Genomic DNA, 144179 nt, shown 5'->3' with positions numbered 1-144179 from the left:
GAAGATAAATAGCATCGGATGAAATGTGAAAATATGACTTCAAACAAAGGCAAACTCAATTCAGAGGCTACTGAACTACATCAGGTACCAGGATAAGGCCTCGAAGTAAGCAAAGGTCTGCAGAGGAGGGAAAATAATGCGTAGAGGACATAAATCAAAGAAAAAAGTGGCCAGTTAGAAGCAAAAGAAAAAGAGATCTGAGAGACAGTTACAGCAAGAAATTAATTCTGAAATGCCTATCATGTGAAAATAGTTTTATAATTTAATTTGTTCACATTAATCCGTTTTTGTTCAACTATCAAACCTACATTTATGGATGTGCCTATATAATACACACACATATAAGATATACTTATACAATACAGTTAATGTTGGATGCAGAAATTTGCCATTTGTCAAATGTCGTTTCTTAAAATTCCGGAAATTTCCTGAGTTGAGTCTACTTCAAATAATTCTGAACAGAATTGTGACATTAAATTCTAATGTAAAGTCTGTAATTTAAATTAATCCATCAAAGATTTTTATTCTATGCTATGTGAGTTGCTGGCAGGAAAGGGAATGGATTGGAACTTTCCAGAAAAACACACCGAAACAACTTCTTCAGAAATCTTACACAGGGAGGGAACTGGGGACATTCTTCTCTGGAAGCGAAATATTTACTGCAGCTTTACTGACAACCAGCAACACCCCGGACAGATAACAGACCTGAGCACAGACACTCCTAGTCCGTTGTCCTGCTGTGGTAGAACTGACAGTGCCACACCCCTGTGAGCAACCTGTAACAGGGCAGACGTGAAGGGCAGAGGGGTGTGCCATGTGGTTGAACTTAGCCAGTGAAGTGTGAGTGTTATACGATACCTTCAGTATGAAGATTAAGAATTAGTGACAGGCTGGGCCTAGTGTCACCAGCCTGTAACTTCAGGGGATGAAGGCAGGAGGACCAAGAGTTCAAAGCAAGTCTATCCTTAGCTACACAGTGTTTCCCAGGCTAACCTGCCTATAAGACTTGAGACACCTCCTTAAAACTCTTCTTACTTCAAAAAACAACCGCTGAGGGGCAGGCATTGCCACTGTAGCAATTTTTTTCTGTTATATTGTGATGTTATCACAAGCAAACTTATCACATGTTTGAACACATGTTACCTCCCTTTAGACAGAGCGTGTTCAGGCTGACGTATCATGGTCAAAGGTGGTGATAGCTCACAGAAGGTGGTCCAAAATTAGTTAGCTTTCTAAACATGCTGTGATGTTTATTGATTAAAGGGTTTCGATACTGTATTATCTCTGGACAGCACCTACTTGGAAAACAAGCTTTTCCAGGAACCGGTCCCGTTTTATGTAAGTGTCCTTTGTAGAGTGTTTTCCCACTGTCTCTGACACATTTCCTTCCTACACTGCTGATACGATTGTCCTCAGCATAGAGGGGAGGTCTTCTCAAGTAATGCCAGCTGTAGCCTCTGCCTGTGTCTTAGGCAGCAGGACTGCAAGCCACATACCACTCATGGTGATTTCCTTGGAGCTTGGGGTCAAGTCTTCAGCCTTCTAAGGGGAGTGTCCTGTAGTCTGGAGCTCACCTCTGTCACACCACTGTCCTCTGCACCTCTCAACTCCTCTAGACTCTGACATTTAGTTCCCCTAGATTCAGGACTGTTTAATGCACCCACTGTTGAGAAAAGTCCCTGTGAAAATGTAAAGGTACCAATGATTCATCTGCCACCCAGGCATTGTGAAGCCACCTACCCCACTGTATCATCCTAAAGGGCTCTTACTTCCACACTTGTCCTAGGGCATCATTGAGCTGAGTCTAACCTCAGCACAGCACAGAAACTTTGTCTTTTCCAGCCAGTCCACACAAGCGACAAATAGAGACGCTCCACACTCACTGTGAACCATGGTGCTGTCCAAGCCATCTGACAACTATGAGGATTCGTGCAAGTGTGTGGTCTCTGTTTGCTATTGAAAACACCCCCCCGGACACATGCATCTTAAGTACATCTGCTGTAGACATTGTTAAACTCTCTGGCTGTATATGGAAAGCTAATTTTTTCGATCATAGACTATCAAATGCCAGATTCCAAGTTCTGATTCAGCTTTTTTTTTTTTTTTTTTTTTTTTTTTTTAGATCGTGTCTCTCTTGAGAATGTCAAACCAACATCAGGGTTTGAGTAATTCTTAGTCAATGAAAATTAAGACATTTTGATTAAAACTGGTTCTGTATCCTAACTAAACACCTTAGTCAACTGCAACTTTTATTGAACAGGTTACTTGAATCAGAATTCCTGAATTCTAGTAATATTTCGGGTGATTCTCAAGAGTCTGCATGTCCAGAAATAACTAATTAAGAGATTAAAACGCATTGTTAGAGTTTCCCTGTGTCATCTCTCTGTCACAGATGTCAGTCACATTTACCTACCATCAGAGGAAGTGACCACCAAATTCTCAAGAGTAAAATTAGTGAGGTCCTGAGTGTAATCTTTGATACTAAACCACAACTGAACTAGAAACTTTAACATTTCTCCAAAGGAAAGAATGGCGTCAGCAGGTAATGGCCCCACCCTCCTGCATTTGGAACTCCAGTAGCCATGAGATAGACACAGCACATCAAGATGCCACCCTCCATCCTTCAAAATCCATTTGGACTAACATACATGTCCTTTATGATTGAAAGATAGTTACTATGGCAGCAAGACCTTGTGACCTTCATCCGCAAAGGGCGTACGGCTGCGCTCAGCCCTGCATCACTTTCCAGTCTATATCTTTCTTAGAGAACACATTGCACATCTTCATTGGAAGTTGACATTCAGCAGTTGCCTGATTCTGAGTTCCCATGGTGTTCAACATTCTCAGACTTTCATGTTATACTCTTTAAACCACTAGCCAAAATAAGTCAGAAGTGGGTTATTCAGATAGCTCTATCTATCATGGGGGTTCATGTATTCATATTCATGCTCTGAGAACCACATTCTTCTGAATATATATATATACATATATATATATGTGTGTGTGTGTGTGTGTGTGTGTGTGTGTGTGTTGCTTCATACTACTATCCACTGATAAATGGAATTCACTTACTTGTGTAGCCTTTGGCACATGACGTCCCATAGCTAGTGTGCTTTCACAGGCCACAGGTACATGTTTTCTGTCTACCCATCGTGAGCCTCTCTGCTATGGAACACTCATTTGTTTTCTAGCAGATTCTTCCAACCACTCTGCATCTAACATTTTTGAAGATTTCCTTATCCACATATGCAAAACCAAAAATTTGACCTTGGTATAGTTTTTGAACTTATTTTTTTCTGAAATGGATTCACTCAGCCAGATATTAATCTCAAATTTCTGGGTAACAAGCAGCTTAGGTCTCTATATTTAAATGTTCTTTCAAACATCCAGTGGGCAAACACCTCCCCCAAGAATGCTTCTTTAGTGGTCTATATTTTTCTATTTATTTTATTTTTATGCATATCTGTGATGCCATATGGTGGCTCACAGCCTCCAAAGGCATCAGATTCCTTGAAACTGGAATTACAGGTTGATGTGGACCATCATATGTGTTCTAAGAATCAAACCTGGGTCCCTTGAAAGAACATTAAGTATTCTAAGCCACTAAAGCATCTCTCCAGCCCCTCAGTTCAATGTCAAACTGGCATTGTGTTCTCTGCCAATCAAAATTGCCAGGGAAGCTATACTTTAAAAATACTTTCTCTTCATAGGTTTGATATTGTTCAGTTCCATTTTTATGAAATGTCTAGAGTAATGCCTTAATTATTTTCTTCTTGATTAAATAGCCTGCACTTCTTTGGTATGTTTATTATTTGGTGCAAACATGACCATTGGTTATTACATTTTAAAATAAAAGTCAATATTGCCTTTTTTTTAGTATTTTACTGCAAAAATATCCTTTCAAAGTTACCTGTTGAAGCATTCTTTTCAGGTACTAAATATTTCTACCTATTTCAGCTGAAGAAACAAGGTTACATAATATCTCGAAATTAGACTACGGAGCCTTTAAGTTTTATTGAAGGAGAGGGAAATGAGATGAATGATTTCAAGTATACTGTATTTTGAAATCTAGTTCTCCAAGATATAAACTTCAAAGAGAAAATTCACAAATTGAAATACACAAAAGAGACTAGATTCTTGATAAAAAATGTGTTTTTTACGAGTTCTTTGCTAGCCTCCTCAATTAAGCTAATAGAATAAGCAAAATTAATAATAATATACTATTAGATTTTGAAGTAAAAGAAATAATATGGAAAATGCAAGTCTCTACTTGTAGTTAACATTTTCACAGTCAGGTACAGGAATTTCTCTGGTATAACATAAGAGTTTTATTTTATATCTTAACAGATTATATACAATGGAAGACAATTCTGTGACTTGATGAAGAAATTTCCTGCTTTGTCTAAGATACTTTACTGGAGTCCATATTACTCAAAACCTACTAATCTGGACTGAAACATGAACTTCTAGAGTTGTTTATGTACCTATTTCCAGACAGATACATCATTTTCTTCTTCTAATCAATAATAATAAAAACCAGTGAAGATATGCATAGACAAAATGATTAGCCTTTGGGAGGTTCTGTGAGAGAACCTTAAGGTCAAAGTGTTGGAAAAATAAAGATTAGGATGTTGGCTCAGTCATTTTTAACAGAAAAGATAGAAAGTCCTAATTAAGCAGCACTAGATATTGGCTAGTTGGTAATGCATAAGATGTTTCTTTTTCTCTTACATATTACATCATGTTATATAACCTCTAATGTATGAGGATTAAAGAACAGGATCTAGAATCATCCCCATTTAGAGAGTAGAATCTCCAAGGTAACATTGTATAGCTATAGTAGTGGTTCTCAATTAGGACCAGTTTGCTACCCCCAATCCCTCTACCTTTTGAAATGCTTGGAGACATGTTCTGGTTGTCTTACCTTGGATGAGAGGTGTTGCTGACATTCAGGGGTTCAAGGCAGGAAATGATGCTCAACATTTGCAATGAGCAGAGTATCTCCTAACCTACTATTGAAGAATCTGTTGACCTGAAATATTCATAGTCAAGGTTTGTAAGTACATGGTTTGTAAGTACTTGGTTGGTCTGTACTCAAATACTTTTTCTTGCTTACTTGACCAGAAGAAAGCTTCTAAGTTGTTATACCAACAAATAATGCTATTATATTTTATTCCATTAGAGTAATTCTTCTTTTCTTTCTTTAGAAAATATAGCATTATGCTGTGTCTGACCTACAAATTAGAAGCTAAATTTGCATCATATTCTAGAAGCAAGAATTAGTTATCAGACTGAATTTTAGTTAATGGAAATGAACAGGAGTTATGTTTGCTTTGTTGGCTTTGAAACAGTAAATGCATAACACTGTCCATCCTCTCACACTAGAATTAGCAGCATTTGTATTTGTAGATATAAATAAAAATCACTTGATGTGGTAGAGAAACGGGGGGGAGGGAATTGAATGAAAGTGGAAGAAACCGATGTCCTTACATGTTCCCTTGGAGCACAGTCACCTACTTGCAGTGTCTTGCCTGCTTCCTGCTGGACTGCTTTGCACAAAGCTTTTTATTTGAGGGGGGGGGGGCTTTTGTTACTTCAGTTTGACCACTGTTAATATAAACCATACATGCTTTTATTTTTCTGAATAACAAGAGTAAGCATTACAGGAGACAGACAGCAAACTCACGTAGTTTAGAACACTCAACACAAAGGTAAGGAAGATTGATCAGTACACCGTGCTGACAAACAGAAGGAAACAGGCAACATTCCAAAGAAGAACCCATCATCCACAGTCACTAGTCTTTGCCAGAACAGACATGAGTAATACAAACTAAGAGGAGAGAGAGAGAAAGAGAGAGACAGAGAGAGACAGAGAGAGACAGAGAGAGACAGAGACAGAGGGAGGAAGGGAGGGAGGGGGGGAGGGAGGGACAAACAGAGACAGACAGAGAGAGAGAGAGACTCTATACTCTATGATGGGTAAACAGAGAAACAATCTTGAACTAATTGAGTGATTATCTCCTTGACAGCTAGCTTTAGTGTAGAAGGTACTCATGCCCCACCCCTAGCTGGTAAGCTTGGATGCTGGTGACTGCTTGAGCTCAGAGGATCATTTTCTTCTTCTTCTTCTTCTTCTTCTTCTTCTTCTTCTTCTTCTTCTTCTTCTTCTTCTTCTTCTTCTTCTTCTTCTTCTTCTTCTTCTTCTTCTTCTTTTCTTCTTCTTCTTTTCTTCTTCTTCTTTTTTTTCTGGAGCTTGGACCGAACCCAGGGCCTTGAGCTTGCTAGGCAAGCGCTCTACCACTGAGCTAAATCCCCAACCCCCACTTTCATCTGTCTATAGATTACCACTGAAAGTTGCCTATGCCCTGGTGGCTGGCCTTACAACCATGGACTCAGGAAGTGTACTAGCAGCACTTAATGAACCTAGTGGGTTAAAAATAAACAAATACATGCATAAATAAGACATGATGTTGATCAGGAGATTCTGGGGTGAGTTGGGATAGGAGGATGGAGATATATATGATCAGGACACAGTATATACAAATGCATGGCATTTTTGAAGAATAAATTAAAATGTTATTTAAAAACTCATGAGCCAGGAATTTCAAAAGCCAAGCATCACAACACCCAAGACTTTGAGATGTCCACAACTGTTTGAACTACAAAAAAGTTATCCTCCAGAGGATGCTGAACATGGAGTCTTAAGGATAGGCAAAAATGAGTGCAGATATGCTAATGTTTTCTACATAAAAGGGAAAGAGAGTTTATCACAAGGAGAAGATTATTTTAAGGGGATTATTGCTGGAGTTGAAATGCTGACGGTAACTGACAACCTGGATGGTAAAATGAAGAGTCCAGGTAGATTTGCAAAGAATTAAGAACTAAAGAGACAACTTTTCTATGAAATCTGATTGAGTTACAAACCTGAATGTTTCAGCTACTCATTGACCATGTACTCCATTAAAAGTTTCTGCAACTATAGAGCGTTAGAAATAGAGTGTTAAATCAGAGGTGATGAACTAACCCTAACCCCTCAGGTTTTTGCACTAGCAGATATCTTTAGAAAGTTGTCTCCAGCTGGAGTGGTGCTGCGTAACTTTAATCACGACACTCATAGAGGCAGGGGATCTCTAGGAATTTGAGGTTAACTTTCTTTACATGGTGAATTTCAGAATGGCCAGAGCTAATAATAGGACACTTTCAGAGATCTGGTCAGCTGCACTTTTGAAAATAGCCCCTGCCGCCTATGCATGGTCACTGCGAAACTGAACAAAAACATGGAAGTTCAGTCATGAAGTTTTCACATGTAAGTAAACATCAGAGAATAAGGCTGGCAAAGAACCTTCAACCAGAGATGTATGAAACTGAGTGTTCGCCTTATTTTTGCTGGATCTTCAGAAACTAAAACTTTAAGCGTGTACCTGTTAGTACAGTTGGATATTTTAGTATGCTTCTTTCTTCAAATAGTTAGTATTTAAATGTATTTCTAGGTAATAGGGCAAAAAATTAAGATCAGATAGTCAGGAGCTGGGGCCTGGTGTTGCCCTTGGGTTATGGGTTCAGCCTTGAGCAGAGGCTAAGGCTGTCTCACCTTTGAGCCTAAGAGTAGACTTGAGCCTGGTTCTTCATTACTCCTGTCTGAGAGACGTGGCTGGGTACAGGCCCCGCACTGGCACTCACATGAGACTTAGTCTGGGACTGGGGCAAAGGCTAAATCAACTGAAACTGGGCTTGGAGTAGAGAGTTGAGATGGGGCCGGATCTGAGCCAGTGAGTCTCCATAGCAACAAGGAAGTTAAGGGTGATGTTCAGCTGTGGAACCTTGATCCTTGGGGAACTGAGAACACCTAACAAAACAGTTCTGAACTTCACTTTTCAAGTGCTGTGTGTGTGTGTGTGTGTGTGTGTGTGTGTGTGTGTGTGTGTGTGTGTCTAGATCAAGGTAAATTTACAGGGTTTTTTTTTCCTCATCTTTATTAAATTGGGTATTTCTTATTTACATTTCAAATGTTAGTCCCTTTCCGGTTTCCATGCCAACAACCCCCAACCCCTCCCCCTCCCATTCTAATTCAGATTTGAGGCAACTTCTTATTCTTATTTAAGACACAATGGTCTCTGCCAGTCGTATTCACAGAATGCAAATGGATTTTAAAACTGAAGTGAGACATTTGCAAGGAAGGAAAATCTGTTGTTAAACATCCATATAATTCAGATTTATTTGTATTTCACTTTGAATAACATTGTCTATGACATCACTTCATTCTTAGAAGCACAGATCATAGAAACATATATGTATATCATATAATATATATTATAATCTTTATCGTGTTCTTTTGTAATATTTGTTCCACTAAACTAGAATAATTTAATTTTTTAACTTTGTTTTCATTATATGGAGAAAACAATCTCATATACTTTTGCATATAACTATGCATATAATCTTATCACAGTGGCCTCAAATTCATGCTCTTTTCCTACGTCTAGCTTCTCCTGTAGGCCTTACAGGCATGGGCCAACTGCTCAACTTTTGTTGAAACACTTTCCATCATTTTTTATTTTCTATTTTTGCATATATAAATAACATGTCCAGTAGCCCTGAGTAGACATATCCAGGAAGCATGAGAAATTCATGACCCATGATATTGAAGAGTTAATACCACTGTGAAATTCAATAATGACATTGTTAAAAATATATTATTGCCAAAATTACTTAAAAATTTTATTTTAAAGTATGTTTTTGTGTATGTGTGGGGTGTGTGTGTTTGTGTGTGTGTGTGTGTGTGTGTGTGTGTGTGTGTGTGTGTGTGTGTGTGTAGCTGGAATTACAGGCAGTTGCAAGAGACTTGATAGGGATGCTGGGGACCAAGTCATATCCTTTGCAAGAGCAACACATGCTCTTAACCACTAAATCATATTACTAGTCCTTCATTGCACTTTTTGCTTAAATGCTAATAGAAAACATTATTGAAGTTATTCCTTAACACTGTACTTAGCCAGGATAACATAGTTATGATAGTCTATGCTGCTGCTCTCGGGACTGTGTATTCTGCAATGAGTCCCAGGACTTTGACCCTGAAATGAAAGAGCTTGACTTCTCATGAAATAACTGAGGATTCCATTTTCTGCTTTTTTAAAATAATTGTCACTATGCAACTTGTACATAATAACCTATCAAATTAACTACACTAGGATTTGATTATCACCAACAAAACACTAAAGAATGATCAAAGGAGAAATGGCTGATTTAAGAAATATCAAGTGTTATGAAGAAGTAGGGGGGATGCACTGTGTGGTTTCAGAGATAGATTGACACACACAGACCTTCTCAAAGTGAATTGGTGTAAGTTCTAAGATATCATGATAATAAAACCAGAAACTAACTGCCTTCTACAGCCTTGTGCCATCTGTGTTCCCCTTTCAGAGTTTTGAAATTCAGATAACTCTGAGAGGTATGGCATTACACAATACATAGTGTGACAAATCCTCAGGGTAGGGATGTAGCAGGATAAAGACTGAGCCTCAGCTAGAGACGCCTCCTAACACAATGGCCTAGTCACTACATGACAAATGACTATTGTTTGGTGTACAGGGTTAGTCTGGTTCGGCTATGCATGCAAATGCTTACCCCAAGATCTGGTTGCTGGAAGATGAGGAGATTACCACATATACTAGCTTTGTTGTGTAAACTTTGCACTCCAGTTATCCCTGATTGGTTCATAAAGACACCTACAGCCTTGGCTGGGAAGAAGAAAGAGGGTGGACAGGGACTCCTGGCCTTGGGTCTTAGGCAGGAATCATAAGGATACAGAGGCAAAAGGAAGCCATTGTAGGGTAAGTGGATCATAAGTGCATGGCCATGATGGTTGACCGGTTGGAGTGGGAGTGGCCCAGGCATAACATGGCAAGTGATAGCTCAGAGTTATTGGCAGGAAGTAGACAAAATATCCTAGAAGTTTGATATCTCCCCAGCTTCAGTGCTTTAAAGATTACTATAAACATAAAAACATAAAGGTATTGTGTCTTTTATTTGAGAATAAATTGATCTAAGATGGGGTAGGAACCCCTAAATAATATTTACCACAACATTACAGATGCCCTTTGTTCATGAATAGATTAAAGTACATATTTTTCTTAAATATTTTTCCTTTTTTTGGAAATATATTTTTTCTGACATAATATATTTTGATCATGATTACCCTAAATCTACTCCTCCTAGTCCCACCCTAAGTCCCCTCCCATATAGATCCATCTCCTTTCTGCCTTTTATTGGTAAACAAACAGGTTTCTAAGGAATAATAATAAAATAATATAATAGAAACTGAAACCTAACATACATATTTTTATGAGCTACTATTTCAGGATGTGCTCTAATTTTAGGTTTCAAGATTTTTATATGGCAACATTTGAAGGCAACTATAAGTAATAAATATATTGGACTTCACAGACTGTTCTCTTTATTTTACTCAGTTATCTTAGTCAGGATTATTATTGTCATGATTAAACATCATGAACAAAAGCAACTTGAGTAGGAAAGGGTTTGTTTATTTGGCTTACACTTCCGTGCCACTGTTTATTGCTGAAGGAAGTCAGGGGAGAAACTCGACTAGGTCAAGAACCAGGAGGAAGACAGCTCCTTCAGCAGAGGCCTCTGATGCAGTCGCTAAGGAGGGTTTGTAGGTTGATGTCAAGGTGATAAATGATTGGACAGTAGAGGATAAGGGGCAGGGACAAAGTTTTTGTAAGGCAGGAGAGAGGAGGAAGGAGGATAATCAAGATGGTGACAGGGAAGGATGACCCAGATCCTGGTGTCTTAAATTGCCAAAGTAGTTGGGATAGATTTCTGTAGGCAAATTTATCTCATCTAGGTGGACGGTTTATATCCTTATCAATTGACTGTAAGTTCACTATGTGGATGTATTATGGATTGAGAATTTAACATGTAAATCTAATTGCTAAATTACAAGTTTCTGGTACTTTGATTTCACCAGGCTAAAGAGGACAGCGTGTGAAAGAAATGGCTGAGAGGCAGTTGGAGCCTGTAGATTTGGTTCTGTTGCCTGCCTGGAGTGAGAATGTACAAAGGCTCGCAGAACAAGATGTGTGTGTGTGTGTGTGTGTGTGTGTGTGTGTGTGTGTGTGTGTGCACCAGGAGTGGTAACTAGTGCCTAGGTGATCATGAGGATAGTGCGGCTATAAGGTTAGGAGAGAGCAGTTAGGAGAGAGCAGCTTGCTGACAGAATGGCAGAGCTGTAGCTGAAGTGAGCAGATCAGGCTTGTGGGAACTGATAGAAAATGTTGATTTCTTAATGTTTTACCACAACAAAGGTTGCAGTCTATTTGCTTGTTCCCTGCTTTCTTATAGAACTCAGGGCCACTAGATGAGGCTTAGGACCACCTGTGGCTGGATTCTACCCCATTAATCACTAATTCGGGAAATGTCCTATAGGCTTGTCTATAGTTTGCCTTTTAGGCATTTTCTCAACTCAAGTTCTCTCTTCTCAGTTGACTTTAGCTTGTGTCAAGTAGATGAAAAATTGCCCAGTACAGCACTGCTGTTTGCATCAGCTTTGTTATATGCCATCTCCTTCAAGTTAACTCTAAGACAAAATAACCTAATCTACTAATCTTGCAGAAGAGCATGACTGTGCTCAAATGTGCCCTATGAGTTTATCAGTCCCTCAAGACTGCACATTCCCTTTTAATCTCAGCATTTGTTTAGCAAATATGACATACTTAATCAAGTAACACAATTGAATATGCAGATGGTATGAGCTTATTCTAAGGTTCTCAACCATTTTAATGCTGGCATACTGCTATTTTAATTGTTAGAAGTGGAATTATGCTTGTGTGGCTATCTTCTTTTGGGTTAGTTGAAATTAGATTACTTTTTTTTTGCATTTTGTAGGGCATAGTTTCCCTACAAAAGCTTATACTCAACACAATTGGAAAATCTGGATGAAATAGACAATTTTCTAGACAGATATCAGGTACCAAAGGTAAATGGGGATCAGGTAAACCATATAAATAGTCCCATATCTTCTAAAGAAATAGAAGCAGTTATTAAAAGTCTCCCAACCAAAAAATGCCCAAGACCAGATGGGTTCAGTGCAGAATTCTATCAGACATTCATAGAATGCTTAATACCAATACTGTCCAAAATATTACATGAAATAGAAACAAAACACTACCCAATTCCTTCTATGAAGTTACAATTAAACTTATACTTATACCACACAAAGACTCAACAAAGAAAGAAATTTCCCCTATGAATATTGATGCAAAATTACTCAATAAAATTCTCACAACTAAATCCAAGAATACATCAAAACAATCACCCATCATGATCAAGTAGGCTTCCTCCCTGAGATGCAGTGATGGTTCAATATTCAGAAATCCATCAACATTCACTATATAAACAAACTCAAAGGTAAAACCCACGTGATCATCTCATTAGATTTATTAGATGCTGAGAAAGTATTTGACAAAAATTCAACATTCCTTCATGTTAAAAGTCTTGGAAAGATCAGGAATTCAAGGCCCAGACCTAAAAACAGTAAAAGCAAACTAGTAGCCAACATCAAACTAAATGGAGAGAAACTGGAAGCAATCCTACTAAAATCAGGGACTAGATAAGGCTGCCCATTCTCTCCCTACCTATTCAATATAGTATTTGAAGTCCTAGACAGAGCAATCAGACAACAAAAGGAGGTCAAAGGAATACAAATTTGAAAGGAAGAAGTCACAATATCACTATTTGCAGATGACATGATAGTATCTTTAAATGACCCCAATATTTTGCCAGAGAACTACTAAGCCTGATAAACAACTTAGGCAAAGTGACTGGATATAAAATTAACTCAAGAGAGAGAGAGAGAGAGAGAGAGAGAGAGAGAGAGAGAGAGAGAGAGAGAGAGAAGCCAAGAGAACATGGAGGTGGATGTTGAGATTTCTGTCTACACGTTTATAGGTTGTTATGACTATTCGTAAGCGACAGATGTGTACAGGATTTTGTGTGTCTAGATGAGCAAACTATATCTTATCTAGGTGGGCAATTATATCTTATCAATTAGATCGGAGGTTATTGTGTTGTGTGTTCTTTCATGTGCTGATTTAATGAATTCAAGAGAGTGTGTGGCGGCAGGGCACACTTGTCTGCTATGGACTTGGGACATGTATGTTTGGCATGGTGGCAACCTGCCTTGGGAACTAAGTGGATAGAGAGATTGTTGCCAGGCTCAGAGAGTAGCCATCAGCAGTGGATATGGGATGGAACCTAGCAGGTAAGACGCTTTTTTGACTGGGATGAAGATATCCCACAGATGCAATGTGTCCCTATGGTGCTGGCACTAGTTCAGGGTAAAAGAAACTTATTTTTTTTAATTTTACCAATCATAAAAGGTGATGAACCAATGTGTTGGGTAAGAATCAACTAGTAAGTTGTAAGATTGTCAGCCTAATAGTTAGAAAGTTCTATTTTCTAAGTAAGAAGGTCCAGTGCCATGTTGAGTCACATGATGGCCCAAGTGCTGAAACTTTAACCAAAGAAAGACAAACAAGCTTACAGTCTGTAGGACCCCTGCTGTGATAAGGCCAGCAGTTCAAGGAGTTAGAGATTCAAAGCTGTTTGCTTCTTTAATATAAGTTGTTTAGAAAGTCTTACAGGATACTCATATTCTTTCTAACATGGGCTCCATGAAAATTTTGGGTTAAAATCCTAGTTAGACAAGCTGCCTGCTTCTTAATGACAGGTATTATTGGAAGGTGATTAAGTTTGTTATTAGAAGAAGAGAGTACAGAGTTTACCTGAATCAGGTGGGGATTTTCATCCTTGGTTCAGAACTTAGGTAAGGAAAATTAGTCACTGACTCCAAGTAGAGAGTTGTGATATTTACAAGCTAATAAGAGTATTAAAAATAGAAATCTGTATACGAGGTAGACACACATTATGGAAGTTATTAATTAATAAGAATCTGAGGCTCCTGGAAGAGAACTTGACAGATTGATGTACTTTGGGCTAAAGTCCTGGTTTGTTAAGTTACTTACTTCTTATTGCTATTAGAATTGATAGAAAGTGTTTAATTATCCTGCTAAAGGCCATATGACTCGATGATGCCGGTTAGCAAGGGTTCGTGGTTACTTTTGATGTTTACCACAACAGGAAGCTCAGGTTCTCTTAATGTGGGCTCCATAGGAATTTTGGGTTAATTTCCTGAGGTGACAGATTAGAAAGGCCTAATCAGGCTCATACACTATTGTTTAGCTTACTTCTTTTATTAAAATTGTTTAATCTTCATAATGGGTGTGACTTTGAGTTTTATGGTTATATTATTCCTCTGGGAGAAAGTGCAAGATGTAAGCTTTTCTGATTACAGACTAAGGAACACAGTATTTGGGGAGAAAGGTTTTGTCTTTGTGTTTTTAAAAGGCGTGATTGGACACCTTCCAGACTCATATGGGTCAGATTTGATAGAGGTAGACTGCCTGAAGAACTAAATTAAAAGAATCAAACAAAAAGTTATCTCAATTCTAAACTTTTGTCTTGATTATGTTTTACAGAATGTTTGTTTGGATTCCTGATCTCAAGGACTTTCAGCTGAGTTCAGTCAAGACAGACACAATAGGCTACAACATTTTCTCTATTTTCCCTACCCCTTACCCCGCCCCCCATGCACAAGGATATCTCAACACTCATGTACAGCTTGAAGAAGTTAATTGCCCCAATTCCCTGGATTTTGGAGGGGAATGAAGGTGGTTATCCTAAGGTTGCTTTTATGAGAAATTTAGAAATGGTCATAATTTAACAGGGAGGAATTAGCTAAATTGATTTGTACAGCCATAATCTCATTTGATAACTAAGCTAAAGTCATACTTTGGCATAGAACTTATTTTATAAAAAATGTTAAATGTACAAGGTTTGGACCCAGTCCTTCTGTTGATACCATTACAAAATTCTAAGTTGATTAAGCATAAGAATTAGGGGCCAAATAACAAATTCATGGCTCCTAGTTCACCAATACAGTGTTTTTAAAAATTCTTGTCAGAAATAGCTGGGACTAGTTAAGGGACAACAGTCTAGGTTACCTTATATAGATAGATGGCTTTCAAAAATGTCAGCAATCCACAAAATATGACATTTAAAGTTAATTTCCTTCATGTTGAGACATATCTGCTCCTAACAGTTCCCCTTTGGTGGATTTAATGAAGAAATTGAGCATCTTCACTTCTAGGTAATACTTTATGGCTAGGCAGCCATTGGACAGAAACTGTCTATTTCATCTACCAACTAATACTGTCCAAAAAGGAACACATTTTGTAGAATAGTTGACTGATAATCTTTGCCAAGTCAGAATTATTAGCCCTGCAAGATTTCTACCTTTCAAGAGTCTGTCAGTTGATTTTGGGCCAGAAGGCTGAAGAGTTGCGCTCACATGTTGCTAACAGAGGACTGTGTACTAGTGGAGATTTGTCTCTACAACCCCTCAGTTCTAGAATCCATGTTAGGCTTTCTATGTTTATAGATATTTGGTCTTTCTCACATTTCTACTGGGGTTGAAGACTGATTATAGTCTCATAGCCTACTTATGCTATTTAACTTTGAAAATATATATTTAATTAGATAGTTATTAGATAGTATATAAGCTAGCCAGGACATAACATATATTTTAAGCCTTTCTTAGGCTGGAATGGATAACTAAGTGTTCTGGTTAACTGATAAAATGTTGGACTATTTTATGCTTTTAAATTACAAAATGATAATACTGCTCAGCTTATGTTTGAGAGAAAAGTTGTTTTCTTTTGTTTTAGACAGAAAGAGTGAAATGTAGGTTGATGACATTATGCAGGTGAAGGCAGGTACAGGATAGAATAAGACCTATCATTGGATGACAAGGAAGGATGGGCAGGAGAAAAGTTTTGGAGGAGGAGGAGGAGACTGGAGCAAGAGGAGAGAGAAAGCAGTCAAGAGAACATGGAGGTGGATGTTAAGATTTCTCTCTTGTTGTTATGACTATTCTTAAGGGATGAATGTGTAATGGATTTTGTGTGTCTAGATGAGTGAATCATATCCTATCTAGGTGGACAATTATATCTTATCAATGAAATCAGAAATATAAAGTAAAATTAAATCAAAAATATCAGTAGCCTTCCTCTACTCAAAGGATAAACAGGCTGAGAAAGAAATTAGGGAAATGACACCATTCATAATAGTCACAAATAATATAAAATACCTGTGTGTGACTCTAACCAAGCAAGTGAAATATCTGTATGACAAAAACTTCAAGTCTTTGAAGAAAGAAATTGCAGAAGATCTCAGAAGATAGAAAGATCTTCCATACTCATGGATTGGTAAGATTACTATAGTAAAAATGGCCATCTTAACAAAAGTAACAGAATGCAATCCCTATCAAAATTCTGACTCAATTTTTCATAGAGTTAGAAAGATCAATTTGCAAATTCATTTGGAATAGCAAAACACTTAGGATAGTGAAAACTATTCCCAACACTAAAAGAACTTCTTGGGGAATCACCATCCCTGACCTCTAGCTGTATTACAGAGCAATCATGATAAAACCTATATAGTATTGGTAAAGAGACAGACAGGTAGATCAATGGAATAGAATTGGAGGCCTGGAAATGAACCCATACACCTATGGTCACTTGATCTTTGACAAAGAAGGTAAAAACATCCAGTGGAGAAAAGGTAGCATTTTCAACAAATAGTTCTGGTTCAACTGTTGGTCAGCATGTAGAGGAATGCAGATTGATCTATTCTTATGACCCTGTCCAAAATTCAAGTCCAAGTGGATCAAGGACCTCCACATCAAACCAGATACACTCAAACTAATAGAAGAAAAATCAAGGAAGAGCCTCGAAGACATGGGCACTGGGGAAATTTTTCTGAACAAAATACCAATGGTTTATGCTCTAAGATCAAAAATTGACAAATTGGAATTCATAAAATTGCAAAGCTTCTGTAAGGTAAAGGACACTGTCATTAGGACAAAACGGCAACCAGCAGATTGCCGATCCTACATCTGATTGAACACTCATATCCAATAGATACAAAGAACTCATGAAATTAGACTCCAGAGAATCAAATAACCCTATTAAAATGGGGGGTACATAGCTAAACAAAGAATTCTCAACTGAGGAATATCAAATGACTGAAAAGCACCTAAAGAAATGTCCAACGTCCTTGGTCGTCAGGGAAATACAAATCAAAACAACCCTGAGATTCTGCCTCACACCAATTAGAAGGACTAAGATAAAAATCTCAGAGGACAACATATGGTGGCAAGTATGTGAAGAAAGAGGAACACTTCTCCATTGTTGGTAGGATTGCAAACTGATACAACCACTCTGGAAATGGGTCTGGAAGTTCCTCAGAAAACTGGACTTAGTACTACCTGAAGACCCAGCGATACCACTCCTGGGCATATTCCCAAAAGATGCTCCAACATATAACAAGGACACATGCTCCACTATGTTCTTAGCAGCCTTATATTTATAACAGCCAGAACCCGGAAAGAACCCAATGTCTCGCAACAGAGGAATGGATACAGAAAATGTGATACATTTACACAATGGAGTACTACCCAGCTATTAAAAGCAATGACTTCATGAAAGTCATAGGGAAATGGATGTAAATAGAAAATATCATTCTTAATGCAATAACCCAATCACAAAAAATACACACATGGTATGCACTCACTGATAAGTGGATAGTAGCCCCAAAGCTCGGATTACCCAAAATAAAATTTATAGACCACATTAAGCTCTAGAAGAAGGAAGACCAAAGTGTGGATGCTTCAGTCCTTTTTAGCAGGGGGAACAAAAAGATTCATGAGAGGAAACATGGAGACAAAGTTTGGAGCAGAAACTGAAGAAAAGGCCATCCAGAGAGTGGGTCAATCCCATATACTGCCATCAAACCTGGACAATATTGCTGATGCCAAGAGGTGCAAGCTGACAGGAGCCAGATATAGCTGTTGCCTGAGAGGATCTGCCAGAGCATGACGAATACAGAGGTGGATGCTTTCAGCAAACCATTAAGCTGAGAATGAGGACCTCGATGTAGGTGTTAGAGAAAGAGTTGAAGGAGCTAAAGGGGTTTGCCCCACCCATAAGAATAACAATACCAACCAACCAGAGCTCCCTGGGACTAAACCACTATCCAAAGGGTACACATGGACAGACCCATGGCTTCAGCTGCATTTATCAGAAGATGGCCATGTTGGGCATCAGTGGGAGGAGAAGCCCTTAGTCGGCCAAGGCCGGATACCCCAGTGTAGGGGAATGTTGGGGGGGGGGGAGTGGAGAATGGTAGGTGAGTGGGTGGGGGAATACCCTCATAGATGCAGGGGGAGGTGATAGGATTGGGGCTTTATGGATGGGAAATTGGGGAAATGGGATGACATTTGAAATGTAAATAAAAAATCTATTTTTTTTTTTAAAAAAAGGAAAGAAAGTAGCCTAAGCAAGCTATGGGGACCAAGCCAGTAAGCAGCATAACCTCCATAGCCGCTGAATCACCTCATTCCTCCAGGTTTCTGCCCTGTGTGGGTTCCTCTCCTGGCTTCCTTCAATGATGAACAGTGCTGTGGTAGTGTAAGCCAAACTACCCCACCCCCTGCAAAAAACAAACAAACAAACAAAACAAACAAAAAAAAACAAACAAAAAACCCAAAGAAAACAGTAAATCCAATTCTAAGATATCTGATGGCATATTCTGGCCTTCATAAACACTGCATACACATGAAACACAGGCATGTAGGCAAATCGCCCATGAACATAAAATAATACCTTAAAAGCGAATGTCTCCATGAACTAAATATTGAGCCTACATCAAAGAGACATTTAAAGTTAACTTCATTGCTTATTTCATGTGGTATTTTTATCCCCAAGTTGCAGGGACTAAAAGACCACCCAGGAGCCAATTACAATGCAAACACACAAGGTCTTTTATTAGGAGCTCACAAGCAAGGTCTCTCATCATCCTGGCCCAGGAGGTCAGAGTAAGAGCCCTAAGTCTAGGGGTATAGTGTATTTATTGCACTTACAGCAAGCTTAGGGAATTTCTATACAGACCAGCAAGTTATTATTTTAAAAACTGCACTTCTGGTAAAATCTGCAGGAATCAGACATGGTCAAAACCACCTGACAAACAGGATGGTCTCTTTATCTATTCTCTGCAGGATGTCTTAAGTAACCTCCATGTACCTCCACTCTACTGTTATAGTCTGACTGACTGTTGCTGGCGTTGTGGGGTTTTTTATAGAATGATTACTCAGGTTAACTTTGTGATTTTCTTCCCAGAATTGGAGTTTAGACCCTGGATTCACACAAAACGGAGTTTCTTCAAAAACGGAGATGGTTAGACTTTACAAGTACTTTAGACCGAAGCTAGGACTTGTAAAATGCAAACAGTATTGCTTTAGTACTGCTGCTGCTGCTGTTACTACTACTATTACCTTACTATTATTTTTCATTTTGTCTAAAATAAAAATTAAACCTTTTTAGATTATTGGAAAACTAATACAAACTTCTGTCAGGTTCAAACTCTTGAGGTTAGATCAGCATTCCTAAAAGAACTTGTGAAACTGGTTTCCCTCTGTCAAAGGAAGCATTTCCTTATCTTTGGCAGAAGGGACAAGGGGCTATATGTTCTGTACACTGGCATAGCAAAGCACATGCAGGTCTTCTTACTACCATAAGGTCCTGTTACCTATTTTGGAGTTCCAGCTGGCATTCTGGCTTTTCCCACACTGTCCCTTACTCTCACTCTCTCCAGCTCATGGGCTTCCTTCTCCCCAGCTAACCATTCTTCCTCTAACCCTGCTCTGTTGGCTATGTTTGCTTTCTGTCTTCCTCTCTCAGTCCTCTTTTTATGCCCTCCTTTGGCCCCCACCTTTAGTCCTCTTTGTCGTCTCTCACTATCTCCCACTTTCTTATCATGGCCAAGTCCAGTCTGCTGGCCATGTTCAGTCTAGTATTTTCTCTCTCTGCTTTAGACCCTTCCAGATGGTTCTTATACTATGTCTTACATCTACAACAAAACCTTCTGCTTAACCATACTTTGGGACAGTCATGTTGTCTGGTGCTAAGACTGTCCATTATACAGTGTCAACGTTCTTTATCACTTCTAGTCCATAAAATTCTGAACAAATACTTGCTTAATTTTCTGAGATTTACTTATAGTTAAGTAGTTAAATGCCAGCTTGGGAAACAAAGATTGGGGATAAATGAGATGATGTTTTAAAAAAGAGATCCTAGGGCTGGAGATGGCTCAGTGGTTCAGAACATTGATAGCTCTTCTAGGGGTCATGAGTTCAATTCCCAGCGACCACATAGTAGTCTACAACCATCTGTAATGGGATCAGATACCTTCTTCTGGTGTGTCTGAAGACAGATACACTATATAAATCTTAAAAAAGAGTTCATTTTGAATTGTGAAAGTCTGTTGAAACTTCATATATCAAAAACAAGCAAACAAACAAACAAACAAACAAACAAAACCAACAAAAATCCGAACCAAAAACTCTTTTTGAGAAATTTTCCTACCAAGTTAAGTGAATATTTTCCAATCACATCATTTAAGTTCAAACATTAAACATAAATCAACTTACAAACTCAACATAATCCAATGGCTATCAAATTTTAACATGCTTTCATTATGTTCTTGAGGTAAATCACTAATGTTTCTGTTTGGTGATAGAATAATGTAAGGAATGTTTATCTGTTCATTTTATATATCTAAAATTTAATGTATTATTCATCACTTAGAATGCTGTTTTTAAATGAAATTTTTTAATTAAAATTTCATATGGAAGCACAACATTTATATAATTTCTGTGTTTCCAACTACCACCTCAAATTCCTTCAGTGTACCTCCATAGTCTGAAGTTCAAGATTTGTTTTAATATTTTTATTGTTACACATACACACAGTATATGTGTGTGTGTGTGTGTGTGTGTGTGTGTGTGTGTGTGTGTGTGTGTTTGTCTGTGACCTACAAAGTCCATTAAATGTTGCTTTTAAGTATACACATTTAGGCCTAACCACTTGGTATTGGGTAATAATCTATCACAGGGCTTTTTCATAGAGAAGACTGATTCTTCCTTCCTCTTTGACAACTGATGGCCTGAAGCTCTTCACTGAGGAGCAGACATTCAAATTTTTCATTATCTGCACTGGCATGTTGACTTGGATTGTCATTAACTGGATTTTCTTTAGTCAAATGTATGGTTGAGAAAAGGCTCACCTCATGCAAAAGTCAGTGTATGAGGCTGAGTTTTCTGGAGAAACAACAAGGACACTGAGAAGTGTACTGGAGGCTGTTATCACTGAATAATGGCAACAGAGAAAGTGAGATAGCCAGAATCGAGGGCAAGATGACGTATGGCAAAATTCTTGCTTAACCATTCAGTATGTTTCATTTTCTTGCTTGCTTAACACCTCCTCAAATTCTTTCTAAAAAGTGCTGATCTAAAATATTTTGAAGGTTCCATATGTGCTGCAGTACACGCTACTCAGCCTTTGAATGAGAAGACTCTCTTCTCCCAAAGACATCATTGATGCTGTCTGAAGCTGCACTGGTAGGATCATTCCTTTATCAGATAGTCCCATTTTTCTCACACAGGCTGTGTATCCCAGCCTCACTCTCTGATTAGCACTCTGACCATGACAGATCTCTGTAGGATTTTCATCATCCCCAAATTCACAGTGGGCCAGCATTATCTCTTCTTCCATGAAATTCTAGTCACCTTGGTCTCCATTTGCTTAGCCTAAGATGCTCCTGTCTGTTCATGGGTATAAAACTCTGAGATAATGAGAGAAAACTTTGGTTATTTATAACTTAATAAACAGCAGAATATCTGGCACACTTTAGATATCCCTAAAGATATTTATTAAAAAGTGGGTTCATCACAGAACTGGGAAATCATTGCAAAATTCTCCTTGTCTATTAGAGCATGATTTTTATGCTTATTTTGAATGAATTTAGAATGCATTTTCTTATCACTAGTTTATTGTATCTCATCAGCCCCTGTTATAGGGAATTTAATGAGCCAATGAAACACAGGGACAAAATGGTTCTGTGAGTAATATAACTGTCTGTTGCACCAATTTGTGGAAATGATGGTTATAGAATGTTTATGAGATTTTCATTTTGTTGTGCCTGCTCAGAGCTCTAAAATTCTGCCCAAGTATTAGTAGGAGGCCACAAATGCATGTGAAGACATGTGCCTCTGTTGTTCTCTGCATATGTCACTTTTATGTGTTCCCTTAGGGTTGTTGGATCCAAGAGTTCTGACTATTTCCGTAGCCCCTGGACACATCTTCCCCCTTTGTCTGGCATCCCAGAATCTCAGAGGCACCACCACCATCACTGGTGAGTATTACAAACATCATTTGTGCTTCAAATATAACTTGCTGGTTTTAGGTTATGTGTAGGAAAATACTTACTTTTGTCTTTCACTATTTGAAGATTTGGTACAATGCATGCTGCTTGTTTACAAAGTTATACGACTTTTATTTCAGTGCTTTACAATATTTGAAATAAATAACTCATCTGGAAACAAGCTTTATTTATCTCTTCCAATGATTCAGGCATTAGTGTTGCAGACTCAGGCCAGAAGACAAATCCATGTGGCTGACATTGTGTCACTGCTTCCCTGGACGAGATACAGCTGAATTTCCTGCGTGATTGTGTTTTGACAGTGGAGACATTTCTGTTTATCCTTCAGAGCGCCCTTTCTATATGGAAACCACATGCATCTTTCCCCAATGGGCAAAGCAGTAAATGGTTAAGTGTGGTCATGATTCCAAAAGTATCTGTTAGTCTTACAAAATTTACGAACTTTCTGATACATTGTTTATTATCTAGTTTGTCACACATTTGAACACCACAGGAAGCTTGCACACTTTGTGAGAGGCAGCCACAGCTTTAGCAATGGCTTAGCCTGTCTAAGGATGAATTCTCTTACCCTTCTCCACTGTGATCAACAATTTTAGCTATCCACAAGTGAACTGGAGTGAAGGCTTTTTAAATACATATGTTTGTACATTTAACTTAATACAACAACCTTCTATGGAAAGTTATGAAGTTAACATTCTTATAGTAACTTCAAACTCAGTTCTCAGAGATTAAATGTATGACAAAGCCTACATTTTTTCAGGAAAAAAGATCTCAGCAGATCAGATCATCCCTTTCATATATCAACACTGACCATCATTTTTTCAAACAAAATAAAATCTTTGCTTAGATCTCTAGAGATTAAAGGCAAGGGTAGTCACTTGGACAGCATTTCACAAAACAAAACAAAATGTCATAGAGAATTTATGTGCTGGAGCAGGATTACTGCATATTTTGGAGCCAAAGAGATCTAAGATTCAAAGTTACCTCTGGCCTTGTTTCTGGCAACATCTTTACGAAACCTCTTAAGGCTAGCACATGGGAGAGAGGAATCTGACAGGCCCCAGTAAGTTTAAGTAACAAAAGCAGAAACTATTCGTAGGATATTTCTGGTTTCATTTCTCCATGAGAATAATGCAAATACATCATTATAGTACCCTATTACATAGGGTGGCCCATGTGATGTGAAAGGCATCTTGAAATTTTAGAAACCAGGTTAAAAAAAATCACCATTTTTTTTCCTAACTAGAGATAATATTCCAGCAAATTCTCTATCTTAAACATGGAATTATTTTCAATAGAAAGTAAACAAAATATGTCTTCTAATTAAGTTTTATTTTTTTCTGAGTAGCATGTGAGAGAAGGTGGCTATGGATTTTGCTGGAAATCTCACTAGAACAGGGTTTTCTGAGACATATGGAAGGATTATATCACTAAAGACCCAAGCTTCACACAGTTGGTAATTATTTAGGAAAAGAATTCCATATAGCCAGAGTACATATTCTTATTAAGCTTATGGTATCCTGTGAAAATTTTATTCCCTGGTCCACCCTCTACAACAAAGTTCAAAACTGTTAAAGAATTTCACATCCTGCCTGTGCCCATGGAGAAGAGCCTACTCTTGATCCCATCCTCACATGGTCTTGGAGTCTTCTTCTGGGAAACTGTGACAGCAGGTTTCACTGAGTTTAATTATACAATAATCTCCAAAATCAATATTGTCACATATGATCGAAAATTGTCATAAAACTTTCATTCGTTCCTTGCTGTTGTAGTGTGCTGAGTTTGTGTAAGGTCATGGCCTCTGAAGTTCAGTCATATGACCCTAAGCAACCACTAAACTCCATATTTGTGTTTCTGATTCTATTACCCTTACTGGTTTTGATGAGTTCATCATGTTCATATATACAGAGTGCCAGGGTCTGACCTGACTGCAGTGCTGTCATTAGCTGAAATGCATAGGATGATATTTGGTGCTAGAAACATCACTCCCTCTACGGTTCTGAAAAATAAGTTTCTAATAGAAACTCAAAATGAAGGAAAAGAAGAGAACACCTGTTTAATGACTAATACTATAGATTAGAAAGTGGACTTGACCCAACAACCGAAGCAGGGTTTCTACAAGATTTTGCACCTGTGAATCTAGTCAGAGACATTGCAGCTGGGAAACCCCAGGCACTGTTTGTCCCCAGGTCTCTTACATTGGAATAGACTCATGGAAGACTACCACAGAATGGTAAGCAGGTCTGAGTAAAAACAGATTTGTTTTTATGCATGTGCACATGTGTTGTTGTTCGTGACCTGACATTCTCAATACTCACATTCCTCAGTGAAGGACTGACTGTATCTCCTGCCAATGACGTTTGACAGGAAAGAGGCTGGAAAGAGGACATGCTGGACTCCATTACCCAGGTGAATGCACATGCCTGGATTTTATCTGACAGCCCTTCTCATGTGATCCTCATCATCCCTGTGGTTGGTCTGGATGCCTGTCTCAGCTGGCTTTCTTGCCAATGAATAGGACACTGTTTTAAATGTTTCCCATCCAAAAAAATAACAAACTGAGAAACAAAAACTCCCTTATGAAGGGTGAATAGATAAGTAGTTTTAATACAAATAATAAAAATATAATTTGGAGGAGCAAATTGGGTGGGTGTGTCTGTATATATTTTTCTGTGTGTGGTGTGTGTTTGTGTGTGTATGGTGTCTGTGTATATCTGTGTGTGTGTGTGTGTCTATCTGTGTGGTGTTTATGTGTATATATAATATATATGTGTATATATGTATATAAATATGTATGTGTATATATATCTGTGGGGTGTGTGTGTGTGTGTGTGTGATGTGTGTATGTATATGGTGTCTGTGTGTGTCTCTCTGTCTGTGTGTATGTGTGCCTCTCTCTCTCTGTGTGTGTGTGTGTGTGTGTGTGTGTGTGGTATGTGGTGTGTGTTTGTGTGTGTATGGTGTCTGTGTGTCTATGTGTGTGTATCTGTGTGTGTGTTGGGATCTATTTTAGGACCTCATACAGGCTAAGCATATATTTTTGCAAGGCAATGGTAAAAAGGCAGCTTTTTATTTCCCTGAAAGTACTTGTAGGAACTGGTTTTAAAACTTCTATGAGGTATAAATCAGGCAACTTGAATACACACATAATCTAGAAAAAAATGGGCAAGATAAAGTATGACCACTGATCATTTTTTTCGTAACTCTTACTGGGCATTCAAGCTTGCATGGAGGGTAGAAGTTACCTTCTCTTTTTAAGGTTAATTTCCTTTAGGGGGAGAAATGATTCTGCTAATGGTTTAGCAAATAAAATTTAGTGGTATTTCTTGCAAAATATATATGACAACACATGAAAAACTATGTAAAGGGTTTTAAGAGTGAATACACAAGCAAAAAGGGAGTATAAACCCAAGTAGAGAGAAAATACTCAGACATAAAAAGGACATTCCCAATCTTTTCACAATACTTCCTAGTCTTTTAAGATGAGGGCATGGCTCTCCCAGGAAAACTACCCAAAGGATGTGGAGCTAAATGATCCTTGCCACTTAGTTGCTAGTTTCTGATATTAATAGTTTTACAATTTATTCATTTATTAATGTATATGCCTTCTTGTTCCTATGTGTAGTACGTGCTTTCAAGTGCTCACGGAGTCCAGACAGGGGCACCTGATTCCATGGAGCAGGAGTGACAGGGAGCTGTTATGAAGTTGCCAGGAGCTATTCAGTCAGATGAGAAGTAACCCAGACCTCTGCAAGAGCAATAGCTAAAACCAGGGCTCTTAACTAGCAAGCTCCAGCCTCCACAATGTCCTTTAAAGTTCAGTGTTTAGTGGAGATGGGAATGGAGGTGACTTTTACTGTGTGTCCATGCACGGGCATCATATTGTAACATCAAAATTCTAGGCAGCACAACCATCACAGAATCAATGGACTCATTTTGGTGTGTTATATTTTGCTGTGAGTTTCTAACACCTTTTGAATTTTGTAATGGTTGAATTTATGAACCCATCTTTGGCCTGTTTCTTTTCAGTATTTGAGTAAAATTCCTGTGGAATTTAATTATGATTTAATTTCCTGCCAACCAAATTAGAATATACCAATTTCCTTTGCTTAATAGTAAATATTCTACTAACTTAACTAAGATTGTTTTTGCTCTAGCCAATCTAACAGAAAAGGACCAATAGAATAGAGATGAGTCGCAATCCATGATCAATACAGAGAAAATCAATTGTGTTGATTTATTTAGGCATTGCAGTTATTCATTTTTTCAAGAAATGTACTTTCTGAATATAATTGCTAATGTTGTACATTGAGTTCTACTCACCATTCATATAAAAGGTTAATATTGCAAGAATAAAAATAATAGAGACTATTTCAGAAACATTCTTATCAAGCTGACCAATGACAAAATGCATTCAGTGTCAGAACTAGCTGTCTCGTATTCCTTTTACACTGATAGAAAGAAGATGTCTTAAAATCTCCAACGCCTTGGATCTTAAGTGTCCAAATATTGACAACATCAGTTTTCTTTTGTTCAGTTCTTATGTGAAGATGTCAATGCTTTCTGGGGCCTCATTTTTCCATACTCTGGGTACAGCCTAAAATCGGGACAGATGGTTGCTCTTCTGATTCATGTGTGCCCAGTTTGTGCTCTAGCACTCAGGGTTGGAGGATGGTGGGAACGCTAAAGCCTAGAGGTGGTGGTCTACTTGGTCAAAACTCAACTGCAGAGTTGAGTCTTATTCTGGCTCAGTGAAGACCTACATTAGGTCAGAGCCTGAAGGACGTAAGGGACTTGAAGTATTGTCTCAACTTACTAAACAGCATGTCTCTGAAATGGTCTCCCACAAGGAAGTAGAAGATGGGGTTGACAGCACTGTTCAGAAAGGCCAGAGGTCTGGTCAGGATGTATAAGCATTTGATGGCCTTCTGGGAACATCCCTGTGGCCAGCTATCCAAGCGTGAGGCAATCCTCACATTGCGCATGATATGGTAAGGTGTAAAGAGTACAGAGAAGATCACCACTGCCAGGACCACCAGGCGCAGAGGTTTGTTCAGCGATAGCACAGTTGCCTGCTGCTGGCTCCTCTTCTTTAGGAAGACTACCATTTTGTAGTAGAAGAAGCACATTACAGACAGAGGAATGAGGAAGCCCAGCAAAGTCAGGCACAGGCTGTAAATGAGACTGTATTTAGGGTTTCCAGAACTTGCATAGTCGACACAGCTGTCGCCCTTTTCTATTGGGGTGGAAGTGATAAACGTGAGCATAGGTAGAACTTCTAAGGTCACTAAGACCCAGACAGCCAGGGAGATTAAAATGGCAAATTCCTTCTTTTGTAGAATGTGTTCTCGGAAAGGGAACTTCATGAGCAGATATCGGTCTATGCTAATGAAAGTGAGGAAAAGGATGCTGGTGTAGAGGTTGGCATGAAGCACATAACGGTTGCTTATGCAGAGAACATCTCCATAGGTCCAGTTCCCAGTGGCGTAACTCCTTATCAGCATGGGAAGCGTGCACAGGAAAGCAAGGTCAGAGATGGAAAGGTTGAAGAGATAGACGTTGCTACTGTTCCAGTTCTTCATGCAGAAGAGGTAGCCGAACACCACGGTGAAATTGCCAAGCATTCCAACAATGAACTCGATCCCATAAAATGCAGAGAGGTAGTACTTTTTCAAAATATTCTCTAATGCCAGCCAATTTTCACAAGATAAATTCTGTGCCTAAGGTAAAAGGGGAATAGAAGATCAAACATTAGATTGTAAACAAGAACACAATTTTATAGTAAACAACCACTGAAAACCTCAAACTTAACTGGGGAGAGTTGGTAAAGAATGTTCTTATTAGTCATGCACGGTGGCATGTGCCTTTAATACCAGGGCTGAGTATCCAGAGGCAAGCAGACCTAGCCTATATAGAGAATTTCAGACAAGCTAGGGCAATGTACTGAGACCCTCTCTCGAAAAATGAACATTTTATACACATTACTACATTGAATGGACATACCTACACTATATATGCATGTGGATACATTATTTCAACAAGACTTCATTGATATCTTCATATTGTGTTCTTGTAGCTAGTCGTGCCAGCACTGAGTAAAGCAACTGACTAATGTGAGGCCATGAATGATTTCCTGAGACGAATCAGGAAAAAATATACAGGACACCATATTATGAAAGTGAATAAAAGCAAGTTATAATTGACACATTAGAAGTGGAGAAGTGACTCCTGCAGTTTGTTCTCTGAATTCCACACCTGCATCTCCCCATATATACAGCACACATGCTTGTACAGCACTTGCATGCACACACACACACACACACACACACACACAAAAGTAAATACATAAATGATAATGAACAAATGAATGAGCGAATGAATGAATGAATGAATCAATGAATGTAATACAAATGGGAGAGAGTTTTGGGATGGAGTATTGTGACTACTTGGCTAGGAAATAAGGAAAGACACATATCTCTATCTGAAGAAAACTGGTGTTCAAATACAGGACAAACATGGCCCAAAGCTCAGTGTAGAATCAAGAAGAAAGCTTAATAATCAGCAAAGAGGTGGGGGAAAGTGGTAAAATAGGGAGAAGATGCTAATTGACCTTTATATCTTCAGGGCCAACAACAGATCCCTACAAATTCTGATGAGTTAAACTGACTTGAACTCTAACCTAGGAAAGGAAGTAAAGTTGTTGAATACAATAGATGTTTTGAATAACTTTTTCTTGGTTGTATACAGTTAAAGATTTTTTTTTATTTTACTAGACGTAGATCATGTCACGGCACTTTAAAATATAATGTCTTCAAATTTAAAACAAGACTGAAAACCTTAGGAGTAATATTTTGAACACCATGTTTTCAATGCAAAGAGCGTAACCAGATGTGCTCACCAGAACTCACGAAGTATGCACGAGTAGATTCATTTGAGAAATGATTTCACTGAAGTGTAGAAACTTCAGTATCTTAATTGCTGCTGCTATAGCAATATAACCTATAGTAGTTAATCTAGAAATAATAGAACAATTTTTCTTTGTTACACAGGAAAGTCCAAGACCAAAGCACTCCAGATTCAGTGCCTGGTGAGGAGTCACACTCTTCTCTCGGCAGTGACATAGGACATGACAGCTACCTGCAGTCCCTCTTACCAGGGTCCTATCTGATTCACGAGGATCAAGCCCTCACACAACTTTGACTCAGGTGCTGAAATTTCATATAATTACTTAAGTCTCAGCGTATGAGTTTTGAGAGCATAATATTCACACTTAGCTCTTGCTGAGGTCATATATCTAACTACTCTGATTCCCTTTCTCTTGTGATAAAATGCCCTGACAAATAGTAACTTAGGGAGAGTTTAGTGTAGTTCACCATTCCAGGTTACAGTGTATTGTAGCATGGGAGTCACAGTGGTGGGAGCTTGACCACATCACATCCCACAGTCAAGAGCAGAGTGGAATAAACGTGTGGGTGCTCGCTTGCTTGATTCTTATAACTCAGGAGTCTGCCTGGGAAGTGACACTGACCATCATGGGATGGGCTTTCAGCATCACTATATTAAGACAGTCTCCCACAAACATGCCCACAGACCAATTCAATGTAGACAGTCTCTCACTGAGACTCTCTTTGCAAGTGATTCTAAGTCAAGTCACATTGGTCTTTAAAACTAACAGTCACACGGAGTAAGAAAACATTGTGATAAGACACTCAATACTAATGCTGTGATAATGGCCACCAATCTCTGGTAATTGGCTACAATGTAGTTACACACAATATTTCAAGGACTGGAGTAATCTGAAAACATGGGTTTTTAGTTTGTTTTGGTTTGGTTTTTTGTTTTGTTTTTTGTTTGTTTGTTTTAATATTAGACACCAGTTATTTGTAACTGAGAAAGCAAGGTTCAAAACAAAATTTTATAAAGATTTCCTTCTTAAGGTTCAGAGTACTAATTATAGTCATATAATTGCTTCCCTTATAAGTAAAAGTACCAAGACCTATACACAGTAAGTTTTCCTCAAGGATGATATGTAGAGAATATATGTACTTTTGTCAAATTCAGGCTTTATTGATGTTGACTCTTGCTTTTTTGGTGGTGGTTTATTTATGAAGATACATCAGAAATTTGTAGATAGCATCAGTATTTTATTGTTACTGTTGTGAGGTTGGTGTGTGTGTGTGTGTGTGTGTGTGTGTGTGTGTGTGTGTGTAAGTGCATTTATGTTCACACATGTGTTCATATATATGGTGGCTGGAGGTAAGCATATATTTCCTCACTCACAACTTGAATCTGTGAGACAAGCTTTCTCTCTGAACTAGGAGCTCACCAGTTGGCTAGAATGACTGTTCAGAAAGCACCAGGGATTCTCTCATTACTGCCTCTTAAACCTTGGGATTTTCCAAGCCCCACACCTCTTTTTAAGTACAGCTCTGGGCCTATGCCTCAGGCCTTTATGCTGTCCTGTTAAACACTTCACTGTTTGATTTAGCTTTGCACAAACATTGCTGGAGAACCAAGCCTTATATTTTCACTGTCAATTCTGCAGTAGAGAATGGCAGAGTTTATTGTATTTCTCAAATTTGTATTTCTATTTTCAGTCTTCTTTCTAGCTACTCCACTCAACTCACCACAACTATTAGACTATTAGTCTGAGCATCTTAGTTCACCAAAAGGAGGATTCTACATTGACTCAGTCCAGAGCCACGCTTTCTCGGGCCCCACTGCCTTCTGTAGACTGAGGACTTGCTGAGGTTATATCCCCAGTGTTCTAGCTTTATTTCCAGAACCAATTGTCTCTATCTTGTCTAACAACATTTAAACACCCTTGTCTATTGATCTGAAAATTTAGTCCCAGACATCCCTAGCATCCCAAGTTGCCTTCATCCTCAGGCTTGGTTTCTTGAAAAATGTCTTACTGAGTGCTTTGACATCTGGACCCCATTTTCAGCCTAGCACACTATATTCTTGTCGCTAACCATAAATTCTTCAAACAGCCAGCACACATCACAATCTAATGCTTAGTTTTCATTAGTTAATTTATTAGCTTACAGTAAACTTGTTAGGAAAGCATCTTTCATTTGCCTTTCATGACAGGGGCAACGCCCTGGCTTTCTTTTCCTCTCTCTGGTTACTTTCTGCATCTTTGTGGCTTAGGAGTGAGATGCTAAGTTTTTGTTTCATTCTGATTTCCTTTTTCTGTTCTTGTCTTGGGTGATCTTATTCATGTTCAACCGTAATGACTACCTACAAACATCTCCCACATTTCTAACCCATTGCAGAGCTGTCTGGTGAATTCAAGGAGTTTATTATTCTATATTACTGTGGATTGGTTTCTTGCAGGTACATCTGACTTTAAAAAAATTGTACTTTATTAACCAACCTCGAAGCACCTTTGTCAATGAAATAAATTTCCATTTATCCAAATGATTACCACAGAAATCTTTACAGTTGGCTGCAATTTAACCTCCATCTAGAACAAACTGCAAAGCCTTGTTGATTTTAATCTCTATGAGTTTCTCATATCTGCCACCTGTTGCTCACTACACCCATTGCAGAAGAGGACAGTTAGAGGTGCCATATTCTCCTCTGTGAAAAAACTATAGCTCAAAATCAAGGCATGTTGCTCTCCTTTTTTTTAACATTTAAAGATTTTAATATATACTTTTGGTTTTTTGTTTTGTTTTGTTTTTTATTAGATAATTTATGTATTTACATTTCAAATGTTATCTCCTTTCTTGGTTCCCCCCTCTCATACCCTCTCCTCCTGCTTCTATGAGGATGCTCCCCCTCCCACCCACCCACTTCAATCTCAACACTCTAGCATTCCCTTACACTAGGGAAACGAGCCTTCACATGGCCAAGGGCTTCTCCACCTACTGATGCCAGACCAGGCCATCTTCTGCTACATATAACACTGGAGCCATGGATCCCTCCATGTGTACTCTTTGGTTGGTGGTTTAGTCCCTGGGAACTCTGGTGGGGGAGATCTGGTTGGTTGGTATTGTGGTTCTTACTCTGGGGTTGCAAACCCCTTCAACTCCTTTAGTCCTTTCTCTAACTCCTCCAATGGGGATCCCATGCTGAGTATGATCATTAGCTGCAAGCATCCACCTCTGTATCAGTAAGGCTCTAGCAGAGACTCTCAGAAAACATCCATATCAGGTCCTTGTCAGCATGCACTTTTTGGCATCAGCAATAGTGACAGAGTTTGGTAGCTGCATATGACTAGGTGGGGCAGTCTCTGGATTGCCTTTCCTTCAGTCTATGCTCCACTCTTTACTCCCGCATGTATTTTGTTACCCCTTATAAGAAGGACAGAAGCATCCACATTTTGGTCTACCTTCTTCTTGAGCTTCATATGGTCTGTGGATTGTATCTGAGTATTCTGAGCTTTTGGGCTAATAGCCACTTATCAGTTATGCATACCATATGTGTTCTTTTGTGACTGGGTTACCTCACTCAGGATAATATTTTCTAGTTCCATCCATTTGTCTGCTAATTTCATGAAGTCATTGTTTTTAATAGCTGAGTAGTACTCCATTGTGCAAATGTACCACATTTTCTGTATCCATTCCTCTGTTGAAGAACATCTGTGTTCTTTCCAGCTTTAAGCTATAAATAAGGCTGCTATGAACATAGTGGAGCATGTGTATTTGTTGTGTGTTGGAGCATAATATGGGTATATGCCTAAGAGTGTTATAACTAGGTCTTTGGGTAGTAGAATGTCCAATTTTCTGAGGAACCTCCAGATCGTTTTCTAGAGTGGTTATACCAGTTTGCAATCCCACCAACAATGAAGCAGTGTTCCTCTTTCTCCAGATCCTTGGCAGCACTTGCTGTAACCTGAGTTTTGGTCTTAGCCATTCTGACTGGTGTGAGGTGGAATCTTAGAGTTGTTTTGATTTCCATTTTCCTGATGAGTAAAGATGTTGAACATTTCTTTAGGTTCTCCTTGGCCATTCAATACTCCTCAGATGAAAACTCTTGTTTAGCTCTATACCCCAATTTTAATTAGGGTTATTTGGTTCTCTGGAGTTTAACTTCTTGAGTTCTTTGTATGTATTAGATATTAGCCTTCTATCAGATGTAGGCTTGGTAAAGGCCTTTTCCCAATCTGTTAGTTGCCATTTTGTCAACTGGCTGTCAGCATGTAGAAGAATGCAAATTGATCCATTCTTATCTCCTTGTACAAAGCTCAAGGCCAAGTGGATCAAGGACCTCCACATGAAACCAGATACCCTGAAACTAATAGAAGAAAAATTGGGGAAGAGTCTTGAACATATAGGCATAGGGGAAATTTTCCTGAACAAAACACCAATGGCTTATGCTCTAAGACCAAGGCAAATGGGACGTCATAAAATTGCAAAGTTTCTGGAAGGCAAAGGACAGTATCATGTTGCTCGCCTATGTTAAAATCTCTCTGAGGACTAAAGTTTAATTTCTTAATGCCCCCATTCATGCCACTAGCATCCACATTCTACTCAGGCCTCTCTGCTCTGCTCTAGCTCATTTCTCTTCCTGCCCTCTGCACAAAGCAGTCACCCTGTGCCAGCCCCTTCTGCATCTCTTCACTGCTGCTTTTTTACTTGTGAATGCTGCCCTCTCTCCACCTATTTTGTCTACTCCCTCTACTTCTCTCAAGCCCCAGCTCAAAGATTGTTTCCCCAAGATGGCTGTCTGTCCACCAAATCTAAATAAATTTTGTGCCCCCAGCATATGCTCTCTTCATGTATTAATCTTTGTTTTACCCATTTTTACAAATTTGTTTTGTTCCTTGTTATCTTCTACACAGAAGCTAACCGATAGTATGTGGCCTAGAGTTGTATGCTGACCAGAGAGGGCTAGAAACCTAACTGTTCATTAATTTCATAAATTCTTCCTCCAAGACAGAGAAACAGGAAATCCACAAAATGTGATCTACCAATCACCATAAAATCTTCTCCTGTGCATAGTAGTACACACACACACACACACACACACACACACACACACACACACACACACACACTGTATAACTTCAGGATGTAACTTCGCGAATTACTATAAGGACTTGAGACATTTAATAAGAGTTCAGTCTGAAATTGTTAAACATATAAAAGTCCAAAAAGTTATTTATCAAAATATTAATGGTTCCAGCCTTAGCAGTAAGAATCCAGATCACTTTTATTATGTCAATTTTTGGGGGGTTATCTGAACCTTCTGTCTGTCTATCTGTCTGTCTGTCTGCTATCTATGCTTATTTAACTTTTAAAAATAGGATGCATGTAATTAGTAACATAAAACTTAAATTTCCAGAAATTAAAAAGAAATGGAGCCTGTACATCAATCCAGCCAGGTAAGTACAGTTCCCACTCCTCTCTAAAGAAGTTCCTTTTATTTTATTTTTCCCCAGATGGAGACTATTATGGAGATCCTCAACTGGTCAAACTAGAGAACAAGGGACCATGGGTGTTCAGCCCCGGTCAGTACATCGACAGCCTCTAACCCAATGCTCAGAGAACATCGTGGAGTGGAAACAGAATGACTTAAGCAAAGAAGCAAGGGCCGAGTGTGAATATAATGTCTTCTGACACGGCCCAGAACTTGTGCCCATGAAATCTCAACAAAATGCCTAAGCATAACTTGCACAATGACCATACCTGCTAACATGCCAATGTGAATGGGACATGTTTCAGAAGGACCCATCTTTAGATGAAGAGTTAGAGGCAACAACCACCAGCTGTTCAGAGAGGAGGAAATTAGTTCTCTCTAGGGATAAGCGCCCTGATAGGTTGTCAAATCCCAAGTGATCCCGTCTAAACATGTGTTCCTACAAGCACCAATAAATGAAATTAATGAGAGGTTGTTTGTATATATACATGTACATCTATCTCTGTACCTATTTAAATATGTCTCTTTCTGTTTGTATACATGTGTGTAACTAAAAATTACCCGAGAAACTGAGGAATGGAAGATCACAAGAGAAGCTGGAAGTGGGAGAGGCAGAGGAGAAAATGATGCGAATAGAGGATGTATGCGTGAAATTTACAAAACCTTTTAAAAATAAAGTTTAAAAAGAGAGACATGGACTTTTGAAAAGTTAACAGGTATTACTCTCTAGACAATGGGCTTCTCTCACTTTTAAGCCCAATCTGCTGCAGCATCCAGTGCCCTGAGTCTGGAAATTCTTTCCTCCTTGCCTTCTAGACCATTGCAATCTCCCCCCGCCCCGCCCCCCCCCCACTTTTCTTCACTGGCCAGCTATTTTGTAGCTAGTCCTTGTGAGTCTAGGCTTTAATGCTGGAGTTCCTCACTGTGTGCTCTTTATATCATTTGGGAAATACTAAAGTGTTGGTACACATATTAAATGAAAATTAAAACAATAGAAAACTTCCGTGAGATAAGAAACTCGTTTGTTTCATTTTGAATTTCCTCTTCCTCTTTGTCTGACAATATTAGAGCCCATTTAAGCTGAGGAAGTGCCAGGGGGTTATGGGATTTGTATGTATCACGGAATGGGATGTGAATTGTATCCATGACAGCATGTGTAACAGGAAGCCAGGCTGCCAGTAGTAACTACCAATCCTGAGTCAGGAGCCAAGTGGAAGTGATGAAGAATTCTGCTTTTCGGTGGTCCTCCAGAGAGTCTGAAGAGTGAGTGTTTAGTTAAACACAGAGAGTACCAGGGATAGACTTAGGAAAATGGATGGCTAAATTCATCCATTACTATTTGTCATGATTCTGTATCTTTTGCCTGTCATACAGTGACTCCTGATTTAGAAACAAGCAAACACACAAACACCACTACAACAAAACACTTTAGATGTGTTCTTTTCTGGTTGACTGTGTGATAATGGGTAAGTAGTTGGTGTGTGCTTCCCTGGGAGAGACCATTTCTCCCACTCTCAGCATTCCATAGTTGACTGTAGTTCTTTGTTTGGGTTTGAGACCTCGTGGGCCTCTCCCTGACTACTCTAGCATGGTTGTTGTTGTTCTTGTTCAGATTAGTTTAGGAAGTCATGTTGGTGAGACTTTATGGATGTGGCTTCTGGCGTTACTAGGAGACACAGCTTCTCAGGAAATACCCTGACCTTACTAGCCTTCTGCCCTCTCCTCCATAGTGTTTCCTGGGCCTTCGGTGTAGAAGTTGTTTTGTAAATAATGTTACAGCAACTGAGGATGTTTTGTTTATGAGTTTCCATATTTATATAGGCCTGTAAGAAAAATTACTGCACAAAGAGGCCATAAATTAGAAAGTGCGCAGGGAGGGGTTTATGAGGAATTGAAAGAGAGAAAAAGAAAGGGGAAAATAATGTAACTATATTCTCAAAAGGACAAGAAAGAGTTAAACAATCAAAAGCGAAAAGTGTGGAAAAACACATATTAGTTTTAGAACATCATGCGGGTACAAATAACAAAAAGAAAATCAGGGGAAAACATTTAAACCAATTAGTCCTGTTATTTTTATGCTTTAATATTACTGAAATTTGTTTGTTAAAATGAGATTTTGCTTTTCATGATGTTTTATAATCTATTCATTTAACATATTTTCAACTTGTTTTATTTTTATCCCTTCATAGTCATAACATTAACAAATGATGGTATTACCGAGTTAGGCTCTCCAATACTTGTAAGCTGATTCAATTTCAGAAAGACACATTTTGAGAATATTGTATCCCAAATTCAGGTATATGTATGTCTGGGTATCTTTTGTTATGACACAATTATACAAATTAGCGAAGTAAGGTGTGTCCCTTTAGGCAAAACTCCCAATTCAAGGGGGTCATTAGCTATGAAGTACCACTAGCCTATCCTGTACTTTCCAGGAGCTGTCCTGCTCACAGACAACAGATATTGTGATCAACAAACAGTGGCTTACCGAGGTGAACCATTAACAGAACTTCCTTTAAAAAAACCACTTTGGTAACTAAAGGGAAATTGCTATTAGCTCCTAGCCCACGGAGTCTGTTAACAAGCCTCAGGCACAGCCACAGACTCTGTTAGAATTCGGAAGCTACATGGAAACTGAGTACACTTACATGAGGAAATTGCTAGTGCACATTCTTAATTTGAAATGATGAAAATTTTCTTATAAAATTAGTTTTCTAAATTACAGTATATATAAAGCATTACAGTATATATAAAGTATACTAAACATTACAGTATATATAAAGTTGCATTTTTCATTAATAAGTTAGAGACTAGTTTATACAGTTTGAGAAGTAGAACCACAATCATTCTGCAGTTTACCAGTTCCTTTTTAAAATCTTATTCTTAAATCATCTCATTTTGCCAAATGTAAATGCAAATTTTAAATTTTAGTATGATTTAAAATTTACCCAACTCTATATTTTCCTAAATGTACATGGTAGGTTATTTTGCAATGATGCAAGTTATTTTCCTTTTCTTTAAATAATTTCACCTTTTCAAATCATTCTATTTATTTCCGTTGAGGCATTAACAAACACAGTAAGCCTTTAAAGCAAAAGAAATTAAGTTTTTGGCAATTAAATCAATGCATTTAGAGCTGTATTAAGTAGATGTGAAAGTCAGATATGATTGCCTTTGGCTACTTCACATCTACTTAAGAACAGTTTCCTGGGCCTCATTTAGCTAACAGAGAACTTCCAAAAGAAGCCCTTAGCAGAAAGCTTTGTCTTCTTTTGTGTGTCTGAGAGACATGAGCTGCAGTATCCCTTACCATTCTGCTGACGGCCTCTTTCTCCACAGAAAACTCTGCCAGGAGCTGGAGACAGCTTCTGACCCAGTGCTGTGTGACTGGACATGGCCAATGCAATCTAATTTGCATACCATGCAGCCAAGATTAATAATTCAAAAGGCAGGGGTAATTTATTCAGAAAAATCTCCAAGCCATGCAGAGGAACTCTAGGAAAGTGAAGACACACAACACATGACTCATATTGTGGAGAATAGTTTTAACAAAGACATTTTAGAACTCTATAATTTAAATTATTTTATATACTCCCAAAACAGCAAAGAAGCATTCTATCTTCCCATGTATATGAGCATGGAAATATGTAGACACATTTAGGTAATAAGGAATAGCAAACATTTTAGGTTTAATGTACAGTTCAATTCATTTTTCATTGTTTTTCACATTTTTTGGTGACTTCTATACTACGCATACAATAACTAAACTACTTCATAGAAATCTGGAGGGAACTCTAAATGAGAGCTCGGAAGCCAGTCTGAACAGAAGCCTATCAGTGTGCTGTGGAAAGGCTGTTAGAACTTTAGATAGTATCCATTTTATTTTCTGTGATTAAATCCAGGGGACATAAAAAAAAGTGCATCAGATGGGTAGGGATTAAGGAGAGAGGCATTATCTTAGATGACAATCTCAAGAGATAGTAGTAGATTGTTCCTGCTTAGCACTCTGAAGAGTGGACCGTTTCACACAGGAAACACACCTGGCCTATTCTCAAGGTTACATCAGTTTTATATTCAAGCAAAAACCTGGTTTGTTTGACCTGAAGGATAGGGATTACAATGAGGGTTTATGTACATGATAAAGTCTGAGAGACAGTCACAGGCATTTTTTATTAGATATTTTTATTTACATTTTAAATGTTATTCCCTTTCCTGGTTTCCCATCCATAAGCCCCCATCCCATTCCTCGCCCCTTCTTCTGTGAGGCTGTTCCCTCTCTCCAACCACCCCTCTTCCCAAACCCACTGATATTCCCCTGCACTGGGGGGGGGGGTCCAGCCTTTTCAAGGTCAAGGGCTTCTCCTCCCATTGGTGCCCAACAAGGCCATCCTCTGCTACATATGTAGGTGGAGCCATGGGTCTGCCCATGGGTCTTTGGGTAGGGGTTTAGTCTCTGGGAGCTCTGGTTGGTTGGTATTGTTGTTCTTATGCGGTTGCAAGCTCCTTCAGCTCTTTCAATCCTTCCTCTAATTCCTCCAACAGGGATCCCATTCTCAGTTCAATGGTTTGCTGCTAGCATTTGCCTCTGTATTTGTTGTGCTCTGGCAGAGTCCCTCAGGAGACAGCTATATCAGGCTCCTGTCAGCATGTACTTCTTGGCTTCATTAATATTGTCTAGGTCTGGTGGATATGTGTGTGTGTGTGTGTGTGTGTGTGTGTGTGTGTGTGTGTGTGTGTGTGAGTATGCCATATACGCAGGTAGGGCAGACTCTGAATGGCCATTCCTTCAGTCTCTGCTCCAAACTTTGTCTCCATATCCCCTCCAATAAGTATTTTTGTTCCCCCTTTTAAGAAGGACTGAAGCATCCACACTTTGGTCGTTGTTGTCGTCATTGTCCTCCTCCTCCTCCTCTCCCTCCTCTTCCTCCTCCTCCTCTCCCTCCTCTCCCTCCTCCTCTTCCTCCTCCTCCTCCTCCTTCTTCCTTTTGAAACCTGTAAGTATGAGTTTCTTACAAGCTTAGATATTACTGAAGAAAAATTAATCTGGAGATGTATTGGAAAGCAGCTAAATTAAAGTCAGAGACAAAAAAAGAATGAACTTACAAAAATAGTTTGTAAGACTATATTTTTGTAAGTTCAACAAATTTTTCTATCTTTATTAACTTGGGTATTTCTTATTTACATTTCAATTGTTATTCCCTTTCCCAGTTTCCAGGCCAACATCCCCCTAACCCTTCCCCCTCCTCTTCTATATGGGTGTTCCCCTCTCCATGCTTCCCCCATTACTGCCCTCCCCCCAAGAATCCCGTTCACTGGGGGTCCAGCCTTGGCAGGACCAAGGGCTTCCCCTTCCACTGGTGCTCTTACTAGGATATTCATTGCTACTTATGAGGTAAGAGTCCAGGGTCAGTCCATGTATAGTCTTTAGGTAGTGGCTTAGTCCCTGGAAGCTCTGGTTGGTGGGCATTGTTGTACCTATGGGGTCTCGAGCCCCTTCAAGCTCTTCCAGTTCTTTCTCTGATTCCTTCAACGGGGGTCCTATTCTCAGTTCAGTGGTTTGCTGCTGGCATTCGCCTCTTTATTTGCTGTATTCTGGCTGTGTCTCTCAGGAGAGATCTACATCCGGCTCCTGTCGGTCTGCACTTCTTTGCTTCATCCATCTTGTCTAATTGGGTGGCTGTATATGTATGGACCACATGTGGGGCAGGCTCTGAATGGGTGTTCCTTCAGTCTCTGTTTTAATCTTTGCCTCTCTATTCCCTGCCAAGGGTATTCTTGTTCCCCTTTTAAAGAAGGAGTGAAGCATTCACATTTTGATCATCCATCTTGAGTTTCATGTGATCTGTGAATCTTGGGTCATTCAAGCATTTGGGCTAATATCCACTTATCAATGATTTCATACCATGTGTGTTTTTCTGTGATTAGGTTACCTCACTCAGGATGATATTTTCCAGTTCCATCCATTTGCCTATGAATTTCATAAATTCATTGTTTTTGATAGCTGAGTATTATTCCATTGTGTAGATGTACCACATTTTCTGTTTCCATTCCTCTGTTGAAGGGCATCTGGGTTCTTTCCAGCTTCTGGCTATTATAAATAAGGCTTCTATGAACATAGTGGAGCATGTGTCCTTGTATGTTAGAGCATCATTTGAGTATATGCCCAGGAGAGGTATAGCTGGGTCCTTAGGTAGTGCAATGTTCAAATTTCTGAGGAACCTCCAGACTGATTTCCAGAGGGGTTGTACCAGTATGTAATTCCTCCAACAATGGAGGAGTGTTCCTCTTTCTCCACAACCTTGCCAGCATTTGTTACCTAAGTTTTTGATCTTAGCCATTCTGACTGGTATGAGGTGGAATCTCAGGGTTGTTTTGATTCGCATTTCCCTGATGACTAAGGATGTTTTATTAGGTACTTCTCAGCCATTAAATATTCCTCAGCTGAGAATTCCTTGTTTAGTTCTTTAGCCCATTTTTAATAGGGTTATTTGGCTCTCTGGAGTCTAAATTCTTGAGTTCTTTGTATATAGTATATATTAGTCCTCTATCAGATGTAGGGTTGGAAAAGATCTTTTCCCAATTTTTGGTTGTCATTTTGTCCTAATGACAGTGTCCTTTGCCGTACTGAAGCTTTGCAGTTTTATGAGGTCCCATTCTGCTTGTAGAAGAAAAAGGCTCGAGGTAACTTTGGAGGACTATTTCCAGAAAGAGAGTAGAGTACCCAGTTGTGACTCATGGACCTTTCCAAGTTAAAAAAGAAAGTGAGAGTGCAAGTTCTGACCACCACTATGGCAGGTGGCGTTGGCGTGGTCATTCCCTCTTTGTGGGTGCCTGGAGTTCCCCAAAGCTTCCTGTTTCTTGTCTCTACTTCCTGATGGCAAAAAATGTGGTCTGTACTTCTCTTTTTTTTCCACAGCATTGCAACCTGATATCTTGGTTTTCTGCAGAGTACCCGACTGCCACAAGACCCCTCCACTGGTAACATGGCAGACATAGTAAATAGACTGCTGTTCTTTTGATGCTATGATATTCTTTTTCAGGATTACAGAGCACAGGTACCGAGAATCTGTCCAGCAGGGCGAGTGTCACTGTCACACTTCTGGGCAACCTCAGAGGCCCAGACATAAGCTCTGCACTCTTGATTAAACCTTGTGTGGTCACATTCTTGTTCTAAATTTGTATTAACTTTACAATGAGGTACTAAATATTTCCCTTTTACTGAACTTGCAGATTATGTTGTCACTTCTGCCAGAGAGAGCACCCATCTCTCAGGAAATAATTCCTGTTCAGCCTATAATATTTCGGGGTTTTATTTTCCTTGCTTATAGATACAATGTAACACACTGAATCTAACCAAAGGTTCCTTTTCAATTCTCTTATCTGAAAAGTAGGGACACTTGTGATATTCCCAAAGAGCACAAATATCTACATAGAAGTCTTTGTATTATACTGTACGCTGGGTGGTTAGTTATAGTTAGCTGCTGGCGAATATCACGGGATACTTGCTTGCTAAAGATTATTGCAGATATTTTTCAATAAATCAAACTTTCCTTTGTATTGTATCTACGATTTAATGCTGTTAGCTTCAGCAAAGGAGCACAAATTACAATAACATTATAAAAACCAGCAAGGTAAAAATGATCACTGAATCCTTGTCCTGCATTTCCATTTTACTTGCTGTGTGATCTGTGAAGCAAACTTGCCTAAGCCCATTTCCTTGTTCAGAAGGGGCCAGTGACTCTATTCCGTAAAGTTCCTAGTGTTTACAGTACAACATAAAATAATATTCGAAAGTCCATTGAGTGGGAGATGCAAGAGAAGTTTGTGGAAAATGAGATCTACTCAGCAGGAAACCCAAGGAAAAAACAGAGAAGAGAGCAAAAATGGCAGTTCAATCTAACACAATGCTTCCCAGTGTCTACTCTGAGTCTTAGGACATTTATTTACTCCATGTACCAGCAGTACCTTTATAGTTACATGAACATGACGCAGGGCAAACTATTCACCTGAAGAAACTGGGGCACAACAAAACTTACAGAGCTTGTACACATTACACAGCTGAGGAAGGACTGAGTCAGAACTTCATTCAGGTCTTTTCTCTTCAACCTGTCTTGTCTTTACTCACCTCTCATAGAAAAGAAGAACCTGCTAGGTCAAAACATAAAATTAATACCATTGAATACTCTTTACCATGAATATGTCAACTTCATGTGATTTTTCTCTAATAAAGTAAAACTTAGAATATATTAAGGTTAGCAATGGTTTACAAGATTTATTATTTATCAAACTTAATGATTAGATTTCCTACCGACTAAATAGGACACTTTACACAAACAAGAATCAGAGATAAAACACCAAAGTGTTTATGGGACGATCCTATTAGGAAGTCCTCTGGGCATGCTTACAAGATACATTCTTTCAGTACAAAAACAGTCTGTGTGAACAAGCTGCTGGCCTAAGGGTCACACTCATTTTTACTGGATCACAAGCCAAGAAGAGGGAGGACAATTATTCATACCAAAAAATGTCTTAAATCGTTAAGGGCAAGTATTCATAATAACCCCAAAGAGTTGAATCAAGCTAAGGACACAAAGAACTCCAAGGTTCTTTTAACAGAGCACAGGGAATAGAGTAGAGGCAGGGGGAGGTTGTGACTATACCATTTCAGACATCAAACCAGCATTACTAGCAGAATTACCTTACCATGAAATACAACCTAGCCATTATTCAGTCAGAACCAAATATTTCATTTCTTCTCTAAATAAGACACAGACAAAAAATTGTTAAGAGTAACTTTCTTTTCAACAACTGATTGGAAGAAAAATCTTGTTCATCCATCATAGTTAAGTCATGGCAAATAAGAGTACATATAGGCATTAAAACCCAACCTCAGGGATTTTTTTTCTTTTCTTTTTTTTGAGAATTCATTGTATGTTTACCATGTACTGTGATATCTTCCCCAATCCCCTCCATGGACCCTTCCCATGGATCTCTTTCCAATCTCTTGTACCATTTTCTATATCTCACTACTGCCAATTAGTGTTATCTGTGTATGCATAAACATGGAGTCATGAATCAGAATACAGACAACCTATAGCAGCTACACTGTACAAAAGAAATGACTGTCCCTCTCCTACACATTATCACCTGCCAGTAGCTCCTCAGCTAGGGGTGAAGTTTCATACGCTCCTACATCCATGTGGAATTCTTCATGTTATTCATGTAATTACAGCTACTTTATTCATGAGTGCAATAGTCATGTCATGTCCAAAGCAGCATTCCACAGCACTCCTTCCTCTCTTGCAGTTCTTCTTACATTATTTCTGCTTCATCTTCTAGTATATTCCATGAGGCATGGCAAGAAGGTTGATATCCCACTTAGGGCAGAGCACGGAACAATAATTTTTTCAGGACTTTGATCAGTTATGAATCTCTACACTGACCACTGCCCAGTGTAAAAAAGAAGCCTCTATGACTAAGGCTGACAGTAGACAAAATGGATATACATATATATATATATGTGTGTGTGTGTGTGTGTGTGTGTGTGTGTGTGTGTGTTCAGAAGGAAGTTTGACCGTGTATCCTCTATGTAAAACAACCACAGTACATTCCCACCTGTGGCCTGTGAACTACAGTGCAGAAAACCAACCTATGTGTCCAATAATCAAATGAATGGATAAGATCATATGGTTCCTACAATCATTGAAATATTTCTTAGCTGGTAAAGAAAAATTGAACTTCAGAGAAATCAATTAAACCAAATGGTATAACTTAGGTACAGAAGGAAAACAGCTAATTTCCCCTCACATGCACTTCAAGTATTTTCTTTGGTGTCACCCCAAGGACCTTATTGTCTTCTTCTACTTAAGGTTTTTTCCCCCAAATTGCCAGTGTTCTTGTTAAGTGTGGTTTCCTTTTTTAGCCCATCTATATCACATTAGCTAGTCTATAACATGGTAATTGTTTGTGATAAAATAAGGTAAAAGTATTTAATTTATGCAATACTCTAATTTCTGTAATCTCCACTAGATAATATGTCATTTTGTTGGTTTGCTATATTAAATATTATCTCATATTTGACTTTGAAAAACTGACATCATTTCTTGGGCCTTGGTTGTGTGTATGAAGCAATTTTGAGCAGAATTATAGATGGCAAAGGAAATATACAAATGTTCTTTCTCTACACTTGGTTCCATGCTTGTCACAATTTGACTAGTTTCCGGTTGGCCTACTATGCCAGAATTTTTCTCACTGTAGTGCTCCAGGCAACCCTATCAATTAAATACAACCTTCTCAGTGTGTATTGAATGAAAACTTTTCCATAAAATTGTCATAATAGAAGGAGGAGGAGGAGGAAAGAGGAAGAGGAGGAGGAGAAGAAGAACAAGAGCAAAAACAAGAACAAGAAGAGCAAGAACAAGAACAAGAAAAACAAGAACAAGGAGAAGAACTTAATTTTCACTTTCACAAATTGTGAGTTTGACCCACTTACTGTGGCTTTGTGGTTTCATCATGTCTAAAATTTTTGTTTAAAAAATTCACAAAATAGACGGTCTAAATAATGAATAACTGGTTTAATGTTCACTCATTGTGTATAGTACTTTAGGCATATAGACTTACAATGTAGAGGAATCCAGAACATTGCTGTAGGCTGACTTAGAATGCTTCATACAGTTAATCTTGTGGAGTTTGGGTTTGATACTGATCAAAAAACTGTGCTATTTCCTGTTGGTTACATAAGCCTGTTTTTAATGGTGAGAAGAGTTATGCACACAAAGGGCAGGAGTCCATCCTATCAGATCATTTGTAGACAAGGGAAGACAGAGGATAATGTTCTAACATTTCCCACCACATCTATGAATTAAAAATAGAATCAAGGGAGGGAAGAGATCATGGCAATGAACACAGGAGTGATACACTTAGAAATGAGGACCTCACAGATCATGCTGATGTGGGGCCTGTATGGAGGCTGGGCCTGTGTGTGTTAGTCCAATGGACAAAGGGAAGGACAAACAGTTCACTTACAACAAATAAACAATACATTTAGTAAAATAAGTAAATTGCAAAGTACATGGCTTATTTTTCCATAGCAGTGTCAGTTTGTTTTAATCATTTAATTAGCACAATATTCATTCATCTCATAACTGTTGCATTTTATCAATACAGATGGGAAAGATTTTTCCAGAATTTATATTATTTTATTGACTATGATTTGCATGCCATATCGTTAAGAAAGTATTAACACTTGCTGTTTATACCTGTAAAACTTACTTATAGGTGTTCCATTAGGACAAAGTCTTACATTTGTTATAAAATGTTAGAATTTTTACTTCTGAAGAATTAAAACTCATTTTTTAATAATCAAGCCAGTATGTAACATCTACACTACATTGAGAATAAACGTAAAAGGTAAACAAATTTTGGCATGAAGAAAATGTAGGTGCAGAGAAAAGATTAATGCGACCAACAAATTTCTACTCAGATCTTGACAGCAAACAATATGAATATTGTTCACAAATGTGTTTCATGTGTGTATTTTTTCTTTCTGTGTGTGTTCTGGTCATATTTTAATATTAGTTACTTTATTAAGAATTCTTAACATTACATGGGAAGTTATTTGAAACAACAGAGAAATCACAGATGTCCTTTACTCTCTTCCCTGGTCCAACCCTACAAACCTGGAGAGCATTATCCTCCCTGATAGATTTACTTATAACATGGCACCTCTGTCATCGCAAGGACCAGCATGCTGGTCTTCTATATTCTGGCCATGCCACTGTTTCTCTTACCTTTAAATATTTGTAATATGATATTCATTTCTGTAATAACCATGAGTTATGAATGGAAATGCAGTCTTCTATGACTTTGTAATTCTCTGGGGATGCAGCACTGTTGTTACATTTTCTAGTTCACTCATTTTTCTTTTGTTACTTTTTCTTTTGTTATTGGAAACTGAATGTTTCCAATGTGGTGCTATTAAGAATGAAGTTGCAATTGATATTCTGTCCAAGTATGGATGGGGCCAGGACAATCAAACAGGGCCATCATCCAAGTTTGGGAGGGTTATGTATTTAGATCCCAGCTCAGGCTCAAGGATAGTACTGAGAATCACCTATCATGCTAATGAGGAGATAACAAGAGTAATATTTGATAAGGACAATGAGCTTATTAGATATTAGGCACTGACATACCTGTGCTAGTCCTACAGAATTGCAGCAATGACAACTTAAAAACAGCCATAAACGAGGATATTAAAGAACTGAAAAGAGAAATAGCCCACTTAAGAAAATTGATGAATTCCCTGACAAAAGATGTGTTACAGAATAAAAGTGTTAGGCTTGTCCTTACAGCAAAGGGAGCTATGTGCTGCTCTAAAAGAGAAATGCTGTTTTGATGTGAATCATTCTCACGTTGTCAGGGAATCCTGGCTAAAGTAAAAAACAAACAAACAAACAAACAAACAACAGAAACAACAACAAACAGAATGAAATTGCTCTAAAAACTCACACACAGGTTTCTCAGTAGATGTAAGCTTTACTTCTCTGAGGTAAACACCTGAGTGTGAACTTCGAGGGTTGTATGAGACAGCGTGTTCAGTTTCGCAGAAACTGTATGTAGTAGTATTGCTTCATTTTTTTCCCCACCAGAATGTGTGACTCCCCAAGTTCCTCTACATGCAGCTTCTAGCGCTTCTCTAACCTTATTTCTACTGTTTGGAAAGATATTTAGCCAAACACGTCTTATGTACGGAGTTTCTGTCTGTCTGTCTTTTTCTTCCTTTTCGTGAAATGACTGTCCCTGTATTTGCTCATATTCTAATTTGACTATATCTCAGATATTTTTTAGTATGCAATATGGGTTGGCTTTGAACTTCTGTTTCCTGTCTCAGCTTCTTGATTGCTGAGATTAAGGTTGTGCAACTTAATGTGAATATAAGATTTATTAAAACATTGAAGACTCATTCTCTAATTACCTGTATTTATGACTTTTTAAAACTGAAGACAATTTTTGTGAGTTATTTTAACTACTAAGGTTACTTTACATAGTAGATATTTGTCATATATATACTGCATATGTTTTCACTCATGCGGGATCACTTCTGGCATAGGCTGACACTGTGGTGGAGAACATCCCCTTACTACTGCATTGTGGGAAAGGTCTCAGCCTCTCTACTGTAGGCTTCCTATGATGTTCCTCCAACAGAGAACTAAGGAAATGCTTGCTCCTGTTAAGTGTCTATGACACCAAACTGCTTGGGATCCTGGGAGATCTCCCTATTGCCAGGCAGCTTTGTGAGTCTAGGCTTTACCCATAGTCATTCTTTGCTGTGTGTTGGACCAGGCATTTTTGTGGTATCGGATACAACTGGAGTTGTGTTTTTTTAAAGAAATTTTGTGTTACTATTCTGGGTACACAGAGTAGGTTCCGATTGCTTTGTGAGATTTCATCGAGATTCTTCATGTTCCCTGTATTTGGCAACATCAGCTTCAGCATCTCCTTGTCTGACCTACATTAGGCACAAGAAATCTAAGGGGAAAGAACCCTGTACAAATGCTTTAATTCCTTCATCCTTCCAAGCCATACTTTTCAAAGCCATAGCATTGTTTACCAACACACCATGTTAGAAGTAAATGTCACTGACTAAATGTCACTGACATGCCCTTATATGACACAAATACATACAGCTAGTAGAAGTGGGCCATGCATACATGTACATGATCGAAGACATATGTAACACACATAGGAAGCCACTATATTTTAAATCACTGTGCACATGAAAACTATCTGTCAGAAACGGAATATTTTAGGAGACACAAAATTGCCACGAAAAGGTGCTTTGATTTGTCTATATGGGAGGATCTAACTTTAAAAGGTATGTAAAAACATCAGCATGTCCTCTCCTGTACCCTTGCCTAATTAGAACCCTGAGACAAATGTTTCTTGAAAGTGGATGGTATGGTGTTTTAAATAGGTATGGCCCCCATAGTTTCATGTGTTTGAGTGCTTGGCCCATAGGGAGTAGCACTATTAGGAGGTGTGGCCTTATTGGAGTAGGTGTGGCTTTGTTGGAGAAAGTGTGTCACTGTGGGAGTGGGTTTTGAGTTCTCTTATGTCCATATTCCACCCAGTGTGGCATAAGGTTTCTTTATGCTGACAATAACATAAGTATGATCAGTAGCACCATGTCTACTGACATACTGCCATGCTTCTTACCATGGACAAAACTTCTCAAATTGTAAGCCAGCCCCCATTAAATGTTTTCATTTATAAGATTTGATACTAATATGATATCTTTTCACAGCAATAAAACCCTAATTAAGATCATGGTAATGAAATATTTACAGAAATGATTACTGGAAAATTCCTTTGGTGAGAGCACACTAGATTCTTTTTCTGAAATAAGTTCAAAGCAAATAATACTGATAGGAAGCATGCATGTTCTAGGGCTGTCATGAATTCCATTCTCATGAATGCACTTATAGTCAAGGACAGGAGATGCCTTTCTCAAAGGTATGTTAATACCAACCAGGAATAAAGGTGTTGCATTTTCATGGTTATAATGATGTATATCTGGAGAGGAATTGTATCTATAGAATTATTCTTTGAACTAGTCTGTCCAAAGAATTAATCTTATCACACACACACTTAGAATAGGAGACTTTATTAGAGTCAAGAGTAAAATAGGTTTCATTTATTTACTTCTGTATTTTTTGAGATTATAATAAAATTACACCATTTCTTCTTTCTCTTTTATTCATCTAAACCTTCCACAAAACACTCCTATCTCTTTTATGAATTTCTGGCATTAAAAAAAATGTTGTTGTTATATACACGTATACATGTGTGTGTGTGTGTGTGTGTGTGTGTGTGTGTGTGAGGGTGTGTGTGTGTGCTTATATATTCTTCATTAAATAACTACACTCTGCACAGTCAATATAATGTTACTTGTATATATATTTTCAGGGCTGATCATTTGATACTAAAATCCAATTGCTCTGCTCTTCACTGAGATTTTCTCCTATGTTCAGCATTCTTCAGTTACATGTAGTTCTTTGTCAAGTTGAGGCCTCTTGGGATTTCCCCTGTCAAAATTAGCATATCTATTGTTTGTAGAGAAATTTTAATCCAGCAACATGACTGTTCTGATCACATTCAAAGACTTTCTAAGTCTGCGTGATCTGTTGGGAATTCAGATAAGCCCTTAAACTATACCTTTAATCCCTTTGACTGAAATCCTTTAGTATAAAACTTTATTCCCTCCAAAATGACATCTAATTGAGAGACAGACAAAGTGACAAATCAAAGATTTGACAGAAAAATCCAGAGATAGGCTATACCCAACACTCAGGAGAAAAATGATCTTAGAGCAGCACAGGAAGAGAGAGTAGGTTCAATAAGTTCTGTTGAGTAGAGTTGAGTTTGGTTCAGTTCAAAGTGGAGTTCAGCTGTGTAGAGTTGAGTTGGGAGTCAATGCAATGAGTTCAGTACAGTGGACTTGAGTTCATGAGTTTGTGCACAGGTAGTTGAAGCCAGAGAATAAGAGAGAGAGCCAGATTAGGGTAAATTGCCAGAGTTAGTTTGAGGCCAAGAAGAACAACTCAGTGAGAAGTCAAGAGACAGATTGAATAAATCAGATTGGAGGGGAGTTTGGGCCAGAAGAGCTGAGTTGACAGCCAGCAGAGTCCAGAAAGAAGTAAAAAGGGTGAAATTTATCAGCAACAAGTCTCTGAGACGACTATTATATTTGATGGATAGAAGTTGTTTTTACAGTTGTCATACTTGTTCAGGTCATCTTTACTCAATCATGTTGGTAAGACTTTATGGGTATAACATCTGGAATTTCTAGAAGCATGATCTCACAAAAAAAAAATCTATGTTTCCAGGCTCTTGCAATATTTCTGTTCCCCTTTCCACAAAGATCAGTGGGGCTTGAGTACACGAGTTATGTTGCAGATGTATCTGTAGGCTTAGACTCTCCAAAACATACTTTTTATTGGAGATTTTATTTACATTTCAAATGTTATCCCTTTTCCCAGTTTCCTGTCCATAAATCCCCTATTCCATCTCCCCTCCTCCTACTTCTATGAGAATGTTCCCCCACCCAACCACCTATCCCTTCACACTTATCACCATGAAATTCCCATATCCTGGGAGATCCAGCCTTGATAGGACCAAAGGCTTCTCCTTCCATTGGTGCCCAACAAGGCCATCCTCTGCTTCATATGCAGCTGGAGCCATGGGTCTGTCCATGTGTACTCTTTGGGTGGTGGTTTAGTCCCTGAGAGCTCTGGTTGGTTGGTATTGTTGTTCTTACGGGGTTGCAAAACCATTCAGCTTCTTCAATTCTTTAACTCCTCCGATGGGGTCCCCATTCTCAGTTCAATGATTGACTCTGAGCTTCTGCCTTTATGTTTGTCATGCCTTGGCAGAGCCTCAGCAGACAGCTATATCAGGCTCCTGTCAGCTTGCACTTCTTGGCATCAGCAATATTGTCTGGGTTTGGTGGCTGTATGTATATGAGCTGAATCCCCAGGTGGTGCAGTCTCTGGATGTCCTTTCCTTCAGTCTCTGCTTCAAACTTCGTCTCCATATCTCCTCCTATGAATATTTTTGTTCCTTCTTCTAAGAAGGACTGAAGCATCTGCACTTTGGTCATCCTTCCCCTTGAGCTTCATGTGGGCTGTGGATTGTATCTTGGGTAATCAGAGATTTTGGGCTAATATCCACTTATCAGTGAGTACATAACATGTGTGGGGGTCTCTCTCTCTCTCTCTCTCTCTCTCTCTCTCTCTCTCTCTCCGTGTGTGTGTGTGTGTGTGAGAGAGAGAGAAAGAGAGAGAGAGAGAGAGAGAGAGAGAGAGAGAGAGAGAGAGAGAGAGAGAGATTGGGTTACCTCACTCAGGATGATATTTTCTAGTTCCATCCATTTGCCTACGAATTTCATGAAGCCATTGTTATTAATAGGGGAGTAGTACTCCACTGTGTAGATGTACCACATATTCTATATCCATTCCTCTATTGAGGGACAACCATCTGGGTTCTTTTTAGGTTCTGGATATTATAAATAAAGCTACTTTGAATATAATGGAACATATGTCCTTGTTATATGTTGGAGCATCTTTTGGGTATATGCCCAGGAATGGTATATCTGGGTCTTCAGGTAATACTATGTTCAATTTTCTGAGGAAATGACACACTGATTTCCAGAGTGGTTGCGCCAGCTTGCAATCCAACCAACAATGAAGGAGTGTTCCTCTTTCTCCACATCCTCGCCTGCATCTGTTGTCACCTGAGTATTTCATCTTAGCCATTCTGACTGATGTGAGTTGAACTCTGAGGGTTGTTTTGATTTGCATGTCTCTGATAACTAAGAATGTCGAACATTTCTTTAGGTACTTTTCAGAAATTAGATAATCCTTAGCTGAGAACTCTTTGTTTAACTCTGTACCCCATTTTTAATAGGGTACAGATTCTCTGGAGTCTAACTTCTTGAGTTCTTTGTATATATTTGATGTTAGCCCTCTATTTGATGTAGGATTGTTAAAATCTTTTCCTAATCTATTGGTTGTTGTCCTAATGACAGCGTCCTTTACCTTACAGAAGCTTTGAAATCAAAACCTACTTTTAATGAGTATTCCTAAATGATTTAACATCCCTTCTAGACCTCTACCCACCAGAGGTAGTTGAAAGGAAAGGTTAATAGTTAATAGGATGTGGACCTGTTTAGAAATACTTCTTTGAAGCATATCCAATCTGCATTATCAGGATATCAGTAGTTCAGTTCACGTGAATCAGCAGGGACAGATTGATCCACTAGCAAACACCATTCACTAATCAGCAAAGGCAGCACTCCCACATACCATTCACAAATCAACAATAGCAAGTTGATCCAAAAGAAACCACAAGGCTTTGTCAATTGGCCCAAGTCTGAAGAAGTAGCAAAAAGCTTACAGAACACTACCAGCAGTTTTTTTATGTGTTTCTCTCTATGTAGTCACAAAACATAATGATCAACAAAGAATGGGGAGGCATACCAATACCACCTAGCATCATCAGCAAAGACCAGCATCAACAACGCCCGATGATGATCAGCAAAAAATGGCATGGTATACCAATATCATCAAGCATCATCTACTCTCCATTAGGCTATATTTATATTCTTTCTAAACATCACATGTTCTCTCAAGCATCTGCTTTAGCAAAACATTGCGTGCCCTTTTTTCCAGGTTGCTTCCAGAAAACCACCACATGTTTATTCTAGGCAAAACATCCTTCCACATATCTGCTTTAGCCAAAATGTCCTCTCATGAGACCGTTTCAAAAAAAATCACATGACACAACTAAGACTCCATATAAACCAGAAATTTCCACTTTAGGTATCAGTTAGGCATGGTGGACTCTTCAATGGTACACTTCAGTGTGAAGTGCAAAAGTAAATCCATTCTTAGGAATTTTCTGGATTCTTCAAGTCCCTTAAATGAAAATAGGGAATAAATGTCTTGGGATTTTCTATTTTTCTTAGTCAAGCCCAAACTTGTAAGTAAAGTTGTAAAGCACATGCACCATATTCCATCCCACCCCTTGATGTCCTTACAAAAACATCATATTTAGCCCTCAGTTTTAAAACATCAGTACTTTCAGGCAGCCAGGTATTTCAAAGAAGCTGGTTTTCAATTTTCTAAAGCCATGTCTCCATGTTTATGTAAAGAGTTCACTGACATTTCTTACATACCAGAGGTCAAGGTTGATGTGGGAACCCATGGATATAGACTCTTCCAAATTCTGAAATGGAGTTTATCACACAGTCTTAATTATAAAGTATCCATTTGGACTTGTATATTTCCTCTGAGACTTAAAATCCCAGAGATAGAATGTTACAGGCTCTTGTAACTCTTAAGAATATCCCCATTGAATAACATCCAACATGTCATTTTTAATGAGCAGTAATACATTGGAGTGATCTTTAATATTTTACACAATAATAAAATTTACACGATTAAGAGTCATTCAGCAGTTGCCAGTGTTTACACAAATTATTTAAACATATAGTATTATCTTGTGTTTTCACCTCAATTTTTGAAATGTTTGTTTAGGCTTCACAGTTGCTCTGTCTCCAAGTCCTGTGGAATTTTGCCATTTGACACTTTATATCTTTAAACTCCCACAGTTTACAACTTAGTGCTGTTTTAATTCTAAGGATAACAAGGGCTCTTCTTGCCCTGCAAATCAGAGCTCTAAGTGGGACAAGTAGTAGTAGTATTGCTTGACCAAATGTCTGAACAAATGAAATACATTTTAAGATATTTTTATTTGACTGGCAGTGTCCTTAGAAATAACTGTGACTAATGCTAACTTCGTATATTTATGTTGTTCAACTTGAATAATAGAAACATATGGCATCCATATACATTTGTTAACTGATACATAAGTTTGTGATGTGCTTAAGCTATGTCTGCTATTATTTCTTATTCTGCCAGTTATTTTCGGGAGCATTACACATGATACAAAATGTTACTGGATTAAATTATTTTATTTGATTATATATTTGAAGCTCTCAGTTACCACCCTGGAGCATCTAAGGATATATAATATTCAAATATTACTTTATATCTTCAAATATTTTTAGGATTAATTTGTATGTGGATAAATATTTTTGTCTAGAAATGTGCATGCTCATGGGGTAGTTTATCTTACACAACATTTTATAATCATTGATGTGTTATCTTCATTAAATCATCTTGCATAACAAACAATCTTGCAAAGAGAATGTGAAATAAACACAGTCTGTCTTTACAAGTTTTATGTCAAGCTATAGTCAACAAGATAAGAAAAATAATACAGTATTAAGAAGGTCTGTGGTGATTTGATAGCTTGTTGGTAAGGTGAGGTCCAGCTTGTCTCCACTAGGTCATCTTCATGTGAATCCGGTGGTTATACGGTTTTGTTCTAGGGATATTTCATTTTTTTAATAACGGTTTTAGCTGACATTCATGGAGAGAATGAATCCTTAGAACTGTGCCACTAGTGAAAGGAAATCCTGTCTAGAGTATGTTTCTTTACAAAGCTGTGTCACACCATCCTTTGGGCCCTCTGCTGGAAAAGTAGAATCAAGTCTCAAATAATGCCTTTTAAATTGTATCCTCTAGTATTATAGATGTAGGACAGTACTGTATCATACCTCTGTGGATGTAAAATAGCTTGTACCTGCTTTATGATACGTAGTAGTGACCGTGCTTTATCAGAGCTGTTTTTAATGATGTTGCTCAGAAAGTTTTCTTTCCAGATGATGATTGAGAAGCTAATTTAAAAAAAATGGTGCCAGGTACCACAAGAGTAACAGAACTGTGCTGTTTTCTCGGGTTTTGTTTTTTTACTTTTTTTTTTTAATGGAGTGTGCTGGATGTCTCTACAGTTTTGTTCAGATGACTGCAGAACCTGGAAAAGCTGTTGCTGCTGTTGATGCATAACACACTGCTATTATTGGTCTTTTTATATAAATATAAATATATATATATAAAGATATATAATTTGAATTTTTTGAAACTTTACCTGTGCTGTCAACTTTCGAAAAAAGTATCCCCGTTTACTGTGTTGAGTTGGCACTGTACAGAAATTAACAGCCATATTGGTCTAGAAATGTTGAACTTAAGTTTTTTCCATTTGTACAGGGGTAACACACTGTATTAAATATGTAAGGTCTTATATACGTGGGTTTGATTACAAAAACTAATAAAGTATTCTCTAAATTAAAAAAAAAGAAGGTCTGTGGTGATGGTAATAAAGCTTTTAAACTCCCTGCAAAAGGAAAGGAGAGAAGATGGCTCACAAGAAAGTGATATGAGTTTCTACATCATACCTGTCTTCCAGTTGCATCTGTCCTTGTGGGTCTTTATGACTTCAATGACCAAAATCAAGCTGGCAAGGGAAAGGTTTATTCACCTTATACTTCACTAAAGCAAGCCAAGACAGGAACTCAAACAGGACTAGAAACGGAAGCAGAAGCTGATGCAGAGACCACAGAGGGATGCTGCTTATAGGCTTGTTCTCCTTGGCTTGTTCTACCAGCTTTCTTATAGAACCTAGGACCACTTGCCCAGGGATGGAACCACTCACAAATGGACAATCCCCATGAATCATTAATTAACAAAATGTTTTACACTGGGATATTGTAAGTACATTTTATTAATTGAGATTATCTCCTTTTTGATAACCATAATTGGTGTGGCAAGTTGGTATAAGAATAGCCAGCACAGAGTCTATGAGTATATAGGAGGTGGTGGAAAGGTAATGGAGTATTAGACTTCAGCAATACAGTCTTCATGAACTGTCACTCATATTAGGGTTAAACTCTTCAGTGATAGAATCTTCTTGATCTTTCACTCACATTAGGGTGGCACTCTTCAGCTACACACTTTCCTTTGAGTCACTCATGTTCACATACGTGTCCTGACAGGAATGAAAATATTCAAGTTGGGATCACTAATGAAATGACAGTCAACAAAACCAACAGAGTATATGTATTCTCATTGGATAAATTATGACATTGTGACATTGTGGAATTATATATACATATGTGTGTCAGCTCATGACATGCGTGCTTACAGCAGCCTCAAACTTCAGAGGAGTGTCATCTGCCTCAGCCACCAAAGCCTGGTAGCAAAAGCACTGCTGTCTACAGCATGGAGCATGCAGTAAAGAATGCAAAGCTGGTGTTTACTTGGCTTTTTCCTTTCCCACATTATGTAAAGGCTAGCCACATTTAATATGGACTTTATACAATCAGTTAACGCCCCACCCTGACACATGCACAAGTTTATATCTCACCAAATGTCCTATCATTTCTTTTTTCTTTCATATATGTAAATATTTATTATACATATAATATATAATGTAGATATTATATTTGCACATACATTTGTATATGCAATATATATGAATATATTGCATAATATATATTTTTAATTTAAATATATTTAGATCATGTTATTCCTTCCCTCTTTTTGTCTAGATGCTCTCCAACTTCCTACCCACCCAACTTTAGGTTCTTTCTCAAAACAAAACAAAGCAAAATGAAATCTAACAACAAAGATGAGAAAACAGAATAGATCATCAAAAGAAAAAGTTTGGTATTTTCTGAGTGTTCCAGATCTCCTACATATTTTGTGCCAGTAGTATTTTTACTGACATTTTAAACCAATGTATTTATTTCTTCTGTCATGTCTTCAATGCAGTGATTCTCTATTCTATCTCTTATATTCTATCTCCTATGAACAGTTTTATTCATAATTTTCTATGGCTTGTATGCATTTTCATAGATTTCTTTAGGGGTTTATTTGTTTCTTCCTTCTAACACTTCTATAATATTTATAAAGACTGTTTATAGATCCTTTATTTGTGCTTCAAATATGTTTGAATTCTCAGGGCCTGTTGTGTTAGGGTTGCTTGGCTATAGTGTAGTCATATTGTCCAGGATGTTGTTTGTTGTTGCTTCTAGGCATCTGGGATTGGGGTGTTGGTCATTCTAGGTGCTGATATCTAGTCTTACCTTTGTTGGGTGTGTGTTTTATTCCTTGGCTTTTGCATACTCTCACGTCTTAGAAGAATAGGGTGGTGATGTGTTGTCTATAGGAAAATCTTCCAGGTTTTTAACAGTGGGACAACTGGTGCTTTCACATCAACTGTGTTTCTGGTTATTGGGAGTTGACTTAAGAATTGGAGAGAGTTGTGTTATTGTTGGGGCTTCTCAAGAAGACAGAAACCTGAGTGTTCCATCAGGATCTGATTAGGTAGTCCACTGGGAATAAGAGCTTGGAGTTAGAGAAAGGATAGGAGAAGGTCTTCTAGAGAGCTAAGGATGAGACTGGAGGATTGGACTTGGAGAACTGGAGTGGGAGGAGAGGATATGCAATTAGTCTACCTGTTTCCCTTATAGGAGTGGCCTGCAAATTCCCAGAAAATTTCTGCTAGAGTTTGAGGTTGGAATAAAGCAAAGAGCCTTGGCTCAGGAAGAGACAGGACCTGGAGACAGGACAGGTTGTGGGGGGAGACTGCAGAGCTGGGCATAAGGCTTGGAAATTTTATTTGGAGGAGAAAGGGAGGTGAAGGTCTGTGCTTAGCCTACCTGTCTTCCTGGCAGGGACACCTTAGGTGTTTCTTAATGTCATCAAGCTAACAATCATGTTCAATTGCCACATACACAATAGAGTTTTATTCAGCCATAAAGAAAAATAAAATTATGTTATTTACAGGAAAATGCATGTAACTGTGGATCATCCTGTTAAACAAAACAACCCAATCTCACAAAGACAAATATCATATTTTATCTATTATGTGGAACCTAAAATTGCATATGTACATGAGTACATGCACACACACACACACACACACACACACACACACACACACACACACACACCAAAATAGAAAATGAATTTATTACAAACAGAAAAGAGACTAGAGAAAGGCAGGAGGAGGCACAATAGAAGCTAATGACAGTTAAATGTAGTCAAAGTACATGGTAACCTTAAATGAAAATGGCATTGTAAAACCTATTATGTTGTACAATAAATGCACAATAAAGGGAAATGGTCTGAGATGTAGAATACGGCCATTATGGCCGTGGTTTCCTGGTTGGCAGTTGTGTCAAAAATGGCACACTTCAAATCTATGGATAAAGATACTTACAAATCTATGGGTATAGAATGTGTGTGCATGTGCGTGTGAGTGTGTGTGTCCTCATAAATCTGAGGATGGATGAGGTGGATCTCTTCTCCCCATATAGCTTCACCTTTGTTTGTGGAGTACTGTCATCTCTAAGTTGCTGTTAGGCAGTCATGTCTGTGATTGAAGGCTTCAGGAAGGCACCACCATCTGTTGCTTTCCATCTTTTGTCATAGAAAGCAAAGAGATCCATGTTTGCACTCATGTATTTTTGTGGACATAATATAAACTAGGAGACTGCCACATCTACTTGCTTTGTTCTTTGGGCCAGTTGAATCTGTGTGTCAGTGTTACTCAAGGTGGTCATTTCCTGTTATAGTTTAGAAAGGAAGAAGTAGACCTGAATAACATAAATTTATTTTATTTGCATCTTTATATTTATTTTAAAGTGTTTAACAATAAACAAATATATAGAGTGAGAAAATAGTCTTTCATGGCTTAAAATACATGTATAAATAATTACATTACTTTAATGCAATAATTTCAATATTAGTTATAAGTATATCTACACATACCATGTCATGTGAAGAAATAAAACATATACCAATAAGAAATAAAGTAATTGAAACATTGTGGAATATGTTATAATAAAATGCTTATTTAAGTAAGACTTTATTTTCATAATTATTGGACTAAATAAAATGAAAGTCATCTCAAGAATGTAATACTGGGAATGTAACTAAATTGCTTTATAACTAATCATATTAGCTTCAGAAAACCATGCATATATTACATTCAATAATTTTTAGAATTCTGCTTCTTTGTGACATTTAAAAATTTTGTACATCTTGAGTTATTTGTGATTAGAAACCAAGTTTGTACTTCTTTTTTAAGTTGGTAGATGATTTAAAATTAATCGAACTAAAACACACAGTTAACAGTTCAGTCATCTTCCTCCTGCTTCTTCTGTCCTTCTGTGTGATGTTGTCTGACCAGTGTAATCTTCACAGAATTTTTATTTTGGATCTGATAGACCAAAAACCAGAGTTTGGATCAGTTGTCCTCACCAGTGCCCACTTCACTTAATTAATCTGTTTCTACATCTTGATATCAGCTTTATTGTTTTGATGTTTTCTTAAAGGAAACATTAATTAAGTCTATTTCCTTAATATTGTTAACACTCTATGCTTGGCACAGTGAAAGTCATGAGAGCTTACTACTTTTTTAAATTTTTTGCTTTTTCTCAGAGTTTACAACATCCCTCCTTCTTGTCCTGAGAAGGAGCACTACAGATTGCCTTCAACTGCAAATCCTAGCATCCCATGGGTTTCCTGGAGTTTGCTACTTTCCTCCACCAACATGGCTGTGGCTTCACTACATGTACTTTTATTTCTATTATTTTTATTGGTTACTTTATTTATTTACACTTCAAGTGTTATCCCCTTCTCAGTTTCCCCTCCACAAACCCCCGTCCCCTTCCCCTGACTCTCTGAGGGTGCCCCACCCACCCACTCTTGCCTCAGTGCCCTAGCTTTCCCCTACTGTGTCATCAAGCCTCTATAGGACCAAAGGGCTCCCCAGCCAACTGATGCCAGATAAGGAAATCCTCTGCTACACATGCAGCTGGAACCATGGGTTCCTCCGTGTGTACTCTTTGATTGGTGGTCAAGTCCCTAGGAGTTTTGGGGGGTCTAGTTGGTTGATATTGTTGCTCTTCCTGTGGAGTTGCAAACCCCTTCAGCTCTTTCAGTCCTTATGCTAACTTCTCTACTTGGATGACAGCACTCAGTCTGATATTTGGCTGCATGCATCCTCATTTGTATTGGTCAGGCGTCTCAGGGAACAGCTATACCAGACTCCTGTCAGCAGGTGCTTCTTGGCATCAGCAATAGTGGCTAGGTTTGATGTCTGCAGGTGGGATGGATCCCTAAATAAGGTGGTCTCTGAATGGTTTGTCCTTCAATATCTGCTCTACAGTTTGTCCTTGCAGTGCTTTTTGAAAGGAGGAATTCTGGATTAATATTTTGATGTGGTTGGGTTGCCATGTCTATCCACTGGATATGGTCTCTTAAGGTACTATTTCCCTTTGGTTGGGTATTTCGGCTAATGGCCTCCCTGTTGGGTCATGGGAGCCTCTTGGGTTCCTGGCATCTGTAACTTTCTAGTGGCTACCCCCCAGTTCTCCCTCCCCACTGCTACATACCTCCTTTCAAACTCCTGACCCTCTGTACTTGTCCTACATCTCCTCCTGTATCTGAACTGGTCCTCCTTTTCCCCTCCCCCCTCCTCTCTCCCTCCCAGATCCCATTTTCCCTCTAAATCTGGAGAATAGTTTCTTCTTCCTTCTGAGTAGGACTCACACTTTGGTGTGGTCTTCCTTCTTTTTTGAGTTTCATATGGTCTGTGAGTTGTAGCATGGGTATTCTGAGCTCTTTTGTTTTTTTGGCTAATATCCACTTACCATTGAGTACATACCATGTTTTTTCTTTTGTGACTGGGTTACCTCACTCAGTTTGATAATTTCAAGTTCCATCTGTTTGCCTAAGAATTTCATGAAGTCATTGTTTTGAATAGCTGGGTAGTACAGCATTGTGTAAATGCACCACATTTTCTGTATCCATTCCTCTGTTGAGAGACATCTGGGTTCTTTCCAGCTTCTGGCTATTGTAAATAAGGCTGCTATGAACATAGTGGAGCATGTGTTCTTGTAATATGTTAGAGTATCTTTTGGGTATATGCCCAGGAGTGGTATAGCATGGTCCTCAGGTAAAACTATGTCCAATTTTCTGAGGAACCTCCTGTCTCACCTTAGTTGGCTCATTTCATTTTTTTCAAAGGCTATAATTGCTGTGAGCTCAAAACATAGAGAAAAACAAATTTGTTTCTGTTGTACAATAAGTTGCATTCCGCTGGTAACTCAACTTATCAAGGGAAAATATTGTCAAATAATTTGAGAAAGGTTTCTCAACTTTGAAGCAGTGCGCTATCAAAATACCTTTGAAGACCACAAAGTCCCAGAAATGAGTATTGAGAAACTCCTTGTTAGAACTCAAACCATCTGCAAGCTCAGCGCAGGTACTCAACCAAACTCTATCCAATTCAGATGTATGCTTAGAACATCACAATTATGAAAACAAGTCATGAAGACTCTTCAGTATGGGAACTATAGTCACAAAAGAAAGCAAGAGAGAAAGAGACCAGCGTATGTTACTAAGTAATTTACCAGGTCTTATACTGTTATTTTATAGATGAGAAAACTGAGTTCCAATAATTGATGGAACCTTGCTTGGAATAACCAAAGCTTTATAGGCTGAAGCTCTCCCTAAAATGAAAAGAAAATGGTGTTTGGGTATTTGTATGGATTCTGGGTGTACCTGCAGGTACATATCGCATAGTTTGTATCCTTTGGTTTACCTTGGATTTTGATTTTGAATATTAGCTCACTGGTCTTGTGGGATACCTAACAGTGGTCTCTAACTCTTGGTACATTCCCCTCCAATTGGGTTGCCTTTGCTATCCTTGATATGATGGCCTTTGCCTGATTTTATTACATCTTTTTTTTGGACTGTTGTCTCTTGAAGGCTGGTTCTTCTCTGAAGAGGAAACAGGTGGAGAGGGGATTTGGTGTGAAGAGGGGAATTAAGGGGAAGCCAAGAAGAGTGGAAGAAGGCAGCCTGTTGGTTGGGATATATTGTATGAGAGAAGATTCTATTTTCAATAATTATTTTAAAGAAAAAATGGCTATTGTTATAGTGAATTTTTTGACATGACCGTGCTGATTCAAAAACTCTACTCTCAGCTTACAGGGCATAAGAGACACTTTGTTATGGAGCCATTATGACTAGCCATGGTCTGGGAACATGGATCCAGGTTATCTGGAATTCCATGTTCCAAATAATAACAGATTTGTAATAACAGAACAAAGGAAATATGTCAATACACTTTAAAAGTATGTTACAGTAAATGGGGGAATCTCTATTATGGGTCTCAAATGATAGCTGATGACATTCTTTGCTTTTGGGTTTGTAGACACTAATGATCCATTTACACATTGTAATTGTTTCCCCTGCCAAGCATACAATGTTGGGTGAAACATGTTAAATGGGAATGACTTTTGAGAGGCTAAAGATAGCTCAAGATAATTGGGCTCTATGCCTGTGACCCTCCAATTCCCCACAATCACGGTAGTTTCATCAGTTAACGTTGTAGAATTTTTAACATAGCCAGAGATAAATCCCCCTCTGCTGCTACAGAACTTCTGTTCACATTGGGAAGATGACACCTTAATTATGCATAATGTTTGTGTTCATTATTTTATTTATCTCATTTAAAAAGTCATTTAACCCACCCAAACCCAGAAAGCTGAAAATCTATTGTGCTACTTAAAAGGAAAAATTAACAGCATATGCTGTAACTCACAAGAGGAGAGGGTATACTGGAGAAAGTAAGATGAAACATGAATAAGAAAAACTAAGTTATGGATAATATTGACTTATGATATTGTAGCTTAGAGGCTGCCTGTTTAAACAGTCAAATTTTGACAATCAAAGGACACTAGTCGTATTTAGCTATTAGTTTCCAAAACGTATCATAAGGAAATTATCACTGTACAGTTTTTACAGCCCTTAAGTCTGAACATTTAAAAGTTAAGCTACCCAGGGCTGACACTGTCTGCCAGAATCTGAATCTGTCTTGCACTATTGATTACAACACACTCTGGTGGCTGTATAATTTGCCTCTTGCTCCCTCGGATAAAAATAACTCAGTTGGAATTTTTTTTTCAGAAAATCATAAATGTTTTCTAAAGCCATCTATGGTACATTAAAGAAATGCAAAAGGCCACCTGGGAAAGGCACCTGGGAGAGGCCACCTGCCAGGCTGCACCATGTGGCAGTTCTTGCAATTGTCTCAGTATTCTGATTTCTGTAAATAGACTAAGGGAAAAGTCTTAAACTCTACAGAACATAATTAATGTTGAGTCTCTGTGGTCTTTCTTCCCTCTATGTTATAGCTACTGTTGTGCTTGTTCAGCTCATGCCTAGGCAGCCATGTTAATGAGACTTTAGCCATGTTTCCTTTGTAGGTCTTAGAGCTATAAACAATTAAGGAATGATGATGGGTGTAGAATTGGTCTCCTCCAGGGATGAGTGCACCAATTGGCCTATCTAGTTCCTAATGATCAGGAAACATTTGAATGTTTTGAAAACATACATCCACAGGCTGGAGAAATGGCTCAGCGTTTAAGAGCACCAGCTGCTCTTTCAGAGATTGTGAGTTCAATTCTCAGCAACCACATGGTGGCTCAAAACCATCTGTAATGGGATCCAATGCCCTCTTATAGTGTGTCCGAAGACATTTACAGTGAACTTATATATAATAATAAATAGTAAAAAAAAATACATACGAGTAACATTATACAGATTGAGCAGGGTATATTTTGGTACACACACACGCGTGCACACACACACACACACACACACACACACAAGCAATTTTTTAACAACTATTGCAAAATTGGTCCTGAATTTGAAAGAGAGAGGGGAAGGTATATGAATATGAAATGGCTTGGAAAGAGGAGAGAGAAATGATGTTATTATAAAAGGGGATGATAAAAGGCTATACTCAAATCTACTCAGCTTTCTTTTCTTATTAGGAGCTAAAAAACATTTAAGAATAGAGAAATTTGTTCCTGGTTGCTGCCGCCACAGAGAGCTCGTGGGCAGCACCCCGCGAGGAAACTTGAGCCTCGGGACCACAGGTAAGACCAACTTTTCTGCTGCAAGAGACCTGCCTGGTGAACTCAGGACACACAGAGGCAGAATTCCTCTAGGACTGGGCACCTCCTGTGTTTACCGGGAGTCCCACACCCGTGGATCCCGGCCCGCAGCAGCTCTCTGCTCCCAGACCCCATGGGAGAGAGACCCCACCGCCTGGTCAGGTGGGCACTCCTGAGGCTGCAGAGCGGAAGAGACCACCAACACTGCCCACCACTGCCCACATCCCTGGCCCAAGAGAAAACTGTATAAGGCCACTGGGTTCCCGTAGGGGAGGGCCCAGGAGCGGCAGGACCCCTGTGCCTGAGACACCACAGGAACCTGAAGGAAACAGACCGGATAAACAGTTCTCTGTACCCAAATCCCATGGGAGGGAGAGCTAAACCTTCAGAGAGGCAGACACGCCTGGGAAACCAGAAGAGACTGCACTCTGCACAGACATCTCAGACGCCAGAGGAAAACACCAAACGCCATCTGGAACCCTGGTGCACTGAAGTTCCCGGAAAGGGCAGCGCAGATCTTCCTGGTTGCTGCCGCCGCAGAGAGCTCGAGGGCAACACCCCGCAAGCGAACTTGAGCATCAGGACCACAGGTAAGACCAACTATTCTGCTGCAAGTGACCTGCCTGGTGAACTCAAGACACAGGCCCACAGGAACAGCTGAAGACCTGTACAGAGGAAAAACTACACACCCGAAAGCAGAACACTCTGTCCCCATAACAGGCTGAAAGAAAACAGGAAAACAGGTCTACAGCACTCCTGACACACAGGCTTATAGGGCAGACTAGCCACTGTCAGAAATAGCAGAACAAAGTAACACTAGAGATAATCTGATGGTGAGAGGCAAGCGCAGGAACCCAAGCAACAGAAACCAAGACTACATGGCACCATCGGAGCCCAATTCTCCCATCAAAACAAACATGGAATATCCAAACACACCAGAAAAGCAAGATCTAGTTTCAAAATCATATTTGATCATGATGCTAGAGGACTTCAAGAAAGACGTGAAAAACTCCCTTAGAGAAACACAGGAAAATATTAATAAACAAGTAGAAGCCTACAGAGAGGAATCGCAAACATCCCTGAAAGAATTCCAGGAAAACATAAATAAACAATTAGAAGCCCATAGAGAGGAGACGCAAAAATCCCTGAGAGAATTCCAGGAAAACACAATCAAACAGTTGAAGGAATTAAAAATGGAAATAGAAGCAATCAAGAAAGAACACATGGAAACAACCCTGGATATAGAAAACCAAAAGAAGAGACAAGGAGCTGTAGATACAAGCTTCACCAACAGAATAAAAGAGATGGAAGGGAGAATCTCAGGAGCAGAAGATTCCATAGAAATCATTGACTCAACTGTCAAAGATAATGTAAAGCAGACAAAGCTACTGGTCCAAAACATACAGGAAATCCAGGACTCAATGAGAAGATCAAACCTAAGGATAATAGGTTTAGAAGAGAGTGAAGACTCCCAGCTCAAAGGACCAGTAAATATCTTCAACAAAATCATAGAAGAAAACTTCCCTAACCTAAAAAAAGAGATACCCATAGGCATACAAGAAGCCTACAGAACTCCAAATAGATTGGACCAGAAAAGAAACACCTCCTGTCACATAATAGTCAAAACACCAAACGCACAAAATAAAGAAAGAATATTAAAAGCAGTAAGGGAAAAAGGTCAAGTAACATATAAAGGCAGACCTATCAGAATCACACCAGACTTTTCGCCAGAAACTGTGAAGGCCAGAAGATCCTGGACTGATGTCATACAGACCCTAAGAGAACACAAATGCCAGCCCAGGTTACTGTATCCTGCAAAACTCTCAATTAACATAGATGGAGAAACCAAGATATTCCATGACAAAACCAAATTTACACAATATCTTTCTACAAATCCAGCACTACAAAGGATAATAAATGGTAAAGCCCAACATAAGGAGGCAAGCTATACCCTAGAAGAAGCAAGAAACTAATCATCTTGGCAACAAAACAAAGAGAAGAAAAGCAAATAAACATAACCTCACATCCAAATATGAATATAACAGGAAGCAATAATCACTATTCCTTAATATCTCTCAACGTCAATGGCTTCAACTCCACAATAAAAAGACATAGATTAACAAACTGGATACACAACGAGGACCCTGCATTCTGCTGCCTACAGGAAACACACCTCAGAGACAAAGACAGACACTACCTCAGAGTGAAAGGCTGAAAAACAACTTTCCAAGCAAATGGTCGGAAGAAGCAAGCTAGAGTAGCCATTCTAATATCAAACAAAATCAATTTTCAACTAAAAGTCATCAAAAAAGATAAGGAAGGACACTTCATATTCATCAAAGGAAAAATCCACCAAGATGAACTCTCAATCCTAAATATCTATGCCCCAAATACAAGGGCACCTACATACGTAAAAGAAACCTTACTAAAGCTCAAAACACACATTGCACCTCACACAATAATAGTAGGAGATTTCAACACCCCACTCTCATCAATGGACAGATCATGGAAACAGAAATTAAACAGAGACGTAGACAGACTAAGAGAAGTCATGAGCCAAATGGACTTAACGGATATTTATAGAACATTCTATCCTAAAGCAAAAGGATATACCTTCTTCTCAGCTCCTCATGGTACGTTCTCCAAAATTGACCATATAATTGGTCAAAAAACGGGCCTCAACAGGTACAGGAAGATAGAAATAATTGCATGCGTGCTATCACACTTCCATGGCCTAAAACTGGTCTTTAATAACAATAAGGGAAGAATGCCCACATACACGTGGAAATTGAACAAAGCTCTATTCAATGATAATCTGGTCAAGGAAGAAATAAAGAAAGAAATTAAAAACTTTTTAGAATTTAATGAAAATGAAGGTACAACATACCCAAACTTATGGGCCACAATGAAAGCTGTGCTAAGAGGAAAACTCATAGCGCTGAGTGCCTGCAGAAAGAAACAGGAAAGAGCATATGTCAGCAGCTTGACAGCACACCTAAAAGATCTAGAACAAAAAGAAGCAAATACACCCAGGAGGAGTAGAAGGCAGGAAATAATCAAACTCAGAGCTGAAATCAACCAAGAAGAAACAAAAAGGACCATAGAAAGAATCAACAGAACCAAAAGTTGGTTCTTTGAGAAAATCAACAAGATAGATAAACTCTTAGCCAGACTAAGGAGAGGACACAGAGAGTGTTTCCAAATTAACAAAATCAGAAATGAAAAGGGAGACCTAACTACAGATTCAGAGGAAATTCAAAAAATCATCAGATCTTACTATAAAAGCCTATATTCAACAAAACTTGAAAATCTGCAGGAAATGGACAATTTCCTAGACAGATACCAGGTACCGAAGTTAAATCAGGAACAGATAAACCAGTTAAACAACCCCATAACTCCTAAGGAAATAGAAGCAGTCATTAAAGGTCTCCCAACCAAAAAGAGCCCAGGTCCAGACGGGTTTAGTGCAGAATTCTATCAAACCTTCATAGAAGACCTTATACCAATATTATCCAAACTATTCCACAAAATTGAAACAGATGGAGCCCTACCGAATTCCTTCTATGAAGCCACAATTACTCTTATACCTAAACCACACAAAGACCCAACAAAGAAAGAGAACTTCAGACCAATTTCGAATATCGATGCAAAAATACTCAATAAAATTCTGGCAAACCGAATCCAAGAGCACATCAAAACAATCATCCACCATGATCCAGTAGGTTTCATCTCAGGCATGCAGGGATAGTTTAATATACGGAAAACCATCAACGTGATCCATTATATAAACAAACTGAAAGAACAAAACCACATGATCATTTCATTAGATGCTGAGAAAGCATTTGACAAAATTCAACACCCCTTCATGATAAAAGTCCTGGAAAGAATAGAAATTCAAGGCCCATACCTAAACATAGTAAAAGCCATATACAGCAAACCAGTTGCTAACATTAAACTAAATGGAGAGAAACTTGAAACAATCCCACTAAAATCAGGGACTAGACAAGGCTGCCCCCTCTCTCCCTACTTATTCAATATAGTTCTTGAAATTCTAACCAGAGCAATCAGACAACAAAAGGAGGTCAAGGGGATACAGATCGGAAAAGAAGAAGTCAAAATATCACTATTTGCAGATGATATGATAGTATATTTAAGTGATCCCAAAAGTTCCACCAGAGAACTACTAAAGCTGATAAACAACTTCAGCAAAGTGGCTGGGTATAAAATTAACTCAAATAAATCAGTAGCCTTCCTCTACACAAAAGAGAAACAAGCCGAGAAAGAAATTAGGGAAACGACATCCTTCATGATAGACCCAAATAATATAAAGTACCTCGGTGTGACTTTAACCAAGCAATTAAAATATCTGTACAATAAGAACTTCAAGACACTGAAGAAAGAAATTGAAGAAGACCTCAGAAGATGGAAAGATCTCCCATGCTCATGGATTGGCAGGATTAATATAGTAAAAATGGCCATTTTACCAAAAGCGATCTACAGATTCAATGCAATCCCCATCAAAATACCAATCCAATTCGTCAAAGAGTTAGACAGAACAATTTGCAAATTCATCTGGAATAACAAAAAATCCAGGATAGCTAAAGCTATCCTCAACAATAAAAGGACTTCAGGGGGAATCACTATCCCTGAACTCAAGCAGTATTACAGAGCAATAGTGATAAAAACTGCATGGTATTGGTACAGAGACAGACAGATAGACCAATGGAATAGAATTGAAGACCCAGAAATGAACCCACACACCTATGGGCACTTGATTTTTGACAAAGGAGCCAAAACCATCCAATGGAAAAAAAGATAGCATTTTCAGCAAATGGTGCTGGTTCAACTGGAGGTCAACATGTAGAAGAATGCAGATCGATCCATGCTTATCACCCTGTACAAAGCTTAAGTCCAAGTGGATCAAGGACCTCCACATCAAACCAGACACACTCAAACTAATAGAAGAAAAACTAGGGAAGCATCTGGAACACATGGGCACTGGAAAATATTTCCTGAACAAAACACCAATGGCTTATGCTCTAAGATCAAGAATCGACAAATGGGATCTCATAAAACTGCAAAGCTTCTGTAAGGCAAAGGACACTGTGGTTAGGACAAAACGGCAACCAACAGATAGGGAAAAGATTTTACCAATCCTACAACAGATAGAGGCCTTATATCCAAAATATACAAAAAACTCAAGAAGTTAGACCGCAGGGAGACAAATAACCCTATTAAAAAATGGGGTTCAGAGCTAAACAAAGAATTCACAGCTGAGGAATGCCGAATGGCTGAGAAACACCTAAAGAAATGTTCAACATCGTCATAAGGGAAATGCAAATCAAAACAACCCTGAGATTTCACCTCACACCAGTGAGAATGGCTAAGTTTAAAAAACTCAGGTGACAGCAGATGCTGGCGAGGATGTGGAGAAAGAGGAACACTCCTTCATTGTTGGTGGGATTGCAGACTGGTACAACCATTCTGGAAATCAGTCTGGAGGTTCCTCAGAAAATTGGACATTGAACTGCCTGAGGATCCAGCTATACCTCTCTTGGTCATATACCCAAAAGATGCCCCAACATATAAAAAAGACACGTGCTCCCCTATGTTCATCGCAGCCTTATTTATAATACCCAGAAGCTGGAAAGAACCCAGATGCCCTTCAACAGAGGAATGGATACAGAAAATATGGTACATCTACACAATGGAATATTACTCAGCTATCAAAAACAACGAGTTTATGAAATTCGTAGGCAAATGGTTGGAACTGGAAAATATCATCCCGAGGGAGCTAACCCAATCACAGAAAGACATACATGGTATGCACTCACTGATAAGTGGCTATTAGCCCAAATTCTTAAATTACCCTAGATTGCCTAGAACAAATGAAACTCAAGACGGATGATCAACCCATTCAGAGCCTGCCCCACATGTGCCCCATCATATCCAGCCACCTAATTAGACAAGATGGATGAAGCAAAGAAGTGCAGACTGACAGGAGCCGGATGTAGATTGCTCCTGAGAGACACAGCCAGAATACAGCAAATACAGAGGCGAATGCCAGCAGCAAACCACTGAACTGAGAATAGGACCCCCGTTGAAGGAATCAGAGAAAGAACTGGAAGAGCTTGAAGGGGCTCGAGACCCCATATGAACAACAATGCCAAGCAACCAGAGCTTCCAGGGACTAAGCCACTACCTAAAGAATATACATGGACTGACCCTGGACTCTGACCTCATAGGTAGCAGTGACTGTCCTAGTAAGAGCACCAGTGGAAGGGGAAGCCCTGGGTCCTGCTAAGACTGAACCCCCAGTGAACTAGACTGTTGGGGGGAGGGCGGCAATGGGGGGAGGGTTGGGTGGGGAATACCCATAAGGAAGGGGAGGGGGGAGGGGGATGTTTGCCCGGAAACCGGGAAAGGGAATAACACTCGAAATGTATATAAGAAATACTCAAGTTAATAAAAAAACAAAAAGAATAGAGAAAGTTGCTTTGGATTTTAAAAAAGATTCAGACACCACTGGCTTCTTAAAATGTAAGAAGTATATAAATCTTCATTCAGAAATTTTTGTTGATATTTATAATTTGAAATCATTTCTCTACTAAGGAAGTATATATATTTTCTTTAAAGTCATATTGAAATATACAAACATGAAATTATTGGGTATGTATTCTAAGACTCTTACCTTCATTTCAGTGTATGCTGGGCAATAGCCTTTTACAACCACAAGGGGGCAAAAGAGATGAACTAATTCCTTAACATGATGTCTCAATTCCTTAAATAGCACCATGTCTCATAATGCTTTTATAATTTTATTTACTTTCTAAAAATACTAAACTTGTTCAAGGCCCTGGTAAAAGTTTTGATTATAATTACATAACAGTATAAATGTAAAAGGCCATATCTTCTGGTTTCTAAGACAGCAGAGTAAATGGTTATATACAGTATATTCCACTGAAAGAAAACAGAAAACTGAATTGATGTCTAGTGAAAAATAAACAAGTGAATAAATAGGAGTAAGATAAATATATTATGCTACCAATACCACAGTCAAAATTAAAAAAATAAAATAAATCCTCTGTTAACGTAATTAAGGCTAGATTCTGCACTGTCTTAAGGGATGTGGGAAAATGAAAACTCACTGGGTTTCTGTGCTTATAGGGGCTTGGACTAGGTAAGTTTTCATTTTCTTTTTCCTTTGACTTGTTTTTGAATCTCCTCCCCATAAGGAAGAAATGACCATTAGAGGCTAAGAACTATGAGAAGAGGATGCGTTCAAAAAGTGGCTCCTCACCCATTCTTCAGTCTGCCATCTCTGGAAGGAGCTCTGCATCTGCTTTGTAAGATTTCCATAATGTCTTTTATTAGGTACTACCTCAGAGGGAGGGGAACAGGTTGCAATGTGTGTAGGCAAGCTACTTGCGTGTTTATTACAAGCTGCTTGCAGAAAGCTCAGTCCTCCCTAGGACAGGGGTGCATCATTATGGGCTTGGCAAAGCTCAGCCTCTCAAAACCATCAGCTCCTCCCAGCAACAGGTCATGTTCTGAATTAATCCGAGGGAAAAGAAGTGAAGCCAATCGACCAGTGACTCTTCAAATAAAAGGACAAACTTTTTTGTCATATTCCGTCTATGTCTCCTAAAATTACACCAATTTTCATCACCAGGAGTCATTCTTCTTTTTCTTTATGTGAACTTTATGCCAGCCTTGAGCTCTCCTATGAAATGTCTTAAGTCTTAAATAGTATGTGCACTTCTAAAACCTTCAGAGTTCCAGAGATCTGAAAGTAAAGTAAAACGTTAAAGACCATGCTAGAAAATCTATTGCAGAGAATGACTTTTGGCAGAGTAGCAGGTACGTAAGTTAAAAATAGATGGGTCACCTTGTTGTTTCATGATCTTTTTTTTTAAAATTTTAACTATATAGAAATTCATTGAGATATAGAATTTAGGTCTGGTTTCTGTTGCTGTAGCTTTTTCTTGATTTTTAATTTGCAAGTTCTTTGCAAAGATCTTGTAAATAAATAATGACATTAAAATTAACCAGACCCGGTGTCTATAATAAAGCTTTAATACATCGTTAAAACATAAAAAATAATAATTGCTTTTCAGATTTTTGTAGATGAACCTCTGTTATGTTCCTGAACAGTGGCAGACAGAGGTACAAGTCCCTAATAATCAGGTTTGTTGACTGCTAATTTCTAAGTGATGCAGCAAGACTTAAAGAGTTGTATGCCTATGAGAATCTCCCTCCTCCTCCTCCTCCTCCAAGTACACTTATAATGTATTACTGACTTTTCTAGGATGTAAGATCTAAAATTGAAAATAACAGCAGTAAAATCTCTGTGAGCTCTAAAAGGTACCTCTGTATAGTCTGATTACTATAACACAGAGGCAAGGCCAGAAAGACAACTGAGGGCCCCACACAAATGTGCATTTCAGGTTATGCTAGGTGGTTGGCTATGGTTCAGGTGAGCTAGACTTAGGGAAATTCATCAGACTGAACAAGCACACCGGATGTGCAATTCGGCTAATTCTGGAATTTAGATAGGTCATGATTGAGCTAGATACCAGCAGTCTCAGTAGGGTGAGTTGGTACATAGGATAGGTGACTAGGGCCAAGCAAAGTTTGTATTTCAGATATAAAAGATGTACAATCAGGGCCAGTACCTGTAGAGTGGGAATAGTGTTTAGAGGGCTTAATCTAGGCTGATGTATTGGATGTTCAGTCTTGGCTGGCCCTGAATGATGAGTATGGCACATATAGCATAGGCTCAGGCAGACTTCTATTTTTATTTCTTTACATTTCACTTGGGATTTAATTCCCATTCTCTTTACTTGCTGAAATTTTTGTTCATGCTCTTTTTAAATCATCAATTATGTTTATGATTTCTCTTTTAAACTCATATCCTGAGGTTCATGTGGGTAGTTATTCCTGGAGAACTTGGCTATAGGACTCAATTGGGGCATCATTGTTTTAGCCTTTCATGCTGCTTTTGGTTTTGTTGGAGGGTCTGGACTTGTAGACTTTCTCATTGTGTGCCTGATATGAGTTAATATACTGCCTTTGTTGAGTGAAAGTTTGGCTCTGGCTTTGCTGTTGTTCAAGCTTGGCTGATTTCAAATAAAGTATGAAGAGCTTGTATGTCAGTCTCCCAAAGGTTCCACATTGATTGTTTTGATTAGAGTGCTGGGTGGGATTCTAGTTCAGTGGTAACCAAGAAAGGGCGTGAATGTGAGACTCTTCCCTGGGTCTGCTTGGGCAAGTGCAGAAGATAAGCTACCTGGGTATTGTGTCACAGTTTCTTTAATGAAAACCTTTTATCTAGGAGGGAAGCTCATAAAACATAAGACGTTAAAGAGGAGGTCAACATTGTACTGTAAGACAGACTGTTATCAGGGAGGTGAAACAACACAATGTCCTAAGGGTAAAAAATCCTATCTTGAAGAGAAACTCTCTAAGCTCAGGAATTCAGTGGCTTCAGTAAGTCTCAGAAACTACCCAGTTCACTAGGACTCTTCCTCCTACACATGAGTAAGCAATAAGGAATCACAGTGACACAAGTTGAGTTGACGGAGAGCAGTTGAGACGAATAGATCAGGCTGGAAGAGGCAGAGATTAGCTGAGCTTTCTGGAACCTCAGGCCAACTGAGTGACATGGAAAGAATATTAGGCATAAGGTTTCCAGCCTTAATCCACTATCACTTACACTGGGATAGGCTTCAGTGATGTAACTGCCTTTGAGGCATTTCTACTTTTGTAAGGAATCTCTTACCTATGTTCCTGTAAGCAGCTCTAAAACACCTCCTTGGTCCACAAAGTAGAATTTTAGCATGTGTGTACACTGTTCTGTCTTTGTTTCCCTATCTGAAGGGAGAAGACATTTGTTTATGTCTCCCAAGGAATATTATCACACCTGGGTAGAACTGGAAGCATAAGTTCCAGATTCATGAGGGATCATGGGCAGTCACTTCTCTAGACCACAATCTGCATGGCCAAAGTTAGATTTTCTGGTAATAAAAGGACATTAAGAATAGATGGGTATCTGGGTCATCACCAGGGTGCAATAGTTAGCATATCCTGAGCTAAGTCTGGAACTATGTGTATATTCAAGAAATGAAGTAATTTTTTTTACTAGAAAAGAACCACAAGTAGATAGCTAGAGTAATGGGTAGGTAGCTAGAACAGGCCAAAGCTCACCTGTATAACCATATTTGTCTAGGGCCTGTGGTATTTTTACAAATTAACTGTGATACCAAATATTTCAATTACTGCATTTTTACAGTTTATTACAACAAAGTCTTTTCAGAAAAAACATAGTGTGTCTTAGCTCTACCTATCTTGAAATTTATTTTTCAGGATTTTCTTCTAGTATTTATTTTGTATGGAACACAATATAAGGCATTTTGTTGTTGTTTGTTTATTTTAGCTAATACATTTGTTACTAATATAAATTAAGAATTTATTTGACTAGAATTTTTCCATATCCTTCCTCTTAAATGTCTGCATTAAGAATAGTTAAAATTGAGTGGAATATTGTTCAATGTAGACCACTTGCTTAATATGTGCAAGTCCTTGAGTTTAATTTCTAGTGCAAACATACACACACACACACACACACACACACACACACACACACAGAGAGAGAGAGAGAGAGAGAGAGAGAGAGAGAGAGAGTCAGCAAACAACCTTCAACCTAAAACTTCCAAGACAATTTTGCAGGCAAATGTATGGAATTAGAAAATATCATGCTGAGTGAGGTAACTCAGACCCAAAAGAACATGTGTGGTATATACTCAGTAATGAAAGGATATTAGCCAAAAATGTGTGGAGTACATAGGGTACAGTCCATAGAACTCAAGAAGATTAACAAGCAGAAGGGCCCAAGTGAAGATTCTTCTATACGTCTTGGGAGGGAGAAAAAAAGCATCATGGGAGATAAAGGGATGAAGGGACCTGGGTGGAAGAGGGGAGAGGAAGAGGAAAAGGGGAAGAAGATCAGGTATATGGGGAGTGAGGAAAGAAGCCCTGAAGGCTAGCAGAATGAATGGAAATATGCAACCTTGGGGGAGGTGGGAAGTAGGGAGATCCTTCAGAATGTACCAGAGACCTGGGAGGTAAGAGATGCTCAGAACTCAAAGAAAGGGACCTTAGATGGAATTTCTAAGAGTGGGGACAGGGAGCTTGTAGTCCACCTCCAGTAGAAAGACAGGGCATCAAGTGGAAGGATGGGGTTGCCATCCCATAGTCAAAAACTCTGACACAGAACTGTTCCTGTCTAAAAGAACTGCAGAGAAAAAAATGGAGAAGAGACCAAGAGAAAGGTGATCCAGTGACCAGTCTCACTTGGGATCCATCTCAAGAGAAGGATCTAAGGTCTGACACTGTTATGAAGGTATGGTGTGCTTACAGGCAGGAGCCTAGAATGGCTTTCCTCCAAGAGGCCCAATAAGCAGCTGACTGATACAAACTCAGATATTACATCCAACCACTGAGCTGAAGTCAGGGACCCCTGTGGTTGAATGAGAGAAAATCTAGAAGAAGCTGAGGAGGGACAACCCCATAGGAAGACAAAGAGTCTCAACTAACCTAGACACCTGAGATCTCTCAAACACTTAGCCACCAACCAGGAAGCATTCAGTACTGATAGGAGTCCCAGACACATATATAGCAGTGGACTGCCTGGTCTGTCTTCAGTGAGAGAAGATGCACCTAACCCTTGAGACCCCAGGGAGTTGGGAGACCTGGTGGAGTGGGAGGGTGAGAAGGAAGATATCCTCTTGGAGACAAGGAGGAGGAGGAATGGAATGAGGAACTATGGAATTGCAGACAGGGAGGGGGGCACCAATTTATAAAAATAATAACAAAAAGAATGTAAACTTTAAGGCAAATAAAATAATTATTAGAAAAAAGAACATTTCAAATTAAGTTATTAAGTACTCAGAGTTGACGAATTTGTAAACTTACAAAATGTTTTGCTGCTTTTGTTGCTGTGTTGATCCACAGGAAGTTCCAAGGTTCCCCAGCATTGTCAGAGAGGTACGTACAAAAGCTTCCAATGAGAGCCAAATACTCCTTCTGTCTCAAATGTTTCCTCTGATCTTTGCATGTTGGGAATACAGTAAATGTACTTTAAAACATCAGTGTCCAGTTTTCAGTTCATTTAGCCTCTATTAAAAACCATTGCACAATTTCCTCAGTACACGTTTTTCTGCTCACTTTGAGTTTCCTTAGGGAAAAACAGGAAAATTATACATTGTAGATATACAAGGAAGAACTTTGCAAAGGAAATTGAGCCTATCTGTAAGCTCTAAAATATCCAACAGCCATATTATGTTGCTAGGCAATTAGTAAACAGATTACAATATTTGGGGAGTGTGTGTGTGTGTGTGTGTGTGTGTGTGTGTGTGTGTGTGTCTATCAGTGAAAAGTCAGGAAGACCAGTATTTGCATCTAATATCAACTAGAAAAAAAGATAATTTATATTTGCATATAGAGTTGGCAGAGCTCTATCCACTCTTTGTATTGCTTGAAGATTTTTTGAACAAATAATCATATTCTATAGGGAAGAGTTAAACTTTCCCTGTTTTATTTCAGACTTTTGCACTTTTGTCAACATGCATATGAAGTACAATCCTTAGTACAATATTGAATGGGAATACTAACATACATTTTATTCACTCTTAAAATGAAGCATTCAAATTTTTACTACTTTCTATAATTTCATTTGATTTTTCTCCATAGATATTCTTTATCAAGTCTGGAAAATCAAGGAACTATTTATAATTTTGTTTTTAATTTGATCACTTTTTATGGTAAAGGAGAAAAATAGCATTGAATTTTAGAATTTTTATATAATTTTAGATTTCATTTATTTTGTATGCAAATGCAATTTGAATTTCTAACATGTCTGAGTCGCTCAATATATATTTCCAAGTTTTTTTATTATTATTTGGCCAACTCATTTCATTATATATTTTTGATACTTATACTTTCATTATTAATTTCTAGGTTTTTTTCATTTGATGTCTTTGATTTGGCCATACTGGTGTGATATATTAAATTACAATGATATGCGCTCCTAGTTGCTGAACCATCTCACAGAAACACTTTAAACACAAAAGAAATGGGACAATGATATAAAAATAAATATAGACAAACAAGTCAAACACTAAATGAAAATTAGATCACTTACAGCAATATCATACAATGTAGATTCATGTATTTAAAAAGCATCACAACTGTAAACATAAAACCAAAACAAACTCTAAATCACACATATCATTGTGGGGATTTGAGTTCAGTTCCCAATAACCATGTTGGATCATCCAGAGCCTCCTGTAGTTCTCGATCCAGAGAACTGGATGCACTTCATGGCCTAAGTAGGTACCTACCCATCTGCATATGCCCACACAGAAATACCACATGCATACAATTTAAAATAAACTCTTTTAAAATTTAAAGATAAAATCTTTCCCTTATTTGCAACATATAAAAGAATAAAAACAAAAGAATAAGGAAGAGGAGGAAGAGGTGGAGGGAGGAAGAAAGGAATGGAGTGATGAAGGGAGAAAGAAAGGCCAAAATGAAGGATGGATGAGAGAAAGGACAGAAGGGAGGAACAGAAGAAACAAAGAAAGCAGGCAGGCCAAGAGGCCTCAGTTGAATGAATGTCCAGGATCATGCTCAATCTCCATGCATTTTTCAACTTCCATACTTTTTATTGTTGCAAAATTTTAATTTCATGGCAATATAAGCAGAAAAAAATGTTCCTGCCTGTTTTTCAAAACCAATTAACATTGAGTATTGTTTTGTGGCCTGTGAGACACAGCAGCTCCTTGTGCTGATGAGAGTGGATCTTCAGCAACTAAAGAACACAATGGCCTGAATTTACTTTTAGCTTGCATTTCTGTTTAAATCTGAATACCATTTAATAGGTTTCATCTCAGTATTTAAAAAATACTTTGATACTTTGCTTAGTTGATCTGTTGATCCTCCTCCTGGGTTCCTATTCCCATTCTCACTCTCTCTGCTGAGGCCCTTTCCCACACCCAGTACTTTTCTTCCTTTAGGTTCAAGTGTCCTATTACTCTGCCCACTCCTACTGAAAATCTCTTTACCCTTCTCATGATGTCTTTCGATTTTCATATCTTATATACACATTCTCTCTCTCCCGCTCTCTCTCCCTTTCTCCCCCTCTCTTCCTCCTTCTCCCTCCCCCTCTCACACACACACTTACATACATGTGCATTCACATCCTTATAACTATTTATATGAATTTAAATCTAGACTAATTTATTTACCCATAACTAAGACTTTTCTATTTTGCGAAAACATAGATGAAGCTGAGAAATTGTTCAGTGAAGCACACTAAGACAGACACAAAAAGGTAACTATTGAGTGTTGTCTCTCATATGCTTGTTTTGTTTCAAACCCTGGTCACATTCATACATGTCTCTGATAATCCAGTGTAGGGAAGTGATCTGGGTACCTACACTGATATATATCCAGCAATGACAAATAGGTTTTACTCCTGGGCTGCTTCTGTGTATGCTCAGTAGATATGATTGATTGACTCATACATTAGTGTAATGTATGTAGAAGTCTGGACTAAGATATTTTAAAATATTATTAATTATTTTATTTCTAATATTTTTGATAGTTTGAATTCCCATCCTAAGCTAATCATTTAAGTCAATATAGTCTTTGGCTTTCTGCTCAGAGGGTAATTATCCTAGTATTGCTAACATGAGACAGCACCCTTCTGGAGCCTAGAGAGCTTGTATGTGGCCGGAGTTTGGTTTCCCACACTTACGTTAACAACCTTCAACAGCCCATAACTCCAGCTTGAGAGTAACCGATACATCTGGACCCTGTAAGTGCTGGCACATACATGCATACATCTTTATTCAGATACAGATAAACATAATTAAAATTAAAATAAGTCTTTTAAAGGAACCATTATGCTTTTTATGTTCCAAGTCAAAGCTACCCTTACACAACGGTAACAATGTGCCAACTGCCTCTTCTGTCCCTTAGGTCTCTTCCGATAGCATAGGTTTTAGCAGCTTTATTGTGTTCTTATACCTGTACCTCCATTCTAACGTTTATCCTACCCCAACTCCTTTCAACCCCCAACACTAGATAGGAGAGGAAGCAGGTTAGACGGGAAAGGGACATAAACCTCCTTAGACTACTTCCTGCTGATAAGTGTTAGGGTTCTCAGGTTTCTCGAGGTGAGTCCAGTGTTCAGGATGAGGACTTCTACTTCTTCCTCTTATTCTTTGTTTACAACTACTTGACAAACCACAGTATTAGTGGGAGCAACAGCCTTCTCAGAGTGCCCCTTCTCATTTGGATCTACTCTCCAGTCCCTCCTTTGAAGTAATTACTTAACCCATACCTGGGATTAAAACTAAAACATATTCACATAACATAACTAGGTTTTTTTTTTTTTGGTTCTTTTTTTCGGAGCTGGGGACCGAACCCAGGGCCTTGCGCTTCCTAGGTAAGCGCTCTACCACTGAGCTAAATCCCCAGCCCACATAACTAGGTTTTAAAAACAATCAAAATTCTTACTACTGCCCTTTAATCAGACAGTTGGCATTAGAATGGAAACTGTTTTAAGATATGGAATAGAAAATATGGTTCCCAACAAAAGTTATAAAGATTAGATCTGACCATGGAAAAACTTATCATCTGAGACATGAATGTCTTCAAAAGAAAATAGCCAAAGTGATTCGCTATCACAGACTACCTGTTACTAATCTCTCCAAAATAGGGATGCAAATCAATTTCAAAAGGGCTAACCCAAAGGATCAATCACACAGAGACTGGACAACACAGAAACTGGACTGGAAAAGATACAGCTAACTTTCTTGGGATTTGGCCAATATCCCAAATTTCATAGGATACCCAAAAGATATCCTTGCCTCTAGACAAGTAGAACATGATTCCCATACTTCCAAAAGGTGGGATGGATGTTTTTGTCTGTTTGATGTGTTAAGGTTGTTATCAAATAGAGTGGGTGGTTGTTATGGTTGTGGTCATAGAGGAAACAAAATAAAATCAGGGCTCTTTCTCCTCTATGTAATAATGGAGAAAAGAGGAAATCGGAATAAAAACAATATAGATAGATAGATAGATAGATAGATAGATAGATAGATAGATAGATAGATAGATAGATAAAGATAGATAGATAGATAGAAATTTAAGGTTATTTTGCTTGACTATTGTTTAGTGATAGAAATTTAAGTTTGCTTTATTTGATTATTATTTGATATGTTGTACATAATCATCCTATTTAAGATATGATGTTAAATTCTAGTTTTCTGTTCCTCATAATTATTTTATTGAGTGTAGATTGTTAATGTTAGAGAAAAAGACATTTAAAAAGAAAAAACAGAAAGGAGAATATGAAGTGAAATTTTCTTGCTTTTTTACTAACTCAGTTATGTCATGTGATGTTTTTCTGGAAGTTGTCTTGTGAGAGGGCATGTGATATCTTGCTGAAAACAGAATTTTCAGAGGGCACGTGGTGCTCAGAAAGAATATAAATAGAAGCCCAGAAACAGTGAAAGGAGACTTCTGCATTGCTCTGCCATGTAATACTTCACTGGTCTTCACTTCATAGAGAAGAACTTATCAAAAGACTTCTGGTGTTATTATGGCTAGCTCTGCCTGCTTCTGCTGACTCATGCTGATTTGGTGAAATCTTGCTTTTTCTACTGGACCATACCACTGATGAATAGTACTTGGTGTTAGTTATGGAACTGGCATGCTGGTATCCTGAAAACCAGGGGTGGAATAGCCCCCAAGGAACTTACTTCTAAACAGCTCTATAACACTCCTTTCCTATTACTCTTCTTTTCCCCGGGTCATGTGGTCTAGAAGGGAGGTTGAAGTGTTGAAGAACCTTAAGCAAAGTACATTTTGAAATACTTTGTACTACAGGCATATTCAAATCTCACTTGAGCTGTTTGAACATAGTTACAATTATTCTTTTCAGTTATTTGTCTGATTATTTTTCCAGGTCACACTCATCAGGTTCCTTATTTAGGATTAGTAATTTTTTGGAAGAGATGTGGTACACTGATTTTCTTGTGCTTTTCATGCTGAAATTGGACATCTGAAGTGGTCTGGTTAAGTAAGAGTGTGGAGTAGGAGTTAGAGGTCTCTGGACTTGAGGCCTGTCATCCTCAGACTTAAGGGAACTGAGAAATATAGATGGGGGGTTGCAAGGTCCCAGGACCTCCTTACCTGAAATACACTTGTATAGTTCTTAATATGTTAAGCAATCATTTCTTATGTAAAACTTTACTTAACTTTTTTTGCTACTTGAGTATTACTGAGGCATCATTGCATCCATTATACCAGTGTGAGAAGCAGAAGTATAAACAAGCTCGCACAACTAATATAGAAGAAAGTCAAGAGTATAAGAGATTAATACAATGTCTTGAATTTTAGTCACATATCCAGAACATTTTTACTGAGTCAGTGGTAATAGAAACTAGATAATTCAGAAAGTAACAACCTTCTGCATCTATGTCCAAGGTTCTGGAAAAAGAATGTTGTATGCAAAACCTTATTCTTTAGGAAGTTTGAAAGTAGAACAGAATGAATGCATTTGCTTTGAGCACATGGACTTTGAACTAATAAGATGATATTCTCTTCATTGTTGGTGAATTGATAAAAATGTTATCTAAATTAAAATAACTTAATGTAAGCATCATACTCTAAAAACTATGTAAATTATGCTATACTAGTGTTTTCTTTTGAAATACAGTTTAAAATCAATAAAACACAGGGAAAATAAAACCAAAGTTAATTTTAACAATGAAGTATAAAATGGAGATTAGTTTCTCAAATAAAAAGCCATCGATGTTGATAGGCCATTTACCTGAGTATCATTCTTACAGTTGATATTTTGTTGAAGGTTGGTTTGTTGCTATGTATTTTAATGCTAAATTCTGTATCCCAATGTCTAGTTGCTACAGACAAGTGAATTCTCACATATGCCAGCTTTTGTTTTACAAACCTTGTTCCTTGATTTAAAACTATTTGTTGAATAAAGATGGCTAGTTGGAGTAGGAGGAGCCCAGGTGGAACATGGAAAGTTATATCTCGGGGTTATTGACAGGGAAGTTGACAAAATAGCATAGAGGGTTGATATCTGCCTACCTCTAATGATTTAAGGCTTATTAGAAATATAAATGTTTTGTGTCTTTTACTTGAGAACGAAATGATCAAAGTTGTGGTAGAAACTTACAATGAATGTTTATTCCAACAGTACTAGATTTAGGACATATTTTATTACTTCACTTATTTAAGTTCACTTTTTCTTATGTGTAAAATAATAATGGGTAATAAAAGTGCACTACAGAATTGTTATGGAATTTGTACATGGTGATAATTGATAAAGTGCCCATTTCATAAGCATGCACACATGAATTTGGATTGTCAGTACCCACATAAAACTCTTGTTTGGAAGATGAGTCTGTAGGTAAATGCGGAATAAGGAATGAAAAAAAATGTTTGCTAATAATAAAAGTAACAAAATGTGGAAGCTATCAGCTCATTAGAAACAACAAATGATTTATGTGAAACCTCAAAACCATGTTTACTAGTTTATTTCTTATTTTGTTGTTTATATATCTTCAATAAACCATTTTATAGATTTTGCTACAGATTTTTGTGAAGCCAATTCAAGTACTGATTTTGCATCCTGTATGTAATTTTCAAACCAGGTAAGGTAAGTGCTCCATGGAATCCATCTTCAATATGGTGATGAGTCACATGAACTCCAGTATTCTGAAGCCGCTTGACATACATGAGTCCGTCATCTCTTAGAACATCATACTGACAAGTGATAATATAGGTCATAGGTAAATGATGTAATATACTGTCATTGGCCAACAGAGGGCATGCCTTTACATCTGTGAACCCTGGGTACTTTTGAGCCAGCTCCAAACTACCAGGAGTGGGAGTTTTATAAAAGTAACCTTTCTTATATCTCTGAGGGAGCAAGGAACTCCAATTCACAAATTGTAACAAATGGCTGAATTCCACAGGTACATGTTGGTTGAGAAGCATGGCTTTCTCAAGGTCTCGGTCTGTAGTAAAGTATTCACTCCAGAAACGGATCAATAATGACCTGGTTAAAAGTGGGTATTGTGAATTTTCTTGTTGTGATGGTACATTCATATCAAGAGCCTGAAGGGCAGGATATATTAAGGCTTGGACCTTGAGTTTGATCTTGACATCTGGATCCTGTAGAATCTGAAAAGGATTTAAAATTGCATTTGAATGACTATTTTAATTAGTAGGTATACTTTAATCTAAAAATAATGTGAAGAAATAAGATAATCAGATTCAACAGAAATATCTCATACATTTTTCCAGTTCTCTATATTGTCTATATGTACTAATATGCATTAATTTCAGTCAAATACCAAGGAAGATTAGAAGCAGAGCTTTAACTGTTAATGAGCATTGTTTGACTTTGACATGGAGAGTTTATCCTACCAACATAGAAAATGTGAGGTAGTTTATGCATATCCTATTCAGTAGAATGAATGAGGGGAATTTCTTCAATTTATTCTCACACCTGTGACCCTAAGAAGGTTCCAATGCTTATGTTAGACAAAAGTGTTCCTTTAAGTAGTGCACGTGGTACGGAAGACAAAACACTGAATTCTAGTTAACTGTGTGGGACTTCTTTGTCTTCAAAATGTTTTAGATTTAGAAATTTTTTCCATCTTTTTAGTCTATGATGGTGTACAGCATATTTATGATATTTTATACAGCTATTCAATAATTATGAATCAGAATTATTTAAAATTCTGATCTTACAGAAGTGGGAACATATACAAGAATAAAGGATAGTACAACAGGAAAAATAAATGTGTTTAAAATGTTCGGAAAAAAAGGGTAAGTTTACATTTGGATACTGCATTAGTTTGAAAAATATTTGCCTCTTTATGCATACCTCACTAGGTTGCCTTTTAGAGCCATGAGGCATATAGGGTATAGATTCAAACTCTAGAACATCTTGGACATTTGTTTTATTGGATATTAGAGCAAACCACAGAATTTATAGTATTGATTCTCTGGAAATGAAAAGGATTCTTTAAATATAGTAGTATGTGGGAAATAAAATTCAAACATAGCAATTAAATATCCTGAAATATTATGAACAATTTGGATCTTAAAATTATCAAATTATGTCTAGCAAATGATAACTGTAAACCTAGTAATTACTTCCTTTGTGCAATTTCTTTATTCTGATACCGAAAGATATAATATTAATTTGGGCATCATCCACTTATCAATAGTATAGTTATAGTAGTTGGTGTCATCAATTTTACTAGTAAAATTTACTAGTAAAATCTGTCATATTATATATGTGTGTATGTACACATATACACACATAGATAGATAGATAGATAGATAGATAGATAGATAGATAGATAGATAGATAGATAGATAGATAAAATATAGAGGTACTGTGAAGACAAATGTTTCCTAACATCAGTCCAGGTGTTTCTCTAATATTTTAGCATGCTCATAAATTCATATGTTCTCACCTGCCAAGGACCAGCTTGGAGTTCTTTTTTTTTCTCCATTATTAACTTGGGTATTTCTTATTTACATTTCAATTGTTATTCCCTTTCCCAGTTTCCAGGCCAACATCCCCCTAACCCTTCCCCCTCCCCTTCAATATGGGTGTTCCCCTCCCCAATCTCCCCCATTACCGTTCTCCCCAAACAATCCTATTCACTGGGGGTTCAGTCTTGGCAGGACCAAGGGCTTCCCCTTCCACTGGTGCTCTTACTAGACTATTCATTGCTACCTATGAGGTCAGAGTCCAGGGTCAGTCCATGTATAGTCTTTGGGTAGTGGCTTAGTCCCTGGAAGCTCTGGTTGGTTGGCATTGTTGTTCATATGGGGGTCTCAAGCCCCTTCAAGCTCTTTCAGTCCTTTCTCTGATTCCTCCAGTGGGGGTCCTGTTCTCACTTCCATGGTTTGCTGCTGGCATTCGCCTCTGTATTTGCTGTATTCTGGCTGTGTCTCTCAGGAGAGATCTACATCCTGTTCTTGTCGGCCTGCTTCATCCAACTTATCTAGTTTGGTGTCTGTATATGTATGGGCCACATGTGGAGCAGGCTCTGAATGGTCGTCCCTTCAGTCTCTGTTCTAAACTTTGCCTCCCTATCTCCTCCCAAGGGTATTCTTGTTCCCCTTTTAAAGAAGGAGTGAAGCATATGCATTTTGGTCATCCTTCTTGAGTTTCATGTGCTCTGTGCATGGAGGGTAATTCGAGCATTTGGGCTAATATCCACTTATTAATGAGTGCATACCATGTGTGCTTTTCTGTGATTGGGTTACCTCACTCAGGATGATATTTTCCAGTTCCATCCACTTGCCTATGAATTTCATAAAGTCATTGTTTTTGATAGCTGAGTAGTATTCCATTGTGTAGATGTACCACATTTTCTGTATCCATTCCTTGGTTGAAGGGTATCTGGGTTCTTTCTAGCTTCTGGCTATTATAAATTAGGCTACTATGAACATAGTGGAGCATGTGTCTTTGTTATTTGTTGGAGCATCTTTTGGGTATATGCCCAAGAGAGATATAGCTTAGTCCTCAGGTAGTGCAATGTCCAATTTTCTGAGGAACCTCCAGACTGATTTCCAGGATGGTTGTACCAGTCTGCAATTCCAACAACAATGGCAGAGTGTTCCTCGTTCTTGAGAGGTGTTTGAGAACCACGAAAGAAATGATTCAAAGTCAAATGGTCAGATACAAGCTAACAGCCTGTGTTCTGTTCCAAACAACTTTCTCTAGAGATCTCCAAACAGCTCCTCCAGATAGCTCAGTTCTTGCAGATCAAGACACAGTCTTTTATTTACTTATTAATTCTGCCATTTGCTTAAGGTTTTCTTTCATTATAACATAAATCAGTATTCCATGAACACAGCCCCCTGATTCTTGGTAAAAGACAGCAAGCATATTATTTTTAATCATTGGGAATGAATTCAGAGATCCTCCTGCCCTTGTAATCACAAACAATAAACTTAGCTGGACAGGATGCCATCCTGAGTTTACCACTCTGACCATGCCTGGACCTAAATTCAATCTGTTCCAGGCTGACCTTGAACTCAGTAATCTACTTGCCTTTGCATATGCCTGCCTTTGTATCCTTCTGACAAGGTGGCTCATAGCGCAGCTGCCTCTGTTCTTTTTGGTCCATGAAACCCTCCATATAACCCACACTGCATCTTTATGATTTGCATAGTTAAGACATTACATGTTTTTGAACTCTTGTTTTGAGAGTTCTTTTCCTACAGCCTTAAGGGCTGTCCTAAAGGTCACAGAGTTCACCATTTTTGCTATACTCATAGACACACCTTTACCTCCTGGATTCGTGCTGCTCTTATTATCATGGTGTCATTAACCTTGGCAAAAAGGACATTCCCTAATAACTTTGGCATGGAGAATATTTCCTATAATATATATATATATATTATTTATATATATATATTTCCTATAATATATATATATATATATATATATATATATATATATCACAAACAAACCTCATGCCTAGCAGTGGTCAACACTCATGGCTTGCCCTGTTGGCTTTGCTTCAGGGTCTGGAAACCATGGCATATTGTCCATTGCATGATCAAACAGGACTCAGCACTCACTGACCTTTAGAATATCCGAGGAAATGTTTATATGTAGGGTGTTTTAAAATAAACAGACTGTGAAGCCTACCTGTTGTGTCACAGCTGCAGCTAAGTTTCCACCAGCACTGTCCCCAGACACACCAACTCTTCTAGGATCTACACCATATTTTTCAAGAATGTCCTCTTGTAAGAACCATCGTAAACTATGATATACATCTTCAAACTGTTTTGGAAAATGGTATTTTGGGGCTAAGCCATAGCTGTGTGAGGAATAAGAGTTCCAAATTAATGAGTTTTAATTAAAGATATGTGGTGTATCTCTAAACTAAAAATCTGTTTTCTTTAATAATAAAAATATTGCTAGCTTTTTACCCACAGAATCTCCATCATAAATCCTTCACTGATTTAATTATTATACTAGTAAAACTTTGAGTAAAACAAGCAAATTAGTTGAATCAAAAGAAAAAGAGTGAAAAAAACAATAGGTAATACATTCCCTTAATAACATCTCCCAGTACATTTTTTTATAACTATTATACTTCAAATTATCAATGAAAAAGTCTTATTGATATTATGTTTGAACTTCATAAATAACAAAATCTACCTCTGTGATCATTGTATTTTATTAATTACTTCATTCTTCTCTTCATTTCCATCAAATTGATTTCTTATCAGTTATTGCCATAGTATGCTATATTTGAGAATATTCCTTTTCTTGTTTTATGTGTAGCTTAAGGACAAATTACTTTCAGTGTTGATTGTGTTGAGTGTGATGGTGAACTAACCTTTTAAATAGAGTTTATCATGTAATTCCCAGAAGGATCATATTATACAAAAATTATCATTCTTAGTTCACTTGTGGATAAACTATATTTAATTAATAATATATAACATATAAAAAATCTCCAGGTAAAACTTCAAATCTCATTTCCCTGTGATTCTCTGATTGTAAGCACTCATTCTGCTGAAAGAAACCAGGCTAGAATTTCAATGCAGGTTCTTTATGCACATGATGCACCCCAGTTACTATGTTCTAATGATTTCTGCACTTTCTCTTTTGATCCCCAGTTGATTTGAGCGTTTCATGTTGCTTTTTTGTTTTGGTATCTCTGACTCTACTCTGGCCAACTTAGGTTTGTTTTCTTTGTTTTCTCTCTTAATTTAATTTGAAGCCTTCCAATAATAACATAAATAAATAAATAAATAAATAAATAACCAAGAGCATTGGTTTCTTGCTATAGAAAGCACATGGGTAAGGGCTGAAGAAGCAAACCATGGTCTTACTCAGTTGACACAACAACGGCATCAAGTCTATGGGCAGTCCGTCTTGACAGAGTGTCATACATGAAGTAAGCTGAAATCAAGAAAACTGAGTGAGAGGGTGGCAAGCATATGAATGGAAAGCAAATTGTTAAAACCACATCAGTGTCTGCTGCTCCTCACAGACCATCTACAAATGAGCTGAGGTGTTTGTTTTGTCCATTTCACACACCTACTCGAAAGCTCTGGCACTCCTATCAAGTTTCGTGTCTTTCCCTCTCATTTGGCAGATTTTACCTTTACAAATTTTAGGAATATTGTTGGAAGAACAAATAACTTTACCAGACATTAAGGAGCATAGCCAGACCTACTAGAGTCAGAGGTTATCACAAAGCACAGATACATAATAATGCTTGCTCTAACAGAGTTGTATAGAGAGCACTACCTAGTAATAGCGTTAGATTTCAATAAAACTGCCAGAAAGATAAAGAGAAAAAGTCAGTCCTTATTCACAATCCATTCATAACTAAGGAGAAAGAGGGAAAAAATGAGGTTTTGGTGTATTTCCACTTTAGCATTGCAATGGGTTAGGAATGGACAATATACATGCACCTGGGCTTAGGAAAGCATTCCAAATACACATAACATAGGTTAAAAGTAAACCAGAGCCTGCAAAGTTACCTCCAAATTCTCAGGGTCAAAAAGACCTCTTCCTTAAGTCTCACATCTCACATTCCAGGATACCTCATATTCCAACATCTTAAAATCAGCTTATGAAGCTATCATAGGCTCCTTGATTCATTATAAAAGACATACATTATAAAATAGATTAGATATATCGATTATATATTACTTATATTTTCTCACATTTAATAAAGTCAAATTAGGACACAACTTTAATTGTACTGTACAACCTATATGTAACAAGTGAAATGGGTAATGTCAAATAAATATAGCATGTTCAGCTTTATGCTTTTACATCTACTATCTTTGTCTCATTTCCTTCATTTAGTGCTTTATAAAAGACCAGAGCCACCATCTCTATTGGTTGCTATTTCACCCACTGTTCAGTTCACACCACATTTGTTCTCACTAGAGTATTCCACCAATTATACAATAATAAAGTTCCATGTTTAAGTGAGGTTTTTCTATAGCTTTGAGTAGTAATAGTAATTAATTTACCTTTCAGAAAAGAGTGCATTAAGCAATTGAAGTATTAGTATCTAACTTACATGTGAGTTTATATGTCTTTTTATGCACAGTCACATTTTATGGGATAAGAAGAATGTTCACCCAATGGGACATACCAGCACTCCCCAGACACCAGCCACCACCATGAATAAAAAACAAGCCCCTCCTGAGCGTCGTTGACTTCCTTTTGGGTATATATATGCGAACAGGAACACTGTTGAAATCTGTCTCCATCACAGTGACATTCTCATCAGAAGTGGGTGGGACAACTTGAAATCTCATAAATAACTGTACCGTGTCCATGAAATGATTGAGTCCCAAAAGTTCACCAAAAGAAGCCTATGTGGAGAAGAAAAAAAATTACAAGTGTGTCTGTAAGTGTGTATGTGCATCTGTGGGGGTGTGTGTCTGTGTGTGTATAAATGCAGCCTGCTGAGCCTCTCTAGTCTTGCTCATATGGATATGTATTTATAGCTAACTGCTTGGTATTGGATAACCTGTCAGGGTCTTTTCCCTTGAGATTGCTTCTACTTCTCTCATCACCATCTATAACCTGTATCTCTTCAGCTACAGATCGGATCTTATAAAATTTCTGATATTCACATTGGAAAGTCAGCCTGAATTGCTAGTGTCCTTGTCTTCCTTAGGTCACCAATTTCTGATACTTCTTGGGTGCTGTTTCTCACACATACACACACACACACACACACACACACACACACACACACACACACACACACACACACACAAGAAACTATGTCACCTGTCACCTCAGACATCTCGGTCCTCTGGCTCTTAAACTTTTTCTCTCCCTTTGTGTATCACATCCCTGATCCTTAGGTATAGGGGTTGTAGATGAATCTGTTGGTCAGGGATTTTTTTCTTTCTTTTTTTATAATTTTATTAATTGTGACTTTTTGTTATGATTTCTGCACATGTGTTTTTCATAACAGTATACGTATTTAGAAAGCAACAAGAAGTTATACTGGTTTAGTTTTCCTCAAAGTCAGTGACAGCTATAAATCTTTGACTGTCTTTATAATACCAGATAAAATTCCCCTCCTATTGAGGAAGCCTTAAATTCAATCAAATTAATGTTGGTTACCTCAAGATGTGATTGATACTGTTACACCGTGGGGCACATCTTGCAATGCTGGCTATTCTTGTACATTCTAGATGCCATAGCTGGGTAGGACTATTTATTGATTTATTCCCTCAATATCTAGCACAGCTAATATGAGAGCTACTTGTCAAGGAGAACGCTTTCAGGATCCAGTTTGTTTCTTGTGTGGTGTCTTCAGTAACAAGGTCTTACTTTCAACTTTTTGACAGTTACCAGTGGCAATGGCAGTCTTTTGCAAATGGATTTTTGTTAGATGTAGCTGGTGGGAAGATTTTTACTCTCAGGTGAAACTTTTTGAGTTAACATAAAACAAGGTTTCCCTGTGATATTTTTCAAACATTCATAGAGTTGTCTATCTTTCCTCTCCTTCCCCTTTATTATCCTTCAATCCAATCCCAGTTTCCAGTTAATCCTTAGATTCTGATTTCCCATTCCTGTTGTGTCTTTCTATCCCCTCTCTTTCTCTTCTTCCCCCATGATCTCTTCTAACTTCTCTGTTTCTGCAGTAGCTCTAGGTTACATACTAACATCTAAATACTGAGAACTATAATTCACACATAGAGAACATGTGATAATTGTCTTCATGGTATGAGCTACCTCACTCAGTATATTTTCTTTTGTAATGTATTCTTCCCTTATACATTTCATCTCAACTGCAGCTTCTAGTTCCATGATTTCAGTTTTCTTCAGAGATGAATAATATTCCATGGTGCAGTTGTACCACTCTTTCCTTACCCGTTCATCAGTTGAGGGACATTTTGGTTGTTTCCACTCCCTAGCTATTGGGTCTAGAGCAACAAGGAACATAGCCAAACAGATATTTGTAGAGTAGGAAATTAAGTCCTTTGGGCACATGCCATTGAGTAGGATAAATGAGTCTTAGGGCAGATCTACTTTTAGCTTTATGAGAATTTGTCAAGCTGATCTTCATAATGTTTGCACCAGTTTGCAATCCCAGCAATTGTGAATGAGAGAAACCCAGACTAAGAAACACCAGAGATGACCAGAGGGTGAGAGGCAAGTGAAAGACCATAAGTCACAGAAGCCAATATACATTGGTACCTTCAGAACCCAATTCTCCCACCACAGCAAGCTTTAGATACCCAACACACATGAAAACCAGGATGTTAAAATCCTATCTCATGAAGACAATAGAGTCCTTTAAGAAGGATATAAATAACTCACTAAAAGAAATACAAGAACACAGGTAAACAGGTAGAAACCCTTAAAGAGGAAACAAGTCCCTTAAAGATTTCATTTTTAAATTTTATAATAATTTTAATTTTGTCATTTTTTCTTGACTCTTTGATTTTGAGTTATTTTATATTCTAGATATTAATCTTCTACCAAATATATAGCTGGCAGAGACTCTCTCCCTCAGAGAAATTCATCTTCATCCAACTGACAGTTTTCTTTGCTGTTCAGAAGCTTTTTGATTATCTGATGTCCCATTTTTCAATGGGTGATCTTAATTCCGGGATAAAGGATATTCTATTCAGAATTTTTCCACACCTATATTTTATAAGGTACTGTCTACATTTTCTTCTAGCATTTCAGGTTTCACACTGACCTAATTTCATTTTGAAGTTGATTTTGATAAAGTATGATAAAGGTTTGACTTAATTCCACTATAATTTGTTGAAGATGCTGTCTTTTCTCTAGTGTTTATTTGGCAACTTGTCAAATATCAAATAGCTTTTTAAATATGAATATACTTTTGGGTCTTCTTTTTCACTAATCTACAAATCCATATTTCTGTTTGTGTCATGTAAACACTTCATGCTTTTTATAATTTTGTCAATCAAAACATGACATAAATTCTTTTTATATTTTTCACCTATAGAATTTAACATGTTAGTCAGAATGCCTTAGTTTTAGTAATCATACTGCATTTTTTCATTTAAAAAATTTCATACAATATATTTTAGGTATGTTTCCCCACCTCCTTTCCCACCCAACTAACTCTCTCTCTCTCTCTCTCTCTCTCTCTCTCTCTCTCTCTCTGTCTCTCTCTGTCTCTCTCTCTGTCTCTCTCTGTCTCTCTCTGTCTCTCTCCGTCTCTCTCAAAAAACCACTAAAATGAAAACTAAAGCAAACAAGCAAAAAAAAAAAAACCTAACGTAACAGTAAAAGGCCAAAACAAATCATAATCATACTCTTAGCAAAGGCACAAGAATAAGGTAATATTAAATTGTTCCCTATATAATACAATCAAAGCTTGTGGTCCTAGATATGTATGTGGAGGGTTTAAATTTTATTTATGATATAATGAAACATATTCATTGCTGACTGATATACCACAAAGATGCCAAAGTCACGTACTAGAAAAGAGACAGGCACGTGTGCTGCCAGAATGGGATGTCCACTTGTAAAATAACTAAGTCCCACAGTCACCTTTCACTCTGCACAAGAGTAAAATGAAAATTCATGAAAAAACTGCAATAGTAAGCCCCAAACTCTGAAACTTCTAGAAAAGACATTAGGTTATACTCTACATTTATATGTAAAGGAAAGGACTCTATAAATATAATTTCATTTTTCATATATTAAGACAATAACAGACAAATGGCTCCTCCAAGAAATGAAAAGTTTCTGTACAGCAATGGAAATATACAATGGAGTGAAGAGGAACCTATACAAAATGCCCATATGTGCAATAGTGACTCCAACTGGGAATTACAGGGTCTTGTTTCCTGTGTTGCTTGTTTTTTGTTTGTTTTGGTTTTGTCTTGTTTTGTTTTGTTTTTAACCAGTCTTTCTAACTGTCCCGCATGCATGGATTTCCATGCATGAATCTAAAACTACTGCATAGACTTCTACAATTAAACAGAATGCTATTCCATTCTTCTTTCCCTGAAGTTGAATCTTCTGAAAAGCTCCATCTGGCAATACTGTAAAGCGCACATTCTCTTTCTATCCTTTACCACTCTTCCTTCTCCTTTCCCTCTTCCCAGTTTCTGTCTATAACTGGAATTGGATCTAAAGAAGGATCATGCTAAGAAACTTCTTTTACAGTTCCTATTTTCTCTTTTTTTAAGTTATTCAGCATTCATAAGGTCAGTTAAAAATCAAAACTTACCAAATCTCCTCCAAGTTTTAGAAGTGTATTTCCCAATATTATTTTCCAAGGCTCTTCAATATCATCTGGGAGAGGTATATAAATATAATAAGCTACAAGCACCACAGAGATGAGAAGAAAAATAGTTCTTCCCATGTTTCCTTCTGCTCTTTCTACTTTGGCACCCTAGCAAGCAAAACTGATTTTAAATCTTTGAATGTTGAAATTTAACCTGTCGTAAAGTGTTACCTAACTCGTTCAGTCCAAATTCCACTGCACAATCTCTTAATGCATAGGCAGTCCAAGTCCACAAAGAATTTCAAAACAGAATTTCTATCTCTAAGATACTTCTTATCTAGTAGCAACAGACTTGCTGAACTGTTTGCAACGAAAATGTATCCTTTACAAAGGCATTATTATTCAGACTCTCTTACTTGTATGTAATGGGTATTATGACGTATGTGAAAGACAGTGAATGTGTCAAGTAGAAACTAATAGAAGGTCAACAGCACTCTTAAAGCTATGTGAGATTTTGAGAAGAAGCCATTTTCCCTTTATTCCCTCTATGCCTTGCTCTCCTCCCTGCTGAGAAACTCCAGGATTTTTTAATGACTGTTCAAGGGCACTGCTTAGGAAGTAATCTGTTCTGTTTATATTATTTCCATTATTTTGAGAATATAGTATAATTATATCATGTTTCCTTTCTTGTCATGGGTCAGCTGATTCCAGTCGGTACAATCTCAACTTGAAAAACTTTTTCTCTTCATTTTATATTTGACTGCACTAATAATATGACAATTATCACCTTTTAGTCTGATGTTCTAATTTAAAACATTTCCTTGGCTGTTACGTTTATAGCTACTATCAGTGAATCTGCAGTAAATCACTTGTCTATACTAATCCCCATTTGTTTGGATAGTGAATGACTCAAGTGTTGAATGACTCAAGTATTAAATTCTGATTTATTGAGCTTCAAGTATATCCCACACCAAATTCAACCAATTACTTAACTTTCACAATAAGTATATTGCATTAAATAATCTTTATATCAATATCAGGGTGGAAAGATGAATATTACTAGACTACTTTTTAAAGAATAAACATAATTATATATTTCTAAAGCTAATATTTTATATTGGATCCTATGTTTCATGAAGGCTTTATCCTGGAGCTCTATGAAAGCAAACCAGAGTGGAAATCTTGGTCTACTTTTGTCTAATTACTGTACATGACTATCTGTGTTATGCACTGAGTGTTTTTCTTCACATGATATGACACAGTATTAAGTGAGCAGATGGTCTTGTGAAAGAGATCAGTGATGGCAAAGGGAAGAAAAAAAAGAAGCCATGAATTTGAAAGAGCAGAAAAGTGTCTGGAGGTAAAAAGAGGAAAGTAAGAAATGTTGTGTTGTAGCTGTATTATAACCAACCCCTAATTTAAAAGAATTATGCATCAGGAATTTCATATAATTATTTGTATGAGAGGATTGTTAGAAATGATTTGTTGATTTGGAAAAACTAGTAGTTGTTATTTTTTTTCAAACCACTAATGTTTGTTTTGTTTTGTCTTGTCATATCTGCCCACTTCTATTTTGATAATTGACTCAGATTTATTTTTCCTTTTATTCTTTTAATTCAAGATGGCTTTCTTCTTTCAGTAAACATGTTGGCAATGTTCAGGAAAGACTAAGTTATGGTAAAGTTGTGGCAATGTTGTTGTCTGTTGGAAATGTGTTTTTGGTCCCAGGATCTATCTCCAGTCTGCCCTTCTGGGCTGACCATATTGTTGAAAACATCAGAATTTTAGCTTTAGAACATAAAGTACTTAATATCAAATTGATCAGGAGATTTTCCTCCTACTGGCTACCTTTTTTGTCATGCTGAGTCAGCTGGAGGAGAAACATTATCAGTGGTTTTAAGCAGCACCGAGATGAATCTGCTTCAGTGCCAATCTCCCGAAAGAGATGTGTTTACTGGTGTAATATTGTCTTAAGTATTGTGGGTGACTAACCCATTTCTGGTTAGATTTGAGGTCTTCTCCATAGAAGTAGATTTCATCTGAAGTACTGCTAAACATATAGTCAAAAGCCTGGGGCTTGGGCTGTCAGAGGCCTAGGATAGAATGTGTTATTTTTCTGAATGGTTATTCTGTCAAATCAGTCCTACAATTTGGTTCTCAACCCTCCTAATTCTTCAACCCTTTAATATTGTCCCTCATGCTGTGGTGACCCCCACCTATAAAATTATTTTCATTGGTACTTCCTAACTGTAATTTTTTTTTTCTAGTATCCTGAATTATACTGTATTGTAGATATCTGTGTTTTCCTGGTCTTAGGTGATCCCAGTGAAAGCGTTATTTGACCTCCAAAGGGTAACTTATAGCCACAAGTTTAGAACTACTGCACTGCTGCTCTACAATTCTGTGATTATAACATATATATACATATATGTATGTATATATATGGAGAGAGAGAGAGAGAGAGAGAGAGAGAGAGAGAGAGAGAGAGAGAGCAGTCAATGGAGAAATCCATAGCTGGTTAGAGTAATGAGAATAAGACACTTGGCTCGAAGCCTTAAACAGGACATGTATGTTACCCATGCCATACAAAGATTATGAAAGCACCATGACTGAAGAGTTTAATACCTGGAAAATGTGGAGGGGAGCTTTGAAATGTTGTGAAATGACATGACTATCTCAAGCATGATCTCAGAGCAGTCGTGGTTACTTAAACCAGACTTAACAAAATGTCAAGCCAGGCATAGTCTAAGGATAAGTGACTTAGACTCTTGCCAGGCCTCTCCATTACTGAGGAGCTATAGCAGTCGATCATTGCTGGAATATGGAGAATCATACTTTATTGAATATATGGCCTCTAGTATAGTAAGTTTCTTATGCTCAACTGGGTAAATCCATATCTATCTACTTCCTGGCAACTCTAACTGGACTAAGTGGAATGTCACACACGGACACACACACACACACACACACACACACACACAGAGAGAGAGAGAGAGAGAGAGAAAGAGAGAGAGACAGAGACAGAGAGACAGAGAGAGAGACAGACAGAGAGAAACAGAGAGAGACAGACACAGACAGACAGAGAGAGACAGACAGAGAGAGACAGACACAGAGAGACAGTCACAAAGAGACAGAGACAGACAGAGAGATGGAGAATCAGAAAGAGAGAGGAGAGTAAAGGAGAGGAGAGAGAGAGAGACAAACACACACAGAGACCAACACACAGAGAGAAACACACAAACACACAGAGAGACAAACACAAAACACACACACATCATATACACACACACATAGAGAGAGAGAATCAAACACAAAACACACACACATCATACACACACACACACATCATATATATATATATATATACACACACACACACACATGCACCAAAACAAACAACAACACCAAAATGATTTGAACTTGAGAGGCTGGAGAGTTGCCATGTTGATGGAGTTGGATGAGAAAATGGGGGCTTCATAAGACCATAGTTAATGATAAATATGTATGAGATTTTCAAAAAAGAAAAACAGGTTTATTATGGGAATTATCTCATCTAACATTAATAGAACTTTCAAGGAATTCCACTCTCTGTCATCTGCAAGCTGGTAAAATAGGAAAATTCTTGTTGAATTTCATTCTATATTCAAAGGCTTTCATAGCAGGGGACACATTTTCATTTCCAATCTCAATTTGAAGGCCTGAGAACTGGATAAATTATGTTAAAGACAGCCCTAAAGTTGATGTTCTGGAAACCTGGATCTTCTACCTCCAAGTCAGTAGAAATTGATTATGCTAACTCAAAGAGAATTACCTTCCTTTTTTATAGTCAAGACTTAAATAAATTGGATAATATCAGTACACATTAGTAGGGTTGATTATCTCCAGCATCTTCAGACTGAGAATCTGTTCTTGAAAAGAAAAAAAAAAATGGTAGACTATCTTAGGACTCACAGAATCAACTAAGCAGGGCTCATAGAGGCTAACATAGACTAAAACATTAATAATGGAGCCTACAAGGGTTTGTACTAAGTGCTCTGCATACATGCACTCATATTACGATTATTTAACTTGTGTTTTTTGTGGGACTCCTAAGAGTGGGCATGGGTGTTGCTGACCCTTTGGCCTGTGTTGGGACCATTTTCTCCTTGTCTTCCTTCATTGTCTAGCCCTGATATGAAGGTTTGTGCCTAGTCTTGCTGCATCTTCTTATGACATGTTTGGTTGATATTCCTGGGAGATCTGCTCTTTCCTGAAGGGAAACAGGGGAAGTGGATCTGTGGAGAGGAGGGGTGGCAGGAGGAATAGCAGGAGTTGAGGGAAGAGAGGTTATGTTGAATGTATTGTATGAGATAAGAATATACAGGGGAAAGAAGCCGCCAAAGTGAAAGGGACAAAGCAGAGAGTTGTGGTGGACCTTTCTCATAAATTTTATTTGAGTGTGTCAAAGGCCAGCTTCAACATCCAGGATAAAAAGGGGCATTTGACATAGTCCTACTTGAGGCTCTAGCTATACCACTCCTGGGCACATACCCAAAAGATGCTCCAACATTTAATAAGGACACATGCTTCACTACGTTCATAGCAGCCCTATTTATAATAGCCAGAAGCTAGAAAGAACCTAGATGTCCCTCAACAAAGGAATGGATACAGAAAATGTGGTACATTTACACAATTGGAGTACTACTCAGCTATTAAAAACAATGACTTCATGAAATTCATAGGCAAATGGATGTAACTAGAAAATATCATCCTGAGGGAAGTAATACGGATACAAAGTTTGGAACAGAGACTGAAGGAAAGGCCATCCAGAGCTTGCCCTACACTGGGATCCATCCCATATACAGACACCAAACCCAGGCAATATTGGTGATGCCAAGAAGTGCATGCTGCAGGAGCCTGATATAGCTGTCTCCTGAGAGTTTCAGCCAGAGCATGACAAATATAGAGGCAGATGCTTGCAGCTAACCATTGAACTGAGCATAAGGTCCCCAATGGAACACTTAAGAGAAAGGATTGCAGGAGTTGAAGGGGTTTGCAACCCCGTAAGAAAAACAATACCAATCAACCAGAGCTCCCAGGGACTAAACCACCATCCAGAGAGTACACATGGACAGACCCATGGCTTCAGCTACATGTGTAGCAGAGGATGGCCTTGTTGGGCACCAAAGGGAGGAGAAGTCCTTGGTCCTGCCAAACCTCAATGCTCCTGCTCATAGAAGCAGGGGGAAGGGGAATAGGATAGGGGGTTTATGTGCAGGAAACTGGGAAAGGGGATAACATTTGAAATGTAAATTAAAAATCTAAGAAAGAAAAAGGAAAATATCCAATAAAAGAAATGAACAAAATGAGACAAAAGCATAGAGTTAGCAATTGATCAGTCGGTAGATTTTTCTCTGAGGGAATAAAACTTGATTTGCTGGGCTGTACATTCCCTATGACTAGTGAGAAACTCTTTGAACTCTTTAGGGACTAGCAAGAAGGAAAAAAGAAAAAAAGGGGAAGATCATACACACATATGGGTGCACACACACAATTGCATACACACACATACACACACACACACACACACACACACACACAAATACATAGATACATTTGGTGGATAGAGCAAACTTCAATGAGAAGGCTCTAACACCTTTATTTCTTTCTCTCCCACAGCTTATATATTCCAGGAAAATCTTTCCGGAAGTATTCAAATTACAATGCACTCACACTCTATTTTTCTTCTAGTGAATGATTACAGTGAGTATAGATAAGGAGAAAAAATGTTCCCCAATAACCTTATATGAATAAACATTACATAGTACAGGTAAAAATAAATAAATCATTCCTACAAACCCACATGCAGTCATAACTAAGCAACTTGTTATGGATTTAAAAAAAGGTAAGGAAACAAGGTAATTTTTCTCAGCCAGTTTTGTTTATTGGCTGATAGCAGTTCGTAGTTACAAAGAAATAATCAATTATTTTACTACTACTTTGAAAGTAATCTTTTAAAATTCCTAAGTGATTCACAAATCTGAATCTTCAGCAAGAGAGGCACAGCAGCCAAGGGCAGTCGGCTTCCACTGTTCTTATTCCCTGACCTTAAATAAAGTTCATGGCTTAACTATTAAGAGTGTGCCTTTCTGAACTTCAAATTGCTCCCTTAAGATTTTCTACACCAGAGCCACTATCAAAATCATCATAACTTAGCTTCACTAACAATCTACATCTCCATATTTGTTTTAAGGATGGTAGTTGAATTGTTAAACTGACCAGCAGCAATGCTCGAGAAAGATCAAGCAGTGGTATTTTAAGAGCCAATGATAATGTCCAGTGAAGGGCTGAAAGTCCCCTTAAAATCTTCACACAACTAATAGGTTATAAGGGTTGTGATGTGAGGACAGCAAATGGAGCAAATCTGTGCAGTAGTCCTCAGGACTCTGCCTCTCTCAGACTGCCATAGTGATCGTGCTAGCTGGTGGGCTGTGTTCTAGGCTGATTTCCTGACCTTTTTCCATGTCCCTAGAAGTGGGTGATATCATTACATCAAAGGACCCTAATTTTTGATTCTGTGGGTAGGATGTCCATATAATACTTAACCCACCATTCTATTCTGGAAACATAATGTGTTTGGTTTTACAGATCCATAGGAGAGAAATTTGGCTCAGAATAAACCATTCACTGAGATCATCTATATCTAAATTGTATAAGAGTTAGTAGAGCGTTTAGATACTTCACTTAAAATTGATGCTGTATGAGTTAATGTTTTGGAGGCTTTTGGTATGGACTACATATTATTTTAAATTAAAAACAGCAACACTGTTTTGTTCCTGTACTTGCCTCTCCTTATACATGAATGATAAGGAATGAGCTGATAGGATAGAAGCAATCATCACGCAGTAGTTTAAATGGAAACAGCTAAATTTATATTTGAAGACTATGAAATCATTGTCAGTGGTACCTATTTTGAAATGGCTATGAGTATCAGCATTACCTGAGTCTATCATTGAAAAGACTAAGCCACTACCTAAAGACTATACATGGACTGACCCTGGACTCTGACCCCATAGGTAGCAATGAATATCCTAGTAAGAGCACCAGTGGAAGGGGAAGCCCTGGGTCCTGCTAAGACTGAACCCCCAGTGAACTAGTCTATGGGGGGAGGGCGGCAATGGGGGGAGGGTTGGGAGGGGAACACCCATAAGGAAGGGGAGGGGGGAGGGGGATGTTTGCCCGGAAACCGGGAAAGGGAATAACACTCGAAATGTATATAAGAAATACTCAAGTTAATAAAAAAAAAAAACAAAAAAAAAACAAAAAAAAAGATATCTATAATCCTGAGACAAACTTAACAGGTGTGCTCATGTGTTATACATTCAAAACCTCAAAGCATTTCCAAAAGACATTAAAGATTCCAATAAATTTAATTATCATGTTATATAACATTACTTCTTCAAGTTATAGTATAAGCTCCATGCAATCCTCAGTTTCCACAGACTGGTTGTATTTATTTGTCTTTTCAGAAATTGGCATGAATTTGTAAAAGATATATAATTATTGTGGAGAATGAGTAGAAAACTGACTCTCTCTCTGGTACAGTATTTACTGTGTGAATCTATAACACAAGGATAGTTTGTCATTATGCACAAAAACACATGCATCCATCCATAGGTGTGGTTGTAAAGGACCAGTCATTCTACCATACTCCTGCCATCAATACCACAGCTGATGCTATCATAGGACCCTCTGCCACAGTTTAGGCAGTTTGAGAGATTTCCAAACATGACTCTTGGCTCAAAAATATGTAGCTGCTTTAGTTTCTATGCAATGTTTCAATCTATGAAGTCATTTTCTCCTAAGATACAACAAGAAAGCTCTGTCACAGGAAGAAGCTGGGACACAGAAGGTATTACTTCCTGTGCTGGGTATACTGGTGTGCAGAAATAACACTGTGATGTGATCCCCTCCTGTTTGGAATACCTGAGACGTATTTTCAAACACTTTCCCTAGGAAAATATATATATAATTTGATATGTTCCTCATGATTTCAGTGTTTAGCCCCTCTACATTAATGTAACAATTGGCTGAGTTTAAAATCTACCTTCTTGCTGTGTATTACCACTTTTTTGCCATTGCTCTGTCCTCATGATCTTCCTGGTGATTCTATTTTACCTTAATGTTGGCTTATTAGCTGTGGTTTTTTTTCTCTTTTTTTAAGCTGTTTCTATGGTGTATAGTACTTGTTTCATTTTTTATCAAAATATTATGGAGAATATTATTCTGTCTAAATGAATTATACAACAAATCTGAAGAAGCTCATTTCTAATAGCTTATCAAAGTTTCTGTTAAAATTATTGCATGTCTTTTACCTTAACCATTCTGACTGGTGTGAGGTGGAATCTCAGCGTTGTTTTGATTTGCATTTCCCTGATGACTAAGAATGTTGACCATTTCTTTAGGTGCTTTTTGGCCATTTGATAATCCTCAGTTCAAAATGCTTTGTTTAGCTCTGTACCCCACTTTTTAATAGTGTTATTTGGCTCTCTGGAGTCTAACTTCTTGAGTTCTTTGTATATTTTAGATATAAGCCCCCTGTCAGATGTAGGATTGGTAAAGATCTTTTCCCAATCTGTTGGTTGCCATTTTGTCCTAATGACAGTGCCTTTGCTTTACAAAAGCTTTGCAGTGACAGCAGATGCTGGTGTGGAGAAAGAGGAACACTCCTCCATTGTTGGTGGATAGCAAACTGGTACAACCACTCTGGAAATCAGTCTGGAGGTTCCTCAGGAAATTGGACATTTCACTACCTGAGGACCCAGCTATACCACTCTTGGGCATATACCCAAAAGATGCTCCAACATACAACAAAGACACATGCTCCACTATGTTCATAGCAGCCTTATTTATAACAGCCAGAAGCTGGAAAGAACCCAGATGCCCTTCAACAGAGGAATGGATTAAAAAAATGTGGTACATCTACACAATGGAGTACTACGCAGCTAACAAAAACAATGACTTCATGAAATTCATAGGCAAATTGAATGAACTAGAAAATATCATCCTGAGTGAGGTTACTCAATCACAGAAAAAGACATTTGGTATGCACTCATTGATAAATGGATATTAGCGAAAAAGTTCGAATTACCCAAGATGCAATCCACAGACCACAGGAAGCTCAAGAAGAAGGATCCAAAATGCGGATGCTCCCACTCCTTCTTAAAAGGGGGGGAAATGGGGTTGGGGATTTAGCTCAGTGGTAGAGCGCTTGCCTAGCAAGCGCAAGGCCCTGGGTTCGGTCCTCAGCTCCGAAAAAAAGAAAAAAGAAAAAAAAAGGGGGGGGATATCTATAGGAGGGGATATGGAAGCAAAGTTTAGAGCAGCGACTCAAGGAATGGCCATTCAGAGCCTGCCCCACATGTGGCCCATATACAGCCACCAAAACCAGAAAAGATTGATGAAGCTAGAAAATGCATGCTGAAAGGGATCAGATACAGATCTCTCCTGAGAGACACATCCAGAGCATGTCAAATACAGAGGTCAATGCTAACAGCAAACCACCGAACTGAGAAAAGGACCCCCTTGGGGGGAATTAGAGGAAGTATTGAAAGAATTGAAGGAGCTTGCAACATCATAAAAACAACAATGCCAAGTAAACCACTACCGAAAGACTATACATGGACTGACCCAGGGTTCTCATGTGCAGGGGAACATGGCAGGAGGCAATAAGGGGGATGTATAGAGGGAACACCCGCATCAGGGAGAGGGAGGGGAAGGAATGGGGGCTATGGACAGGAAACCGGGAAGGGGAATAACCTTTGAAATGTAAGAAAAGAAAATATCTAATAAAAGTTTTAAAAAATTCAATCAACTAAGTTGAATCTGAAGTAAATATATTAAGATGTATCTAAATAAATTATTGCATATCTATTTCATCTATGATATTAAGTCCATTTTGACAAAAATCACTTGCTCATTTATTGGTTGTATACAGGAAAATTATTTCGTACGTTTAGTTACATTCTTACCATTACATCGAGTCAGATATCTGAGCTGAAGCTTCTAACACTACTAATCAAGACAAATCCTTCCATTCAGTTGTTCATCTCAGGTGTTTTGCCATGGGGATAAAATTCCCAAAGTGGGTGCAATCCTCTAACAAGTACCAAAATTATGTATACAGTCCTCTGTGCAGGTACAATCAAAGGATACTGGACAGAGTAAAACTCAAAGAAGGCATTCATCAAAATTAGTTATGGATTTTAGACAGCACTTAAATCTGCTGGAAGTTCTGTATTCTAACTGTTCTAAGCACACGCTATCTATGAGTCTAGCTGAACAGCCTGCCACTGTCTGAGTTCTGCTGTTTCTCATCATTCACCATCAGAAGCCTTGTCCAGGGAAGCATTCCAAGTTGAGATAAGATGGCAGGGAGTAGAATCTATAATGACTTTTGCATAAGAAATGAAGTAGGGTAAAACATGGGAAGAGAAGGGAGCATCTCATGAGAATAGTTGAAGAAGAGCTCTAGAGTCACAGTTAGGAAATACCCCAAATCTTTACCCACTTAGCAAAGGAAGGAAATAACTGATGTGGAATATCTCATTCAGAATAAATATAAGAACAGTAATAACACCTCTGTGTAGACAATAGACAATCACAGGGCAGAGGGGAATTACAGAGTAATTCACTGTAATTACCAAAATCACTGAAGGCAATGATCTCCAACTGCAAACAATAGAAGCCTGACTTTAAAACAGATCCAGAAATCAGTAAATGACACACTGAAAATAATTTTTACAGGATATAGCAAATGGCATGTTGTATGCTTTTTTATGATCGTGCCAATTATTCTCTTTGTATAAGTGAGGAAGGTATTTATTTTTGCCATGCTCTACTGTATATTTCTAAACTGGTGCCTTTTGAGGTTCACATCAATTGTATTTTTAAAATTTATTCATTCACTTTATAATGCAAAATTAGTCACCCCTCTTCTCCTAGTATCCCTTCACAAAAGTCTCATATTCTCCTTTTCATTGAAAAGAGGAAGCCCGGGGGCTGGAGAGATGGCTCAGTGGTTAAGAGCACCGGCTGCTCTTCCTAAGGTCCTGAGTTCAAATCCCAGCAACCACATGGTGGCTCACAACCATCTATAATGAGATATGATGCCCTCTTCTGGTGTGTCTGAAGGCAGCTACAGTGTACTCATACAATAAAATAAAATCTTAAAAAATAAATTTATAAAAAAAAGAAAAAAGAAAAGAGGAAGCCCCCTTCTGGGTGTTACCCCTCCCAGAGACACACATACACATGCTGTAAGCTTTTAATGGCAATCACTGGAGAAACTGAGACATGAAGACAACTGGAATAGAGTTCAAGGTAAGCCTCAGCAATATAGAGAAATTCTGTTACAAAATTTTCACAAAGGAAAAAGAAATGAATGCAGGGACAAAAATGGAGCAGAGACTGAAGGAATGGCTAGTGAGTGACCAGCCCAACTTGGGATCCATCCCATGGGTAGGCATCAATCCCTGACACTATTACTTATGATCTGTTGAGTTTGCAGACAGGAACCTAGCATGGATGTTCTCTGAGAGGCTCTAGCAGTTGCCTGAGACAGATGCAGATTCCACAGCTAAGTACTTCGTGGAGGTTGGGGACCCCTATGGAAGAGTTAGGGGAAGGATTAAAGGAACCAAAGGGGACGGCAACCACATAGGAAAACCAACAGTGTCAACTAATGTGAAAACCTAGGAAACTGAGCCAACAACCAAAGAGCCCTGGTACATATGTAGCAGAGGTCTCCTATGTCTGGCCTTAGAAGGAGGAGATTCACCTAATCCTGTAGAGATGTTGTGGCTCTGGGTAGAGGCTTACCCTGGGGAAGCACCCTGTCAGAGGCAAAGGGGCAGGGAAATAGGGGAAGAACTCAATAAGTGGGACCAGGAAGGGGGCAACATTTGTGATGTAAATGAATTATATATATGAAAAAACAATCCCCCGAACAAATTCAAATAGACAAAAGCATTTCAATGAATTTAGATCAGAATTCACAGAGAGCTCGAAGAGTAGAAAATCATAACATAAAGATAAAAAGAATACAGATAACATCATGAAGGTTACATAGAAAAAGAATAAATAAAGGTTTCAAGCAAAAAGGCTATGCTAAGTGATCTAGTAGTGCTAAAGTAGTCTAGACAAAGTAAATATGTAAAGAAAATTGTCCTGTAGCTGTTAAGATTGGGATGAAGGAAGGTTTCAAGAGGAAAAGAAAGCGCTTGAGGTGCTGAAGATATCCTACAAGTGGAAATATGGAGAAATTTACCTAAGGGATACAGGGATACATCACACACACACACACACACACACACACACACACACACACACACACATACACACACACACGCACGCACGTACGCATGCACTCACACACACACACACACACACACGCACGCACGTACGCATGCACACATACACACACACACACACACACACACACACACACATACCACTACCACCACCACCACCACCACCACCACCACCACCACCACCACCACTGAACCACATATTTATGATGACTGAAAAAAGTAAGTGGTAACATTTAACCATTTTTCTTTATTTTCAATATATCTTAATCACATTTCCTACCCCCTCTATTTCTTACAGTTCCCTACCTCCCCTCACACACAGATCTACTATCTTTCTGTATCTCATGTGAGAAAAGGCTTCTAGGAGATAACAATAAATATAACAACACAAAGCCCTCATATTTGAAGTTGAACAAGGAAAATAAATAGAAGAAAAAAAAGCCCTCCATCCAAGAGAAGTCACAAGAATCAGAGTTTCACTTGTTCACACATTCAGGAGTCACATAAAAATGCTAAACTGAAATCTAAAATATATATGCAGAGAAGCTGCTATATACAACAAAGTGAATAGAATACAGAGGTGAAGGTTTTATCTGGGCACCCGCTTACTGTCCCCATGTTCAATGAATTGTGTGGGTGTTGTCCTCAGCAATGGAGCCTTGCTGTCAGTTTACAGAGAGCAACCTATTGTCTTGACAACAGCTTGTTGTTTGAGGATTTCTATGGGACTCCGGTTGGTCAACAACTCAATTGGATGTAACCAAATTGGAGGTAAGTCATTGGCCTCAGAGAAAACTATTATATCAGTCAAATAAAAGTTACTTTTGTAGAACTAGAGAAAAATTATCCTGAGTGAGGTAGACCAGACCTATGTTAAATATGGCATGTACTTACTTGTATGTACATATTAACCATTAAAAATTATAATTAACAACACTCCATTGAACAAGAGAGGTTAGGTATAGAGGAGGGGACAGAGAGAAGTCATAGATACATTTTATGGGTTGACTGGATTTCAGAGGAGGAGCAGACTAAGAGGAAGAAGGTAGATGGGATTGAGGTAGAAAATGCAGAGAGAGACAGGTGGAATTCAGAGGCAAATGAGTTATGCTACCGAAACCAAGTGCAGTAGAATCTTCTTAAAATATATGAAACCAATTCTAATGAAGTCTCTAAATAATGAGGGAGATAGAGCACCAATTGACCATCCCTTGTCACCAAAGGAAGCTTAGTTCTGGGATTGGGTTACATTCAGATTTTACCCATTTTTTATAAGTAATTCTTTGAGAATGTCATAGAATGTGTATTAATCATTTTCACACTCCCTCCCCAAGTCTTTCTAGAATCAAACCTTTCCTTCTCACCCAAATTTGTCTCATTTCTCCCCATCAAGACTAATTTGGATTGCCCCAATTTTTTCTTTTGGTAACTTGCATCCTATTACTAGGACAGAGTGATGATTTCCAAACATGAAATTATGACATTGCTATAACTGTAACTTTTACTGTTGTTAGTGATGGTATACTTGATATGAAAAATATGATATTCAACCCCTACAGTAGTTAGTTGCAACCCATAGGTTGAGGATCAATGCACTAGAGCACCACTGACTTAACAGAGTTTTCATTAGAGAAATCTGCCTCCAGCTCTCCCAGGAGCTAAGGATCATAAAAGTCTTCTTGGCTAGGGGTGAAATTTTAAGTCCAACTCTCTCCTTCATAGTGGATTTTTGTCTGAATTAGTCTTTCCCTGGTCTTGGACATTATATCATAACTACTGTGCAACAGGTATACTGAGTCCTGAGGACACTGCTTTTGTGTCATCAGCCATCACTTCTTGTTCTCATACTCCATTGCTGCTTCTCCTCAGAAATGTTCTTGAGATTTAGAGGAATTGGGTTTGTTTTGTTTTGTTTTTGTTTGTTTATTTTTAGTTGTTTCATGGATTCTATAATAAACAACAATCCATCAAGAGAATAGTTCATTTACCCTCTGCAAATTGCTTTTTGGTCAATGTGTTTTGTTATATCAATAGAAACTCTAGCAAACACAAATTGGTACCAGCATAGTGGATTGTTTCTATGATAGATCTGACCATGTTTTGGGAGGATTGCAGAAGAATTTTGAAACTTTGGACTAGAAAAGACACAGAGTGTTGAGATGTCACTGAGCTGTTCTGTAGATTAGAAGATATAAGAACATAAGAGCAGTGCAGAATATGGAGGCCTGGTTTGTGAAGTTTCTGAAGGAACCTTAAAGACTACATTAGGGACATTTGCTCTTTTGAATTGATTCTTTTGTTCTGTTCAGATGGGACAAAGAGACTGGAAACATTGAAGTGAAATCTTTGCATTGCTGGAAAAATTGATTCTGCTTCACTGAAACTAAGAAATTATCAGTGATTGAGAAGAGACCAGTATCAGTGAGGTGAAACGTTCTGAGAAGTAGGCTTACTAAAGGTTAGCACACACAAGCTGTGATCTAGAAACAGATAAGATTGGATCTTGTGCTGGCAGCTGAATTTTGTAGTGTAAGAGTCACCCAGATAGTACTGGCTTGGAAGGCATGAAGGGGTTATGAAGAATACCTGAGGCTTGACACTATGAGAGGCCAGGGAATGACCATTGATAAGTGCAGCCTTAGTGGCAATTGAAAGTCTAGAACCTAAAGGGTCATACAAGAAGGTGAGGCCTAGCACCATGAAGAGAGCCTATGAAAAGGTATTAGTGAAAGCACAGCCTAATTGCAGCAGAAGACCCAAGAATTTTGGAGATGTCACTGTGTTAGGGTTTTACTGCTGGGAACACATTCCATGACTAAGGCGACTCTTGTAAGGACAATATTTAACTGGAGCTGACTTACAGGTTGAGAGTTTAAGTCCATTGCCATCAAAGCAAGAGTGTGGCCACATCCAGACAGGCATGATACAGGAGGAGCTGAGAGTTCTACATCTTCATCTGAAGACTGCTATCAGAATCCTTACTTCCAGGCATGTAAGACGAGGGAGGGTGTTAAGCTTATACCCACAGTGACACACCTACTCCAACAAGGACACACCTCCTAATAGTGTCACTTCTTGAGCCAAGCATATACAAATCATCACAGTCAATAACATGGAATTACCATCAAGAACAGGAGTAGTGGTTGAGTGGAGCCCTCTGTGGCCTAGAAGACAATCTGTGTGTGCTGCAGAGGCAGAGGTAAAGAGGTGACTCAAGCTCCTTGGAGAAGCCTAGAAGATTGTGACTGAATCTCAGATAATTGGACGTTGACTTGAATATGTCATTGGGGTTTGGTTTTGCTCAGTTCAGATTGTTAATGTGCCCTGTTTCTTCCACTTTGAAGAAGGTTTTTAATTTAATTTTGATTTTTTTCAATAGCACACAGTTTTTTCAATACAAACAGTTTGGATTTTAAAGGAGATTTTGGATTGTTAGAGAGATTGGAAATTTCAAAGAGACTGGAATTTTAATATGTTTGAGTTTGAAAAGACTGTTGGAATTTTAAAGTTATGCTTTTAATGCGAGATATTGAGGATGAAGAAGAAAGGGAAAGTATGGCTTCATGGTAGTGTGTTTGGGTGTCAAATCGATAAAACTCAGTTGTGCTAGCTGGTCTTTTGTCAATGTGACAGACTAGTTATCTCAAAGGACGGAACCAAAATTTAAAAAAATGCCTTTTTGACATCATTATAAGTAATGATGTATAAGTAAGATTATAAGTAAATTCTTGTAAATTAATGATCAATAAGGGAGGGCCCAGCCAATGTGGGTGGTGCCATACCTGGCCTGGTTGTCCTGGGTTCAATAGAAAAGCATACTGAGTAAATGAGGAGAAATATGGAAGTACAAGCCAAATAAACCCTTCCCTCCCCAACTTTATTTTTGGTCATGGAGTTTCCTTGCAGCAATAGAAACACTAAGACAGCATCAAAATAAATACATACATACCAGATTGTCAATGCATATTAACATCATGAAGTGTCTAATATGATGGAAATTATTTTGGCATTGATAGTGCTTAGTAGTGTAAACAATAACATAGGGTTAGTACAACCAGATATGCACTTTTATATATCCGTCCTGAATGCAAGAAACGGACTGCTCAGAGGCTTGAAGCAATAATATCTTTCCAATGGCATCTCACTCCTAAGATGTTGTGTTATTCCAAGTTAAAATTCTTATAGCAATTTACATCTGCTAAAGTCCATGTAGTAAGGAGTCTATATATCAACACCTTTACAACTTTAGATGTTTTAAAGTAAAAAATCTTTATTAGATAATTATCTTTTTGAAAACACTATTATTTGCACTAAGGAACATTTGCACAATTTGAATAAATGTGTAATGGAACCTCATCGTAACATGTGCATAACACAAACACATGCGAAACTACTACTGTAGCTTTTGGTTAATTAAAAATTGACAAATTCCCAAAGGAAGCGCTCTTTTTCATAGATCCAGAAGAAACACTTTTGCAAAAGACCTTTCATAAAAATAAACAGAGATTCACTAATCAGTTAATAAGTATGCAACTAAAAAGTTTCTATGATGGACCTATATGAAAGATTTCCTTGGAGATTCCTGAGTGCAGTAAGACAATCTCTCTCTCTCTCTCACACACACACACACAGACATACACACACCAAAAAACACATGATATGCACTCACTGATAAGTGGATATTAGCCCAAAAGCTCGAGTTACCCAAGATACAATTCACAGACCACATGAAACTCAAGAAGTACGACTAAAGTGCAGATGGTTTAGTCCTTCTTAGAAGGGGGAACAAAAATATTAATAGAAGGATATACAGAGACAAAGTGTGGAGCAGAGACTGAAGGAATGGCCATTCAAAGACTGCCCCACCTGGGGATCCAACCCAACCCATATACATACAGCTATCAAACCCAGACACTATTGCTGAGGCCTAGAAGTGCATGCTGACAGGAACCCAATATAACTGTCTCCTGAGAGGATCTGCCAGAGCATGACAAATACAGAGGTGAATGCTAGCAGCCACCCATTGAACTGAGAACCGGGTCCCCATTGGAGGAGTTAGAGAAAGAATTGAAGGAGCTGAAAGGGTGTGGAACCCATAAGAACAACAGTGCCAATCAACCAGAGCTCCCAGAGGCAAAACCACCATCCAAAGTGTAGACATAGACAAACCCATAGCTCCAGCTGCATACGTAGCAGAGGATGGCCTTGTTGGGCACCAATGGAAGGAGAAGCCCTTGGTCCTGCCAAGGCTCGACCCCCCAGTGTAAGGAATGTCAGAGTGGGGAGATGGGAAGGGGATAGCATTTGAAATGTAAGTAAAAAATATCCAATAAAAAAGAAATTATAAAACTAAACAATAATTTACTACTATGTCAGAAAGGTAAATTTATTTTGTTATCTTCTTTTATTGTGAAGAAAGTAATCATTTCAATCACTAAAAAGAGCTTTGACACTGCTGTGTAAATATAATAGACATTAGATACTTAATTAAATCATATACCTGTTGGTCTCCGAGGTAAAGGGCAAGTGATAACACTCTCCTTTATCTACTCTTCCTTCCACCAAGTAGAAGAGCAGTTGTTCATTTGGAAATGACCTTTGTCTAAACAAATGATCCTTTGTCTAAACTTCTTCCCTGATCATATGGTGCTACATGTTTCTTCTTTATTCTTAGGAGTGAAGAAGGGAAAGTTGTTTTTTAAGAAAACAGAAGACAATGTAAAGATGACCACAATGAGCTTTACTGAAATTTATTATAGAAGAAAACCAAAAGAAGGAAAATGAAATAGTTACCAAAACTACAATTCAAGATTAAAAACAAAACAAAACAGAACGAGACAAAATCAATAGCAAGCAAAACAAAAGAAAAACCTTGTTTGTTTTTAATGAGAAAAGGAAAGAAAGTCTGTAAATGTGAGTGGGTGGCAAAGTGCGGTGAATTTGGGAGGACTGGGGGAAGCAGAATCCATAATCAGAAAACGGTGTATGGGGGTTGGGGATTTAGCTCAGTGGTAGAGCGCTTGCCTAGGAAGCGCAAGGCCCTGGGTTCGGTCCCGAGCTCCGAAAAATAGAACCAAAAAAAAAAAAAAAAAAAAAAAAAAAGAAAACGGTGTATGAAAAAATAAAATTTCAATATAAAAATAAACCACTTATAATATTACAGTTTAAAAGAAAAAATACCTTAAAGTTTTGAAACTGAATGTTGAAAATATACACCACATACTTGGGAAGAAGATATTAAGCAAAATAATATATAATAGTATATTCCTGTAAAATTACCAGACTCAAAATATCTGTTATACTATCCAATTTTACAAGGATGGAAACTGTCTTCAAATACCACATAGTAATTGTTGATAGAGGAAAAATTTATATTTATCAATGATATAAATTGCAAAATACCAACAAAAACTATATATAAATACATGTACATGAATGAATAAATAAATGGCTATCTTCTGTATATGAGAACTTACATATAATGACAATAATCAATATTTCTCAAATTCATGGTTCCTGGGGACCACCATAATTATACTAAATATAACTAAAGGAAAATACACTAACATTTACAGATACAGAATTTTTTAAAAATTAATAATTTATAGAGATAATCTCTTGTGCACTGTGTAAAAGCATTCACCTGTCAATAAAAAGCTGATTGGCCAATGGTCTGAAGCCAGATTAGAAAATGGTACATCTGACCAAGAGAGAGAAAGAAAGAGGGAGAGAGAGAGAGAGAGAGAGAGAGAGAGAGAGAGAGAGAGAGAGAAATTCTGGGATTGAATCAGAAGACATTCACCTAAACACACAGCAAGATGGTCTCATAGAATTGAGGAGCATGTAACCGGACATGCGGTAGAATCTAGAATACAATAAACATGATAATTAAGTTATGAGATAGTTGTGGAGCCCAAAATTATGGCCTAAGGATTTATTCATAAATATGATTAAGTCTCAGAGTCATTAATTCAGGAACAATGAGGCCACGTAGAAAAGCCCACAGTTACAATAATTAGTTCAAGAACATGTAACAACTTAAAATTGATTCAAATCTAGATTTAGTCAACACAGATTGTATTGTTCTCTTCAAAACTAAAATATTTCTACGATTAAACTGCATTGAGGAAAAATGTAATTATAGATTCTTATCCAGCCAACTAACATACATATCTCTTATTCTCAGCCCTAGATTCAAGTGGAGTGGTGATGTCATATACGATAAGGCCCCATGGATTCCATCCTCAACATGGTCGTGATATACTTCTACTCCAACACTTTGAAGTCTTGAAGCATACATGATTCCATCATCTCTCAGGACATCATATTGACAGGTAAGAATGTATGTTTGTGGCAAGTGTTGTAAGTGAGCATCATTGGCTAACAAGGGCAATGCTCTGTGGTCCATCAGAGCTGGCAGAGAGAAGGCCGATCTTCCAAGCACAGGCTCAGTGTACACATAGTTCTTTCTAAACTTGTCAGGGAGAAGAGCACTCCAGTTAACAAACCTGAACAGATGTTTGGACTCCAGAGGCATGTGCTGGTTTTTTCTCATTGCCCATTGAAGTGCCTCATCCTTGGTGAAAAACAAACTCACAAGTTTTATGGCTATGTCCCTTGTCAGAACTATACCACGTTCGTTCTCTAGATGTGATGGCAAGTGAGTGTCAATCACCTGTAAGCCAGGATAAAGTAGAGCTTGCAGCTTGAATTTATGCTTTACTTCGGGATCAATCTGCACCTGGAAAATAGGATGTCCAGTGAGGTAAAGGCTTCCAATATTCCAACAGACAAAATGTAACCATGAAGCAGATATGATAATAAACTACATGGACTGCTGGCAGAAAGCATGATTATGACAAAAGTGCCTATAATACCCTTAATCACTTTTGAAGACCCTGGCACTGAAATATCATTTTTTAAAACATTGCTTGAGTATATGAGAAAAAATGATAGAAAAGATTAGGAGGATACAGGGACAGAAGGTAAAAGGAAGAAAGATATATAAATATATTTTACCAAAAGTAAATAGTGGAAATAACAGTCTTAAAAGTGATGGAGGGTTTTACATATATAAATATGTAGAAATTATTTTTGACAAGTGGCCACAATTCAGCTGATAAGAGACTATAATGCTCACTCTACGTAGAACACCAGTATAATCTACAGTTCCCCAAATCTCAGACAGAAATACTTCAAGAGCCAGAGGCAATAGATGACTATAAGGAAACTATTTGTCTTGACACTGCAGAACAATAGCACATACAATGTCTGTGCAAGGCCAAACCAGACTAAATGCCTGCAAGGAAAGAAGAAGTAAGCATAATGTTTTGCCCCCACCTGAGGAACTGTTGACATTTGATAGCTGTTAGGATAAGGAAAGTCTGTTTCCTCTAAAAGTGTAGCCCCTGATAATTGAACATGCTCCAGTAGAAAATACTGCACTAAGAATATGTGGGCTGAGTAAATTAAATTCAATATGCTGTTTTATTTTGGTTTTTTTTGTTTTTTTTTGAAAAGGACTTAAACTCAGGTTGTTAGGAAAGATAAGATATATCTGGGAGGAGTAGGGAAAGCAGGTGATATGGTCAAAACACATGGCATAAAATCCTTTCAGAAAACTTATTTTTCCTTGTTTTATTGAAAATAGATGCCTCTCTTATACAATGTATCTCAACTATAGCTTCCCATCCATCCACTCCTCCCAGTCCTTCCCACTATCTCCCATCTTCCCCATCCAATCCCCCTCCATTTCCCTTCAGAAAAGAGCAGGGCTCCAAGAGAGAACAACCAAAGGGGACATAACAAGACACTAAAACAAGGCAAAAGTCCTCATAGTGAGGCTGGACCAGGCAGCCCAATAGCAGCAAAACAGTACAAAGATCAGGCCATAGAGTTAGAGGTACATCTGCTCCCACTGTTGGGAGCACCACAAAAACATCAATTTAACAGCCATAACACATACGCAGAGGACTCTACAGTACCTCTTACCTCTATAGTAGAGAACTAATTTTTTTTAAGAAGATGAAATGGAGCACACTAGTATTATATGATTTATAATGGAGAGAATCCTCCTCAGCAGGTCATAGATAAGAGAAAAGGAAGCTTCACTGAGCTCTCCAAGCCTCCCTTCTGATATAAGGATGTGATAAGAATTGTGTCAGGAGCTACACAGATCTAAAGGAACAGAGGTAGCTGTGCTATGTGTTAACTTGTCAGAAAGGTATTAAGGCAGGAATTAAAGATTTAATGAATGGTAATAACAGGTAATAATCAATACCCAAATTTTTTTTATGCTTACAAGGAGATGCAGATTCCTGGGTTCAGGTTTGGGGCCTGGGACAGAGCAAGGTTAGGTTCAGGCATGGTATAAATGGTACATTCAGGCAGAGTCCCAGAGAGCTAGTTTATTTTCCGTGCCTAACAGAGGCAGGCAGATCTCTGAATTTTTACAATGTAAAAAAAAAAATGCCTGCTGTCTCCTAAAAATCAAGGGTCCCTTGGGTCATGTGACTCTAATTCATGCAATAATGTAAAGGAAACCTACAAATGAGGTGATATGTAAGCAAGACTGGAAGTTTGATCTGCAAGTTATGAGCTCTCCAGAGAATTTTTAGAAAAGCAAGAGAGAACTGCTCAAAGAACTGTCTTCTCTATGCAGAACACAGGGAGTGTGGGTCTGGAAAGCTATCTTGAGCAGAACACAAGCCACAAGTGTGGGCAAAAAATTTGGCTCTGAGTCATTACTCCCAAACACCCCTTCCACACAATCACTCTCCAAACCAAAACTGATCCTTGGCAACTCTACAATGCCAGTAGGGTCCTGATATCAAAGGGAGATGAGACCAGAACAAAAAGAAAGAACTCACAGCCCAGTTTCCAAGGTGACACACATTTAAACATCCTCAACAACCAAATCAAAGTCAACAATAACAATACTTGAAAGGATAACATAACAGGATCAGGTTTACTGTCTTCCAAAAGTGCAAGAATGGTTCAACATATTCAAATTTAAAAATAAATTTCTGTATACAAATATAATGAAGGAGCAACAAAAAATCACAACTGTTATAAAAGATTCAGAACATTCTATTGCAATTCTACCATTCCTTTCTAATTAAGAAATAGAAGTTTAAAAAATAGATAAGACAGAGTAGTACATCTAGGAATACAAAGATTGGCTGTCCAGACACTGCCCGAACCTGAAGGGACCCAGTCAACAATTCTCTGCACCGAAATCCCATGGGAAGGAGAACTAAACCTTCAGAGGAGCAGACATGCCTGGGAAGCCAGAAGAGACTACACTTTGCCCACATTTCTGACTCCAGAAGAAAACACCTAATGCTATCTGGGACCCGGGTGCATGGGGGCCCCAGGAAAAGGCAGCACAGGTCTTCCTGGTTGCTGCCCTCACGGAGAGCTCAAAAGCAGCCCTGCAGGAGCAACTTCAGCCACGGAAAAAGAGGTAAGACCAACTTTTTGCTCCAAGCGACCTGCCTGGTGGACTCAGGACACACGCCCACAGGAGCAGCTAAAGAACAGTAGACAGGAAAGACTACATGCCTAAAAGGAGAACACTCTGTTCCCAAACTGACTGAAAGAAAACAGGAAAACAGGTCTACACCACTCCTGACACACAGGCCAATAGGATGGTCTAGCCACTGTTAGAAATAGCAGAACAAGGTAACACCAGAGACAAGTGATGGCAAGAGGCAAGTGCAGGAACCCAAGAAACAGAAACCAAGACTATATGGCATCATTGGAGCCCAATTCTCCCACCAAAGCAAACACAGAATACCCAAACACACCAGAAAAGCAAGATCTAGATTTAAAATCACATTTGATCATGGTGATGGAGGACTTCAAGAAAGACATAAAGAACTCACTTTGAGAAACGCAGGAAAACATAAATAAACAAGTAGAAGCCTATAGAGAGGAATCACAGAAATCCCTGAGAGAATTTCAGGAAAACACAATCAAACAGGTGAAGGATTTAAAAATAGAAATAGAAGCAATAAAGAAAGCACAAAGGGAAGCAACCCTGGATATAGAAAACGAAAGGAAGAGACAAGGAGCCGTAGATACAAGCATCACCAACAGAATACAAGAGATAGAAGAGAGAATCTCAGAAGAAGATACCATAGAAATCATCTACACAAAGGCCAAGGACAATGTAAAATGGAAAAAGCTACTGGTCCAAAACATACAGGAAATCCAGGACTCAATGAGAAGATCAAACCTAAGGATAATATGTATAGAAGAGAGTAAAGACTCCCAGCTCAAAGGACCAGTAAATATCTTCAACAAAATCATAGAAGAAAACTTCCCTAACCTAAAGAAAGAGATGCCCATAAACATACAAGAAGCCTACAGAACTCCAAATAGATTGGACCAGAAAAGAAACTCCTCCCATCACATAATAGTCAAAACACCAAATGTACACAACAAAGAAAGAATATTAAAAGCAGTAAGGGAAAAAGGTCAAGTAACATATAAAATCAGACCTATGAGAATCACACTAGACTTCTCACCAGAGACTATGAAAGCCAGAAGATCCTGGACAGATATCATACAGACCCTAAGAGAACAGAAATGCCAGCCCTGGTTACTGTGTCCAGCAAAACTCTCAATTAACATAGATGGAGAAACCAAGATATTTGATGAAAAAACCAAATTAAACAATATCTTTCTACAAATCCAGTGCTACAAAGGATAATAAATGGTAAAGCCCAACATAAGGAGGCAAGCTACACCCTAGAAAAAGCAAGAAACTAATCATCTTGGCAACAAAACAAAGAGAAGAAAGACACAAAAACATAATCTCACAACCAAATATGAATATAACAGGAAGCAATAATCACTATTGCTTAATATCTCTCAACAGCAATGGTCTCAACTCCCCAATAAAAAAACATAAATTAACAAACTGGATACACAATGAGGACCCTGCATTCTGCTGCCTACAGGCAACACACCTCAGAGACAAAGACAGACACTACCTTAGAGTGAAAGGCACCTTTCATAATGGTCCCAAATAATATAAAATACCTCGATGTGACTTTAGCCAAGCAAGTAAAAGATCTGTAAAATAAGAACTTCACGCGTCTGAAGAAAAAAACTGAAGAAGACCTTAGAAGATGGAAAGATCTCCCATGCTCATGGATTGGCAGGAGTAATATAGTGAAAATTGCCATTTTACCAAAAGTGATATGCAGATTCAATGCAATCCCCATCAAAATATCAATCCAATTCTTCAGAGAGTTAGACAGAACAATTTGCAAATTCATCTGGAATAACAAAAAACCCAGGATAGCTAAAACTATCCTCAACAATCAAATGACTTCTAGGGGAATCACTATCCCTGAACTCAAGCAGTATTATAGAGCAATAGTGATAAAAACGGCATGGTATTGGTACAGAGACAGACAGATAGACCAGTGGAATAGAATTGAAGACACAGAAATAAACCCACACACCTATGGTCACTTGATTTTTGACAAAGGAGCCAAAACCATTCAGTGGAAAAAAGATAGCATTTTCAGCAAATGGTGCTGGTTCAACTGGAGGTCAACATGTAGAAGAATGCAGATCGATCCATTCTTATCACCCTGTACAAACTAAAGTCCCAGTGGATCAAGGACCTCCACATCAAACCAGATACACTCAAACTAATAGAAGAAAAACTAGGGCAGCATCTCGAACACATGGGCACTGGAAAAAAATTCCTGAACAAAATACCAATGGCTTATGCTCTAAGATCAAGAATCAACAAATGGCATCTCATAAAACTGCAAAGCTTCTGTAAGGCAAAGGACATTGTGTTTAGGACAAAACAGCAACCAACAGATTGGGAAAAGATCTTTACCAATCCTACAACAGATAGAGGCCTTATATCCAAAATATACAAAGAACTCAAGAAGTTAGACCGCAGGGAGACAAATAACCCTATTAAAAATGGGGTTCAGAGCTAAACAAAGAATTCACAGCTGAGGAATGCCGAATGGCTGAGAAACACCTAAAGAAATGTTCAACATCTTTAGTCATAAGGGAAATGCAAATCAAAACAACCCTGAGATTTCACCTCACACCAGTGAGAATGGCTAAAATCAAAAACACAGGTGACAACAAATGCTGGCAAGGATATGGAGAAAGAGGAACACTCCTCCATTGTTGGTGGGATTGCAGACTGTACAACCATTCTGGAAATCAGTCTGAAATTTCCTCAGAAAATTGGAAATTGAACTACCTGAGGACCCAGCTATACCTCTCTTGGTCATATACCCAAAAGATGACACAACATATAATAAAGACAGGTGCTCCACTAAGTTCATAGAAGCCCTATTTATAATAGCCAGAAGCTGGAAAGAACCCAGAAGCCCTTCGACATAGGAATGGATACAGAAAATGTGGTGCATCTACACAATGGAATACTACTCAGCTATCAAAAACAATGACTTTATGAAATTCATAGGCACGTGGATGGAACTGGAAAATATCATCCTGAGTGAGGTAACCCAATCACAGAAAAACACACATGGTATGCACTCATTGATAAGTGGATATTAGTCCAAATGCTCGAATTACCCTAGATGCACAGACCACATGAAACTCAAGATGGTTGACCAAAATGCAAATGCTTCAATCCTTCTTTAAAAGGGGAACATGAATACCCTTGGGAGGGAATACTGAGGCAAAGTTTAGAACAGAGGCAGAAGGAACACCCATTTAGAGCCTGCCCCACATTTGGACCATACATATACAGCCACCCAATTAGATAAATGGATGAAGCAAAGAAGTGCAGGCTGACAGGAACAGGATGTAGATCTCTCCTGAGAGACACACCCAGAATACAGCAAATACATAGGCGAATGCCAGCAGCAAAACACTGAACTGAGAATTGGACACCCATTGAAGGAATCAGAGAAAGGACTGGAAGAGTTTGAAGTGGCTCGAGACCCCATATGAACAACAATGCCAACAACCAGAGCTTCCAGGGACTAAGCCACTATCCAAAGGCTATACATGGACTGACCCTGGGCTCCAACCTCATAGGTAGCAATGAATAGCCTAGTAAGAGCACCAGTTGAAGGGGAAGCCCTTGGTCCTGCCAAGACTGAACCCCCAGTGAACGTGATTGTTGGGGGGAGGGTAGTAATGGGGGAAGGATGGGGAGGGGAACACCCATATTGTAGAGGAGGGGGAGGCGTTAGGGGGATGTTGGCCCGGAAACCGGTAAGGGGAATAACAATCGAAATGTAAATAAGAAATACTCAAGTTAATAAATATCGAAGAAAAGGAATGCAAAGATTATAAGAAACCAGTATCCAGGAAAAAAACCACATGGAAATAACCCTGAAGTCATTTCCTCCAAAATTATTCAGCAATTATGTGTTCTCTCCATGCTTCCTCAAATAATAGTGGAAACCTTACCTGGTAATATAAGAAAGAAGAAATAATAAGGTAAAAACTGGAAAGAACATTGAATTCTTCATGTGTATAGATGATGTAGTTAAATAAATTATATTAATAGGATTTAGTATTTAAAAATCCATGTATGCTCTATCAGGAGGTTTTAAGAACCTCATAAATATTTTCATCAGAACAAGATGAAAGAGAGTTAACCATAGCTGTCAGAACCTTGGTACAAACTTTACTAACCAGTTAGTATTTTATCCCTCATGCCTACAAATCTGGAACTACATGGACTGAAACATTCTACTGCCAGTACATAGTATGTTCTTGTTCCTTTGTATCATGGTGGCAATGGCCTCTGTGTGCCTTCATGGTTTCCCTGGGAAATTTTTCCTCAGACATTGTCCTTTAAAATGAAACTTGTTTAGAATAATTTTTCTCTTCTGTCGTAAGCATGACACATGGATTAGAAGCAGTTAACTGCTTTTAGAGGTAGTGATTATAGAACTGATATAATTTTAAGACATCAAAATTAAGCTGCAAATGTTATTTCTGCATTTTTGTGTATGTAAACTTTTCTAATCATATTGTTGTAAAGATTGGATGAGTTAGTCTCATTTTTAAAATCTTTACTTTAAAAATAAAAATGTATCTTTTGATTTGTAAATGTAATAGGACTGGGAATAAGTGTTTATAAAGCTCTTCAGTATGCTTTAATCTTTGAACCACACTGTATCTAATTAGTCCATTCAATCTTAAGGTAATATAAAACTATAAAGTAAATATCTCAATTACATTATCAATAAAAGAGAACAAATTATTTTTAAAAAATGAATTTGTATGATGAGCTCAGAGCTCTTGATTGGTGGCTTTTGCTCTTGAAGCTTTTTTACCATTGTTCTAAGAGAGTCTAATAATTCTCCTTAATGACACCATTCTCTTTAAGAACCGTAATTGCTTTGTCGGAGCTCTTACTGTCTTCAATTTAACTAGACACAAGCCCTTTTACTCACTGACTTGCGTATTTTTCATATTTTCTACCTTGCTTTAAGCTCTCTTTCACTATAAATATGATAAAGAAAGTAAGCAATAGCTATTCCAAAGCCCAGCTGCTACGCTGTCTTAAAATTACCTTTGCCAAAAAAAATAATCTATTACTTTTTGATTCAACAGTCTCAATCAAATATCAACACATGGGAAGAATGCAGCTACATGCTTTGAGATAAACTGACACAAATAGCTTCTACCCTGATTCCCATGAATTATGTGTTCCCATGGAAACCTCATAGGCATAGTCTTCTTCATCCTCATTTCAGTTAGCACTTGCATCTTCCAAACTCTCCCTATTATTGTCTGTCAATCACTACGTACGTTTAGCAAGCTTCGCTAAGGCCACATTTATTCTACACAGCAGTTGTATCCTCAAGTGTATTCTGGTGTGAACTCTGAGTTTGATATTGATGAATGTGGATCTCAGCTGTGTCTACATGGTGCCATGTGTCAGGATGCTCCGACTTCTATGACTTGTACTTGGATTCCTTGGAAACCACTGTGAACTCAACTTTGATGAATGTTCCAGTCAGCTATGTCTCCATGGAGATCTGTGTGTGGATGGAGGAAACAATAACCACTATGATTACACAAAGAGTGAATTCAGAGGACACACTGTGAGAACTTAATGCCTCTTTGGTGGTCAAAGCCTTGTCATAATTATGCAACATGTAAAGACACTTTTGGCAGCTATATTCCTCATTCTTGGCCTACATACAGAGGTGCCCTGTGTGATATCGACATGAATGCAGTAGAAACCTCTGCCAATTTTGAGGGGAATGTTTCAAGCTGTCCTCAGAAAATCTGTATAGACATATTGCAGGCCTCAGGTCATGGAGCTTCAGGTCATGTTTGTATCAGTCAACCTGGGTTCACAGACAGGACCCTAGAATAACTGTCTTCTAAGATGCTCTAACCAGCAGCTTGCCAAAACAGATATAGAGACTCTAGTTGAAGCTCCAAACATCTGGTAAAATAAAGTTTGTGGAAGGATTGAATACCATGGAGGGATACGAACCCCACAAGAAGACAATCAAGGTCAACTAACTTAGAACCTTGGGGCTCCCAGACACTGAACCACCAACCAAAGAGCATACTAGGGTTGAACCTAGGTCTTCCACACATATGTAGCAGGTATGTGTGTCTGCGTGTGTGTGTGTGCGTGTGTGTGTGTGTGTGTGTGTGTGTGTGTGTGTGTGTATGAAACTTGGTGTTCATATGGGTCCTCCCAACATCTAGAATGGTACTTACGCTGACTCTGTTGCCTGTGGATTCTGCTCCTCTAACTCGGCTGTCTTGTCTAGCCTCAGTGGAAGAGGATATACCTAGTCCTGGAGTGACTTTAGGTGCTAGTCCAGGTTGATTCCCTGAAGAGGATCTCCCCCTTCTCAGAGGTGAAGGAGAGAGGGGCTAGGAAGAGGAACCATGTGAGGGGACTGGGTAGAGATGAGAGACTGCGATCAGGAATAAAGTGAATAAATTAATTATTTAACTAATTAATTAATTAATGGAAAATAATTGTAAACCAAATTCAAAGGAGAATTGCATCATTGATGTACTCTAGCGTTTTAACACTGTTGAGGAACTAAAGGTACTTTACTAAAACATGAGGTCTAGGGTAATTTGGCTGGAAGTTTCAATATCAACGTGATCATAATCACCAGAGTCCATAGATCTAGTGCAAGCATAATTAAAATACTATTTTGTTTTCTTTGTTAGAGATTAATTAACAATATTCTTTATAATGTTTTAACACCTGAGAAATATAACACCACAGCTAACTTTTACAAAGAAAATGAAGGTTGAAATAAAATATTGACATAAAGATAGACATGTAGATAAGTATAACAGTAAATAACCCAAATTAGCCCTGTTATGCTCAGTTGATGTTTCATTCAAGACCATTGTAATTCTGTGGGAATGAATGCTCCTTTAGTTCAAAGAGTTGAAATAACTACTCCTCACCCACAGAACCAAATATGCTCTACCTGTTGTGTCACTGCTGCAGCCAGAGTGCCTCCAGAACTGTCTCCTGAGATAGCAATTCGGGTAGGATCTACTCCATACTTGGTAAGCATTTTATCCTGAAGAAAAAACTTGACTGCTGTGACACCATCTTCAAATTGTGCGGGAAAGTGATGCTGAGGAGCTAGCCTGTAGCTTCAACACAGAAAAGGAGAGCGGGTAGAGCATAGGTGTACAACAGGTCTCCAACATCTACGCATCCATCCACACATGCACTGTGACACCAAGTCCTACTGCGCAGTTCATAGAAATTGATCCAAGGTTTTCTTCTAAGGCTTAACTAGAATAAAACTCAATATAAAATTATTTAAAGCATGTAATTAAAACGGTGGGTGATCTTATGCCTGAAGGTAATATATTGCTACAAACCTCTTAGTTTTGTAAGTAAACTTTTCACTTTAAATGCATTTTATACTGGAGATATTCTATATCTTTTTTTTATGTTCTTAATGTAACTGGCTATATGAACATCATGTTCTCTTTTTGTTCTTCAGAATGTCAAAAATTTACAAATACCTATATTTAATGTTGAAAGTTCATGGTAGGAATCCTAGAATGTAATATGAACTGCCCTAAGAAAACCCCAAAGAATAATTTGGATACTGTGATGTACACAAAAGACGTTTATATCTATTACATCAAGCATAGTATATTTAGAAGAATACAAATCATAATGATTAGAGTAAATGTGTGACAGGTCCTATATCATTATATTAAAATATGATTCCAATTTAAATTTCCCCAAACAATAAAGAAGACTGTTCCAGTATAGTAATCTAGTCATTAACATATAAATTTTTTCTGGGTATGATAACAATAATAAACATGTTAGAAATTAAGTTTTACCCAAATTTGCATAGTTTAAAATGTCATTATTGATTAAAAATGTTGGATTAAAAATTTTGAGTTATGTTTTTGTAACTATGAACTAAGGAGAAGATGGATGAAAAAAAATCCTCTTAAGATTGATGAATTTTGGAGTCAAACTCAGATTCAGAAATCTAGAGTATACTAATATGAGTAAGGAAATAATGGGCTAAGATACTCCAGTACACATGCTCCAAATACCTTAAGAGTGTAAAATCACTTTTTGAGAGCATGTGTTCAACATTTCAACTGACCCCAAACTTTATTACCTTCAACACTCTAAACTGCTTATTTTAAAACTGTAGGCCATGCTTCCCAAAGGTGTTCAGAAAATACAGATATTTGCATTATTATTCATAATAGCAAAATTACAGTTATGAAGTAGCAATGAAAGTAATTTTATTGCAGGGAGTCACCACGTGAGGAACTGTATTAAAGGGTGACAACATTAGGAAGTTGAGACTATTCCAAATAATAATTATTTTGAAACTAAACATTTTCTATCGAGCATAAATATGATCAAATATTTCAATTATGCAATGATTAATTTTCTCTTTCCTGTCTGACTATTTAATAAGGGACAGAACTGGACCATATGGGACATGACCAACAAGATTTCACAAAGTAATCAACTTAGAGTCTAATTCAAAAGGTTTTTTTTTTTGTTTTGTTTTTTAAAGGACAATATTTAGGGTAGTGGAATCCTTTACAGGGTAGTCTATGCAACAATTGGGCAGATAATATGAGGTAAATTTTAAAATTCAAATTCCAAGTATGGATTTATTATTTGGAAATCAAACCTATAGACAGATAAGGTAAAAATCATATTAGTCAAAAAAAAGTAACTCTTACTCTACTCCTACAACAACAGCGTCAAGTTTGCTTGCAGTCCATCTATTCAGGAAATCAAAAGCCCTCTGCTCTGAAAGGAAAAAAGAATGCAAAGTTAAAATTCTCCTTGTAATTTAAAAAGTGACATAAATAATGACAGATATCTATAGAAGAAATGTGATTTCCCATTATCAGACAGGGATCTCTATTTCCTACCCCTGCTTCCACACAGAGGGCACTCAATGTACACAACATTCTTGAATTTCCAGATATGAAGAGACGGTTCTGCATCTTGCCATTTTGAAGGTGAAAATTAGGCTGGTGAATTCTATTAGCCACAGAAAGACCCTTTTTATATCCCTTTGTTAACTGGTATCATCCTCTCCTCCTTCATTCTAGAAGTTTTAGGCAGTAAAGGAAGTTAATTGGTCTTTTTATAATCACCACAGCCAGGTCTATAATCCAAGACTCTCCCATCAATAGATAAACATAAACATTCAAGGTCTTCATTAGAAAGAATCATTTTGTCATTCAACTATATCAGCAGTTCTTAACCTACGGGTCTCAGTTCTTTTGGCAAACTTCAATCTCTAAAAACACTTAAATTAGGATTTATAACATTAACAGAATAACAGTTATGAAATAGCAACAAAAATAACTTTATGGTTGTAGGTCATCACAACATAAGAAGATGTATTAAAGGGTTGCAGTATTAGAAAGGTTGAAAACTGTTGGTCTATATGAACTCTTGGCATATTCTATCAGTTGGGTCATAAATTCAGGAAGAAAGAATGCAGTAGATCTCTCTTTTTACATGTGTGCTTTGTGTGTGTGTGTGTGTGTGTGTGTGTGTGTGTGTGTGTGTGTGTGTGTGGTATAAGTATGTAAGTAGATGATATATAGATAGACAGATATTGTGTAAGATAGCAACTTAGTTGCTTAAAAGCTCTGCTTTTATGAATATGTCCCATTATATGATGCTGCAATGATTAGGAATTTAATGATTAACCCAAATTCTAAGGAATCGCAAGTTTTTAAAGATCCCCTAGTAAGTTAATGTAAGGCTTTGATGTACATATAGGCATTAGCACATCTCATGCAAGCCATTGATTCTCTCCTAACACACACATAGATGTCCATTTGTCTCTACATACAGGCTACAGATTTCTCAAGTATCCACCTGTGCTGGTTACATTTTTAATAAACTTAACACAAGCTAGGCACATCTGGGTTGAGGGAATCTTACTTGAGAAAATGGCTCCATAAGATTGGCCTATAGGCAAAGCTGTGGGGTTGGTTCTGATTAATGATTGGTGTAGAAGGGACCAATGGAATGGTGCCATCCCTGGATAGGTGATCCTTGGTTGAATAAGAAAAGCTGAGCAAGCTGTGTAGAACAAAGCAGTAAAGCAGCTCCGGCTTCAATTTCTGCCCCCATCGTTCCTTCCCTGGTCTCTCTTTATGACAGATGGCAGGATTTCACATGAAATAGACCTCTCTGTCTCACGTTTGGTTTTGTTATGGTGTTTATCTCAGCAATAGGAGGCAGACTAACGACTCACCCTTTCTGTTTTCCACCTCCCTGGATGCAATGTCTTCATAAGTTCTATTATGTCTATTCACAATATATTAACTACAAAATCTTGGAAAGCTGCTGAACTTTAAAATTATTATCAAAATCTAGACTTTTACGAGGCATCTATCTCTTATGTGTTTATAAAAAATTAAACTAAAAGGTATTTAGTTACTGAGTATATAACAACTTGGAAAACAAAGAAGTTAAGTCATTCAGTCTTTTAGGTAGAATGATCCCATTTATGATTAAAAATCTAGTTGTTCATTTTTAGGAAAAGGAAATGCCTAGTCGAAGATAAAATATATAAGATATTAAGCCTAGATTTTTCACATTTGATGTCCTTTGGTATTATATTTTAGACTTGGATTTGTATTCACCCCCCCAATCAATTTTTATTGTCATATAGTCAAAGTCAAAATAAAGAGTTTTCTCGCTCTTAGAAATTGTTCCAAGTATGAAATATTTGTTGATAAGATCTATCTGGTCATGACAAAAGATGCTACTTCATCTCAACATGAAAGTATGAGTAGCGTTTGGGAGCTCAGTATAATATAAAAAAAATTTTCAGAGACAGAATTGAGATCATATGAAGTCTACAGAAGACAAAAATACCAGCTCACTGTGGGGCTGAAGCAAAATGTGAAAAGGAGCATTGACTGAAGTTAAGAACATCAAATGTGGGTTGGGCATTTAGCTCAGTGGTAGAGCGCTTGCCTAGGAAGCACAAGGCCCTGGGTTCGGTCCCCAGCTCCAAAAAAAAAAAAAAAAGAACCAAAAAAAAAAAAAGAACATCAAATGTAAGGCCAAGCAATAGACTGCTAAGAAATTTCAGTGTGTTCTATGTAGTGATGTAAAGAAATCATGTGCATAAAAAAGACTTTAAGATGGGTGTCTCTGTATTGATAAAATTGAATATAGCTCAAGAGCCATGTAATAGCTAGCAAAATAGGACTAATGCCAAGAGGGAAATATTTTCTCTTCTGGGAGATCTTAAAAGAGAGTAGCATGACTGACATGTTGGAAGTAAAACTGACAAAAAGAGATTCAGGTAAGAATGGAAGATTTAGAATGTAAGAACATGGAATTCCCCATGTCCTTCATTTTCTCTAGAATCATATAAAGTTTGATCTCTGGAAGACTAGGAGATTTCAAGTGTTCTTAGTGGCAAAGAGAGCTACACGCTGACAAGATTTCCTGACCCACAGCAGGGTATTAAGGAACAATAGCAAAACACAGCTGTGAGAAACCAGACATGAACATCAACCAGAGACTTCCCTGGGGCACTTTCTACCAAGTTAACAGTCCTGAAAGCAATAGCATATAATCTGTTTAGCCTAAATTCTAAGCCACTTGAGTTTTAAGAATCACTGTCCTCTAAAGGGAAATCACTCCTCTTTGTCACCCTGTGTGCACTGAAATTAATCTTTAAAGCATCTGTTAAAGTCTTAGGAAGAGAAAACAAAGTTTGTGAGTTTTTCCTACATCTAGCAGATATACTGGCCTCCTTAGGGAGCCACTTTGTACAACACAGTCTTAGTTCTTGTTCCTTGATTTACTATTCCTGCATGTCTTTTGTCATTCCATAACTGTATATATTTATAAGAGTGATCATTACCATCAATGGCATACAGTGGCCTTGACTTCTAAGACATTGGTTGTGTCCATAAAACAGATTTTTTTTTCTAAGAACATAGACCTGAATTTCTCTCCTCAGCATGGGAACCACCTAGTTTTGTATTTTGCTTTCTACTTGGAAGTTTGCATAGAATAAAATAAACATGATAGAGGGTTCCTCTTTCCCCACAGCCATTGTATTTGTCTTGCAATTTACATAGAGTCACTACCTGCCTTCTACAAACATGCTATAAACTTTGAATAACTGAAAGAAAAAAAGACAGAGTGCAAAAGTAGTGCTGTTCTTTAATATTTGTGCCAAAGGGCAAGGACTGATCCAAACCACCATTTTTAATACACTGAATTCTATTGCCGTTCTTGAACTGCAAGGGAGCATACTCAATTTTCTCTTCCATATTAAAAATCTCATACCCTCTTTTAAATTGAGGAATCAATAGACTATTCAGATATTACCTGAGATTGATAAAAATTCATATATTATTTTAAAACTTTTATGATGTAATTAACTTGCTTGTTTTTGCAGTTTACTTACAGAGGCTTTCCATATATTGTTATTATCTCTAATGGGGGGGAGGATGGGGAGGGGAACACCCATAGAGAAGGGGAGGGGGAGGGGCTGGGGGATGTTGACCCAGAAACCGGGAAAAGGAATAACAATCGAAACGTAAATAAGAAATAGTCAAGTTAATAAAGATGAAAAAAATAAATAAAAAAGGAATTTTCCAAAGACTTGTTTGTTTTATTTTTTACATTCATCACCTTTACATGTCCCTTATTACAGGAGATGAGCACAGATTCTGAACTTAATGAATGGGGCTTGTTTATAAAGTTTTATTTTGTGTTTTCCCCTTAGCATTAAATTGAACAACTTCCCGATAAGCTTTACCAATTTAGTAAGAAATTACAAACTCCCTCTTGGATCAAGAGCATGTACTTCTTATAGTCATCCTTTCAATGTTACATCTGAAAAATTCCTGAAGCTAAAGAGAAAGTGTTGTAGCAATTGGCATATCCGTGACAATTCTTTTTCCGTTCATTGCACATGAACGATAAATAAAATACCACTTGAGAAAAGGGCTTTTACTAGGACTCACTTGCTAAAATATTATCCCAGCCTGCAGGAAGCCCTAAGTTCAAACCCAATACCACATAGGCCAAGTTTGAGACAAATGCATTTGATCATAGTACCTAAGAGTACTCATAAGTAAAATGTTATTATCAACTAAGTAGTACTTTCCAGGGAAGACCAAAATAGATGAGTTTCTATCTCAAAAACAAAAGTAAACAAATGTGGATCAGGGTAAAGCAAACTTTGTAGTGAAAGCCACTATCAGAGTATTCCTCAAACATATCTGTATCTATCGTTGTATTGGATATCTAACATGTGTATCTCTATTATTTTCATATATGAATAGGTAAATATATCAGTGCTGTGTATTACAAACATGCAACTAGTTGTTTAATTTCCTTATATGATAAACTTACTAAAACTTCCGAAACAAAAACCTCCTCCATGAAAATAGATCACAGCTCGTCTTGGGGCTTCTGACTTGCTCTTGGGTAAGTACAAACGCACAGGAATGTCAACAAAGGCAGTGTCAGTTACTGTAATGTGTTCGTCAGAATGTGGTTGTGTGTAATCCAGATTGATTATCATGGAGATAAATTCTTCATATCTCATAACACCTATGTTTTCAAGACACAGAGCCTACAAAGAAACAGAATAAACACAAACTTCATTAATAGATCTGTAATATCAAATACATGTGAAGATAAAGGGTAGAAGAAGAAAACACAAAAAACAGTGAAGAGAAGTCAAACAGAATTAAAGAATTTGTAAAATTAAACAAAAATAGTATTATGACCATCATTTTTGATGATCCTTCTGCCTGTGAAAATCTCAGATGTTTTAGATTAAATGTTATTTAGAAAAGCATCTTTACTTACATTTTAAAAAATTCTTGTATTTATTGCTCAATTATAAATCTTTTAAAACTACTGTCTTATAATCCCTCTAAGTTTGTATGTTGTCATATGTTCTTTCTAAAATTACATTATTTATTTCAATTTCTAAACGATTTATGTTTGTTTGTTTATTTATTTATTTATTTATTTTTATAGCTGTCTTCACACACACACACACACACACACACACACAGACACACACACACACACACCAAAAGAGGGCATCGAATCACATTACAGATCATTGTAAGACACTATGTGGTTACTAGGATTTGAACTCGGGACCTCTGAAAGAGCAGTAAGTGCTCTTAATCACTGAGTCATCTCTCCAGCCCTTATTTCAATTCTAAATTGAATTATTCAATTTTAAATTCAAGTATGATATGACTACATTATGCATAATCTGAACTTGGTTCTTCTTTTTCTCTACCCATTCTCTGAAATCCTTCTTTGATTTTACTGCAGAAATCTTACCAGAATACTCAGAACCTGTACAATTTACTCAAGGAATATATCTTTAAACTTCCAGAGCTAACAGTACTCTAAATGGCCTTTATTACCTCATGTATTACAGAGTAAGGTACTTATGGCTAATCTCCATGCTTTGATGAAGAAAATGCACTAAGAAAATTGCAGCCAGACCTGTCCAGGAGCACTATCCACAGAGCCTGAATCAGCATGCTTGTACAATATCCTCAAGCTTACTTGACGGCTTGTAGTTTAATTTTATTTTATGGGATTCATGACTGCAAATGAGTGGGTCTCTGATCCTTGTTCCTTCTCTTGGGCTCCTTTCCCTCTGTCAATTTGTCTTATCCAACTTTGTTGTGATAGTTTTTGTTTTATCTTATATTTATTTTGTTATACATTTTTTAAATGAATGAATGAATTACAGTCTACAAACTATGGCAAAGGTTAATGACTGAACTACCTCTTAAACCAGCAGGCATAGGATTAAGTTTTCTGCAGTAGAGTAACACTGCATATACCAACTACTCCAGCATGTCTCACATTGAAGAGTAGTTGACCAACGTATAATGGACTCCATCCACTTAGTGCTCTTTTAATTGGTTACACTTTAGTTAGTTTTTATTCTGTTTCAGTTTTACCTTTTGGTTGTCATTACATTTTGTTTTCTAGGTTTTTAGGGAGTTTGTTGTATTCAGTTTTGAGTTTTTCTGGAAAAAATATTTTGTGGATAGGGAGAAAATGTAGAAGGAGTAGGGGGAAGGGAAAATATTATCAAAAGATGTTTGAATTTAAAAATTGTCTTATATAATAAAATGTAAAATAGAAAGCTATTGATCAATGAACACTGACTTTATTATGTAAAAATCCATGCAATGATAATACCAGTAATAAAGTTATTGAGTTCTAGTATAGTATAGATGAATGAATATTTTTAGTGTACATAGAAGAGTGTAGTTCATGTTAACATTCAATAAATATTGCCTTATTATTTAAGTATTCTTTAGCTATTCTTTCTAGAGGTGCATGTCCGATGTCTCAGTAGATAGAGGTACCTATTTCCAATCATGAACATTTTTAAGATCCACCTTCTAGAAGAGAAGAACTGACTCTTATATGATGTTCTTTGAGTACTACCCATGCTTTGGCATGAACTATCCCTCCAACACACACACATACACACACACACACACACACACACACACACACACTAACTAGTTAATTGATTAATTTTGAAATGAAACAAAAGGTTATAGCTATATTCTAAGTAATTAAATATAAAAAGATATGATCTGTTACTATGAGTGCATGAGATATCAATATACTCAGGGAATTTTCATTCAATGAATTTACTCTTGAAATTAGATTTTTAGGAAATTGCCTTATGTCTATTATGTCAATGTTTTCTGGATTTAAAAGATACTGAAGCATTTTAAGACTATAATGAAAACTGCCTATGTAGAGATTATCCCATATTCTTCTAATACCCCTGATTGATATTACACAGAACAATCTATACAAATATTAAAATTAGTGCTCTCACTTTTAGATTAATGGGTACAACGCAGAGACAAGGAAGTCTCTCATGCTAATGTGCGAATATTTTACAAAACTCTTTTAAAACAACATATGATTGCACAATAATGCACTTTAATATTTTTTACTTTCATATGATAAAAGCAGGAGTATTTGTTGTCTTTGCAATCTAAATTGTAGGATTCAGTGCTAAAATTATCAAAGAGTTCCAAATTTGCTAGGATGAAATTTAATTACATGTTCATTGTGTGTATTATCATTGCAGAAGTGCAGTATAATGATTCACGATGTCACATACATAAAGCATGTATTTTAATGGTGAACACATGATGACTGGAAACTGGTGAAGCTGACAAAGTAAAAGCATTTTACTATAGTGAGAAATAGATAGATAGTTCTGATAGATAATGTGTGATTTGGTAAAAGCATGGAAATTTCTCATTAAATACATATAAACTAATCACAAGATGACTGACATGTGCTGGATTTTGTATTCATTCTTCAATCAAGGAATCAGAACACTTGAAAAAGAGAACTGTGGGAGAAAGACATAGAGGCTCAGAACTTTATAAGAACTTGAGTTTTAGTTGTCATAGAACTGTGCTTCTTTTAAACCTTGGACTGTTGTTAACTTCTGATTATTAATTCTTGCTTAGAATTTCAGCCTCCGGATGTTAGAACTGCCAAAGGGTACCCACTTTCTGCAAGGTAACCACCATGCACATAAAGAGCACAGTTGACTCATCCAAGCAAGGGCTCAAATTTCAGCTGTTACTCTCTCTGTATGAGCTCTTCTGCATATCTTTTTCCTCTCATATACACAATATAGTTAGAAGACAGTGGAGAATGAGGGATCTACATATATGCAAAGAAAGCATATGTATTACAACATCAAAAATACTAGTTTCTGACTATACAGGAACAATTTCAGCCATTATATCCACATTGCATATTCTAAGTTAACCCAGAATTCCAGAAGTTTAGAATTGGAGACCAATAATAGAAACTATGAGGATAAGAAAAGTCCTAATTCGTTATCAAACAAGTACTGTTAATAATAATTCATATCTTTATACTATATAAAAACATAGTTATGAAACCAGTTTTTTCTTAGAATGTAAGCAAAAATCAAATTAACAATATTCTTTAAAAAGTGATGTTTTTTTTCAAAATTATATCACTACTATTATCAAAATATTCAAAAATGTTCAGTCTTGATAATAGAAAAAAATGCATTCTTCTTACCGTAAGGGAGAAAGTTTTAGCAACTGCATCCAGGGCTATTAGTTTCCAAGGTTCTTCAATGTTGTCAGGCATAGGTGTATAAATATAAGATAAAAAGCTAACACAAAGCAGCCCCACACAGAGAGCTTTAAATCCCATGATATCCTAGATCCTAGACTCTTTCCAGTGCAGAGATTAACGTATTTCCATAAATACTGAATAAAAAGCCACAGAATGAGTACAGACTGGGAACTCTCACAGAAACACAGCTATTCCCATGATGTGAAGCTGGTTCTTAAACAGCACAGTGTCCCTTCTAACTTGTTCTGCAAGTGCAAAGGCTCAGAAGTGGATGTTGAAACGCATCAAGTGAGGTGCCTATTGTTCAATTTAAATTCCCTGCAGTGTTTCTTCATTCTGCGATATTAATATCATCATGAAATACTTTGAGGAAAATCAGAGCCCAAATGGAAGCACTGGATAATTCTGGAAGTTATCATTTGTAGTTTCAATATTTTATAACAGGTTTATAGTAAGTTATTTGATATCCAGTCAAAATATATGCTAATATCATAACTAAGCATTATTACCTGTGTTAACAAGCCATGCCTGGTGTGGACCAAGCTTTAGGAACGGTGTGTGCAGACTTGTTCAAGTTCTATCATGCACCAAGCTAAAACTTTAAACCTGGACCAGAATTACCAGAAAGTTCAGAACAAGTATTTTAGCAAACATTCTGTCTTGCAGAAAGTTGCATTACATGATGATTCAAATTCATGAGTCAACATGGCTTAGATGAGCTGCTTGGTGTTAGTAAAATATTGTTCCTGGGTGTGCCTGTAAGGGTTCTTTCCGAAGAGAATGATGTTGGTGTTGGTACAGAGGCTCACCGATATGATTGGATATCATCAGATGCACTGAAAGTAGGAGCAGAAGAAAAATGAAAAGAAAGCATCATTTCAGCCTTTTTTCTCTCTTCTTGAGCAAACCTTGTTTTAACTCTATCATATTATGGTTAATCTACTTCCACCTTCTGTCCTTATCCTGGGCTTGTCATCTTGAATCCACGTGTTTGAAAATGTGCCCACTCAGTTCTTGTTTTTAAGTCCCCTCACCCTGAAGTTCTCAACCTCCTTCAGCAATTGGTCTTGAGCCCGGTGTAATTCCTAATAATTCTTAGGTCCCTATGGTTAATTATTTATTCCATTTGAGTCTCACCCAATCTCAGAAAACCTGCCTAAATACTCCCTTAAACTTCAAGAAATGATTCTTTCCATATTTTCCTCCTCCCTTCTCCTTTTCTACAGATTGACCAATTGAAAACCCATGTACCTGATGATACTCTATTACTGTTGCCCCTGTGAAGTATATTGTCTCTAGAATCTTTGAATAAATAACCTTGGTTTACTTATCCTTCATTCAGCAAATTTCATAATAACTCTGTCTTTCCTACCATTGGATGTCAGTGCTTCTGGGTTTCTGTCTGTAAAAGTTAGAGACTTTCACGGTCTCAGTTAACCTGGACCCCCAAGATCTCTCAGACATTGGATCACCAACCAGGCAGCAGACATACACCAGCTAATATGAGGCCCCCGACACATATACAGCAGAGGACTTCCACATCTGGGTTCAGTCAGAGAAGATGCACCTAATCCTAAAGAGACTGTAGGCCCCATTGAGTTTAGAGGTCTTGTGGGGTTGGTGGGGTGGGGATATCTTCGTGGAGATGAGTTGGGGGCGAGGTATGGGATGTGGAACAGTCGGACGGTGGACTGGGAGATGAATAAAATCTGGAGTGTAATAATTAATTGATTGATTGATTGATTGATTTAAAAAATAAATAAAAAATTTTAAAAAAGAGTTAGAGACTTTCACCAGAGCCCCTGGCTTTTAGGCTTCAGACTTTAAACTTGTCTGCGGCATCACTAGTTCTCCAACTTCTAAACAGAAGACCATAAAAGTTTATTTCAATAATGTCATTAACCAGTTCAAACCTTTTATATAGAGTTCATGTGTATAGGGATGTTTATAGAATGTTTCGTGTATGTATATGATCCTTCCCCACTTGAGCCAGAGTCAAGATACTTCAGAGATGCAAAAGACAGGATTTTCCTTCTCATGTATCACAACAAGGTGATCATTGCATATATAAAACTAATTTTAATGATAGTATTCACTAAACTCAGAAAATTCTTTAACACTAACCTTTTATTTCTTCTACTAGAAGCTGATCCTTTGTCTTTAGATAACAATTTAAGCTTTCTTATCTACCTTATCCTATCTTAAAGCTCCTTATCTACCTTTTTGATATCATGCAATATTTAATCTCTCTTCTCTAAATTCTATGTTGATAATTAACTTTAAAATAACCCACTTTTTAAAAAATTGGATTTAATTTCTTTAATAATTATTTACTTAATAAAATCCACTAAGTCATAACAGTACATTTCAAGGCCCATATTACTTAAATTATCAATTTGCTCACTTTATTATATCTCTTGCAATCTCTTCCTGAATTGCCTAAGTATGATTTACAATAATCTACATTTTAAGAGGAAAACGACTAAAAGAAATAGTCAGTACTATAATACACATGTAACAGTACCTGTCTTGTAAGAACTTGGTCTTATGGTCTAGAAATTAAATTTAATCCATTTTATGTCCATCTTTTCAAGTAAGTTATAGAAAGATGGACTATATCCTTATAACACCTGAGGATTTAGTGCTTTTCACATATAGGGCTTCAATAAAAAATTTTTAATGGACAATCTCTTTAGTTGGTCAACTAATGGAATAAGTGGGGAATCGCTCAAAGCTAACAGCAGTAGGGCAGTCTTTGATGCAAAGCAAAGGGAACACATCTAAGGTCAAAGAAATGTTACTGCTTTCACACTGTAGTGAAAATTTGCACACACAAATGACAAGAGGGGAGCTGGGGGAGAAAAGAGCGATAATGTTTGCAAACAGGTGACCTTGGTGACACATTCTAACAATTCAGGACATAGAGTGTTTATTTGTTTTCTCTTAATATTTATCAGTATTGGCTTAATAGATTCATACCTATGGCATCTTGGAAACCTCCTCCTTTTCTTTTCTAAACAGGGTAGTTTCATACATGTTCTGTTAAATAATACTTTCTCAGTTTTTCTCTGTGATAAACCCGTGTTTCCCAGTAGAATGGACTAGTATAGGTTTCTCCTCTAATTTTATACAATGCAAAGGTCCATACTATCAGAATGGCTATTCTAAATGTATAGAAGTTCATTGATTCATACAGACTTTGGGATAATTTCACTTTGCACTATTTTCTTACTTACAAGTTCTTTACAGTAAAGTTTTAATAAATTAAAAGCTGAGAGATGGTAGGATGTTTCTTCCATGGATAGACATAGTTTGCTGGAAGTTTGACGACCTGTGGAGAGCCCTCAAATCCCATATGGTGGAAGTACAAAAGAATTGACTCCCAAGACCTGTTTTATTCTCTGACCTCCACACACATATACTTAAGCACATGCATACATGCATGGATACACACACCCATCAGAAATATAGAGATAAAAGTGTTACAAAATTAAAATTCTACCACATATATTCTTTATAAAATAATGAATCTGTGTCTGATCAAGCCTCTTGGTTCTCCTTGATAATTCATGAATACAAAAAGGGAAGAACATGGAAAATTGCTAAAGAAGTATCTAATAGCAAGCCCTAGAAACTACAGAGATCAAAGATTGTCTACCAGATAAATTAAAAAGAGCAGTTTCCCCACTGTTTAGAACCTTTAGAATATGTCATTTTTATTAATTTTTAAATTTACTTTGTATCCCAATCACAGATTCCTCTTCCTCTTCTCCCCGTCCCTGCCTCTCACTTCCCTTTCTCCCCATACCCCCTCCCTTTCTGTTTAGAATAGGGTAGCCTCCCATGGATATCAACTCACCTGAGCATATCAAGTCGCAGTTTGACTAGGTGCACCTACTTTTATTGAGGCTAGCAAGGCAGCCCTGCCAGGGGTCCAAAGGCGGGCATCAGTGTCAGGGACCCCCTCTGCTCTAGTTGTAAGGTGTGCCACATGAAGACCAAGATGTATATCTGTTGGGGCCTAGATCGATTCCATGTGTGCCCTTTTGCTGAGAGTTCAGTCTCTGGGAGTCCTTATGGGCCCAGCTTAGATGATTCTGTAGGTTTTCTTGTAGTGTCCTTAAATCCTCTGACTCCTTCATTCCTTCCTCTCCGTCTTCAAAAAGATTTCCTAAATTCCACCTAATGTTTAGCTGTGGATCTCTGCATCTGTTTACATCAGCAGCTAAGTGAAGCCTCCCAAAAGAAGTTATGCTAGGCCCCTGTCTGCAAGCATAGCTGAATATGATTAGCAGTGTTGGGGATTGGCTCTCTCTTATGGCACGGGTCTCTCTCAACTTGAGTGAGTCATTCATTGCCCATTCAATCAATTTCTGCTTCACCATGTAGGCAGGACAAATTGCGAGTTGAAGATTTTGTGGGTGGGGTTGTGTCCCCATCCCTCCATTAGAAGCTTTTCCTGGTTAGAGGAGACAGTCATCTCAGGTTCTATATTCTCTATTGCTAAGTACCTTACTTACTGAGGGCCACCCTCATAGGTTCCTAGGAGTTTCCTTTGTCCTGTTTCTAGTTCATCCGAGAGATGCCTCCATTTGATTCCTATTTTTGTCTCTCAGTTCTCTCTCCCTTCATACTCTTCATACCTTATCTTTCCTGTTTCCCTTCCCACACTCTCTCCCACCCATTTCTTTCCCTTCATCCACCCAAGAAGTCTATTTTATTTCCTCTTTTCAGTGAGATTGAAGCAGTGTTCCTTAGTTTCTCCTTGCTATCAAGCTTCATAGGGTATATGGATTGAAACATAGGTATCCTGTACTTTAGCACTAATAACCACTTATAAGTGAGTACATATCATGTGTATCTTTCTAGGTCTGGATTATCTTACTCAGAATGATCTTTTCCAGTTCCATCCATTTGCATGCAACTTTTGTGATGTGCTTGTTTTTAGTAGATTAGTACTATTCCATTTTGATATATGAAGATATATGATATCTTCTTTTTCCATTCTTCAGGTGAGGAACATCTAGATTGTTTCAAGTTTCTGGCTGTTACAAATAAAGCTGCTATGAACATAGTTGGGATGTGTTCTTGTGGTATGATGGAGTATCTTTTGGGTATATGCCCAAAAGTGGCATATTTGGGTCCTGAGGTGGAACTATTTGCAATTTTCTGGGAAACTGCCAAATTGATTTCCAAGGGGATTGTACAAGTTTGCACTCTGACCAAAAATAGACAAGTATTCCTACTGCTCCAAGTTCTCATTAGCTGTTGTCACTTCAGTTTTTGATCTTAGCCATTTAGAACTGGAGGGGAGACACTTGGTCCTGTGGAAGCTTGTTGCCCCAATAGATGGGGATGCTAGAGAGGTGAGGTGGTATTGGGTGGGTGGGTAGGGGAGCACCCTCTAAGGGGCAAACAGTAAGGGGGAGGAGTTTGCAGAAGGGAGACTGAGAGGGGACATTTGAAATGTAAATAAATAAAATAATAAATATATAAGAGAGTCATTTGATTTGCATTTCTATAATGACTAAGAATGTTGAACTTTTTTTAAGTGCATCTTGGCTATTAGAGATCTCTCTGTCAAAAATTCTCTGTTTGGATCCATACCCTATTTTTAATTGGATTATTTAGTTCATTGTTGTCTACTCTCTTGATATCAACCCACTGTCAAATGTAGAGTTGGTAAAGATCTTTTCCCATTCTGTAGGCTGCTGTTTTGTCCTAGTGACAGTGCCCATTGCCTTATAGAAGCCTTTTGGTTTCATAGGTTACCATTTTTTTATTATTGATCTTAGTGCTTGAGCTTTATTTATATATTTTATTCAGGAAGTTATCTTCTATACCTATATACCTATGTATTCAAATCTAGTCCCCACTTTCTCTTCTACCGGACTTAATGTATTCAGTTTTATGTTGAAGTGTTTGACTTGAGTTATATGCTGGATGATAAATATTGATCTATTTGCATTCTTCTACATAGAAACATCCAATTAGACCAGCACTATTTGTTGAAGATGCTGAGAGTATATGAAGAAAGAACACTCTTCTGTTGCTGATGGAACTGCAAACTTGCACAACGTCTCTGGAATTCAATCTAACAGTTTCTCAGAAAACCAGAAATATTTCTACTTGACAACCCAGCTATACAACAAGAGGGGATCACCTCTCAGAGTTTAAGGGGAGGGGAATGGGGAAGGGACTCTGTGAGGGGGGATTATGAGGGGACAATGTTTGGGTTGTAAATAAAAAATTTAAGCACCCAAAAAGAGCTTTATGCTGTTTAAAAATCATCTACCTATCTAGGTTTTCAATTTTCAAGTTTTAATGTCTTCAAAATATTTTATGTCTCTGCTTTGTGTACAAAAGAGAAAATAAAGAAAAAACACTTATTATTTTCTGAAAAAGTTTAATTATATCTGTCATTTTGAAGAAGTTATAGCATGTACTATTAAAAAACAGTCTTTAAAGTTGTGTTTATATTTGTATGGGAGCATAATTTTTTACATTTCAGAAAATTATGTTTTAACCTTAAAGGTGCAGAGTTTTCTAAGCCCTTGTTTGGTAGCATTGTTTAACACTCAATATGACATTTATTTCATACATAATATATAATTATTTATCATTTTGTGCTGTTTTATACTGAATTTGGATATTTTAAATTGATTCATTATACTTTATATTATTTATGTGATCTGACTCTAGCAGGAGGTTAAATCTGTAGCTACCTATCACATGTCTATGATTATATTCTTACATATCATAAAATAGCTTGATAATGAGTGGTGATCCTTGGGAATCCTAACACTAATTGGTGAGAACCTGACATAACCAGTGGCTCTTTTTGTTTGGGAGACTTTTAACGACTGCTTCTATTTCTTTAGGAGTTATGGGGTTGTTTAAATGGTTTATCTGTTCCTGATTTAACTTTGGTACCCGGTATTTGTCTAGAAAATTGTCCTTTCCTCAGATTTTCAATTTTTGTTGAATATAGCCTTTTGTAGTAGGATCTGATGATTTTTTTGAATTTCCTCTGATTCTGTTGTTATGTCTCCCTTTTCATTTCTGATTTTGTTAATTGGGACAAACTCTCTGTGTCCTCTGGTTAGTCTGGCTAAGGGTTTATCTGTCTTGTTGATTTTCTCAAAGAACGAACTTTTGGTTCTATTGATTCTTTGTATAGTCCTTTTTGTTTCTACTTGGTTGATTTCTGCCCTGAGTTTAGATTTTTTTATTCACATGTCAAATGTTTTCTCCTTTCTAGGTTTTATATCCATAAACCCCCTATCCCTCCTCCCTCCCCTGCTTCTATGTGGTTGCTCCTCTACCCACCCACTCCCTTCTACCTCACTGCCCTGGCATTCCCCTACACTAGCATCGGGACTTCACAGGACCAAAGGCCTCGCCTCCCATTGAAGCCCAACAAAGCCATTCTCTGCTACATATGCAGCTCGAGCCATTGGTCCCTCTGCATGTGCTCTTTGGTTAGTAGTTTTGTCCCTGGAAGCTCTAGGGTGTCTGGATGGTTGATATTGTTGTTCTTCCTATGGGGTTACAAACCCCTTCAGCTCCTCCAGTTATTTCTCCAACTCCTCCATTGGGGACCCTGCTCTCAGTCCAATGGTTGGTGACAAGCATTCACCTCTGTATTTGTCAGGTTCTAACATATCCTCTCAGGAGACATCCATATTAGGCTCTTGTCAAGAAGCACTTCTTGGCATCAGGAATAATGACTGGGTTTAGTGGCTGTGTATAGGATGGATCTCCAGGTCGGACAGCCTCTGGATGACCTTTCCTTCAGACTCTGCTCCACTCTTTATTGCTGAATTCCTCCCATAATTATTTTGTTCCCACTTCTAAGAAGATCTGAAGTGTCCACATTTTGGTCTTCTTCTTCTTGAGCTTCATATGGTCTATGAATTGTAATTCAAGTATTCCAAGATTTTGGGCTAATATCCACTTGTCAGTGAATGCATACAATGTGTGTTCTTTTGTGATTGGGTTACCTCACTCAGGATGATACTTTCTAGTTTGATCTATTTAATTATTAATTTCATGAAGTCATTGCTTTTACTTTTTTAATCTTTATTAACTTGAGTATTTCTTATTTACATTTCAATTGTTATTCCCTTTCCCAGTTTCCAGGCCAACATCACCCCAAACCCTCCCCCTCCCCTTCCATAAGGGTGTTCCACTACCCATCCTCTCCCCATTACTGCCCTACCCCCAACAATCACGATCACTGGGGGTTCAGTCTTGGCAGGACCAAGGGCTTCCCCTTCCACTGGTGTTCTTACTAGGATATTCATTGCTACCTATGAGGTTAGAATCCAGGGTCAGTCCATGTATAGTCTTTGGGTAGTGGCTTAGTCCCTGGAACCTCTGGTTGCTTGGCATTGTTGTTCATATGACGTCTTGAGCCCCTTCAAGCTCTTCCAGTCCTTTCTCTGATTCCTTCAATGGGGGTCCCGTTCTCAGTTCAGTGGTTTGCTGCTGGCATTCACCTATGTATTTGCTGTATTCTGGCTGTGTCTCTCAAGAGAGATTTACATCCGGTTCCTGTCGGCCTGCACTTCTTTGCTTCATCCATCTTGTCTAATTGGGTAGCTGTATATGTATGGGTCACATGTGGGGCAGGCTCTGAATGGGTGTTCCTTCTGTCTCTGTTTTAATCTTTGCCTCTCTATTCCCTGCCAAGGATATTCTTGTTCCCCTTTTAAAGAAGGAGTGAAGCATTTGCATTTTGGTCATCCCTCCTTTCATGTGTTCTGTGCATCTAGGGCAATTCAAGCATTTGGGCTATATCCACTTATCAATAAGTACATACCATGTGTGTTGTTCTGTGATTGGGTTACCTCACTCAGGATGATTTTTTCCAGTTCCAAACATTTGCCTATAAATTTCATAAAGTCATTGTTTTTGATAGCTGAGTAATATTCCATTGTGTATATGTACCACATTTTCTGAATCTATTCATCTGTTGAAGGGAATCTGGGTACTTTCCAGCTTCTGGTTATTAAAATTAGACTGCTATGACCATAGTGGAGCATGTGTCTTTGTTATATGTTGGGGCATCTTTTGTGTATATGCCCAAGAGAGGTATAGCTGGGTCCTCAGGTAGTTCAATGTCCAATTTTCTGAGGAAACTCCAGACTGATTTCCAGAATGGTTGTACAGTCTGCAATCCCACCAACAATGGAGGAGTGTTTCTCTTTCTCCACATCCTCACCAGCATTTGCTGTCACCTCAGTTTTTGATCTTAGCCATTCTCACTGGTGTGAGGTGAAATCTCAGGTTTCTTTTGATTTGTATTTCCCTTATGATTAAATATGTTGAACATTTCTTTAGGTGTTTCTCAGCCATTCGGCATTCCTCAGCTTTGAATTCATTGTTTAGCTCTGAACCCCATTTTTAATAGGGTTATTTGTTTCCCTGCAGTCTAACTTCTTCAGTTCTTTGTATATTTTGGATATAAGCCATCTATCAGTTGTAAGATTGTTAAAGATTTTTTCCCAATCTGTTGGTTGTCATTTTGTCCGAACCACAGTGTCCTTTGCCTTACAGAAGCTTTGCAGTTTTATGAGATTCCATTTGTCGATTCTGGATCTTAGAGCATAAGCCATTAGTGTTGTGTTCAGGAAATTTTCTCCAGTGCCCATGTGTTCGAGATGCTTCCCCAATTTTTCTTCTATTAGGTTGAGTATATTTGGTTTGATGTGGAGGTCCTTGATCCACTTGGAGTTAAGCTTTATGCAGGGTGATAAGTATGGTTCGATCTGCATTCTTCTACATGTTGACCTCCAGTTGAACCAGCGCCATTTGCTGAAAATGCTCTCTTTTTTCCATTGGATGGTTTTGGCTCCTTTGTCAAAAATCAAGGGCCACAGGAGTGTGGGTTCATTTCTGGGTCTTCAATTCTATTCCACTTGTCTATCTGTCTCTGCACCAAAACCATGCAGTTTTTATCACTATTGCTCTGTAATACTGTTTGAGTTCAGGGATAGTGATTCCACCAGAAGTCCTTTTATTGTTGAGGATAGCTTTAGCTATCCTGGGTTTTTTGTTATTCCACATGAATTTGCAAATTGTTGTGTCTAACTCTCTGAAGAATTGGATTGGTATTTTGATGGGGATTGCATTGAATCTGTAGATCGCTTTTGGTAAAGTGGCCATTTTTACTATATTATTCCTGCCAATCCATGAGCATGGGAGATCTTTCCATCTTCTCTGAGATCTTCAATTTCTTTCTTCAGAGGCCTGAAGTTCTTATTGTACAGATTTTTTACTTGCTTGGTTAAAGTCACACCAAGGTATTTTATATTATTTGGGCTATTCTGAAGGGTGTTGTTTCCATAATTTCTTTCTCAGCTTGTTTCTCTTTTGTGTAGAGGAAGGCTACTGATTTATTTGAGTTAATTTTATACCCTGCCACTTTGCTGAAATTGTTTATCAGCTTTAGTAGTTCTCTGGTGGAACTTTTGGGATCACTTAAATATACTATCATATCATCTGCAAATAGTGATATTTTAACTTCTTCTTTTCCAATCTGCATCCACTTGATCTCCTTTTGTTGTCTGAATGCTCTGGCTAGAATT

At 37.8% G+C, this 144179-nt stretch overlaps 3 protein-coding genes and 3 long non-coding RNA genes across 13 annotated transcripts in view; 2 read left to right on the top strand and 4 right to left on the bottom strand.

The window, feature by feature from the left end:
• Positions 1–7809, bottom strand: part of LOC102551458 (uncharacterized) — a 10415-nt gene extending 2606 nt beyond the window's left edge. For 2 of the 5 annotated variants that reach the window (XR_005500981.2, XR_591099.4), the window contains exons 1-4: positions 7592–7808; positions 4925–5032; positions 1497–1679; positions 1–117 (exon numbers count right to left, since the gene is read on the bottom strand). The exon at positions 1–117 is cut by the window's left edge and continues 43 nt beyond it. This is a non-coding gene — a long non-coding RNA (uncharacterized LOC102551458). Of the gene's footprint in view, positions 118–1496; positions 1680–2690; positions 4897–4924; positions 5033–7591 lie in introns of those variants that run through there. The other 3 variants (XR_591098.4, XR_005500984.2, XR_010064291.1) reach the window with 3 other exon arrangements.
• An 18839-nt stretch (positions 7810–26648) lies between these two features.
• Sucnr1 (succinate receptor 1) lies at positions 26649–38151 on the bottom strand. Its single transcript, NM_001001518.2, has 2 exons — positions 38093–38151; positions 26649–28133 (listed from the first exon to the last, which is right to left on the bottom strand). Exons 1-2 carry the CDS (start codon positions 38093–38095, stop codon positions 27183–27185), a joined length of 954 nt encoding a protein of 317 aa, NP_001001518.1. The 5' UTR covers positions 38096–38151; the 3' UTR covers positions 26649–27182.
• LOC134485920 (uncharacterized) lies at positions 35932–45348 on the top strand. Its single transcript, XR_010064290.1, has 2 exons — positions 35932–36045; positions 45122–45348. It is a non-coding gene; the product is annotated as an uncharacterized LOC134485920 (long non-coding RNA).
• A 10599-nt stretch (positions 45349–55947) lies between these two features.
• Positions 55948–113560, bottom strand: Aadac (arylacetamide deacetylase). 4 transcript variants are annotated; one of them, XR_010063658.1, is made up of 7 exons: positions 93571–93760; positions 89485–89707; positions 88202–88271; positions 87006–87177; positions 83379–83503; positions 76193–76454; positions 55948–56229 (listed from the first exon to the last, which is right to left on the bottom strand). XR_010063658.1 is itself a non-coding variant. In NM_020538.1 (5 exon segments), coding segments are annotated over 5 exon segments (1197 nt in total). In that variant the 5' UTR covers positions 93706–93730; the 3' UTR covers positions 82484–82906.
• On the bottom strand, positions 113056–133665 carry Aadacl2 (arylacetamide deacetylase-like 2). Its single transcript, NM_001191706.1, has 5 exons — positions 133528–133665; positions 129799–130021; positions 125124–125193; positions 123368–123539; positions 113056–113658 (listed from the first exon to the last, which is right to left on the bottom strand). The coding sequence occupies exons 1-5, from the start codon at positions 133663–133665 to the stop codon at positions 113056–113058; spliced, it is 1206 nt and encodes a 401-aa protein (NP_001178635.1).
• Positions 122075–139853, top strand: LOC134485919 (uncharacterized). Its single transcript, XR_010064289.1, has 3 exons — positions 122075–122513; positions 123351–123449; positions 139568–139853. It is a non-coding gene; the product is annotated as an uncharacterized LOC134485919 (long non-coding RNA).
• Positions 139854–144179: the final 4326 nt, after the last annotated feature.

The sequence above is a fragment of the Rattus norvegicus genome, chromosome 2, assembly GCF_036323735.1.
Source record: "Rattus norvegicus strain BN/NHsdMcwi chromosome 2, GRCr8, whole genome shotgun sequence".
NCBI classification, from domain to species: domain Eukaryota; kingdom Metazoa; phylum Chordata; class Mammalia; order Rodentia; family Muridae; genus Rattus; species Rattus norvegicus.
This window is presented reverse-complemented; position numbering and strand designations above follow the sequence as displayed.

What these genes read in the sequence shown, in the direction of transcription:
- Aadac (XM_063282424.1), bottom strand. Translation starts at nt 88,263, where the DNA reads ATGTATGACACTCTGTCAAGACGGACTGCCCATAGACTTGATGCCGTT. An exon ending in GCCGTTGTTGTGTCAACTGA is followed by an intron (nt 87,178 to 88,201) that starts GTAAGACCATGG and finishes TTCCTCACACAG; the next exon opens with CTATGGCTTAGCCCCAAAAT. An exon ending in CTGCAGCTGTGACACAACAG is followed by an intron (nt 83,504 to 87,005) that starts GTAGGCTTCACA and finishes AATCCTTTTCAG; the next exon opens with ATTCTACAGGATCCAGATGT.
- Aadacl2 (NM_001191706.1), bottom strand. Translation starts at nt 133,665, where the DNA reads ATGGGATTTAAAGCTCTCTGTGTGGGGCTGCTTTGTGTTAGCTTTTTA. An exon ending in GCTGTTGTTGTAGGAGTAGA is followed by an intron (nt 123,540 to 125,123) that starts GTAAGAGTTACT and finishes TCTGTGTTGAAG; the next exon opens with CTACAGGCTAGCTCCTCAGC. An exon ending in CTGCAGCAGTGACACAACAG is followed by an intron (nt 113,659 to 123,367) that starts GTAGAGCATATT and finishes CCTATTTTCCAG; the next exon opens with GTGCAGATTGATCCCGAAGT.